At 41.0% G+C, this 144,179-nt stretch overlaps 7 protein-coding genes across 11 annotated transcripts in view; 3 read left to right on the plus strand and 4 right to left on the minus strand.

Annotated features, from left to right (window-relative positions):
- Positions 1 to 13,861: 13,861 nt before the first annotated feature.
- Positions 13,862 to 33,701, plus strand: LOC118311530 (dual specificity protein phosphatase CDC14AB-like). 2 transcript variants are annotated; one of them, XM_035635491.2, is made up of 14 exons: positions 13,862 to 16,048; positions 16,802 to 16,892; positions 24,424 to 24,499; positions 24,662 to 24,754; positions 24,849 to 24,928; positions 26,753 to 26,819; positions 27,208 to 27,270; positions 28,062 to 28,149; positions 28,369 to 28,599; positions 28,726 to 28,864; positions 29,792 to 30,014; positions 30,196 to 30,278; positions 30,579 to 30,719; positions 30,796 to 33,701. In XM_035635491.2, the coding sequence occupies exons 1-14, from the start codon at positions 16,003 to 16,005 to the stop codon at positions 30,842 to 30,844; spliced, it is 1,470 nt and encodes a 489-aa protein (XP_035491384.2). In that variant the 5' UTR covers positions 13,862 to 16,002; the 3' UTR covers positions 30,845 to 33,701. The 2 variants fall into 2 exon arrangements, with proteins under 2 accessions (XP_035491384.2, XP_035491386.2); XM_035635493.2 differs by lacking the exons at positions 13,862 to 16,048; positions 16,802 to 16,892 and adding an exon at positions 22,973 to 23,954.
- A 2,786-nt stretch (positions 33,702 to 36,487) lies between these two features.
- On the minus strand, positions 36,488 to 42,780 carry bpnt2 (3'(2'), 5'-bisphosphate nucleotidase 2). Its single transcript, XM_035633452.2, has 8 exons — positions 42,217 to 42,780; positions 41,712 to 41,784; positions 41,226 to 41,372; positions 39,749 to 39,908; positions 39,164 to 39,259; positions 38,784 to 38,945; positions 38,317 to 38,451; positions 36,488 to 37,645 (listed from the first exon to the last, which is right to left on the minus strand). Exons 1-8 carry the CDS (start codon positions 42,333 to 42,335, stop codon positions 37,503 to 37,505), a joined length of 1,035 nt encoding a protein of 344 aa, XP_035489345.1. The 5' UTR covers positions 42,336 to 42,780; the 3' UTR covers positions 36,488 to 37,502.
- A 1,670-nt stretch (positions 42,781 to 44,450) lies between these two features.
- On the minus strand, positions 44,451 to 55,356 carry dars2 (aspartyl-tRNA synthetase 2, mitochondrial). The gene is made up of 17 exons (XM_035633450.2): positions 54,907 to 55,356; positions 54,161 to 54,260; positions 53,662 to 53,728; positions 53,437 to 53,538; positions 51,041 to 51,136; positions 50,826 to 50,949; positions 50,332 to 50,378; positions 49,868 to 49,974; positions 48,998 to 49,067; positions 48,366 to 48,545; positions 47,577 to 47,684; positions 47,349 to 47,411; positions 46,353 to 46,505; positions 46,025 to 46,243; positions 45,787 to 45,897; positions 45,621 to 45,696; positions 44,451 to 45,331 (listed from the first exon to the last, which is right to left on the minus strand). Exons 1-17 carry the CDS (start codon positions 55,124 to 55,126, stop codon positions 45,138 to 45,140), a joined length of 2,037 nt encoding a protein of 678 aa, XP_035489343.1. The 5' UTR covers positions 55,127 to 55,356; the 3' UTR covers positions 44,451 to 45,137.
- Positions 55,357 to 55,878: 522 nt separating this feature from the next.
- On the plus strand, positions 55,879 to 60,085 carry cryz (crystallin, zeta (quinone reductase)). The gene is made up of 8 exons (XM_035633453.2): positions 55,879 to 56,283; positions 56,919 to 57,071; positions 57,297 to 57,460; positions 57,719 to 57,770; positions 57,890 to 58,039; positions 58,666 to 58,767; positions 59,579 to 59,674; positions 59,840 to 60,085. Exons 1-8 carry the CDS (start codon positions 56,176 to 56,178, stop codon positions 59,999 to 60,001), a joined length of 987 nt encoding a protein of 328 aa, XP_035489346.1. The 5' UTR covers positions 55,879 to 56,175; the 3' UTR covers positions 60,002 to 60,085.
- Positions 60,086 to 60,235: 150 nt separating this feature from the next.
- On the plus strand, positions 60,236 to 69,368 carry lrrc53 (leucine rich repeat containing 53). The gene is made up of 2 exons (XM_035633451.2): positions 60,236 to 61,757; positions 63,782 to 69,368. The coding sequence occupies exons 1-2, from the start codon at positions 61,622 to 61,624 to the stop codon at positions 66,202 to 66,204; spliced, it is 2,559 nt and encodes an 852-aa protein (XP_035489344.2). The 5' UTR covers positions 60,236 to 61,621; the 3' UTR covers positions 66,205 to 69,368.
- Positions 69,369 to 70,530: 1,162 nt separating this feature from the next.
- Positions 70,531 to 112,836, minus strand: tox (thymocyte selection-associated high mobility group box). 3 transcript variants are annotated; one of them, XM_035634992.2, is made up of 11 exons: positions 112,659 to 112,835; positions 112,276 to 112,347; positions 99,552 to 99,617; positions 97,237 to 97,344; positions 89,592 to 89,867; positions 83,023 to 83,268; positions 79,231 to 79,467; positions 77,840 to 77,920; positions 76,583 to 77,149; positions 72,844 to 73,004; positions 70,531 to 71,806 (listed from the first exon to the last, which is right to left on the minus strand). In XM_035634992.2, the coding sequence occupies exons 1-11, from the start codon at positions 112,809 to 112,811 to the stop codon at positions 71,770 to 71,772; spliced, it is 2,004 nt and encodes a 667-aa protein (XP_035490885.2). In that variant the 5' UTR covers positions 112,812 to 112,835; the 3' UTR covers positions 70,531 to 71,769. The 3 variants fall into 3 exon arrangements, with proteins under 3 accessions (XP_035490885.2, XP_035490886.2, XP_035490887.2); XM_035634993.2 differs by lacking the exon at positions 99,552 to 99,617 and having other exon boundaries at positions 112,659 to 112,836; XM_035634994.2 differs by having other exon boundaries at positions 112,276 to 112,796.
- Positions 112,837 to 135,126: 22,290 nt separating this feature from the next.
- ca8 (carbonic anhydrase VIII) overlaps positions 135,127 to 144,179 on the minus strand; it is a 13,520-nt gene continuing 4,467 nt past the window's right edge. For both annotated transcript variants that reach the window (XM_035633615.2, XM_035633616.2), the window contains exons 4-9: positions 143,583 to 143,678; positions 141,720 to 141,782; positions 141,570 to 141,618; positions 141,031 to 141,143; positions 137,729 to 137,923; positions 135,127 to 136,332 (exon numbers count right to left, since the gene is read on the minus strand). In XM_035633615.2, the coding sequence (XP_035489508.1) occupies positions 137,789 to 137,923; positions 141,031 to 141,143; positions 141,570 to 141,618; positions 141,720 to 141,782; positions 143,583 to 143,678 (456 nt within the window). In that variant the 3' untranslated portion in view covers positions 135,127 to 136,332; positions 137,729 to 137,788. The remainder of the gene's footprint in view (positions 136,333 to 137,728; positions 137,924 to 141,030; positions 141,144 to 141,569; positions 141,619 to 141,719; positions 141,783 to 143,582; positions 143,679 to 144,179) is intronic.

Raw genomic sequence — 144,179 nt, forward strand, 5'->3', positions numbered from 1 at the left:
TAAGTGCACCATTTTATCGTGGAATGTTTGATGAGGATTATTATATGCTATATAGTGGACTCATAGTATCCCACAATGCTCTCTGAAAAGTATTGTACAGTCGCCGCCCGTCTATGGACACCCTGTCCATTTCCTTTCACTACCATTGGACTGCATGTAGAGGGCAGTCACATGGTAGTAATGAATCAAAATGTATGGAGCTAAAAGATAATCATTCAGACCTGCTTCTAAACAAAAATCCCACATTTTATTTCCATTTTCGTAAGTATACTCCATACATCGTCTACCGCTTTATCCATTTAAGGTTTGCGGCCAATGTCAACTGGAGTCAATCCCAGCTGACATTGGGGCCCTGCGACAGGTGGCCAGCCTATCACAGGGCCACATACAGATACGAACGACCATTCACTCTCACATTCACACCTACGATCAATTTAGAATCTCCAATTTACCTAACCCCAATCTGCATGTCTTTGGACTGTGGGAGGAACCCACGCATACACGGGGAGAACATGCAAACTCCACACAGAAAGGTCCTGGTTGGTTTGAACCGGGTCTCGAACCCAGAACCTTCTTGCTGTGAGGCGAATGTGCTAACCACGACACCACCGTGCAGCCCTTGGTAAGTATAGTATTGATGATAAATCAGAATTGAAAATGAAAAATGCTTATGTCCCATTGTTTGTCTTTCAGGTAGGGTGACTTTGGCCATGACACACTGCATTCTGCCAATGCATGCTAACTGGTCAGTTAGGATTTATAACAGGACACACTTGCTCGATGGCAGTCGGAGTCTGAGCGAAGTGAAATTAAGTTAAATCACCACCTAAAGGAGGATCAGGCACTGAAGGATTTAACCATCTGCATACTTTCTTCCATTTCTGTAAATAATGCAGATGTTGATGCTGCTCAGGATTGCTTTGAAAATCTGGGTCATGAAATGAAATCCCTGTGGCCAATTCAGTTATTTTATATGGGGTTGTTGCTGCTGATTATCAGAAGTACATTACCCTCTAGTGTTTGTTTAACACATTGCATCCCACACATATTTTCTTCTCAGTGTTTATGCATTGCAAAAGAAAGGCCCTTTATATCCCTGGTACATGTACACAGGGGAATTTCTTCCCTTCACCTCTTCAGGATTGTTTTTGCCTGCGCAGAAGGAGTTTGTATGGCAGTCAACAAATGATACCTTCCTCTAATGATAGTTGACTTTCTTATTTACTTTCTGTTGTTTTTTTCTCCTCTTTTCTTCAGTAACATTAAATATATCAGTTTTTAAAAACTCATCATAAGAGTAATGGTCCCAGTAGAGGTCGCAATAATAGGTACAGTAGTTGTGGTATCAGTAAAGACACTGTTACTACTTGCAGTAGTAAAAGCAAAAGAAGTGCGCCTAGTATTGAGCTCCTACCAGTAGTTGCAGCAACAAACATAGTCAAGGCTGGATTACCACCCAGGCAAAGTGTGCCCCTAAACTTAAATGATTAAATCAGAAGTAGAAGAAGTACAGTATGAATATGACCAAGAAGGGACGCAGGTAATCATGTAAGCTACCATTGCCTATTGTTACATGTAGCCATGTTTGGAATGTTGGGCAGGACAAGACAGGAGTGCAAGAAAATCTATAATGAAAAAAAACAGATCAATCACAGAACAAAATTAGTTGTTAAATTATAAATTATTTTTATGAAGTTAAAATTCCCTCCTTGTGGTCCACTGTTGCTTTTTTGGTAAACAAACACATGTGGACTTTCTAGCTTTAACATCATTCATCAAACTTGAATTTTATATCATTAAAAAAAATAACAATTTTGTGTGGAAAGGTTAAAGCAGTGGTACTCACTCAGTGCTGAAATGAATATCTGTATTTGGAAAACAACATGGAACTTTCCTCTTTTTTTTTTGCATTTGAATTTTATTTTTGACCAGCAGGGGGCATACTATACTCTTAACCCTGATAAAAAGGAAATAATAGGTTGATAAGAATGTCCAGATTTTAACTAGGTGCTTAGGGTGGGAAGCCCTGTTAATATAATTTATGATCAACTAAGATTTATATATATATATATATAATGGTCAAAAGAAAAAACACACATTTACCACACTCCTTCCCGCAGCCTTTGTTCATCTGAGGCCAACCTGCTCAGGACCAAGCACCGAATCTGGGTCGACAGAGCCTTCTCCATCGCTTCCCCGACCCTCTGTAATGTTTACAGTTTACTTTGTATCACGTGAAATATGTTTACTGTAGGTTTCGCCGCACTATCCAGCTGGTTTTGTTATATTTATATATAATTTAAGTTCGTTAACGTCTTTCAAAAAGTTTTGCAGCCACCGGCCACCATCTTGTGTCACGACGAGCCACGTCGAGGTATGTGGCGATGTATTGACCCGACCTTTGTTTTTGAATGTTACTATTTTACGTATGTATGAGTGCATGGCAAGTTTATGTCCAGAAGCCAATTCCATTGCACACAAAAGCCAGAAGTTAATGGGTGTAAGGGGGGCAGTGTCTTCGATCTGGTCTTAGTGGCCTGGGAGGCTTGGAAAGGGGTCAGTCCCAGCATGCCTAGGGGGGGACCTATGGGGGGGTCTACTAGGAGCCGGGGAACATTGGGGACCAGGACATTCCCCTTGCCTGCACAGCCAGAGGAGACACCGGTCCAGAGGCAGTAGTAGACCAGACCGCTTGCCTGCTGTGGAGGGGTTAGTAACTGACCCGTTCAGCTTCAGTCTTCTTTACCATCATCTTGGCTGCCTCCAACTTGCATACTCCCACTCCAACTCAAGTCCCTGGCTTACCTCTCTTCACGTGGTAATGCCATTACAGAAGTGTTACAGTGTAAGCACTATTTCTTAAAAACTTGTGGTGTCTGTGTCTCTCTCAGGACGGGGATGCTGCACTCTAACCCTCCCTGAGGTGAACCAAACTTAATAGAACTCAACTAAAACTTTATGTCCCTGCCACCTTTTAATTTCTTTGCAGTTTACAAATGTCTTTTTGTGAGTATATTTACTAGGTCAGTTGGAGAACAGAGGACCTCCTCCATCAGATAAAGAGAAGATCTCTTCTCTCCTAACTGTCATTATGTGATGTAAATGGGCTGATAGCAAGATTGATTGACTGAACTGACAGTCGGGTCATTCTGGGTTTAGGGAAAAAGGGTAGTGAAGACACGGCAGTCAAGATTTTGGAGCATCTGTCGCAGCAGCTCGGCCCCATTGTCTCTCGTCGTGTCCCTCCATTTTTATGGATAAATAACTGAAATAATACAGATTTTTCTATTGCATTCTGTGGTTATTTGACAGTTCCGACTTAGTGGCAGTGTTTTCCTGCCACCACTGAATCGAATAATTATCACTAGAGCTGCAACTGTTAATCGATTAATCGATTAGTAATCGACTACTAAGTTAATGGACAACTATTTTGATAAGCGATTAATAGGTAGTAGTTTTCATGAAAAAAAAAAGAGTCAAAATTCTCTAATTTCAGCTTCTTAAATGTGAATACGTTCTGGTTTCTTGCTCCTCTGTGACAGTAAACTAAAAATCTTTGGTGTGTGTACAAAACAAAACATCATCTTGGGGTTTGGGAAATGATTAACATTTTTCACCATTTTATGAACCAAACAACTAATCTATTAATTGAGAAAATAATCAGCAGATTAATCCATTATGAAAGGAATCGTCAGTTGCAGCCCTATTTATTACAATAGTTTTGGTATTAATGATATGTTGCACGCCCCCTCAACAAATGTAGCAAGTCATTACAAAGTGACTTACAATCAATTCTAGAAACCACTAGTATATCTAGTATATATATAAAAGAAGCCAGTCAGACAGCTACCCTGTAACCCTGTAATACTGTAACAAACAAAAAGAAGCACAAATGACAGTGAGGCTGAACTGGTTCCTATTGATGCTGTATTTCGTTGATCACTAACCATTGGTTCAGAGAGTAAATTCATTTGATCACAAGTTGTGGTGTTTGAGGGAAATATTTGCTTTTGCTGCACGTGTTGAATATTTTGTGAGTCATATTGTATAGTGTGCTTCTGTCTCAGCCTTTGTGTTAACTGTTTTACAACAATGTGATGTGGACAAGTGTTTAAGCAGCTGAGCAAATCTATAATAGTACTATAACTCCCGTCCAGTCAAGATCACGGACACAAAGCGTTCTTTTATTTACGGGCATTTATTTTCACATCGGTGCGTGACGTGAGAACTATACAAAAAAAGAGAAACAATAAATTACAAAAATGAGTCCGATACAACATCAAAGCCTTCTCACAGAGAATGATAATTAAACAAAGAGTATAAAAAACAAACCCCCGCCGTCTTCAGACTCAACGTCGTCTTCGTCTGCTCCTGGTCTGCATGGTGTGTAACAGCGTCAACAACCCGACCCCGCAACGGAAACCACAACATTAGTTCCGCTATAAAATAAAAGTCAGTTCCTCTTAGACATGTCAAACATGTTACACATTAAATATTCAGAAAACAAAAAAATCCTTTAATTATCTGTAAACCGTTTTTTAGAACTCTCTTAATCATTTGATTAACTTGAAGTGAATAACTGACTCTGATGGCAGCTACAAGTACAGTTATGATATGGATCAAAATCTATAAAAACATTGTGATGTGTTAAAAGGAGGAGAACACCTCCTGCAACATTTCCACAGGCAGATCAGTTGGTCAGAGCGAATAATAAATGAAGGCTCCTGATGGAGGAGGCTGAGGATCCTGGTGCAATATGGTGTGATCAGATCAATTGTTTTGATGACCTGTTTATAATTAATAAATAATCTGATGATGTTCAACCGCTTATGTACAGATCAGTTTCCATTTCAACAAAACAGAATCGCAACTTTGCTACAGCTGTAGCAGCTTTCCTAGCAGCATTGGCACCAGTTGCCAATTTCCTGGCATCAATCTTCCTTTTCTCTGAAGCTTTCATTTTACTTGTTGGAGTTAACCGCCGATAGCCGAGTAGAGGTAGTATCAAAATAGCTAAAGAATGTGTATTTGTTCACACTTCATCTAGCTAAAAAACTGTTTGGTTTGCGGAGCTCAACAAATGTTTGCACTCAGAGCGCCATCTTGGCCCCCATCCCGGTCAATTCACAGTTCGTTGATACTCGCGCTGCAGGCGCGTCTGAAACCGCGCAGTCCTCTACTAAACAAAAGGTGTCGCTGCTGACAAAAAACTATCTACACCGCTGGAATCGCCACAAGAGGAAGAAAGAGGCGTCATGCACCATGGCCACGGCGACAGAGCCGGTGTTGGGATCGGTAGATGAGGACGACAAGGAGGAAATACTGGTTTTAAACTTGCTTTCAGAAAAGCGACGGAAAGGAAGGAGGTGGTCTGTTCGTGCTTTGAATGACTACAGGCACATCAGGGGCGAATTCAGTGTCCTAGTGAAAACCTCCCCTCATTCTCCCTGAACAACACTGTTTTGGAAGGAATACACGCATGTCTCCTCACACTCATTGCAGAACATTATCACCTGTCCCTGGACAGTGCAACAATCATCCCCCAGAACATTCCAGAACATTCAGGACCTGGTACCACCCAGGACAGGTTAAATTGGCAGTCATTTACTATTCAATAGAATCATTAGGCTTTAACAATAGAGCTCATGAACATAGATGTAATATATAACATTTAAAGCCACGAACAGAATTTCTGGGGAAGCTGATGAAATTGCAAACGTGGGACTTCTCTCCTGCTTCACTTTGAAACTTCACTAATGGATTGGACATGGACCAAACAAAAAATCAATCCCAATGTCAAATCAGTTCTTCTCATAGATGATCTCTGTCATTTTAGGTAGTTCTTATCACACTGGTGTATGTTCAAATGTACATTTTTCATTAGTTAATGCTAGCAAAGGGGCGAAACATCACGATTGACATGCAGGCGAGACAGACTTGAGATTGGTGGAGCACGTGTATTGGCGGGATCTCCATACCATTCTGAATAAAAGGTTCAAACACAGAATTCATGTCATTGAGATGCAGTGGAGGTAGCCACAGAGTCAGATCCATGTCTGTGTAAAAGGGAGAGCTGTAATGGTGGGACAGTACGCAGACACCATTGTTACACCCCACGCCTCTGATTCCAGAAGTCAAACAGTGGGCTGACATTATGCCAGCTATGTTTGTTTGAGTGTAAACAAGTAAAGGTGGCGAAGTGAGAGGTGTTCTACAGCAAGAGCAGGGTCTCTGTTGAGAATAGGCTATGTACACTGGATCCCACATTTCCCATAAATCAACACAAAAACCTATTATGTTTTGAGGGTACCTGCCTATTAAATGCCCATGTGTGTTCTCCCCAACTCCATTGTGTAACACATGATGTCTGTTTTAATTTGTATTCTTCATGTCGAATGCGAGATAACCTCAATTACATCGCTATGACATCATCAGGGTTATTTTTCTCAGACTTGACAATGGCTCCTCCAGACATATGATAGAGAACTGTTTAGTTCTTTTCACGACGGAGGGAAAATGAGTGGAGCAAGCGCACTTTTAATGTTCACCTTATGTGTTCTTTAAAAACAGGTTCCACATTCATCAAATTCACATTCACTAGTGTTTTCATGCCAAGGAAATATAGAAAAAAAACGTAAGTCAATGTAAGAGTGGGCAACTCAACAGAATATAATTCCTGACAGAGACCATGTAGTGAAAGCCAACTCTTTAAACAAATTTCAGTTGAGCAAATCATGGAAAATTAAAAATCAATGAATGCAATCACACTTCCTCAATCAATTATTGTGTTGCTGTAACCCTGGTGTCGTGGAGGCCTGGTCCTCTTTAAGAGCTGAAGAAACATCACTTCTCACAATAATAGAATGTCTTTATTTGTCCTTTAACACCATATAAAATCAAAGTACATCAAAACATTTCATAGATGCATAGTTAATAAAAAACTGTACCACAAGTAAAAGTAGTAAGTATAGAAAATCTACCGGAATAATACGTATTATTGTATGGCATAAACATTCTAAGTGGAGTAATATCAAAATACAGTAAGCACCATTTGATGGTAAAGGACTAATTTTAATTGTTGTATAGACTTAATCCCCCCAAAAATACATTATAAACTAGGTGTTGATTATGTTTATTTTCCCTCTGCACACTACAGTGTGGTACAGAACAATACATTCCACGGAGAGGTATATATAAACACATGCAGCATATGTACATATGTACACCGCAGCTTTTAAGGCATTCCAGCCATTCTGGAGCAGCGAGGCTCCTCTCTTGGCATTCACCGCGTGCCTTAATTGACTGATTTTAAATCAAGGTCCACTGTGAACACTGAGAGAGGGAGCCCAGAATCACATAGAGACAGGGACAATAACCTTGAGGAAGAACGCGCTGAGGTTAAACCTGCTGTACATCCCGTGTTTCTGCTTACTGTTCGTGTTTCTCTGAATAACACACATCACTGCTGAATATACAGCATTGATTGTCCATTCAGGCTTGCAGCAGCGATGCATTTTTGAAATTCTGTAGGACTGTCACAACTGCCTCGGAAACACCCATAGAATAAAGACTCTAAAGAGGAAAAAAAGGAACAAAATGAAAAACTGTCTCTACTTTTTTTTGAGTTCTTCGAAAACTCATTTTCTGGCTGGTAATATTTAAAGGTCACACACACTTCCTGATCATCTCCCTTTTACTGATGATGTGTGATTTATAGCAGCCATCAACTGCTTACACCTTCCCACCCAAATGCAGTCTCCTTCAGCAGGGAAAATTGTGCACACACCAATAATATAGTCCATCTCTCTCTTTCATGACATGTCAAGGACACATAAAGCAGGCAGCCATTACAGAGTGGAGCCCAGTCTGCAGAGAGCTAAATGAGGCTAAGACCAGATTTCATGAGTCCCATCGGGATGTCAACAGATGGAAACCAGAGCATCGCATTTACTTTGTAATGATGATTAAAGAGATGTTAATTCTATGAAGCAAATGGTAAGAAAAGGGTTTTTGTAGAAATATCCTCTTCTTTGCTCATGAAAAAAATGGTGACATGGTCATTTTCCTCATGAAAAGAATGCGGCTAAAATAGTGCAGAATATTAAAATATTTTTGTCTACATGAATGTAGTGGATTTTAATAAAACACAAGTGTACTACATGCGCTGCAGTACTATAAACACACGTCTAAATAGCCTACTACACACACATTGCCCCTGCTGGAATATTGTCATGAAGGGGGAAAAAAAGTACATTATCATCATTGCGAAGTCACATTATGAACCGAATATTCCCAAGTTCAGACAGACCAGATGTCCTTGCTGGAATGTTATATAAGAGTGATTTTTCATTTCACCCCTCCCCACATCAAGTGAATCAGATTATTACAGTATGGGGGCCGGGCCATGCAGCAGTAGCCCTCATTCTCCACCAAGGCCCGAACAAGCACATTCTGCCAAAAGATGAGAATCCCAAAATATGCACTTACATCGAAAGAAGCGCAATATACATTAACTTATCAGTTCACAGCAATAATCCATTTGACCATTTGACACAGCCCACACGCCCGGCCCATTGTCCGCACAGAGCAACTTCTTGGGACGTGTTCAAATAACGGGAATGAATTAGCCTAGAGATGCAGCGCGTCGACCTCTGCAGTGAGACCCGGGGCTGCTCGTCTCCTCGTCGCATGGTCCCCCTCCAGGATCCATCCCGGAGCCTTCGCATCCTCCCACCCCGCCTCCGCTGCTCCTCTCCGCATCCTTCCGCGCGGGACCAACAGAAGAAAAAAAAAAGAGAGAGCCCCTCAATGCTGGGAGAAGAAAAGAGGGCAGGTCTTTCAGTAAATGAGGCGCAGGGTTATGGTGTCGTCCGTCTCCTCTTCTCGCTGCCCGGCTGCTGAGAAGTGAGCTCGCACGAGCGGTTCAATGCTCGAGACGAATCGGTTAAATGAAATCAAGGTGCTTGGATTCATCCTCCCGGACGGTGCGGGTGGGCGGCGGATTAACGCACAGGAGACGGCCATACAGATGAGGCGGGGTGACGTCACCATGCAGACCGATGCTCTCTCTCTCTCTCTCTCTCTCTCTCTCTCTCTCATCCTTCACCACCCCCCCCCCCCCCCCCCCCCCCCCACCCCCCCCTTGCCCTTGAGACCGAGACAGACCTCCTGCTTCCGTGCAGCTGATGCTGCCATTTCGGCCTGTCATTTGCAGCCCCATTATTCAGCACTTTGCTTCACAGGGCCACAGTGGGCTGCTGTAGAGCGACCATGTGTCGGGGATGAAATCGATGGAATTCACTCCGAAATATGGGGGGTTCAATTTGTCCATTGCTGAGAACACAACGTGTGGAATCAGCAAACCAGCCAATATCAATGGCAAACCACAATCAGTATCATCCAGTGATAGGCTGTAACAAAGAACTACAATGTGATATACAATTTAAAAAAAAAATATCACACAATCACAACTTGCATCGGTCTGTCTTATGGTTTTGTTTTCCTAGTTTGCGAGTGACAGTTTACCTTTGTGCTTTTTCCTGAGTTTGGTCATTACAGTAAATGCATATTGTTACCTGATGCTCCACTATCGGTCCAATAAACCGCAAGGGAATGAAAAGCACATTCAGCAATGACACATTTTTCGTCAAGTTTTTCTTCAGAATTTCAAAATACGCCTGTGGAAAATGTTGATATTCATAAGTCCCTCATCTTTTCCCTACCTCTTTGCATTTCCTGCATCACATTACCTGCCCGCTAGCTTCCTAAATTCAGGGGCATAGCAGGCTAAGGGTAGACAAAGCAAGCCTGCATGGGGCCCTGAGCTGAGAGGGGGTTCCTCATTACATAAGTCCTGTACTATAACCATCATTTTGTGAGAACCCCCTGAAATTATTTGATGGGCTATGTGCAGGAGACTGCAACGACACCATGGTCAGAAATGCTCTAATTATACCCCATGCAACAAGCCTTATGCCAAAAGCTTTGTAAAAATGAGAGGTTTGGCTGAAGACTAGAACGTCTAAATGTATGTGTATGATGAACCTTACTGCTTTACTATCATCTATGTGCACTGTATGACTTTGTTTATAACTTTGATGATAAAGGAATTGTTTGAATATTGGAGTTATGTGGTTTGGTAACATGTGATTCTTGGTTTAGTTTTTTGTCCAATGTAGGGACCCCTAGGTCCCTTGAAAGGCTCCTGGCTAAATTGTTAGCCTCTGTCTCTTCTAGTCCTCTGTCTTTTTAAAAGAAAGATGTTGATAATAATGTTGATACCGTTATAGCGTCCATGTTGCCGTTTCCTTGCAGTGGTATTTTCATGCCTTAAACAATTTAACACCATGCACAATGTGTACACGACTTAACATATCATAACCACAAGTTCACAAATTCCATTTGATGGCAGTACATTTTTTGCCCGGACCAGTTGCCAAGCAACAGGTCAGTATCAGCTGCCAACATGTTCAAACCCTGTTCTAACTTGAGTGTTTACAGAGTGGAGTGTTTCACAGGGTTAAATTATAACAGGTTGCAACGCAAAACGTTCTTACTTAGTGGTCCCCGATTTTTTCCACTTTGTATCTGCAGGTGTGTACCTAAATGAAACTTAACTTGATAAATGTGACTAATGTTGTAAATCTATAAGATTTTACATTGCAATTTTCAGATAAGATAACATACCTCAAATTGAAAAACAATATGCCAATGACATCTGACATCTGATTTAAATGGGCAATGAGTTCTGCTTGCTGCTGAGAACATGTCGGATGAATGAGCACATTAATAGTGGTAGCTAGCGGGTTTATGCTGAATCCTGTCTACCAGCAGATGACAAAAACTTTATGGATGTTTTTCTGTAAAGTTGGCAGGCTCAAATGAATGTATGAATGTGGAATGTGGTAAAAATTGAAATTGAGTTTTTGTGTCCCTAGCTCTGAAACTGCAGGAGCCTACATTTGTATTAATGCAGTCCAGAGAGAGACCCACAGAGTTTTCACAGGCTGATTGGAACTTCTCATGACATTTAAAATGAACGTCGTGTGTGAAACTGCACGGTGAAAAGTGTAAAACATCATGATCACTGTTGATTGTGTGTTCAGCTGGTTTTCCACGGAAAACAGCAGTTGAGTCAGGACACACTTTAGATTTCCAGTTCATGAAGATGCTTGTTCTAGTATTGCATAGTAAAAACAGGTCGGGCTTATGGAATTTCTCAGTTAGGACCAGCAACACAACAGAAAAGTATATCTAGCTGTCCAGATGTCTGTCTTTCAAACCACATTTTGTTTTCTGCACTAGGTTTTTATAAATCCACTCATGTTCACATCTTTTATTTACTTCATCACAGTTCCTTTTTTAAAGGTCAGATACTGTATGTGCTCTCATTGACAGTGTTGCTTTGCTTTGTTGCTAGTTGTTCCACACGTGAAGTTTCATTTAATTTAATTTTATTTGCACATTAAGAAAGAAAACAACAACAATAAAGGTTTGATAAAAGGTAAAACATTGTGCAGGGGTGGTTAGAAGACAAGAAAAAGACTTATGAAGATACCACAAGTAACATTAGTTGCACTAAGCAGCAGTGAACATTAGTCAAAAAGTACAATGAGCAGTGAAAATTAGAAAAAAAGAACAATAAGATAGGGTGTAAGTGTACAAAATGATATGAGTTTCAATAAGATCTTTAACGTCTTAAAAGTAATTGTTGATTAGTGACCTTTTCAAATGTTTTTTGAATGATGAAAATGTAGATGTTGATTGTAGTGATGTCAGTAGATTGTTCCAAAGAAATGGTCCTCTGTAGTTCAATGTGTATTGATTCAGGGACGTCCGACAAAATGGGAGATGAAAGTCGTAAGAGTGTCTTGTATTGTATGAATGAATCTCTATGTACAGCTTAAAACATTTTGGAAAGTGCAGGGCAAGTCTTGGGTCAGATGTATATATTTATACATAAACACATGTGAGAGTCTGTTCATTTGAAACCATTTAGAAATTGATGATAGCTCTTCATCTGTTAGAATATTGCTCCTTCATATTGGCAAGGACAGGATTATTTATATTTTTGGCCAAGGGAGGCCCAATATTTACAAAAAGTCACTGAATGTCCAAAGGATTAGTGAAATTTCTGACACCATCGGATAACTCAGATGGAATGGTTGTGTAGGCCTTTTTCTCATTCAATAATTCATTGATGAGATTCCATGGGGTTTTCATATAATTCCGGGATTTTTTTAAATTGTTCAGAAAATTATGCCTTTTTTGCAGTTTGAAGCAATTTTGTGAAATAAATGTTATATTTTTTATTAACTTCAACATTGAATGGGGTGAGGCTAACAACACTTTTTTTTATACAATTTATTGTTTTAATAGAAGATCTTTGTAAACATGGAGTGATCCAGGGCTTGGAGTTTTTGGTTTATGTTTTCTGTTAATGAACAAGTGGAAAGCATTTGTCAAATATGGATTTAAATTAATAAATGTGAGATAAACTAGTTCAGCATCCTGATTACTGAGCACCTCCTCCCATGAGACTTCTTTCGTCAAGGCTACAAATGAGCATTCGTTTCTCTGAGAGAATTTACAGCATTTAATCCTCTCATCAGATTTATTATGTGGAATAGTTTTGGTTAGGAAAAGCTGGAAATATTGGAAAATGATCAGAAATATCAGTAAGCAATAATCCAGAATTGATAATATGCTCAAAATAATTTGTAAATATATTGTCAATTAAAGTTTCAAATGTATTTGTTATCCTAGTTGGTTTGTAGATTAGAAGATAAAGGTAAGATGCACAGAGAATATTGAGGAATTCAGATGGTAAATTGGAGTAACATTTGAGAAGATCAATATTAATGTCTCCAAGAAGAATGCATACTTTTCCCCTTCTTACTTATCAGATAAATGCAACCAATTATAAAAAAAAATCCCACCAAAAGTACTCAAACTTGGTATTTCTATAAAATGCTCACCTTAATTTTTTCTAAACTATTGCTAAGCTCTTACCTCTCAATAAATTGGAAGCTGAAAAATAATTTCAACATGGGGACCTTGTTTCTGATGTCGCTGAGATCTCAGCAGTTCCACCAAAGACATATTTCCCCTCCAAACCTCTCACATGGTTTCATTAAAAAACAACAACAAAGAGATCAAATGATCTTTCACAAGATTAGAGATAAGTTCAAAAACTAAAAATAGATTTATGTAGCAGAAATCACTATTTCCCCTTTCTTCTTCCATTAATCATCTAACAAACGCACAAATCAGTTTTACCAATCTTATAGTAAAATTAGATAAGTCACAGAGGACATTTTTTTCTACAGAACTAGGAATCATAAATATATCCTTTTTCCAAGCTTCTCCTGTATTTGCATCTGCAACATGCAAATTAAAGGCTTGTTTCAGACCTGATATAAACATTCATCTCAGGTGATCCAATCACATGTCGACAGTTCTAACCCAAGATGAGAAAAATGACACAAAATGAGATATTATTATAGCAGCAGCTGCCAGGATATTAACTTCCTGGCAGCTGGTGGCTCGCATTTAATAAAATTGCTAAATTTGGAAAATTCGGATAATTGATATCATATTCAAGCTAGAGATGCAAACTCTTGACTGATGTATATTTAACCTTTATAAAAAGCTTAACAAGGACTTTGAAAAGTGACTCATATATGTTGCATTATTTGTCTCCTATGCATTAATATGACAGCTGTCTGGCTGTTGGCTTGTTTGTCTGGAGGTTGAGGTAAGACAATATTGACAGCCACAGCACAAGAAAGACAGACCAGACAGGTACTAATGGAGGCTTAGTTTTAATACCCTTATCATTTCACTTGATGTTGTGCTTTAGTGGAGCAATTTCCCCAAAATACATACATCAATAGTCAAATGACACAATGAATCTGGGAACCAGACCCTCAAGTTTCCCAGGACAGTTGTCTGCTCTAGCTTTGACGAATAATAATAATACATGGGATTTATACAGCGCTTTTCTAACACTCAAATAGCTTGACTTGTTCCCTCTAAATCAAATCAAGACTGTATTTTTAACAGATGTTGAGTTTATTTATCATGGCACTGTTCAACCAGGAAAAATTAAACAAGTCAATCACTGACATGCAGTGGATGCTTGTTTTTGCCTCACTGGCAAACCCTGTTAAGTAGTCCCAGCAGATGTTATTATGTGAAGATCAGCAGAGAGCAGCCTTTCACTAGAGGAACAACTCCACGTGAGAATCTTTAAACTTCATATCATCATAACATTTCTTCTGAGGCAAACTGGAACAGAAGCATGCCTGTCAATAACATCACATTTCATCTGCTTTTCTGAAATTAATTGAAAAGCTAAAGAAGAGCAGGAAAATGAGAAATAATTAGTTAAAACATTATCTGTATATATTTTACAAGGTAGTTTGTGTCTCAGATGATAAGCTTATGGTGTGGGTGATCTCAGCTATGACCCGCCTCACTACCTAACCGGCTGTTAATCTGACTAACTCCTCTAATTGGCTAACCAGAGGAGATTAAGCTAAAACCAGGAATAGGACTACATTCCACACATACAAAGATATGTTGGCAACCAAGTTCGAGGTTAGTTTAAGGTTAGCACATTAACAATTCAGTTAATATTCTATTTTTATCACACATTACTCCACTCAGACAGAACGTTCCACTTTGAAATAATGATAAAACAATTACCATTAACATTGAGAACATTAATTTTAATCTGAGTGAAAGAGGGAATACTTATAGTTAAGTCATTAAATCCTTACAACCTGTCTTACTTTTGTCGTTATAGAGCATTCCTATTTCACGGCAGGTTAAAACCTAAGCTTGCTGGGAAACCAAAGAAATCTATTTATAGGCAGGATTAGGTTTTACAGTAGTTCAAATAAATTTGTCACTTGATACTTTCTTCTACATTACCATGTGAAATCTCACACTGTCTGACCACATGAGGTGTTATAATTAAATAAGAGTAAGTTGGCAGCTATTAAATGACAGTGGTACTAGCTAAAGGCTAACAACAGCATGCTAACATACTCACATGCTAAGTATGGTTTTTCAGCAGGTGTGGTGTTCACCTGATGCTGATGGGCAGGTCAATGGTTTTAAAGGTTTTTGGTCATAAGAGTATTGGACAAAATGAAAGTTTCACCTGATGAGGACAGTAGATCATGGAAAGTCAAAGATTCTCCAAAGTTATGTCTGTACTGAGAATCATGACAACTCCCCACAAATGTGTTGAGAAATAAAACTCAAAACCAGACGTCAACCTCATGGTGACCACAAAAGAAAGGTCAGGGAGTCACCAGAATCATTTGAATCCATCATTATTATATCAGCAGCTGCCAGGATATTAACGTTGTGGCAGCTGGTGGCTGTATGTAATAAAATTGCTAAAGTTGGAAAATTAAAGTAATTTACATCATATTCAAGCTGAAGATGAAAACTCTTGACAGATGTATATTTATCATTTTAGTTTAAGGGTTATGGATGGAATTAGGTGATTGTGTTTGTGCGTGCGTGTGTCCATAGTCCAAGCATGTGCAGAGCAGCACAGAGATTAGTGCTCTCTCTGACTGCACAGCTTGGTCGCTGTCCTTATCTCTCCGACAGTTCGTGGTAATGTTCCAGGAAACGTTTTAATTTAGACATGGAGGGACTGGATCATTTGTGGGAAACTATTCAGTTCGAGCCGAGTCAGTAGACCTGTGAGGGAGAGGAGCTGTTTTATTTCACTTTGGACCTTTTTACGACAAAGGAAAGCTTCATCAGTCCCGGACAGTTTGTCTGTTAAAAAGTTATTGTGACTTCATCATGTGATGATATGGATCTGGTATTATGAAATGTTATACTGAACTCTTGAGACATCTCAACTGGCCTAATAACGGATAACACAGAGAAAAAACATTTTCAATTTGATATAGACTGGAATAATACTATAATTTACATTAATCTGACGGGGATCGTCACTCCATAGCAAGTCAAATGGCAGAGGAGTATGAACATTCTGGTGCGTCAGAATTTATTAAAGGTAAGTTACTCATGGATTTATTTTATCTAATAATGAATGTAATGGATCATCGTGAGTATGTTAGCATCTACTACAAAATCTAATCTCACAAAAAACTTAACAAATCTATAAAGAAAAAAGTAACTTTTTAAAAACATGGCTTTTACTAATAGCTTCGTGAATGATTTCTCATAAATTACTAATGCCTGACTTTTAATGTAACCATTAAAAAAGTACAACTTTTAGGTTGCCAGGTTGTAAGGCAGTCTATGATTGTAACCTAAGAGATATTTTTATCTTGAGGTATCAAGGTATTTTCCCAAAGACTCTTATTGTCTGTCCATTATTACCAAACAGGATCAAGTTTTGTACCACATACACAGGTGTTTTTAAACCTTAATTGTTATCTCTATGAAAATCTTATAATTGCCTATGTAAATATCTGTTATAATAGCTGATTTATTTGTAGCTACACAATTACATTTATACATATCGGTAACAATTGTGTAGATGGTACAATGGGTTAATGGGGTTACACACAATTATGTGTAATCATTCACAAAGCAATTATTAAAACCAATGTTTTTTAAAAGTTACTTTTTTCTTTATAAAATAGTTTGAGATTCAAGTTTGCTCTAATGGCACCAGTCTAAATGTAATATTAAACTGTCACCATGCTCTGTGCCCAGACACAAGGCCGAAACCTGTCAATTATGCAATTTCATCTGTCTCCTTGTCCTCCTGCTTGTCTGTCTGTCTCTGTTTGTGTCACAGACCGGCTGTACTTTGCCACCCTACGTGTCAAACCAAAGAACACAGCCAACACACATTATTTCAGCACGGATGAGGAGTTCATATATGAGAGGTAAGCCTCTGTGTGACAGTGTCACTGTCAGTGACATTCTCAGAATATAATAAAATGGAGAGCAACTCAGAATTGCAAAGCACCTCTGTCACAGACGGCTCTTTGGAAGTGGAGGACTTCCTAATCTCCAGAACCCCCGAAGTGTGCATTAGTGTGATGGAGGACCATGGTGGTCCCGAGCAGCTCAGTATGAGCTGTTCGCTCGGTCACAGTTCTGTCCGAAGTTAAGTTAGGTTGTAAATTAACTGTAATTACCATGAATATTTTTGTAACTCTTACATAAAATGTCCACCAAATGGAGATCGAAAAACTGCCATCCCTACCAATTGTGCCCTTGTGTGCAGACATGGCAGCAGCCTGTCTCCCTTAGATAGTTTGTGTTGTAGGGAGGAGCCAAAGGAAACACTACACAGGAATAAGACCAGACTACAGTTTGTCTGTAAACACGATTCCCCATGTCTGATAATTTACCATTTGATTAGAGGTCATTAACTTTAACATAAATCTCATTACGTAGAAACACTTCAGACAGTCGACTCGATGTCAGCATTGGCCTGGAACTTTCCAAGACAGTTTGAAACACTAGGTGGCATTATAAGCCATGTTTAACCCATGAAATGCGAGATTGAAAAATTTTCTTAAGAAATGTGATTATTAAAACCACCATTAATGTTTCATCACAGTACAGTCATATAATTTAGTATGGATGCAAGTGTGCAGTGACTAGGATGATGAAGGTTAAATACCACTGGGAACCTTTAGAGGTATTTTTGAAATCCATGCCTCAGCAGGTCGGCAGGTAGCATATTGGGCAGGTGGTCATGATATCCCTTTTTTCCTTTTGATCCATTCCTTTATGATGTGGCCTCAGTACTGCCTTTGTAGTCCACTCCTTTGTGAGAAAGCTCTTTATGTTGTTGTTGAAATAAGACATTTGTTTGTGTGGGAGGTAAGTTACTCACTATGAATAAATGAGTACAGTCTGCCCATATCCTAGTAAGAGTGAATGAATTGACTTGAATCAGAGCAAGCTTATAAAGGAGAGGTGTGTTAATTTGAATAGCAGTATGTGAGTGAATCCACTGAGGCCCATACATGTTCGTGTCCACTTTTTATGATCCCATTGTAAGATGTAGGTCAAGAAGAGATCAGTGTGCCCTTGTGATGGAAATGGATTTAGGACAAACACAGTGTGACGCCAGTCAGACTGGACACTCAATCATTCCGGTCTACCATTTTTACATCCAGTGTCTGCAGTAGATAGTGTTTGACCTGGTATTAGTCATTAGCCTAAAAAAAAAATAATAATAATAATGCACTGAAAAGGGATATTTGAGATAAAATAAAAGCTCAAGGCTTTATTTTAAGTAACTTACATTCCACTGCTGTGTAGGAATATTCATATGCATTTAATGCAGGCTTTGTAGGCTTTAGTTATCAGCAGGGTATGCCAGTCAGATCAAATACAGAGATCAGATTTTTATTAGTGACACTTTGGCAATGCTGAGGGAAAACTGTTAATAGATAATGGAATATACTGTACCGACATGGAAGCACTTGGTTGACATGACATGCATACTGTATGTGTACTTATTATGGAATGAGACAGGGACGGAAACATTCCAGAACTTTGATAAAAAAGAGCAGATTCAGAAATTAAGAGCACTGAGAGGATCAGTAGCTGTTGGCAGCTGAAGAATACGAGTAACTGTCTGATGTTAGCCTTATTATATTACGTATCAGATATACTAAGCAATGAATTTAGTTTTTTTTAAATGGCAATAGTCAAAATGTATTCATTTATATTTTATTTAGCCAGGAAGGTCCCACTGGATACGAGATCTCGTCTGTCAGGGAGTCCTGGGGTCTGTACTACAAAGCATGATTTGCGGTTATCGAGGTAACTTGGGTGACTTGGGTAACTCAGGGGTTACCCAAGTCACAGGCCGCGGCAGGTTACCGATCAATTTTGGATTAATATCCTTAGGAAGCCTGTGCAATTATGTAGCTTCCTGACATCCAACAACCGAAAAGCGTTTCCTCGACATTTTCTAATGCTGTTGTATTTTTAGGCTGACTTGAATGATTCCTTTTTTTATTTTAGTTGTTGACATTCCACAAGGTGAAATGAAAATAATATGAATATTATTTTCATTTCACCTTTACATGTCACTTAAACCAAATCGACCTGCATTAACGTTTCTTTTCCTATCATATTGAAAATGTTATTTAGTTTTGACGATGTTGCTTGTAATTAACAACCCCGCCTCTTTCACATGAACGCGCTCGTTACTGGACAGGAAAACCCAGGGTTGACTGAGACAGTTAATATCCAGCTTCGTAGTTCAGGTTATCCAGGATGGTCAAAGTTTGGTTAAGTCAATCAAGACAACAAAAACATATCCTGGGTATTTTGAACTCGCTTCGTAGTAGAGGCCCCCGATCAAGTAAGGCAGCCATTACACAAAAAAAAAGAAATATAATAGAAATATTCCTGATTTGACCGTTAGCTGATTTTGTGATAGTAATAAAATGTCTAGGTTAGGTCACAATCAAGGATTACCAACAAATTTCTGGCTTCATGGGTGCATTACAGCATTTTTTTTGGAAGTAATTTACACTAGAATGGCAATCACACCACAGCCAAGGCCCAACAGGACTATTCAATTCAATCAGGCCACACCACATTGCACAACTCATAGATACCAGTCCCCTAAAGATGCTAAACATTTTTTTTTACCAAGAACCATACATTATTCCCTGTGAAATTGGTGCAAATGTAAGAATGGGTTCCTTCTTGGCCAATAAGGCTGGTATCCCTTCAAACAAGTTTGGGTGGAAATCTGTTCAATAGCTTGATGATTCTGCTGACAAGCAAACAAACAGACCGACAAACAAACAGGGGTGAACACATAACCTCCTTAGTGGAGGTAATGAAGAGGAGCTCAGACATCTGAATGCCCTGTATGTTTTCAGCCATAAGCAAGATCAGCATCCACTGATTTTGGATATGGATGTCCACATATTATGGAAATAGTTATAAAGCAATTAATTAATCAATGACTAATTGTATGATAAAAAGTGGCATTAATAAGTGTTTACAAATTGAATTTAATCATCTATAAATAAATAGACTAAATTACAAAGTTCATCATGATTTTATAGTTAAATGGGCAATAAAAAGCTGAATTATAGCTGAATGAGATTTAAAAAACAATAAATTGTTCAAATTAAAAAAGGGGTAAACAAAAATAACATGAAACAGCCAATAATACAACATTAAAAAACTAATGAATTGGTTGATGAATAATTTAAAAAATCCCTCTGCCCTATCCTAAAGGAGATAGAAAAGGAAGGATTGAGGCTCCATTCCTATGCATTTAGAGAATCCGAACAGCTCTTATCATGGCTGCTGATCAAATACTTCCGGGGCACGTCAATATTTCTACAACTTCCTGTGCCAATTTGACAATTCGACCGGACCCTCTGTCACATAACAGCTCACGCTGCAGTAGATGGGCTCCAAGCTGGTTCCCTGACACATCCAGATATTAAGCCTGCTAGATATCTGAAAAATGTCGGCGAGGCCTCGGTGAGTTGATCGCATAGATGGTAGTTCACAAATAGCGACTGAGTGCCGATTTGCAAGGCCCGATTTCACGCTGATTTTCCTCCGACTTGCTGCAACTGCAGGATTTGTCCTCTGAAGAGGATCTTCAGATCCTCTCAAGCTCAGTCAGGTTGGATGAGAACCGTCGCTGGACAGACATTTTCAGATCAGAGTTCTGAAAAACACAAACATATTTAAGTTTAAAATATTTAATTCAGCATTTTGGTTGGAAAATGACATACTTATTACAACTTACAATGGGTTAAATATATTTACAGTTGGATAGTTTATCAAAGCCAGGGCGTACCCTGCCCCACCTGTTCTAGATAAACAAGCCATCTACGTATGACAGGCTCTAATTTGTTAATATACCTGTTTGCATTTCAAGGCCGAGGCCATGTCATTACAGCACTGCCACTGTATCACCACGCTCCAAAAATAAAGTCCAGAGTGTCTCTGTCAGAAAGAGGTGAGGTGTTGTACAGTCTAATATCTTGTGGAAGGAAAAAAACTTCGGATAAGAACCGGAATCGATTAAATTCAAACGATTTAACATTAAACAAATATTTAGAAGTGAAAGTACATCTAAGCCCAAAACGCCTTGTTATTGTACAGCATTAAAAAGCCCTACACTCCTACTATTTGAAATATGTCCTGTAGTGTAGTATAACAGTTAAGAGTACAGTAATATCTACCTTGCAGTTAATATACCGTGATATATACTGTTACCGTCCGTGCTTTAAGTTAACTGACATTATGCTGGTCTGGCAGTGAGTCCTACCATTAGCCAATGTCAGCAATCGTACCAAGTGTTTGCCTTAAGGCAGAAAAAATTATTAATTTGTTTGGGTTGAGGGTGGATCACACCCGGATTTGGATGGTGTCAGTGTCGATACGCGCACCTCTAGTGTGTACTCACTTTGGCTGCTGGAGGTGAAGCATCCAGTCAGTTTTCTTAGCTGGATGACCGACTCTCCAACAGGTACTGTTGAAAGCTAATGAAAGAGAAGCAGGTCATTATTTCCACTAGAGATTCATCAGGATATTTTTGTATATGAAAGTATAATTTCATAGTGCTCACTCACTTCAGGTTCGTATAAGAGCTCCGAGGCTCTTTAGTTTAGTTTCACAAACAAATCACTATGGTCTTACCTGGTACTGGTCGAAGTCTAACAGGCATGACAATGACACAGGCAGCCAGTGTCCAGGGCTGCCAGCCCCCTCAGCTGTGTGTTCATCATCTGGCAGGAGCATGACATATGTTTAATGGAGCACAGAACATTGCAAAATAGGAAACACAAATAGCAATGTAAATGTTAGTCACTTCCGCACCTTCAAAGTATTCTCAAAGCCCTGAACAATATACAAGTGTCCCACTTCTCCCACACTGTCCCACTTTTAGCACTGGTGTCTTAGAAGATCCCACTTTTTATGTGAAATAAGCCATACCATACAAAACAATAGAGAACAGTCTTGATAACACACCAATAAAACAGAACAATTTTCCCGAAAAATTAGATTACAGATTTGAATGTTAAAGTACACATGAATCTAAAAATAATCAAATTTACCTTAAAATTGCAAAAAATAAAACGTTAAATTGTCAGTGTGGAATTAAGCATTTATTTAATGAGCCACATATTTAATAATGGAAAATTATCGTCATTTTACTTAAATTTGTATGTAATTTAAGAAAACAAAAAAATACTGTATAAATAAAATAGTAATTTTTCTGTAAAATAATGAGAAATAAATGTTATTATACTTAAAATAACAGTGGGGTTGTTTAATTTACATATAATGTCTGTAATTTTACAGACAATTTAAAAAAAACAGTTATTTTCCATAAAAATAGGATTTTTTTATTACAGTGTACATTATATTTTACTTGGTAAAATGGACTGTACCGATATAGTACTTTTCTAGTCTGAAGGACCACTCAAACGCTCGCAGTACAAGTGACAATCACCCGTTCACGCACACATTCATACAGTGCTGCTATAGACGCACTTTTTCTGTCACATTCGTACACTGCCGGAAGAGCCGTCAGAGGCAATGTAGGGTTGTGTCTTGCCTAAGAACTCTTCGGCATGCTGACTATGGGATGTGGGGGTCGAACCTGAGACCCTCCGGTTAATGGATGACCTCTTTGTCTCCTGAGCGCAAGATAGAGTTCATAAACATTCGTCAAATAGGCAAAGAACAGCTTCGAGTTTTTGTTTTTTTAAATATATAAATTCAGGGAGTAAGGTGTAGTCTTTAAGTAAATGTATTCATATACTTTCCAGGCCATTTTTTCTCATGATTCAGTGAGTCCAAAAGCTGTGAGTAGTTACAATAGAGTGAGCCACAGAGACACCCAGAGGACATTCTGCTGTATCACACATAACGTACAGTGTGACATCTTCGTGTGGGGCCGCACAAAAGAGGCGCATGACCTGCGCCTCTGTCAGGTCATGGATGGAATACAAGCTGTCAATCTCAAACTGAATCCCGACAAATGCCGCTTCCGAGTCTCAGGGGCCTCATACGTGGGCCACCTACTCACCGACCAGGGCGTCAAGCCCGACCCTGGCAACACGGCTGCAGTCCGTCTGATGACACCCCCGGAGGACAAGCATGGGCTCCAGAGATTCCTGGGCCTGATAAACTACTTATGTGGTAGGATGTGGATGGGAGTTGGCAGGAGCACCACACAGCAGCATTCAACAAACCTAAGGAGCTTGTCACCAGTCCTCCTATGCTGCAAGTACCTCAATGAACCCCTACCTGCGGTGCTACCTGCAGACGCCTCGCAGCATGGACAGGGCGCCGTCTGCCCGCAGAACAACAAGCCAGCCCTCACAGAGACTGAGTCACGCTACGATCAAAATTGAAAAAAAGGGCTTCTGGCCCTCGTTCTATGAGCGTTCTACGCCATGAGAGATGAACTCACAACTGATAATGGCCTGCTGCTCCGTGGTCAGCGGTTCATCATTCCCCACTCGCTGCAGCATAATTAGGTGCAGCAGCTGCATCAAGGGTCACCCTGGCCTCGGAGCAACAAAACACAGAGCCGGGGGAAACAATGTTCTCGCCCACCAGCCAACATGATATTGAAAGGGAGGTGTCCGGGTGTGCAACCTGCAATGCTCTCAAACCGCACCAGACTAAGGAGCCCCTTCAACTACACGACATACCAGACCTTCCGCGGTCACTAACCAGTGCAACACTGATATCCAAGCTGAAACGCCACTTTGCCACCCACGGGGTACCACGGCAACGAATGACTGACGATGCTGCGTCATTCGCAAGCAGGGATTTTCAGGAGTTTGCCCATACGTGGGACTTCAGCCACATCACCAGCAGCCCCCACTGCCCCCAACCAAACAGGCTCGCTGAGAGGGCTGTGCGCTCAGCTAAACACTTGCTGATGTACGCAAAAACTTCAGTACGGATTTCCGCGAGACTTGGTAAAGGATGGGCCAAAATACAACCCACTACATTTTGGGGCGGTCAGGTTTTATAAAAATCTCTTTCACATGTGGTGATCGGTGAAAAGAAAAAAAGACGCCCCGTTTCTCCAGGCAATGATGCAAGGATATTGACTTAAAAAAGTCTGGCGTAATTAGGGGACTGATGAGTGTGAGCAAATTGGTGCAGACCTCAGTTCTGGTTAAGTCTGTCGTCAAAAGATTTCCCACAGATCTGCCACACAATCAGTTTCTTTTACAGTCTTGAGCAAAGTAGACATTCTGAACTTATACAAATCTTCGAATGCAAACTTATTCCCCATGTGAGGCTTTAATGTTTGAGATTTTCGGAATATTTCTGTCATGATATTCTTGCCCAGATTAGAGATAAATGTAGTTGTACATTATTTGATACTGTCAGCCTATAGAATAATGCGTAGTGAGTGACATGTGTCACTGTGCATTGCAGTTTCTATGCCGACTTCGGGCCCCTTAACCTGGCCATGCTGTACAGATACTGCTGCCAACTCAACAAGAAGCTCAAGGTAACAAAGACCTCTGTTACCGGCACTTAACATGCAGGACGTTCATTTAGAAAATGTATATAGACTACAGAGTGTGTTGTTTTATAGTCAAGCAGCGACATGCACAGTGCTGCTGCTGATGGTTATGTCTTTGTCATTAACTTCTCTGCTCTATCTCCTCAGTCGTTCACAATGTCCAAGAAGAAGCTGGTTCACTTCACCTGTTCTGACCAGAAGAAAAGAGCCAATGCTGCTGTCCTCATCAGTGCCTACGCTGTAAATATTTCTTCATTTACCTATCAAGCAATCTTGCCATCCTGTCTGTCCATCTGTCCTATATTAAATTTACAGTATAACCTCTATCCTGTAGGTTATCTATTTGAAAAGAAGTCCAGAAGAAGCCTACAGGACTCTACTGTCAGGAAACAACACAGGCTACTTGCCGTTCAGGTACACACACACACACACACACACACACACACACACACACACATTGCGTTTTTACAATCAGATCAGTGACCTGCACTGTGATACATTCTTTGTCAGCTTTTTTTCTCCATCCAAATGGTTTAAAGTCAAATGGGGAAACACACAATGGGAGGATGTACACAAAATAAAACTGAAAAAGACTGAAATAACCCCCAGAAAGGAACAAATAACTTGGCAGATGGGGACATGTCAGGTAGGCCTAGAAATATCTTTTGTCCTATGTAATTTGACTATAAAAATAAATACACAAAAAACTGCTCTAAAAAATCAATAAGGTATCTCTATGTGGCCCATGGATATGTTCTTTCTCTATAATAATGAACATCTTTGCCAGCCATTATTGAGGTATTGCAGGATACTCTTATGTTGACAGGTCAGAAACAGGACGCGGTTTGACGGACGCTCTCTGTGCTGTGCAGACGGAGAGAAATAATTGGATTTTGAATTTGACATATTTGTTGATATGTGGTTCCGTGCAGGGTACGCGCTTTCATGTTGTGTCTCGGGAACGATAGTTCTTGCTCTGTTAAAGTAAACGTCGTACGATGTACAAAAACTAAAGAGAAAAATGAATAAATGACTCTATATAACATATTTACATGTTGATTAGATGTTTCAAATCAAATAGGCTATGTGGGGTTTTGAATGGTTAATGTTGAGTCACCATGCAGCCATCAATTCATTTGCATATGAAAGTCTGATGATGTTGTGATATCAAATTAACTGTAAACACATCCAACATACCAATTATGTATCACCATTAAGAATTTAACTTACAAAACGTATTACTTCATTAAAGATTTAATTTATTTTTAATCCATCATGAACCCAGGTTATATTTGCTCCACTTCAGTCCACATACAGTAAACTTACATGTTACACGCTCATCAGCTCGTTTATTGGCCAAACTACATTTTACAATATTCAATACAGTTTGGTCTTTGACAGTGACGTTAGTTTAAATCAGGTTATTTATAAATATAAGTGAAATCAAAAAGTTTAAGTGCATCCTATTTCACAGGACAGGACTGTAGGAGAAGACAGTGCTGCACTGAAGAGAAGTCTTGTAATAGTTGAATGCTCTCAGAGATCAACCATGGAATAAGCTCTTATGATACATCCATGAACTCAACTCATGGCTCAGCTCCAGCCCTGAATTTAGCAGACAGCTGTGGAGAACCATGAAAAATATCAGGATTAACACTGCACGCCTAAAAAAGAGAAGACATGTAATACAAATATACTTTTTAATATAAACATGTTAAGAACTCATTTGTAAAGCCCCAGTAATAACTTTATCCACAACGTTGTAGTTATGTCACATACAGCATCAGTATGTCTCAATAAAAATGACTGAGGGATAGAATGAAATCTTGTGGCCTAGTTATGGTTTGTTGTGGAGAATCCAATAATCGCCATCATGTTTGGGCAGCGCTTGATATCTAGTTATTATTATAGATCAATGGACTCGGGACACGGAGCCTGAAAATGGGACAGTCCCGGTCAAACAATGTATGGTCCCCCTAGTTACAGATATCAGGTTTACTGTGATAACACTGCCATATATATAATATGGAAATCATGCTGGCACTAGCCTGAGACTCAAAAGCAAAACCACTCCTCACCCCACCTCTAATCAAGTATCAAACCAAAACAACCCCTTTTTATTAATCTTAATCTGTCTTTGATCTTTTTGTCGAACATTTTAGGGCAAAATTTGGATTGCAATAATCACAATTAACAATAAACAGATGACAGTATTGTGTGTGTGTGTGTGTGTCACAGGGATGCAGCAGTGGGAGAGTGCTCCTTCAACCTCTCTGTGTTTGACTGCTTACAAGCAATACGCAAGGTAAACAACAAGCAGGACTGAGACTGAGTTAGTTCATTGAGAAGCACAAATTCTACCCCAACACACAGTGACTCTGTATCGGCAGTGTGAGGAGTCTGCTACAGTTTATCCATTTGTCATCTCAGAGGAAAACCCACTTGTATTATATCATGTTTAACTGATGGAGTATTTTGTAACAAGAAAAAATCGAACAGCTGTCCTGAAAACAAGTAATCTCTGTTCACACCAGAGGTCAGAGGCTACCTACTTTGTTGTTCAGCACTGTGCTTATTCTTAATGCTACACGCTTATAAATGGTTAAAGAGAAAAACAGAGGTCATAAGGAGATATTGTTACATCAGAGTATTAGACTTTATTTACCCCTCTTCTCTCTGCATCTCTCCTCCAGGCATTACAGTATGGTTTCCTGGACTTTGAAAGCTTCTGTGTTGAAGAATATGAACACTACGAGGTGAGGATACTTGTAACATAAACTGACTGCAACAATAATACAACTGCGTGATGTGACTGAAGGTGATGGGGCAGTCTGGTTGAAGCAGGAGGAGGGCTGACATCACCTGCGCTCCTATCTCATTCATAGAGGTCAGAAGAAAAAGATATGTGCTTTTGTTTGGATCGTTCGAGACGGACCCGGCTCAGCCACTTTAGGACTGCACTGATATGTTGCACCAAACATACATTTACTTGAACATATTTAATATACTTCCATATCATTATTCAAATAATTATACCCCGGCCTAAATTAAAGGGGTGTTTGGGAGCAGAGCAGTATAAAAGAGAGAAAAGCAGCATTTCCAGCTATTTCCTCATCTTCTGCAACAAGAAACATTTATGTAGTTAAATTAGGAATAATGGGAAGACTGTTTTTCAATTACAAGGACCAGTGTGTGCAGTCTGCACAGTAGTGATTGGGCAGTGCAGCCACGGTATAGAGGCACCTGTCTGACCATCGCAGCTCACTTTTGGGAGCTGGCATGTTTTCCATCTTTATGAACAGTCATTGGTTTCTACAGTAGCCTGAAAAGGTTGGATGGGGAGGATGAGGCAAGGGGAAGTCAATTGGATAGAATCTTCACCCTCACCACTAGATGCCACTAAATCTTACACACTGGTAATTTAATAGTAATATGTGATGCATTGTCCAAGTTTGATTGATTATTACATCATATATATTATGATATTTTTTTAGTTATGTTTAATTCTGTTATACTTGTTGTCATTCTGTTATCTCTGTGTCTGTAGCGCGTGGAAAACGGGGATATGAACTGGATAATTCCTGGGAAAGTTTTGGCATTCAGCAGCCCTCATCCTCGCAGTAAGATAGAAAATGGTGAGTCAAATTCCTCAAAACCCTCCCTCTAAACCACTGGTTTATGCAAAAAAAAATAATCAAAGGGTTGCACAATCCTCATTGTTACCTACTCTGTATCTTTGGTTGATATATATCAGTCTGAAACAAGGTATATAATGGAAATGTTCTATGTGATTTATTGATACTACTGTAAGTCAGTGCTAATAAATCACTTTTTTATCTTGATTATTTACCCAGGTTATCCTCTCCACGCACCAGAGGCATACTTTGCATACTTTTGCCAAAACAACATAAGAGCCGTGGTCCGTTTAAACAGAAAGTTGTATGACAGCAGGCGGTTTGAGAATGCAGGATTTGACCACCATGATCTCTTCTTCTTGGACGGGACCCTACCCTCGGATCTCATCATGAGGCGCTTTCTGCATGTGTGTGAAAGTACAGAAGGGGCTGTGGCTGTGCACTGCAAAGGTAAGAGTGGATTTGTGTGTGTAATGATTTCTGCCAAAGGAAATCACATAATATATATAGAGAAGTCATTTGTCTATTGCTTTTCTCTGATAGCCTTCTCTCTTTAAACACTCTATCCAAACACAGCTGGCCTTGGCCGTACAGGCACTCTCATTGGCTGCTACCTGATGAAGCACTTCCGGTTTACAGCAGCTGAAGCCATTGCTTGGATCCGAATCTGCAGACCTGGATCCATCATTGGTCAACAACAGAACTTCTTAGAGGAGTGAGTCCTTAAGTTGAGTCCCCATGCAAATGTGTCGCAAACTTTAACCAAAATATCAGAAAATCTGCAAAGGAAAAGTCAAATGTATACGTATGCGTACCAATCGACTACAGTTATGCAAATTTCAGTAGTTAACTCTTCGATATAAGCATTTAGGTGGCGTTAATCCTCCGGTCAGGTGCCATTATACACTGCAGAAGAAGAGAGCACTATTAAAAGAGGGCCAATCAAAGGTCAAAGGAATGAAAACTATGAATGTATTAAAGTGATGAAAGCTTGTTGACAGAGAGCATGACACGTTTCTTTCTTGTATTAATTCAAAGAACATTGTAGGCTCCTCATTGGTCCACACATCATGATGGTTTTTTCGTCCGCTGCCGTCTTTACTCTCTCCTGGACGGGAAGCTTGAGTGACAATTAGGTCATGTGATTCCTGTATGTCATCATTTATTCGCTGAATCTGTTTCTATTGCACTCAGTCACATTACCTTATATTCCTTATATTGATACACAAACGTTCCCACCTCTGTAAAAACCTTTTTCTTTTTGAAAATTCATTCTTTTTCCACAGAAAATTCAGATCAGAGATCCCCTCCTCCTCCCCTTCCCTCCCCTTTCTGATGTTTTTTCCACACAAAAACAAACTACTAGTCATTATCCTACTTTGAAAAATACAGATACATTTTTAAGATATTTTTTCAAGAGCAGCTTCTGCAGGACACAGAAGCTGCTCATTACTTTACTGAAAGGCTCTGATATTTTCAGGTGTTAAACTGAGATTTGAAGTGAACTGACACACTTTCACTCTTCAGTAGATGAATGTGGAGGCAAACTTCTGTGAAGTAGGGAGACTGTTCTAAATCGTACTAAATAAGAGTTTGTTGGGTTGAAAGGTCAGTGTTGTCTGTCGTCTTTGTGTGTGAGTAGGAAACAGCACAGTCTGTGGGTCCAGGGAGACGTCCACCGCTCCAAACAGAAACTGGTTCAGCAGAGGCTGAGTCGGAGGCAGCAGCTACAGCAGTGTCAGCATCAGCCACTTCACCGCCCTGACTCTGAGGGAGGGACACAGGAAACCATGTCCTGCCTTGTCTCAAGCATGGATGACCTGTCAATCAACACCAGTCTCTACAAATCACACAGCATTGATGAGGTTAGGGGAGGGACTTTCTGTTAACTGTACTATCGCTCACTTTGGAGCATTTAAAACGCACATTTAAACAGACATTTGACTGATCATTTGATCACAAACTGATATCACTCTCTCTACCCCACCCCCTCTCTCTCTCTCTCTGTGTGTGTGTGTGTGTGTGTGTGTGTGTGTGTGTGTGTAGAATAACTGCAGAGAAAGCAGTCTGACGCAGGGCGACAAACTGAGAGCACTGAAAGGAAAGAGATCAGTTTCAACCTTTTCCAGGTGAACAGCTGTGTGTGTGTGTGTGTGTGTGTGTGTGTGTGTGTGTGTGTGTGTGCAAAAGTCTTCTTCAATAAAGCAAGAAGTAAAATAGACAACAAAAAACAATCCAATATGTCCAAACGTCCAATAGGTACATGGTTGCAGGTATAGGTGGACGTGGAGAACAGCTCTTATCATGACTGCTTATGAAATATTTCAGGGTCATTTCATTCCGTTAGGAACCTTCCAAAGCAAATTGGACTATTCGGTTGTAATCATATTATATATCAAGATCTGTTGATTCCTCTGTTTCTTATTCAGGTTAAACCTGTCAAAGGACTCTCACTGCCCCATCCTCCCACCCCCTAGGTCCACTGTAGCTTCCCTCTCCGTCTCATCCCCCTCCTCCTCCTCTAAGAAGCTCGTGCGAAGCTCCTCCTCCTCTGTGACACATATCAAGAGGTTAGTGTCTGTCTCTTTTTTCTTTCTTACCAACTGGATCTAAACTGTACTGAGTGCTGCTTATCTCTCTCCCCAGCCCCTTCAGCCTCAGTCTGTTCAGCACCAGGCCTGCTGTCATTCACTGACTTCACAGTAGAGATGAAGATGATGATGAAGTCAGAAACCATACCAGGGGCCTGTTCCAGGAAGCAGGTTTTGCTAAAAAGTATTTTAATCTTGAAAAGAGGGAAACTCTGGGTTTTCCGTTCCAGAAAGCGAGGGAACTGAAACTTTAGGGTAAGTTACCATGGTTACTGACCCAGTGAAATGGATCAATATGGAGGCAGAATTAATTCAGTAGCCTCACGTCAGAGGGGATGTTCTGACCCGATGCTTTCAGTCCCTGGCGCTACTTAGTAGAACTTTAGCATTCTCTCCCAATCTATACCTTATTTCAGCATTATAATATCCCGGACATGCTCCGACCAGATCAAAGTCTTTGCATGCCCTTTTTTTCGAACGTGAGTTTCTGTACAACAAGTTAAAATAGCCATTTATGTTTTCTTTGTTTAACATGTGGAATACGACTTACCTATCTGCACTATGTTCTTGTAATTCATTTTCAGCTGCAGCCACGTTATTTTTTTTGCCAGTGGGATTGGAACTAAATTACAAAAGAATTCAATAACATCGCTCTTTTTTCAGACGCGAGCAACAGGAATCGAACATCGGCCTCCTGCGCAGCGGACAGTGTCACTAACATTATACCAGCATGTTAGACAAGATATTTATGGAGAAAATATAAGATTGTTTTAAATCATTTGATTATTGTTTTCAGTCTTACATGTCGACTCGGGCAGTTACTGTCTCCAACACCAACTGTCTCTCCTCATCAGCTGCAGCTGATGTTCCTCTTTCTTAGAATGATCTTATTTTCTTATTTTTTGCCATGGTGAGTCGTAGTATCGTAGCTCCGTTGATGTTGGCTTTTTATTTGGCGGGCACACGCGTAACTCTGTGTGAAAATAATCAGAGTTGATCTAACTAACTCAGAACTGCTTTTCTGGAACCGAAAACTGAGTTTACCATCTGAGAGCAGATCAGAGTTCAGGTTTAAGTTCAAAGTTTTTTAAACCTGGAATAGGCCCCAGGTCTCCACCAACATGCTGTGGCTGTCTAGGCCTTAAACATTTTATCAACCCTGACATTGGCTTCACTTATTTGTCAGACATAGTCAAAGTTTTTTTTTGTAATGCAGGGATTTACAGAAACAAGAGTTTTGTAGATTGTAGAATCCACTTCAAATGAAAAACCATTTGAGATGGTTAAAGGGCCACATCATAGTTGTGGATCATTCATCAACGAATGGGATTGGCACCATACTTCATCTTCTTGTCTCCATAGTACAAAAGAGGCATATCATATGCTGTGCAATTACAGGACATTAACACAACCTTTATAGTGAGAAAATTAAAACTTGATTACATTTAAGCCGACAGAAATCCAAAATCATTTGAATCATCTGAATTTGCTCTTGCATTAGAATTTTTCACATCAGCTGCGTACTTCATGCTCCATATCCACTGGCTCATCCATCCATTGCTCAGCTACCAGCTCATTAGTAACACCCAGCCATATATGTTCAAGCGTGCTGCGCAACGGCATGGCCCTTATAACATGACACTTCCTAATACATGTCTCTACGTTTATGCCATTTTGTTGTTTTTTTGCTCCTTGGATTTTGGATGGATGGATCCTCTATTATAAATGAATTGATGACCACTGGAGGTGAACACACCCAATAACCACAGCAAATCACATCCTGAGTCCTCCAGCAAAAAAAATTCATACATACAAGCAAGGACTCTGTTTACTCATATTGGATATCCATCCATCCATTAACAACGCTTTATTAGGTAACGGTTATAGAGCGGCTGGAGCCAATCCCAGCTGACATTGGGCGAGAGGCGGGTTTACACGCTGGACAGGTCGCCAGCATATCACAGGGCCACATACAGAGACAAACAACCATTCACTCTCACATTCACACCTACGGTCACCTATTGAGTCTTCAATTAACATGTCCTTGGACTGTGGGAGGGAGCCAGAGTACCTGGAGAGAACTCATGCATACGTGGGAGAACATGCAAAATTTGAAAACAAATTAATATAAAATATAATGACCTACATTGGACAGTGCTACTGTAAGCACCTCTAGTTAACTGAAGGTACACTCTGGTTTTGTTGTCAGGCAGATGCTATAATGTGTTCGTTTGACTCCTTGTATTTACATCTCAGTATCAAAATAGAGAAATTACATTAAGAAATATGGAGAGTAAAGCATGAATCCATTTTAAGGTACTTTTATTTAAAAGTGGTGATTCATCTCATGGTGAGTGGTTAGTGAAAGTCTGGGTGTGGACTGCGCAGTTTGTGTTTCAAAGGACAGTTTGTATCCTTTTAATGTAACACCGTGTTCAAACAGATATTTCTGACCACAAAAGAGGGATTTTTATTTGAACTGTTTAGTCTGAACAGTTTATATATAAATCAAATGTATCAAATTTTAAAAAGCACAGAAACATTAGATTAAATAATTAATAATTAATAATCATTTTGGTAACCACTGATGTTGTTAATGAAAGACATTTTCATTTAGTTTTGTAGTCGCATCGAACATTTCTCAGTTCTGTACAAATGCATTGAGGAAACTTGCTTTCTCTTTTTGTTTCTTGCCGTCTGAATGCTTGCTATTCAAATGCTGTTTTGTTTAGAGACAAAGTTGTTCTAAAGAAATCTTTAATGAATCGTCAATGAAGTTCGTGTCACCATCACTGCTGGTGTGAGTTGTAATGTCTAATCACTGGAGAGAAAATGGTTGTCTTTTGTGATTGTTTTTGAAATGAACAATAAAAGTTGCTGCTTTATTATGAAGGTGTACTAGTAGATTAGATGAATGTCTCTTTCATGTCACTCTTTAATAAATAAATAAATAAAGTCTTACATGAGCACCTGAAGCAGTTTTTTTGGCCTGTTTGATAAGTGTTTATGTATGACAAGTGTCTTGCCCTTTTTGGTAACATCTACACGGATGAATGCAATTACTTTCCAGGAGTAAATAAAATAAAAAACAGCCCTGGAGAACTGGGCAGAGGACTGCCCGAAGGCACGACGGGTAGAGAGCAAAGGGGCTCAATGGAATGACCCGGAGGCCGAGCAGACAGGCGCAGCAGATCTGGAGTACGACCAGGCGGTCATGCAGGCGCCGGAGCAGAGGTCGGCTGATCTGCCAACAGGAGGATCTGAGGTTGGTGCGGCTACCTGCTTGGGGTCAGGCCCAGTATCAGAGGTCGGCTGGTCCGCCGATGCAGGATCTGAGGTCGGCAGGACCGCAGGCTGGGGGTCAGGCAAAGCAGCAGGGATCGGCTCTGTCTGAGGATAAGAGGTTGGAAGACCGCTGGCTTCAGACAAGGTGCAGGGGTCGGCCAGACCACCAACGGAGGATGAGGTGCGGGTCGGCCTGCCGACTGGAGATGAGGAGCAGAGGTCGGCCAGACAGGAAAAGGCGTTGCGTCAACCGAGACCCCCGACGCAGAAACAGGTGTTGCGTCAGCCGAGATCCTCGGAGGTGGGTCGCCCAGTGCACCGCACAAGCTAGAACAGCCACTGGATGTGGAATTTTACAGGAAGCCAATGCAGCGATACTAACAATGGAGAAATATGATCTCTTTTTCTAGTTCCTGTCAGAACTCGTGCTGCAGCATTGTGGATTAACTGGAGGCTTTTCACAGACTTATTGGGGCATCCTAACATTAATGAATTACAGTAGTCCAGTCTAGAAGTGACAAATGCATGGACTAGTTTATCATCATCCTTTTGAGATAGGATGTTTCTAATTTTCTTAATATTGCACGGGTGAAAATGGTGGTTTCACCTTCATCTCATAGTTTGGATTTTACATTTTCACTCTGTTCTCAAAAGTTGAGACATTTGGGGAAAACACAAAAAAGCCGGGGGATGGGTCAACAGAAGCTCTTTCCTTTTGCAGCCTGTCTGCAGTTGGTTTTGTCTCTGACACTTGTGGCAGCGAAGATGCGAGAGGTAGGAGAAGTCCCAACAGCTCTGACACTGACGTTTTTGGACAGACAGGTGAGCTAGAAAAGTTCTTTACTCAGTCGAGTGGGTGGGTAGCAGGCAGAGAAGGTGAGGAGTAGGAGCAGGCAGACAAAACAGCTTCAGACAAGTCAGGATCAAGCACGAGTGAGCAGCAAGCAGGCAATCTGGTAAATGACTCGCAACACAGTTAGTATATACAGTATACTAAGAAGGTTATGAGGAAATTAGCAGCACGTGAGGTGGACAGCCTGGGAGGTACTCCGATGTGTTTTAAGTGAAAATACAGCACCATTACAACAATGTTAAAAAAGACTGTTGTGTGCCTGAACTATAGTGTTACTGCAAACTGGCATTGGATGTTTTGTTTCTTTGTATTTATACGCATATACCAGATAGAGAGACAAATGTTTTCTTAACACTGTGGAAGCTGCAGAGCAGAGGTCTTGTAGAACACCCACCTGAAAGAAAAGATGCAGAGACACCATGGAAACCGACCATCAGACATCAGTGTCTCTGACTGACTCCCAAACTGCATTGAATGCTTCACAGCTAACTGACGCACGTCAACACAGTGTCATGAATGCGTTCCCCTTACGGAATAGTGAGAGTGCTGTCTGGGCCCTTTCATATTAAGTGATCAGAGATAATATCTAATTCAAGCTATTGCATTCGTCCCACTGTCCAACCACATAGTGAATGTAGCGGCAGCCCTGGTGCCATCGGCCAAATCTTACAGCTTCAGAGTAAATAAATGAATGAATAAATAATGGCTTGTATTGACATTTAACATGTATTAGAGAAACACTACATCTTGAAACCAAATATTTGTATTTTTTAGAGGCAGATGATTTACATGTCAGTGTGTTTGACCTGGACAACCTCGGTTTAGGAGACAATTACACCTGTGCAGTCCGAGCTACAACAAGCATGTTGCTATTCTTAATAGACTTAGATAATTAAGAAAAGAATTCCCGCCCGGCAAAACCATGCATACAATTATATTGTTGTGTATCTGCTGCTGTTTAAACTGCAGATATTCAACTGACTCAACATAACTGAAAGATTTGTCATGTTGTAGTGATGGTTGTGTGGAGAGTGTGTCCCTGGCACCTATGTGCATTTACTACAGTTTCACCTGGCTGCTCTCTCCCACTCTGAGGTTTTTGAGCTCAGCTGGTAAACTGTCACTTGTCCATCACGAACAAGATGTCAACGTCAATGAGTTTCTCTGTGATGACTCAACCCTGTGGCAATAACATCATCAGCAAAGAGTGTCACATTTTATAATCACCCTGGTAGCTCTGCTCAAAGGCCATTTACATTTATTTCAACAACAAAAAACTTTCATTTGCCAAACATGAGCAGACATTGAGGTATTGATCCAACATGTTGGGTGATTGTACAGGACTACATGTAGCTCCAAACGTTCAGATGTTTCCAGCCAAAGTAAGAACAAGCTGAAGAACTAACTTAAGCAACTGGCAACTTTGTTGCTATTGACCTAATTCATGTTCGGAATATATTATCCATTTACCTATTATTGCAAGATGAAGAAAAGGAGAATATTATTTGCACTTTGCTGCATGTTTTTTTTCTTTTAATTATTAAATCAAACCAGAGGCAGAAAAGGGAGAAAATAGATAATAAATAAAGCGGCAGTATTTCTGCAGTTGCACATTGTTGTCATTCAACCTTTAATTGTATTGTAATTGAATCACATCGTGAAGACTGTATGATGTATTGAATCAAGACAGAAAACAAAAACACATCTCATTCCAATAGTTACCAGGGATTACCATTTAATCCTTATCCATTTATAATAAATCATTTTTAAAGCGGGCTGCGTGGCTACAATATATTTAAGCAAAATTATTAACTTAGTGAATCTGGGCCTTGGCGTTAAAATAACATGATTTACAGAAAACGTAACTGTTGTTTTTGATTCATTATCAGTTCACCTTTCTGGAAACACTTTCACAGACTCACGTCAACTGAAATGAAATCAAGTATGTGGTGGTTGAATGATCTTTAATATTTTCTTTCACTGTTCTTCTGACCCTGGAGTTTTGCTTGGGACCCACTTCTTAATTCACTGTTTAAGAATCTTGTGTCCAGTTAACACCATGTCATAGCAGTTGTTCACCACAAGGCCCATTGTTTCTGTCTCGTCTTCAAAAATGACAGGTGGTGGTTTCACCAGCTGAGCTCAGCTGATGTTATTAATGTTATGCGATGAAGATACGACTTGATAAAATCATAAAAGTAACTGAAAATTTCAGTCGCTCCATTGGATTTTATTGTTATTGTGCTCCTCAGTTTAACGCTTCACATTGTTGTCCTCTGAAGAGGAAGGAAAGGCATTCTTGGAAGGCAACTGTTGTCCAGTGTTCCCTGTGTGTGCATGTGTTCATGTGTGTATATGCATGTGAAGAGGAAGATGCACCATTTCTCATAGCTACAGGTATGTATACATGTAGGGGAGTGTGTAGTAGGAGCCATTTATTCAGCCACAGCTGTTTCCAGTTGCAGCTATTTTGGTTCCACAGTCCTGCTCAGTGGCCAGTAACAGTGACTCTAATCCAACTGACTGGTAGATGTTTGTTGACCCACGATGATGGAAAATCATGCATGTCTGCTTAAAGTTTTCAGACCAGTTGTAACTGGCAAATGACTCTGGGTTTGAGCCTTTCAGTGCTTTAAGAGGTCCCAGTTGGGTAGCCTCTCCAGCAGGGCCTTATGGTCCACACCCACACTGGCCACCAGTCCTCCTTTGTTCAGTGGATCTCCACTGTAGTCGATGTCCTCTCCCTTCAGGGTCGTCATGTGGCCTCCTGCAATCACAGTGATTACCCAACTTAAAAGAGAAATTACAGAGATGAAAGAGACATATTCATTCAAAATTACAGATTACTCATTTGGGTTTTATCCAAGGCAATTTAGGGACAACATTAAAGCTATAGTAGCTATAGCTGGAAATAAGTACAAAGTTCAAAATGTAAGGAGAAGGAGATTAGGTAAAGAAGTCACAGGAAGTGCTAGTTGAGCCAAGTCGTTGGGATCGCTGCGCAGTTCACAGAACACACTTGGTGTCTTGTGATCATGTGTCTGACTGGCGATAGGGCGTCACATACTACACAATCTTTCACCAGGAGAAACCCCCGACTAGTATGTCTGGTCTCCAAAAACCAAAAGAAAAAGCTTCTGAAGCTCTGTCGTTGTTTGACTCCCCTTGCAGCTGATTCGCCCTTGCAACTGATTCCTGTACGTATTCGGAAATCTCAGTACACATTTGCAGATTCTTTAACACATCAACAAAATCTGATTCCGCACACATGGATTGAGAGACAGTGTCGCTGATTCGTCTAGATATTTAGCCTGCTAGAAATCACAGTGTGCCAATCAAAAGGGGGTTTTGTTAATAATTTAAATGAGAGTAAAACCAGAATAGAATTTGAAACTGAATAAGGCACCAAACACTGGTAAATAAGAGCCGTTACATTACCCAGCGCTGTCAGCAGAGCTGCACCTGCACAGATGTCCCATTTCTTAATAAAGGTGATATGGACGTATGCATCTGCCTGGTCTACAGAAGCTGTTTCTCGTGCAGGCATCTCCAGGAGTGACAGAACCTTATATCCTGAGAGAGTGGAGGAGAGAGAGAGATGGGGCAAATGCACCAAATGCAGAAATAAACCAAAGAACTAATGCAAATAAGAAAGGAGAGTAGTGGATCCAGAACCACTTGTGGCAGAATCCAATTTCAAACAAATACTATAAATACAATTAACAAAATAATAATAAATAATTAATGTAGAAAGAAAAAAATCTGTAAAGATTATGTGTACATTTACAAGGAGGAAAATTCGCTATTACTTGATATTGCATTTGCAAACAGCATTTGAGCCTCAGCTGTATATACAATACTTTTAAACTTTTATATCTATGAAAATAAAATCATTCTCTCCTCACCTGCTCCACCTGCCTCTGTGATTGTTGTGCTGTTTCCAAAAGCATCATGAATATAATTCTTTACTTTTCCAGAGTGGGATCGAGATACTATCACACTTGGAGGGCTGACGGTATAGGACGAGCGGGGACCCATGTTTGATCCCTGACCAACAATCGCCCAGGCTGGGAGAGATATGACAGACAAAATAAGGATTCAGGAGAGATCTTATGGTTTCAACAATTTCAACTCAAATGACTTAAATGTTTGAATTGATATCCAATTGAAAAACTATATATATATATATTCTGAGCCACAATCAGAGTCTAAGGATGTTAAGTTCAACTGTGGACGTATCTTGTTTAACATGCAGTGGTTAAGGTGTGGAGCCACACATGCTTACCAGTGAACCCAGTGAATGGCTGGTGTATGACACCAATGACTGGTTTACCATCTACAGCCACACAGACCATTGTGGTCACATACTTGACAAGGTTCTCTGTGGAGAGACGAGCAGTCAGCATTGGGCAGGAGTATGTCATAGGACAGATGAAGAGTATTAGCACGAGTTGCAATTGATTAAACCCCAACCAACGTCCCTAGTTGTAATGCTCATATTAGCAAAGCACATTGAATACAACATTCAGGAAGCGGCTTTTTATTCTAATTCTCACACAATCACACAGACACACTTCATGATTAAATTCCTCTTCAGACACAGGGTCCTCTTATTCATTTTTGGCTTTCATAAACAGGAACAGGACCTGATAACATTATATTCAGTCTGAATCCAGTGTCAGTGTTTTTATTCCCCAATATCAGTATCGGAGCTTCACCTGCGAACAAGTTGTTCACACCTCACTTTTTCTAATTCTAAGAAGAGTATCACCTGTCAGGTTGAACCACACAGGCAGGTGGAACATTATTGTGCAGTAAGCCTTCTAAAATCACTGAAATGAAGATGGTGGAACTCCAGTGACATACACACCTGTATATTCCTGTGTGGCGTCCAGAGGATCAATCCACACTGTGACGCTCTCAGAGGGAACATCTTTGCCTCTCTCTATCTTGTCTAGAATGTCAGCTGGAATGTCCCGACTCCAGGTTGCTGCCTTGTCCACCATGTTGTCATGTTCCTCGCTGTTCACCTTAAAAAAACAAACACATTCAGACAGAAATATAAACCTGGTGACTGCAGTTTATTTTAAACTTTAAACAGTGTGCAAATACACTTAATAGTCTTTTCCAGTAGGACTAACACAGGGGTGTGGAAGGTGCAGCCTCCAGGGCGTATACAACCTGCAAAACAGGTCGGACGATCACAATAGAAACCATTTATATTTCTACAACATAAAACAGGAAGCCAACATGTCTTTCAGGGTGTTCCCTTCTGCCTGTATGTTGTCAGGTCAATAACAGGGTGAACTAAACAGATAAAGCGGTTATTGACATAACCTGAATAGACACGCAATACTTTTCGTTGAAGTAAAAGACAAGCCGGTGTGTCTAGTTTGTGGAGACACATTCGCAGTGATGAAAAAGGTCAAACTTAGCGTCATCAAAGCTGGAAACATGCAGCTAGACTGAACTAATTAGCTTGGATAGAGTTGACAGTCTTTCGTGGAGTTTGATGGACAACAAGCAGCTTTCACAGGACCACATTTTGACAAAGACCATGTGACGCATGCAAGTTTTGTGGTGAGTGAATTAATAGCTAGGAAGTTGAAGCAAACATTAGCCCTTGATGGGAAAAGATTCCTCACCCCTGATTTAAAAGAAGCAGCAACAGAAATAATGTGACCGTCCACCGCAGCTTTCAGTGTCCAACTCAAACATCAAGGTCTAACTCTATCACAACACCAGATTAGGGCCTTGGTTCTGTGGTATGTAGCTTCGTTGCTCATGACAGTCTCCAACAGAGTCCTGCAAAGGGTGGCATGTTTCTCCTTCTGGTCTATTACCATTTACAAAATCCCCTTTTCTACAGGAAACAACAACCACCTCTGAGCTACACACTGAAAATGTTCATTGCTGTTGACTTTGTAGAATTGCGTCGTGCAATCACACATTTTATTTTGCAGAGGTGCCGTCGCTGTTTATCGCCACCCGATTCTGATTGGTTTGAAGAAATAAAAACAAGTCAGAGCGAGTACCAATAATTAATTAATGCTATGGGTTCAGGTCAGATTGGGGGGCTTATTTAACATGGTCTGGTCAGAATTTGACAATTGTGTCAGTTGCGATATCAAGTTTTGCAGGTGCAGGGTTTGCATCTTTGGACATGTAAAGGACTTGAGTTTCTGGCTGGTGATTTAAGTGTCTGAGATTAGTGGAACTGGTCATAACTGAGATCTTCTATCCTGTACCGGTGTTTCCAGATTTGACAATAAATGATGAAAAAGAGCAAGAACACTGCTTCCGCAATGTATTCCGCAAGAATTAAAGAATGCAGTGCTTGTGCTCACCGTGACTTCAGGGAAGGTGTTCTTTAAGAGGTTATACATCTTTCTATGAGACTGCAAGTCGCCCATAGTCAAAAGCTCATTGGCACCCTCCTTCGTCTTGCCCTTGGACTTCTCCTTCAGGCTATTTTCCTCACGCACCTTCTTCACCTGGAGAGGGAAAGAAACATGCTGACTCACATTCTGCTGATACAGTTGAAGGAGCCCAGATGTATGTGAATGTGCAGCTGTGGTTTCTATAGCGACTACAGTCAAAATAATGGTACAAATCTGAACCAGTAGTTCTGAGCCAGGCTATAGGGTCAAGCCATCAAAAGATGATAATCCAAGACAGATTGTGTAGAATAAAAGAAGTGAAGAAAACACAGTCACATCTTGGGTGTTCTCATTAAACTGGGCGAAGCATGATTTTTCCGGGTTCTGCGATTAGAGAGACTCTGAAAGCATGGAGGTTCTCCAGGACGCCGTCAAAGATGAACATGGTTGTACCTCTCTGCCACCAAGTACCGCCGCCTCCACTGAGACAGCCAGCAACTCCCTCAGATCCACTTTTCTCCTCTGTCTGCAGAGACGAAGGGACAGAACAGAAAATAGCTGAGGCCTTAAAACAGATCGGATAAGCAGTAGCAGCTTACTTCATACTCTTGTCTGTAATAATGAATACAAGTACTGCAGTTTAATACGATTCAGCTTCCACTCGTTGTTTAACAGCAGATTGGTCTTCTTGACTCAAGAGGCGTTTTGCATTGTTCTGAGATTGTTGAGCAACTTTCCTGCAATTTTTCCACTATTAAAAAAAAAAGGTTACCCCATCTCATGTCGCGATATGTGACCATGACATGCGGTTACAACATTCATACGAGAGACTGAACTCTCACTGGAGATATAATGGGAGATAATGCTGCTGGATCTTTCCATCGGGGCTTTAAATGCTCCTTTTAACAGCGGGACAAGACACCCGGAGCTTCTCTCCCGCGGCGGAGCAGGGTCTGACCTGAGAGCAGCCAGGCGGTTGGTGATGACCCCGGCGTACAGGTGGTAGAGGACCCCGACGGCGAGGAGGCAGAACACCCCGACGCCGAGCGGGGACAGCCGGATGCCCATCGGAGCCATGGCCGCGGCGGGACCCCTCGGGGGGAGGGCAGGTGACGACAGAGACCCCGGCGGGAGCTAGCTGACGTGGCCGCCGCGGGGAGGCACAGCCGGCTGCTTCCCACCTGCAGCTCGGCGCTCGGAGAAATACGGTTGACTGTCTTACAACAGGCAGCTGGAAGGTGGACGCGCTGAAACCACGCGCACGCGCACACGGGGGCTACTTCGGACTAGTTGCCGAGCCGCTTAGCATCGTCCGTCGTCTTCACCCAGGAACGCACCGTCGTGTGGGTCTGCAGCGACATTCCGTTTGTGCGACCGTGTGGCTGCCCCTTGTTCCCCGCTGCTCACTGAGAGGGACGCGCCGGCGCACACGTCGGAGGAGAACAAGCAGCCCTCTGTTCGCTCGGCTCTCCGCACTACGTACACAGCGAGGAGGTCCCCGCCCCGCCACTTCCACTTCCGGGTAATCGGTTGGTGACGTCACAGTCCGCGTCTGTCAACGTCTAGATCGCTCTGCAAAAAAAGTATTATTCGTGTTACTTTTTATTACTAGTCTGTTTATGCTTCTGTGTGTTATTATTATTGTGCTGTGCACATTTTCCGAACTGAAATAATAAGTGCAGAAAAAAAGTTTTTTCGATTTTGTATCTCAAAAATACACTTCCGGGTAAGATAAGTAAAAGTAAAGCACTTAAAGGTAAAATGTAAACTGCACCAAGATTAAAAGAAAATTAATATAGGATTTAGGATTTTTGAAGATTGAGAAACTGATTGAACTGATGAAACCTTGAGAGTTGATGCAAACAGTACCCTATAGGTGTTGAAGATTTAAAAGATTTAAACCTAATGGAGCTGGTTTGGACACAGGACACAAAGTGAAGCAAAGTAACCTGCAAGTGCAACACATTCACACAAATATCTTTTGTCTGTCTGTTTGATTTCTGTTTTTAAAAAGTCATGAGTGTGTTCAGCTGCTGGAGGAGTAAAACCTTAGACATAAGTGTATTTTCTTAATTATAACACAATAAAGAGGAAATGGAAAGAAAATGACATCGTCCACCATCCAAGTCTGGTTAGATTTGGCTATTTGCTAATTTAATTTTACAGTACCTTGTGCCCAACACTCATTAAACAGTTGAAGTCTGTAAAGCCTTTGTTGACTTTACTTCACCTATTGTTGTTAAAGCCAGGCTGCCCCCTTTGAAGAAAACCCTAAATTAAGCAGTTATGTGGTATAAAACACTCTGTGCTTGGCTTTTCAGGACAAGTTCACTTTCCTTGTTCTTGTGTAGCAGTCCATGTGGGTGTAGGTGTGGATGAAGAAGGTAATGACAAATTAATCAAGTCTGCATGTTCATGTCATGAATTTTAGTGGTCAGATATAGTTTTTTAAATAGACTTTGTGTTCACAATTGTTGTGTTTTTTTTTTTTAAATCTGGCCTTCTGGAAGAATGATCTCCTCCTGTAGGATAATAAATGTACCAGACTGAACACACTGAACTAAAGACGTAGTGTGTCAGGAAATATTACTTTGGTAATGTCACTCGAGAACAGTGGTTACTAGAGCTCCAGGAACAGCCCTGCATTACTTCGCACTGCTCACAGGAACTGAATGTAACTACTTAAGATATAAGAAAGCAATTTCATCAAGACTTGATTCCAATGAAGCTGGAATATGCATCATAGGCTGCTGCACTAACTTTGTAGTGATTGGCTGCAGAGTTTCAGTCATGTTCTATAAAAGTGTGTTTTGCTGTATAGATGACAAACACACAAAGGGGATTGATAAAAGGTGTGTTGTTATCAGTAACGTTCAACACCTAAAAGGTCCTGTTAAACATTATTTCATTATTTTTCTTACCCTATAATTAAATACCTATGAAAATACTGTATACCTTCAAGCATCAGCTTGTTGCCTGCTGCAATGAGGATTACTATTTCCTGTGTGACATGTTGCGTCAAGTTCAGACTAAAAAAACAACTTGTCTGTTTGTATTTTTGTTCACTAACTATTCAGTTAGTAAAATTCAAACCATGTTTTAAACGCGGTCTTGGTCTGCAAATTGTCTAAAACCCACAGATATTCAGTTTACAGTGATATAAATTGATGAAAAGAAAATGCTCACATTGGATGAAGGGAAACATTTTTTTTGTAATTTCAACAATTTGATGCAATTAATGAATGCAATTAATAATTAATTGAAATGCTAAGATCCACTAATTGTTTCAGCTCTACTCAAATTCTGGAAATGAACAGAAAACCCTGAATAACTGGAGCAGAGAAGTGGGAAATGTTGATGCCTCTGTATACAGAATCTCAACGGTTTGATAAATAAGTTATTTCATGTTGTGGTGGACTAACACCTGACTCAGTCACTAGACAAGGACTGAGCTAAGAGAGTAAATAAGTCTCAATTTCAATTATTCGGATACCACTGGACATGCAGCAGTATTAGTGACATTGCCCTCTAGGATGCCTTAACGCGTTTTGCATCCCAGCAAATTACAGGTCTGAAGTGTTTCTCTCCAGAGCAAGAGCAATGTTCTGAAACATTTGGGGGATCTGGGATTAAACACCCATCATCAGTGAGTCTTAATAATCTGGTCTTCTTCGCTGAACTCTGTCTCCAGACTGAAGGCTCCAGACTGAGTCCACGTTCTCTTCCATTTCAAAGTAACAATACTGAGATTCAGCCAAAACGCCACCTCCTCCTCCACTCCGTCTCCTCTGCCGGGCAGCTGGGTTTGTCTGATGACTGCTCATCTTCATCTGCTTTCCCTGGTTGTCATGGTTACAGAGATAACCTCTCTTCATCTCCTTAGTTCCCCTCTTCTCCTTTTCCTCCTTGCTCTGGTGGCCATCTTACGGAGATGTGGTAAGACTTCAGATCCTCCTCAGATACAAAGTCAGGGGCGTTGCTCATGATGTCATGACCCCGGAATGACTTGGGGAAAGCAATGACGTCACGAATGCTGGGAGCCCTGACCATGATGGAGACCAGCCTGTCTAAACCTAGAAAAGCATTGATGAGAAATTAGAAAACTTTTATGTATAATCATTCTCACCTTTTTGGCTTATTAATTATATATATATTTTTTTGCAATATTGTTGAATTTGACATTTCATTTACAGCATTTATATGTAGTTTATGCAGTATGTGCTATGCCCAATGCACTGCTGCCTGTTTTTTTCACTGTGTTATCATATCAATGAAGTCTATGTAGTAACTGTAATATGTAAATGTTTCACTGGCTCATTGTGTCACTATCATTATCCACATTCCATTGAAAGTTAGTCCTACCCAAAGCAATGCCTCCATGTGGTGGCGCTCCTGATCCCAGAGCGTCCAGCAGGTGAGAGAGGAGACTGGGATCCTCCTGCAGCAGACACGTCAAAACTAGTTATGATTTGATACAACCCAGGTTCCCAAGGTAACTGGAACACTGGCACAACATACAGTGACGAACCTTGAGGATATTCTTCAGGACATGATGCTGCTCTGAGGCCTTGTGGATACGGATGGATCCTCCCCCGATCTCACAGCCGTTCAGCACCAGGTCATAGTGCTGACCACGTACCTGGGAGCATGAAGTTACATGGCATGAGACTTGCACTGATGATGGAGAATTATTCTTACATATCCAAAGATGAATTTAAAATAAACAAAGGCATTAAAACAGAATTGGAGAGGATCTACATGGCTACCTTGTGCGGCTCGGTGTAAAGAAGCTGCGAGTGCTCGGGCAGTGGAGCAGTAAATGGATGATGGGCTGATTCCAGCTGCTCCGGCTCATCCTCTTTAGGCAAGAAGAGAGGGAAGTCCACAACCCACAGGAAGTGTAAGGCTGAAAGGTCTCGTGGTGAAAGGCCGTGAGACTCCAGGAGCTCGGCACACTGCAGGCGAAGACTGCCCAGCAATGGGCTCTGAGAACAGAGGGTAGGGGAGGAGTGAAAATTCATGTTATGTTCAATTTCCTTATCTTTTCCTTTCATCATCATTATAGCCTTGGTTTGATGTCAGTGATACTATTACCACAGTGTGGAGGGAACCAGCTGCTATCAGCAGCAGGTCTCCAGGTTTGGCTCCAGTACTGCTCAGCAGCTCCTCTGTGGACGAGACAGACAGCAGCTTTTTCAGGGGAGACTTCAACGTCCTGTCTGCTCTGATTAGCACCACGCTCAACTCCTTGGAACAGAAGAAAAATAAATATTATTGCATCTGTCAAATTCAGCCTTGCATACATTTATGAAGTTTCTTAAGTGCTGGTTTTGTTCAGGCTCTATCAGAGAGGTGCTGTTTCTTCCCTACAGCATGTTTCCCAGGACTGTACTGTAGTATTTCTGCAAAATACATTTTGGTATTAGTTGTATTTGCATGTTAGCAGCATGACTTGACCACCAGTTTACTTGAGGCTGAAATGTTTCAACATCAACTTGAGAAATTGTCATGCCTCAAATCAAAGTGTTAATTTGGTTTATGTCCAGTAACCTGCAAAAAAACATCACAGCCCGGTCATGCCAAGTGTTAAATACTATTTGGCTATGTTCAGAGGAGATAGCATAGCGACTATAGTCTTGTTTGACTGTGAGCTTCACATGATCGTATATGGGCAAAGGCGGCCTGACCTTGCTTAAGACTTAACATTCCAACAGACAAAGAGGAAACTAGAATTATAATAGTATATGTAGATGACTTTGAAGTAATTTAATAAAAATGTATTAAGTGTATTTTATCAAAATTAGTCAAAGAATTCTTAAGTTATGGACAAAAACATGTGTTGTGGGGTCACAGTAAGTTTGACCTATGACCTCCAAAATTCTAATCAATTCATTCTTAAGAGAGGATTTGTGCTAAATTGAAAGAAATGTCATGAAAGCATTCCTGAAAAATCTTGCTAATGAGAGTGCGGGACGGATGTATCCAGCTTGGACTCATAAAAACTTACAACAAAGTGAAACTTTTAAAACATTGCAAGAAGATACAAGATATGAAAGTGATGGAAGAGTAAAAAGGGAAAGACAAATTTACCTGTCCAAACTGAGTCTTGGCAAAATGTTTCAGTACTTCCAAATCTTTCCCAGAGAAAAGTTTCTGTCGTCAAACACAGAGAATATTATAGATGGATATCAGATATCGGCAAACTCGTTACAAACAGTCTCTGTTCGCTCTTTTAGTTTTTCATGTCTCTTTGTTGTACTAAACCATGTCCTCTCTGGACATTGTAAAGAATTTGCTGCGACGGGAAATTTTTCTTACCGCTCCACCGGGGACACAGATGGCCTTAACGCAGCCTCCTGGGCGACTGAGAGCGGATCTCAGAAATTCAATTTCCTCAGATAAGAAAATCTCACTGAGGTCGATCAGCTGGATAGACAGAACGATAGGAAGACAGACGAGGATCAATTGTCTTTATTTGCCTTTTAGAAACAATTTCAAATTATCCTTATCCAACAAAATCAGCTTGCAGCAAAGGAGCAGTTGCACAAGTAGCATAGGTCAGTAGAAAACACATCACTGTTCCAGACTTTCCATGTCTCTAATCTAGATGTTTAAACACAGCATTTTACAAACAAAGGGAGAGTTTATCACACTCAATAAATAATGAAGCACGCCAATAACTGCATTTGCTGCATTTGTGTACATCAATACACTTGTATTTTTAGATTTTTAGATTTGTCCGTTTTTTAGTCATGTGTGGGGATGAATTGTCTGTTCGCCTTGTTTGCTTACCTGCTTGCCTTGAATTGTCCCCTTGGAGGATGAATAAAGTATTTTGAATTGAATTGAAATCAATTTGGACTAAATGTTTTTCATCCTGACAGGATTATTGTCCTGTCTCTGTGTCGTTTATATTCTTATTCCAACATCCCACCTCAGCCAAAAAAAAACAAGCCTGATAGATTTGGGGATGCTTTTGTGATAAGAATGACAATGTTTTGCATCTGTGAAGATAGTTTGTATCGCAGAAAGAGCAAATCTGAACATAAAAAGGTATAGTCCATAGGGGCAAAACAAGGTTAATCTCAAGACACAATAATCACCCACCTTCATGTTGAATCTAGTATCGGGTTTGTCCACACCATAGTCCCTCATGGCCTCTTCATAAGTCATGGTTTGGAAAGGAACTTTAATCTGACCGGTCCCTGCGGGCCAGGAATACTGTAACAAGCCCTCCACCAGGGACATGATCGCTGCCTGGTCAACAAAAGACATCTCAATGTCCACCTGGAAGACATGATGAGGGAATAAACCCGTCAGATGACGCAGACTAGGACTATGAACGAGAGAGTCAAGTCCACCGAAGACAGGACAAACCAAATCTAATCAGCCACTAGATTAAATGAAAAATGTACATGTACGTGTCTCACATCCACTGTACCATTCACCCCAACATGCAGCTAATCAATGAGGTAAAGAAAAAAAATCAAATACAATTACATAAGTGAGTGAAGGCCATCAGAAACCTGGTTAAGGCAGACTGTGTACTCCCATGTGGTCTAGCGGGAACAACTCTTTAAGTAACTTCAATGACAGAAAATTGCTCTCAATTCTTAGATGAGATTTGAATATTTCAGCTCCAACACTGATCACATGGGTATAAAACTATGACAGAAAGGATTTTTATGCAGTTTGTGAATGCATTTTTTTCCACTTCCCCCTCCCTGCCCCTGTCTTACCTGGGTAAACTCTGGCTGCCTGTCTGGCTTGGAGCCCTCGTCTCTGTAGCACCGAGCCACCTGGAAGTACCTGCCACAGTGACAACATGCTGAATCTGAGCATCAAAACATTGTCTCTGTCCCAGGTCAAGACAAAAACAGCCAAAAGGAAATTGTGAATAAATCGAGAAAGGGCTGTATTTGATGTTTTCACAGTGTACAACAGCTCATGGTTAGTGAGCACTGGGTACATTTGAGATAAAATATACTTGCCTGAAAACTGGACTTTTACATTACATTATGGCATCCTTTGAGTCTGGTAAACAGCACAGGGTTCTCAATAACACAGGAATGATGCTTCTGCTAAGATATACCCACGTCTGTGAATCTATGCATAGAAGGGTGTCGCAGAGGAGCTAACACACTCCCCTCTAAAATCTCAACAACACATATGCAAGTTTGAGCATCAAGCAAGCTGATAGGTTGATCCACCATCCAATGTAGCAGAGTATAGGATACTAAACTCCTCTTCAACACACTTAGCATCATTGCCCATCTGGTTATTGTCCCATCCATTTACAATGGTAGATCGTAGAAGTATTTATAATAATAATACATTTCATTTATAGAGCACTTTTTATTGCTAAAAGCAATCTCAAATTGATAAAAGTACTAAGATGTATACGCACTGTATGACACGCAGGTTCTACACCAAATAAAAATCCCCCTAAATCCCCAGAGGAAACGCAAACGAACAAGAAAGATGTGTAATGTGCATGTGCAAATCATCATCATCAATCATACATAGACAAAATAACCATGACACATAGAGATGTTGGTGTTGGTCTTCTTGTTTAGGTAACTGGTGTAAAAACCTGTGTGTGTACCCACCTGTCGATACCAGCCACCATGAGAAGCTGTTTAAACTGCTGTGGACTCTGGGGGAGGGAATAGAACCTGCCAGGCTCTCTGGAAGGAACCACAAACTCTTTGGCTCCCTGGAACAAAAGTGAAAGTACAAAATCTGGGTCTCAGTTAAACATCACATATCACAATGTGTCTTGTTCAAACATGAGACCTTTTAAGAAAAGTGACGAATAAAATTTTAACCATAACTGGCTTTGCTGTAGGTAAGTCATCATCTGTCAAAATGGAGACAGAGTGAGTAAGATGACCTGAGTTTTTAAAGTCATTATAGGATCACCTGCAAGGAGGATTTTCTAAAAAATATTATATTAATGTTGAAGGGCCCTTGAGATAAATATTGTCACTCCTAGAATGTATTTTTGCAAAATTTTGGAGATGTAACTTTGATCTTTTAATGATTTTGATAAAATAGTATCAATAGACCTTACCCCTGGTGTTCTTTTGAACAAAGTGGGAGTTTCCACATCGACAAAACCTACAAATAACAAAAGAAAAAAAAAACATTTGGAAAATCAGGCATGATACATTCAGAGGGGACTGAATTCTAGGATTCTATTGTCTCGTGTAGGCTTTTTCTTTTTTTCCCACAAACTCCAGTTACAGGCAGGTTACAGGAAGTGGTGACTTAACAGTGGCAGGTTAGAGTGATGTCACTGTGGCCCTGCTCACACCTGGAATTAACAAAGCCGTCCTTTTTCTCCAGTCACCACTAGATCTCCCTTCCTCTCTCTGTATGCAAATAAACATGTACATTGCATCTATTCTCTAAAAACAAATTATGTTATTTTAAATGATCCAGGTATCCAAGACACATGTTGATGCTAGGTCTGAACAGGGCTTGTGTTTCCTGGCCTGGGACAAGCTTCAGTCAACCGTCACCATTAAAAAGACAAGCAGAGAGAATAAATCTCAGTCTCCATACCGTGTACATTACAGAGGTATTCTCTCATCTTCATCACCAGCTGAGATCTCAGTCTGAGGTTCCTCTGCATCTGAGTGGACCTCAGGTCCAGGTAGCGATACTGCATCCGCAAAGACTCCGATTTCTGTAAAATCAATTACTATTAATAACATGTTTACTAATCCACACAGAGCATTTGTAAAGTTGTGCACATGCATGTAACGTTAGCCACTTACTTTGACAAAGTCTTTAATCTCAAAAGGCAGTTGGCGGCACACATTGAAAACCTCCACGTTCTCAGCAAGGACTTCTATTTCTCCTGTTGCCATCACCTTTTTGTATGAACACAGCAGTATGAGAAGACAAAACACTCAAAATGATAAATGACTTAGTATGTATTTGCTCTGCTAACCACCAAATGTTAGAGGACAGCTCACACTTTATATCCCTGCAGAGACAAATTTGAATCAGATGAAATTATGTCGGATGACTTCAGTGATTAGATACTTAAAAATGTTTATTGAAGAGGCTGTTGAAATGTCTTCTACCCTACGTATTCCCACAAGGTCTAGCAGTTAAGGTCGTCTGGTTTTCATCTTAGGCAGGCTTAGCTTGGGACTCACATACAGCTACACTCGATTCTGGATGGCTCTGCTCACAGGAGTATTTCTAAAGTCACTCCAATCAAGAAGATAAAACATCTTAGGACAGAAAACTAAAATATTAGTTCTGTCAAAGACAGAACATATATATAACATATTTTAAAGGGACACCTAATTTCATTTTTGTCAGGTCGCAGCAGCAGGGCCCTGCACGAACTGAACGCTTTTCACGTTCTTGGGAATGTGAAAAGCTTAAGTGGAAACTACCGGTGTTATGCTGAGTTAAGCCCATCATCAGCCCGGCAGGACAGACAAGATTTCAAAACTGAGCTATGACCAAGATGCCAAATTTATGTCTCAAGTTCATTTACAAGTGGATAATAGTATAATATAGTATACATAATTATAATAGTATTGTATTATAGTGTTATAATACATAATATTGTAATTTAACATTTTTTTATTATTACTTTTATAATAATGACTTTTATCTATAGCCTATAATAACATTTCTTAGAATTAGAGTGGCACAATGAACTTCTATCATATCATTACTCGCAATAACCCCATTGCTGTTTGGTTCTATCTACTCTTTTTCATCCTTTTAGTATTTATTTATTCTGCCACTCATGGCTACTTTTTACTCTGTTTATATTCAGCTGTGCACACCTTCATCACCTGTAGTCATTTGTAAGATGTAGATATTGTAGTTTGGCCCTCCCACCCACACAATCATCAGCTTAAGAAAGCTCAAAATTCACACGTCCTCCTCCACAGTCACGATACTATTTTTTTTTATGATCCTGTGCGACCTACAATTGTAAAGGATATTATTATATCAAATGTCCATTATGAATTAAGATCTATAATCCACTTAGAAATGATAGAAAGAAAAATATACTCTGGGATGCTTATCCCCCAAACAGGGGGGATAAGTGAGACAAACAATAATAATTTAAGAGATACATTTAGTTATATCTACACGTAGATAATGATTTGAAAGTAGAGCCCGACCAAAATGGATTTTTGGGGGCTGATGCCGGTACGTCGTCCGATATACATACTGTATATATATATTTTATTTAAATCTGAAGTTATCAAACCTTTATGACAAAGAAATGTAATTGAGGCTTGATATTTTAGTTTAACCATAAACTTCACTATAATCAACTATATAGAACCTGAACATAATTTATTTTACGTTAAATGTAAACATAAAGGCATTGTTTAATCTGTACAATAAAAGATGTTGTATCGGCAAACATAAGCGATGATACCGATGTTCTGCACGAGCACCGTGGGTATATGAGAACTTCGGCTTACAGGCATCTCAGCAGAACAAGGAAAGGAAGCCAAGACCCCTGGACCCCCGCAGCGACCTGCGGCGACCCCACGTCTCCCACCTGGGGGCGTGATTTGGACACAGCCCAACTCGCATCCCTCATTGGCAGAGACCCGCATGGCACCGCGAGGGGTCTCGTGACGTCACAGACTCTATAAAACAATGCGATGCCCACCGCTCATTCGCGCTGTGATCAGGTGGGTTCCTCTGTCCTACAAAGGCGGTTACCACTTCTCACTTAGACTTCGTCCACCGCGACGATTACTCTAGAAACCAGAAGAGGTGACCGTTCACGCAGCTGAACCAGGCCCCAGGATTCCCGACTTCGCTGGACGAACCGGAATCCGCCCTTTTTGTCCCTCTTCGTTGTGCGCATTTGAAAACGCACACAGCACCGGTACGAGACAAGAGCCGTCGAGACGGAACGCTCTGTCGATTGGTCCCGGTTTCCGGGTGGTACCCCGTTGCTATTAACATTGATAAATAAGCTCTATTGATTTTCATAATTCATAATTATCTTTGATAATTATAAATTATTGCTGATAACCAAACCAAAGCAAAACACCGATATATAGGTAAAAGGCTGACATCGGCCTGATATTATCAGCCAACTGATTAATCGGTCGGGCTCTATTCAAAGACTTTGAAAAAATCTGACCATGCAAGCCAAAACAAAATGTTCACAGACCTTGTTCTCCTGTCCTGCTGGTCGTCGTCTGACGGTTCCTGTAACCTTGATGACAGACTCTGCTGTGAGGTCACACAGAACTGCTTTCAAATGACTTGCAGACTTAAACAGAGAAGAACAGGGTACATTTTTGCAATTTACAGCATACTTGTATATGATTATACAAGGTACATAATACAGACACTGTATTATGGTATTGAGTTTAAAAAAAAAAATCATCCTTACTTGTTCTTGAGGAATTAAAATTTGCGTCAGGCCACTGAAATCTCGCAAGATGACAAACAGATCCTGTCTGTTGGAGGCAGAAACACATTGTTATAAAACAAGGCCAACCCCGCCTTCACACGTAGTTTTTATGGGGGGAAACGTCAAAATTCTCTGCTTTCAGCTTCCTAAATGTGAATATTTTTAGTGGTTTCTTTCCGGCTCTATGAAAGTAAACTGAATATATTTGGTGTGTGGACAAAACAAAACATCAATATGGAGTTTGACAAACACGATTGACACACACACACACACGTATATAAACATACTGTAGACCTCAATGACATACAGCATAGCACATACAATACACAACATCCAGAGAACAATCGATAGTGGTAAGACAGCTTGTTACTGTAAAAGTAATAGTCAAACAAGAAAAAGTGTTCATAAATAGGGTTTCAATTAATTGACAAACCATCAATAAGACCGATGGATGTGGGCACAGTGATTGACATGATACCTGAGGTACTGGACCCAGCCGCACAGAGTGACTCTGTCTCCCACATTGTCTGATCTCAGTTCTCCACAGGTGTGGCTCCTGAGTGACCAACTGCTCGGACCTGACAACAACAACAAAAAGAAATGCACAAGATGTACATGTTGGGTGCACTGTAAAATATGAATATGACTATTAGGGGGTAGTTGTTCGTTCGATCCCAGCTTCCGCCAGTCCACATGCCCATGTGTCCTTGTGCCCTTGATAGCCTCTGGCAGTGTATAAACCCAGGAGATTGTCTACACACAGCTGCTCTCCTGTTTGCACTGCACGCCATGTTGTTTTATTTGTCTATTTTTGATTTCACTGGCCAGACCAAGAACACACGGTTCATTACTTGAGAATGAATCTTTGTGAATACAACAAAATAAAGTAAAATGTATCAGGTCAAGGTTGCCCTTCAGTCAGTCAATGCACAGAACCAACTGTGAGGGATCATCTATTTTTTCTATTTATTTTCGAGTGGTGACTAACGTGGATGTATACACATCTGTGTAATAGGACACGTTTGAGAACTTCCCAGCATACTTTCACGACTTTCCTGCATCAGCCTCGTCGCTGTCGACTCGCGTGTTTCGCGCATCTGATGTGGAAAACACTGCTGGCACACGACGAACACGTCCACTGGGTCATGATGATGACACTCAGGCGAGTCACTGGCACAGACAAGGGGAAAGAGTGGACCAGTGAGCTCACACCGGGACCTGTACCTGTGGACGGAGGCTCCGACCCGCGGAGTGCGCCAGAGCAGCTCAGCTGCCTGCCGGCGGCTGGTCCTCGACCCGCGGGCGACGCCGGGCTGCGGCACCGGGCGGCGTGAGCTGGGAGTCCGCGGCACAGCCCGCGCGCTGCTAGCCTGCTCTGCGTCGCCGTTCGTGCACAACGCGAGACACCGGCCGCTGCCGCACCTCCCCGGAGCAGGGACAGCATTGTTCTACGGCGTGCAGGCGGCGATGAGCACCGTCCGCCGTCACCTCATGTAGGTCTCGTCCTGAGCGGCTCCCACGACTCTGCAGCGCCGCACATCAGCTCACCGTCTGGGGAATTCTATGTCGGTGCCTGTGTCGCGAACTCACCAGCGAAATGAACACTTTCCGACACCGTTCGGGTCATTTTTCTGTCCGCCGGTCATTGCGTCATTGACGCAGGCTTATGACGTGTCACAACGACGCCGGACGACGAGCAGTCCCGGAGAATGTAATGAATCTGTTTCTTTTACACTTTGTATCAATACTTTAAAGGTATGAGTCACTTTGCATTATCTTGTTCAAATAAAATAAACTCATTGGCCTTAGTTTGTGTTTTGTGGTACGCAGTTCTGCCCTTATTATATTATTTAAGCCCCACAAATAAGACAACATCACATAAGTGTAGCAACACAGGGGAAAATGAAATAATAACATGAAGAAGAAGAAGCTACCCAAGAACACATCCATGCAGCTAACCTCCCAAGCAGAAGGGGGCGGTAACACACCTAACGTAACTGTGGGCTGCCGGTAGCCGGTTATAGACAAGAAGAAGAAGAAGAAGAAGAAGAAGATGACGAAGAAGAAGAAGCTACCCATGAACACATCCATGCAGCTAACTTCCCAAGCAGAAGGGGGCGGTAACACACCTAACGTAGCTGTGGGCTGCCGGTAGCCGGTTATAGACAAGAAGAAGAAGAAGAAGAAGAAGAAGAAGACGACGAAGAAGAAGACGAAGAAGAACGATTTGCTCTGTACAGCAGATATGTATCAGGATGTATTATAAGAACTATATAATTTGTTATAAGTCTATGAATTCGTATAATACTTTAATGGGATTAACTCACACACGATGATGTGCTGGTATCGGTTGGTAAGAAGAAAGAGACGGCTCAGTGCACCTCACTCCAGCTGGTGGCGCTAACGCGCTTGTAAGCGGACCGTTCAGTCTCTCAGGAAGTGTTCAGGACGGACTCGTCTTGCGACGTGCTCGTCTCCTGTTGTGTAGCAGACATGTCGGGGAGCAGGCTGATGAGAGCCGTGCGAGTGAGTGAGTTCGGAGCTCCGTCGGTCCTCCGGCTTTGCTCAGATGTGTCTGTCCCACAGCCTGGACACCGACAGGTGAGAGGGACACGCTTGTCCTTAGGCGAGCAAACACACACAGGCTTGACTTGACCGCGGTGGATGTTCTCAGTCAACACACAGCAGCACACAGGCGAGAGGTCATTGACCCACACCACACATCAGTTTAATGCATCTCCCCAGGCACAGAGAAACATGTATTCATCAATTCATCAATTTTAAAAATAATTGATTAATCGTTTTAAGATTTTTTCGCAAAAAATGAAAAATCATATCAACTTGATAAAATACAACCCTACAAACACAGGCCCTACATATATATATAATAGGTTTAAAGCCAGGAGACGACATGGAGGATAATGTGGTACAAATTGAAATTGCATGGTATGAACCTGGGGTTTGGGGGGCCCCTGGAGGCCTGGGGTCAAGTTGGTGATCCAGCCTTGTTTGTATGAATAACCATAATAATGCATGCATACAGTCAGCAATGGTTTACAGACCACAGAATGACATTAAAGACAACATGGTGTCTGTTATGAATATGGGAAAAGTAAAAAAAAAAACAACCTTAAGTATACTGTATGTATTTCTCCGTCTGAACTTGGACACATCTTGGTTTTTTGAACGGTCTTGTCTCTGACTTGTATCTCTTCCACGATGTGTGTCTGCTGCAGGTGTTGATCCGCGTCCACGCCTGTGGTGTAAACCCAGTGGAAACGTACATCCGTGCTGGGACATACAGCCGTAAACCCACCCTGCCATATACACCTGGCACAGATGTAGCCGGAGTGGTGGAAACTGTTGGAGAGGGAGTCGTTGCAGTCAAGGTCTGAGTAAAATAACAAAACACTACACATTTAAAAAAAGAAAAAAAAGAGAAAAAAAAATACATGTCTATTTAAACCATATATGCACTGGTACATGTGCAACTACACATCCTGCAGGTGTCTTTGTAGAGGACTTGGTAGCATTCACCCTGTTTCATTAACAACTGGGAGGCTGCTGTTATCACACATACAAATAAAGTTTGGTATGTGTGTGTGTGTTGCCAGGCTGGAGATCGTGTCTTCACCACAGCCACAGAGTCTGGAGCTTATGCAGAGTTCACTGTAGCAGCTGACGACTGTGTCCACAAACTGCCTGATGCTTTAGATTTCACACAGGGAGCAGCCATAGGGATCCCTTACTTCACAGCCTACAGAGCTCTGATTCACAAGTAAGACCATGTCACTGCAACAGGCTGCAGAATCTTACTTACTTTTGTCTTTTAAATGCAAGTGTAACGTCTTGCTCTTTTCTCGATTTGAATTCTATGCCTGTGTAAAGCACGTTAATGGTGCCTTGTCTTAGTCAGAATGTATTAAGAGACAGATTAACACATTGATCTGTTAATGGGATTTTTAACAGGATAATATAGGGCAGTGCCCAATTATAAGACTAAATGTGTTTTATTCTGCTATGTGATGTGTTGCAGAGCCCATTCCAAGGCTGGAGAGACTGTCCTCATCCATGGAGCCAGTGGAGGGGTAAGAGTTTATTTCTTATTATCTATTTGCCTAAAAATAATCAAAATGATTTTCACATCCAAATTCTGTGTTTGTGTGTGTGTGTGTGCGTGCGCGTGTGTGCGTGCGTGCGTGTATAGGTGGGCGTGGCAGCATGCCAGTTGTCCCGTGCTCTAGGTCTCAGGGTGTTGGGAACAGCAGGGACACCTGAGGGAATGAAGCTAGTCCTCAACAACGGAGCTCACATGGCCTTTAATCACAGAGAAGAGGGCTACACAGATAAAATCATGGTACAGTTTTCAATTGAGTGAATATTTTGTCTGACGATGATCAAACTATTATGAAGAGAAACTAAAGTAATGTCAGACTGTTTCTGCTGCTGAAGCAGAGGACAGAAGTATATGTGATGAGGTCAATCACACTGAACTGTTCATTCATGATCATGATAAATATTGATCAGTGTGTGGATAATTTGTTTTAATAAAACATATACTATCAAGTTTTTATTACTATTTATCGTCACAGTCTCCTTGTGTTGTGCCGAGCTGCAGTGATAGAATAAGAAAGTAAAACACTGTCAGTTATTCTGTCGGGGATCAAACTTTATTTAATTCAAATAAAGCTCTAATATGAATTAGTCTATTTATTTATTTAGCATGATAAACTCTCCCCCATTATTATACACTGTTTTAAAACTAGAGTGGCTAATTGGAAAGTCTGGAACAGCAACATGATTCCACTCATCTATAAAAATCTCCTGCGCTTTATTATTTGTCACTTTACTCTGAACTCTTTTGTCCCTGTCAGGATCCTATGGATCAATATGGATTATCTTGTCTTACTGCACAAATAAAGGTATTTATCATATGTCTGTGCATATCTGAATTTTATATGGACTGTGTATGTTATGTTCCAGGAAGCCACAGACGACAGAGGCATAGATGTGATAGTGGAGATGCTGTCAAATGTCAACCTGAGCAAAGACCTCCAGATGCTGGCCTACGGAGGACGTGTCACGGTCAGTAGCTGTAGTTCTGTTGCTCCACAATACATCATCACTGTTTCTAGACGGAAGCTCAGCTTTCTGGGAATGGCCCGGAAGTGAGAGAACTACAGTGTGTTTCTGGAATGGTTTGTCATGCTCTGTTTCACTTTCCTCTGCACTTGCTATTTAGCATTGAAACTAAACTTCGTCCAAGCACCAAACGTCACACGAGGGTGCAGGGGGCAAAGATTTCAAATGGAACACATTCACTTTATGAATGACTAACTGTCTGTTGTCTCCCATGTCAGTGAACGTGGAAGAGGAGACTGTTGTATGGGTAAATGATTGCAGTAATGAAAAAATGATCATCAGGTAAATTTATCAGGTGCTATGAGGTGCTGTCTGCACCATTTTCTTTTTCGATTTACAGAGACAGGGCTGAGCACAAAACCCCAATTTTTTTTCGCCGCACACAGAAATCGCTTACTGCCCCTTGAACAGGGACATTGAAACTTACCACTTATACAGAAATACACATCAGCATCACTTTTCTTTGATTCCATGTAACTTACCATGTTCCTTTCAGTTCACATTTCCTGTTACAGTATGTATTTTCTGTTGGTGGATACATAGATTTACATGTCTATTTCTATTTATGTATCCCTATAATGTTTGGTTGTAGCATCACATTAGTATAATAGCTGGGTCACTATCTCAGAGTATAGCACACTTAAATTGTGGGTTTACAGTTCAATACACTAGTTAAATCCAAGTGAAGCTCATTTCAGTACATTTCTGCTCACACCTTTATTTTTCTTGCCTCTGCTCTCCTCTTCCACTTTAGGTCGTTGGCTCCCGGGGCCCCATAGAGATCAACCCCAGAGACACCATGGCTAAAGAGAGCAGCATCATGGGAGTGGCCCTTTTCTTTGCTACACCGGTACAAAGCAGTGACATCACACAAGCCATGTTACACACACACACACACCTTCACACAATATTATGTTATGCCATTAGCTGCTGTTGTTGTCGTAAGCTGTCTGTTTCTCAGTCCGTTTTTTTCAGGAGATTGTGTGTGAGCTCCTTTTCCCTCTTCCATCCTCAGGAGGAGAAGAAGGAGTGTTCAGCACTTCTCTACGCATTGATGGAAGCTGGTTGGCTGCGTCCAGTCGTCGGTTCTCAATATCCGCTCGAAAAGGCTGCCCAAGCCCACCATGACATAATTGAGTCCCCTGGGGCTGCTGGGAAGATCGTCTTGACCATGTGATGCCATGACCAAAAGGTCAACAAGTAGGGCTCAGGCTGTTTGTAAAAGGGCTAATACAACAAGCAATAAAAAAAATCAACATTATCTGTATTTTATCATCTTTATCATTCATTTTAATAATCATGCTCACAAATAATGCAAATGTGGCAGTTATATTATCCACTTATTAGGCTTGGTCTGGTCATTTTACTTTTCACAGAGCAAGAAAATTTAGCGAGGCTCATTTGGAAACCTTTGTAAGCTATATAGGGCGGTGCAGTTGCAGTTGGTCGGCACTTTTGCCTCACAGCAAATTATTTTATTTGCAGATTTTTTTGTGGCAATTCTATAATCATTATTGATATTTAGTGGTGAAATAATCAAGGTAAAAGATTAAAATGAAATGCCCTTTTCCAGAAATTGAGTCAGACATGACATCTGTGCCTCTCAGGTGACAGCCAGCTCTACTGAGCATGCTCCGGACATGGCCAGGTAACCTAAGATACTGTAGACACACTCGTGCACACAGTACATGCTACAGCACTAAAGCATCCAGTGAATGATGGAGCAGACAGTCCCCAGGAGCTATACCCCATGGTTATGGATTAATATGTGAGTTGAGTGTACCATGTCCTGAGCGAGGGGTTGACCTTTGGGCTTTGATCAACAGGTAAGCAGTTTTTAGTGGGGGGTTTTCTGATAATGGTGCACCCTGTTATTTGTTTGGTGTAGGGGGGAGCGTATGGAGGTTCAGAGACAAAACTGATGCATTCGATACAAAGAAATTACTTTTCAGAAAATGTCCTGCTCTCTGTGGTGTGTATAGAAATATATATTTATGTTGCACGGCTGTGGTTGCCATGGGAACCATGACTGAAAGTGTGTGTGCACAAGTTTTTCATTGCATTCGAAATACGCTGCTTCTTGTGCAAATGACAGTGACAATAAACGTGAACTGATTAATTTCCCTTCCTATTGAAATATTGTCTCATCACATGCTTGTATGGTGGGAGAAGATAATGTACAGTGGGGGACTTGTGGCATCAGGGAATCTGATTTATGGGATGGAGGAAAATTTGGATTAAAGATTAGAAATACTAGTTGGACTGGGATTAGTTTAGTGGGCTCTATGCCACTGGCTTTGGTATAGAAGGTCAGGGTTTCAACTCCAGGTCATCCCAGTAAGTGGGCCCCTAGGCAAGCTACCTGCCTCAATGATTGTAAGTCGCTTTGGACAAAAGCATCAGCCAAATTAATTTAATGTAATGTAATGTGCTAGTTGCTAAGTTTCTATTATTTGGATGTAGGTAGTTAGTGTACTGGATGCTCTTCTTGGGAACAGCTGATTATGATTTTATATTGAGGGTTGATGACTTGAGGCTCAACCATATACTAATGGATTGATTATGGCATGGGACCTACAAGGCAAAGATGGATTTTTTCCGGATTGTCACATGCAAAGAGACTCAGAGTAAAAAGAGATCAGAATGATGCCAAACAGAGACACCGAGAGACAAAGAGATGCGGAACAACTAGAGGAAACTATTGGAAACAATTAAAACTAAACTTCCTCCATGCTGCCTCATACCCTCTACAGCGGCCGTAGGATGGTGTGCGTGAGCACTGACAACCCGATTTACCATGATGCTGGAGGTGACTGAGGCCGACTGTGTCCCGTCCAATCAAGACATCGCAGTGCAGATAGAGACAAGAGGCAGTGAGATGCCACGGCCATACGCTCGAGATCTGGCCATCACTGCCGTCATCTGCTTTATTGGTGAGTCAGAGCACAGAAGTCATATTGTTTCCCACAGTTACAGAGAGTAGAAAGTAGTCTCGAACAGAGATCAAACATAGAGTAGACTTGAAAAAAGTACAAACAGACTCTGTCATCTTAAATTAATTAATTTATTCTGGGCCCAGGAAACAGACTCCCTACCTAAGAAACAACATGTCATCTTCTCAACTTCCCCAGCCCCCACAAGCCTGTGACACCAAACTGCAAAGAGGACAAGGTCATAGTCTCTACTCTAAATAACAAATTCAAATAAGAAGAGTTTACATTAGGCCTAGCAGGCTAGCAGCATCAGCAGAGACCCAACCCACCCAGGCTACAGACTTGTTTGTCCCCCTGCCATCCGGCAAATTATACCGGAACATCAGGACACGGACTACAAGGCTGATGAACAGCTTCTTCCCCAGAGATGTATCTTACACCTCCTGTTTACACTGCGCTGACTGCACTGTTTGCACCATTACATGTTGCACATGCTGTATATATCTTTAAAACATTTGACATTTTTTAAGATTATTTAAATATTTATCCTTTAGTTTTGTATATATTCTTGATTTTTTTTTCCCTTCCTTATCTTGTTTTAATATTGCAGCTGGTGTCTCCGAGAGCTACCAATCAAAACCCCGTTGTACATTTACAATGACAATAAAGCATCTTATGTCTTATGTCTATGCCTTATGCACGTCTGAGACACTAAGACACAACAATCAACACAAATGTGATGTCAAAGGTTAAAATGATCCATATGAGTTGACAAAAAGATAATTCGACTAAGTATGTAATAATTATTGATAATCATACATTATACAGTATTATAAGTTTAGCTTATTAATATACAGAACTATTCATTTAGGTATACATATATAATATAATATACAAAACAGCTGTTTGGGCCAGTATTTGTCTTGTTGTCCATATATTTTGGTATGCCTCTGTCTTTAGCCTCATTTTCTTACCTTATGTCACATTAAATAAAATTAAAATTAGGGCCTGTTAACATCAGAAGTGGTCAAAGACAAATTTGTTTGTGTCCATATGATAGGTGGGTTGTGCAGGCCGTTGCTAATTGCTGTACAATTGAAACACCGGTTTATTTACTGGAAACACGGGCTAGAACAACTTGTGAACAAACATATATTGTGCCACATTAATTGGTTCTCCACTTTCTCCCAATGTCCCAAAATGAAGCCAAGACATCTCAGATGCAGGCACTGTCCTCTTGCACAGGTGATGCATTTCTGTGCATCCGTAATCGGGGACCAGGGCTGTGGTATCAAGGTTCTATCGATACACCCCAACTCAGCTGTCCATCATGTTGCTGTGCGTGCATCTTGCCTTCATTTATTCAGCATCAAATAACTAATTAAAAACCAAACTTTTAAGAAAAAATGAACACTTGACGAATTTCAGTGTGATTGGAACTACCTAAAATGTCATAGAACTATCTCTGGGAAAATGTTTAACTTCCGGCCCATGTCCCATCTGTTAGCATAGAGGAGACAGCCACCAGCCGCCAGTTAGCTCAGACAACTGGAAGTAAATCCTTTAATTCAAGGAAATTTGCTATTTACTCATGTTTCACAACTGACAGCAAATAATGTCATATCGCTTATGTGGAGCCACTAACAGTTATGTTGTGGTTATGTGGAATAAGATTTTGGGACGCAGTTAATGTGATCGCTTTGTTTCACACTCATACACCTAAAGATAAACTGTGAGTTTCAATGACTGAGTGAAAACTGTGTTCATCTAAACTAATGCAATATCCTTGCAGATTTACTTTGCTGTTGTGAACATATCCTCTAATTGCTTCAATGTATTTCATTATTCATAATTCATTTAAAATTCTAGTCTTGGGTCATTCGAGAGAAATCTTTCGGACTGATTTGATTGAATATAGTGTTAATGAATTTGGAATTTTAAAAATTTAGATGAAATTGTAGATGAATGTGAATAGCCACTAAAGACCACACAATTAATACCTTCCTCTCTTGCTGTACTTCAAGGTGGCATTGGCTTGACTCTGCTGGCAGTCCTGATTTACTATCAAGTGTCCCACAAGAAGAAACTAAAAGTAGGTGAAACACAGAAGGAGGAAGAGGAAGGACGCCCCGCTGTTTTCAGCAACCACATCAGTGAGAAGAGGAGGGATGTTTCCTTGCAAGCTAGTAGCAGTCAACCATCGGACAGGAAAGCCATGATGTTCGAAAATCATGGTGGCCAGTTTTGGTCCGGAGTGGATGAGGATGATGGTCATTTTAGGTGCCTAGACCGCACCAAATCACAGAGGGGGGTGTGGCCGAATCAGATGAGATTGAATAATGGGATAAACAGAGAGATGGAGGCTGAGGAGGAAAGAGAGAAGAGGAGAATGAGGGTGATGACAGAGGAGGAGAGGAGGAAACTTGGGATTCAGCAGGGAACCCTGATCAGGGAAATTCCTAAAAAGCTTCTTTCTCTTGGAAACTCCAACTCTTTTACTCATCCATGGAGAGAAACCTTCAATGGAAGACCAGGGACCCTGTCAGCTTATAAGACAGACAGAAACATGGACAGCTACAGGACTGATGTGGAAGGTAGGAGTAATGGATATGAGAATTTACACTGCGAGAGCTGCCACAGGACTTCCAGACCACCAGGGCAGACCGTGAGACCGGGGAGGATTCACACCAACATGAGAGACTCTGCTCTGATTGACAGCGTCTCTCCACAACACAGACTGATTGACAAGGGTAGGAATGTTAACCACAACCAGTTTGACACGATGAAGGACACAGAGTTGAGAAGAGAAGGAAGACATGTAACATTTGATCTGGAGGGGTCGAGAATCCTAGAGCAAGGTGAGGACAAGAGGGAGGGGAGAGGGAGGACCTCCAGAGACAAAGACAAAAGAAGAACAAGGAGACAAAAAGGTCAAATCCAATCCAGTCGACAACTGAAGGTCAAACTAAACTTGAGCCCTCGTAGAAAAAGTAAAGTCCATCCTAAGAGGAAAACCGAGCATGGCGACCGAAGCAGCTCCAGTAAAAGTAAAGAGAAAAGAGAGGATGGTAAAGAAAGAGAAGAAAAGGAAGGGAAACCAAAGTCTGGTAAGAAGACAAAGGGGAGCAGCGAGAAAATGAAGAAATCCACCAGGAGTACAGGTTCTTCTGAGGAAGAGAAGGAGAAAAAAATTGACAGAGAAGGAAAAAGCAAAAGTACCTCTCAGCAGAAAAAAATACCTTCCAAATGTGATAAAAATGGGAAAGATGCCACGGCAGGTGACCAGGAGTTGACACACCCTGTCAACTCCCAGTCTGGTGATACCACCACTGCTGATCAATCCGCCTCTGCAATTACTACTGGGCAGGGACACAACTTGCAGGGTGGGAGTATTCAGTATCAGGAAGCTGGATTGGTTCTGGGAAATGCTCAGCTTCCCTCCCAGCATCCCTTTCCCCTCTCTGCCACTGAGAAGAATCACACCACCGACCTTTCCCTGTTAGACTCAGCTGGCTCACATCTGGCTGGCAGTAGCCTCTCTCTTCAAGGAGGGGATATTCAACTCAATGCCATGACCCCAGGATCCAATGCACTGTTGCCCAATGGACAAGCGAATTCCGTTGCTCCTTGCATAGGAATCGTTGGGCCAAACTACGCTTCTAGTGGTGCTGTAGACAGCTTTAGCAGGCCAACTGGGGCCAGCCTTGTGTCTCCTGCTACTCCTCTCCTGGCTAACCCTTTGCAAGCAAGTGGTACACAAACCACTCCTCTGCACAAGTCCCAAGCAGGAGGACCTTCCATGATCTTAGCGACTAACCCAGCTATGAATCCTGTGCCTAACCGGTCCTTATCCCAGATCCAGCTGCCTGCAGGCAGCTCTCCTCTTGTAGCTAGACTGAAGTATGGCCCAGCTCAGGGACCAGGCCTTCAGACAGCAGAAGGACTTCATCAGGCACCCCCAGGATCTCAGGCACCCCAGTCCAAAGAGAGCCTCCTTGTACAGGCTCCGGCATCTCCAAGTACACACGGTCTGTCCGAGGTAAACCGTCAGGCACTGGGATCATTGACTACAGTGGAGCATTTGTCAGACAATACTGGTCCGACAGGGACTGGGCATGCAGCTGGTGGGTCAGCAGGCAATAGGTTAGCTGGGGCTGTGGCTCTAACAGAAGGACCAGCAGTGGGGGTGTATGGAGACGACATGGACACAGCTGTATCAGGTGTCTCTGTGCCTAGTATGTCTGCTCAGAATGGATCCTCCACAGGGGGTGCTGATGGTGCTGATGGTGCTGATGGAGCTGATGGAGCTGCTGCGGCTACTGCACTGCTGCAGCAGGAGTATGTGACCAAGGAGGGAGGCTCCTCTCCGAGGAGGAAGCTGAGACTGGTGCTTCCTGAGAAGACATCCAGTCGACCGCCCACAGCACTGGAAAGGAAGATACGCTAGCAGGCTCACACCATATTCCAAGTTCTCTTTTGTTGATGGTTGAAATGAGTTGTGTGGATACTTTGACTACAGAGAGAATTCATAGCTGTTCACTTTGTGTTCACTATATGAATGGTCCCTGCAGGAAAATTGATTCATACATTCATAGCTTTTGGAAGAGCCGTCAGAGGCACTTCTGGGTTAAGTGTCTTGCCCAAGGACACATAGGCATGCCGACTGGGGGAAGCTGTGAGCGAACCTCCAACCTTCGGGTTAGAGGACCGACTCCACCTCCTGAGCCACAGCCGCCCTAAACAGGGTGTGAAAGGGGCGTACGCCACTGCCCACACAAAAGTTGGGATTTTGTCAAAACAAAGGTGACGGGAAACTCTGACCTCTGCACTCGGGGATATTGGGATACAGATGGTAAAGTGGTGAATTGTTTAAAGCCAGATTGTAGAAATGAAATGCCTCTCACACAATGAATTGATTTCATATCACACAAAAATAGATCCACTTTACCATTTCCCTCTCCCCTCCGAGAGCATAGACTGAGCCATCGCACCGTGAGGCAGGCGGACAAAAAAGACAAGACAGGCAGCAGGTGATCCCAACAATGACACATTTCAGTTTTTAGATTTTCAAGAAATTTGTATTATGAAATGTCAAAAATTGCATTTTAAAGTTAAATCTACTACTGAATAGTGTGCAAAAAGTGAAAAGGTCTGAATACTTTATGATGTTTTTTTAACACATTTTTAACAAAACAGAAATAGCACTTCATGCAAAGTTTAATATCATAAAGTCATACTCAATACTTTAGTTGACTAATGTCTCACTCACACTTATACTGTTTGATGTGGTTTTAATTTATAATCATAAACAAAGTAAAAATCCTCGCTGTTGTTCAGCTTAAAAAGAACGAGCTACTGATACTTACTACTGGTTTCTGATACTAAGATATGAATAACCATGAAGTATTATCTTTAGACACATTTTAGATCATGGCCACTCTTGGATATCAACATTTCATTTTCTTCACAAAATAATCAGTCATTTTGTGAAAAACAGCATTGTGCAGAAACACCTAAGAGACCACAGCATTTGTTTTTTGCCTGCTCTAGTGTGCATTAGTGTGTCACTGCTGTGTTGGGTTTCAGGTTTTGTCACAAAGCTGTTTGCAGTGTGTTGGGTTTCACTGGTCACACTGCCGACCTCTAAAGGCCGAACCACAGAGAGTTAAGTTTACTCTTACCAGACCTTAACCATATCACTGTTGCTTCAACTCTTCAACATAACGGACCCTTGTCTTTACAACCCAGCATTACAGTGAGTAAATAAAAAAGAAAAGAAATGGGCTTCAACCAGCCAAAGACTGCTCACGTCACTCATGCTTGCCTACAGGGTCGTCGCCATTGGCGCGGCAACCAGCTGCCTGAGTGACATCCTTCCGATGTGTGAGCCTTCCCGCTCACTACCACTACTCGTGATGAGCGCAGACTTCATTCATCACTGTGAGGCAGGAAAATCTCATCAATCCAACCCTGTGTGGTCCCTCAGTTCTGTCTCTGAATGAGACGCAGTTTCCAGGGAGCCAGACTGTGACACAGTTTCTTTCTCATGATTCTTCACCCTGTGGCGGCTTATGAGCCAGACATTTGATTTCATTTTTCTTTCTGTTTTTCTTTTCTTTGAATGCGAACGTGTCGAATTTTTTTGTTGTCAAGTCATCTCACCATTTCAGTGAAACAGCAGTGCGTTCTTTCTGTAAAACACATCGGTTCAAGAACAGTTTTTAGAATGGTGTGATATTCAACAAAAATAAATAAATACCGACCCCTGAGACCCCTTAAGCTGCTCTGAAGCTCTAATATGAAATGTGTGGACTTTAAAATGATCTGCACTGAGCTGGAGGAGGACACTATACCTTGAAGACAGAAGAGGAACAAGGCTCAGCTCCCTGCTTTTACCACCAGGGGGCAGTGTGTACTTTCTGACCCAGAGAGAGGCCGATTATTGAAGAAAACAGGATTCATGGCAGGAATAAAATGAGAAGCGCTCAAAAATGTCATTTTACAAGCAGACTTAGTAATACACCCTGTTTTGGCATCTGATACTGTCTTTCAAAATATCGAATGTGCAGAGCTGTCTTCGGAAAAGCACTTTAACGTCTATCTACTGATGCCACTGATGATGGTGATAATCACCACACAGAACTGTTTTGTTGGAAATAAATCCACTTAGAAAAAGCGCATGTAAGTCTTGTCATGTTAGAGAGGCCGTATGAGCATAATGAAAAGACAGGGACTATCGCGGATTGATCAATCTTACTAAATATCAGCAGGCACTGACACCTGGACTACACCACCAACCTCTGTTGGCACTAATGTAGCTGTGACCCCAGGCATGTCTGTGTGTAATGCAAGTGTTAAAAGCAGGAGAAGAAGTGCCTGCTGGGTGGGTTATGTCTACACCTCCGAAGGCTTGCTTTACTGAAAAGTGGAAATATGCATAAATATCTTGTGATTTATACACGTGTCAGATCTATTAGTATCCCCTTACCTCTTGGCTGAACTGGTTATTAATTACATACATCTGCATGTGTATCAGGCCAATCATGACGAGGATTACTGCAAGGTCCTGTAGTTTCAACACACCCTGGCCCTCAATCTTATTACTAGCAATAAGGAAAGACAGACTTTCCTGTAGTTTATTAACTGGCATTTTAAATGCGTGTCTCCTGATTCCGAGTCAATTGTTTTGGTTAGAGTTACTCAAAAGTAAAGACCGTATCATCCAGCTTGTGTCGCACCTCTAATTGATCCACGTCACAGAGCTCACCGTCACTTTGTGCAACACGAATCAAAATGTTACCTTTTTATCACCCGTGGCAGAATGAATCCCTTCTCTTAACCACTTTGAATAAAAACTGCAAAATTGACCGCGATGATCAAGTCTTGTGTCCAAAGCGCTTCACACGATTCGGTGTCTTCCCCAAGCACACTTGGATGTGGGAACACTGAGCCGAACGGCACGCACGATGGACATATGACATACTTTAAGTTGCTATGGCTAAGAAGTTGGAACATTTTCCCACCATTATTCTTTTTCCACTGAGCTCTGCTTTTGGAAGACCGACTGATGAGAAAAGCATGTGGCTCTTTGGTGCTGGGCAGTTAGTAAACAGTGGGATTTTTCGGAGCTCTTTCACAGAAAACAGCTTCCTGCTGCTGCAGGAAGTGACCGATCGGAGCTGTGACGGTGAACCAAATATGTGGACAGTGATTATGCAAAGCAATGAGCTTTAGAGACGCTTGGGGGAACTGTAGAGTTCAATGAACTGTATATATACTCTGCTGTTTACATGCTCTGTGACTCAAACTTCATGCTCGTACACGAGGCAAGAATTTGAACTTTCCAAAATGATGTTTTATGAGTCACAATCCAAACAGTCCTACAGTACCCCTGTTAGGCTGCACTGAGGTACTGTGATACGTTGAGGTAAATGCTAATGTCTGAATGCAATCGTGCTCAGTGTAACAATGCCAGCATGCTGATATTGCTCCGGTATGGCGGGTTTAGAATGACCATAAGCTTGCAGCAAAGACAACACTGTGCAGCGGCTTCAGAACAAGTCTCTGACTGTTCTTGAGTGGCTGAGACAAAGGCCCAGATTTGAATGTCTCCCATCCACCAAGAAGACTTGAAGCTGTAATTGCTGCGAGAGGGGCTTCTACATTATGTGTCTGAATATCTCTATTTGTGAGTGAATGCAATTTCATTAGCGATGCAGATATTGGTCGTATACTTAAGTATATGACCAAAGTACATTTGTAATTTTGACCTGATGATGGCACTAGATGAGAAATCAGATGATTTAAACATCATTTCTACCACATTTCAATCAACACTGAAATTTCCCCTTGGGACAAATAAGGAATTATAATTTTTTTATCTTAAAGATCAGTCAGGAGGTTTATAATCTGGAGTTGATACATATCAGTATGGAAATGTATTCAATTCAAACGGGTTTCAGTCTGAGTTTCCATCTTTAGTACAGCCACATGGCTCACATTGCTGAGAAAGGGGTGAGATCCATTGTAATGAAATTTCTGTTGAAAATATTTTTTTGGAGCTGATCTGATTTCAGCTCACAAATACATATTTTCCCAGACTTCCAAAGGATTTTGTTTTGCAATTAAAGCTCACCTGCTCCGAGTAAATGCAAAGGCTAAGGTACAGACAGGGTGAACTGTGTCACAGTAGAGTTAAAGGTGTACATTGTTATGTGCAGTTGATCAAAGCGGCTGCCACAGATTGTTCCGAAATAAACAACATGACAGTGGCAGGTTTTGGAGTAATGACTGCACATCAATGCAGCACTGACTTTATTGTCAAACACATCATTAGAATCTAAAAATAAAAAAATCTTCATGGTCGTTGTTGCCCAGAGTCCTTTCATCTGCCCAAAAAAAAAAAATCACAGTAATACAAAGAGATACAGAGCGAGAGATATGTCTCTCATCAATCATCATCATTAATACTAAAACAAAACTTGAATTGATTAAAAAACAACAACATTAAAACACAGCCAACCCAGCAATAGTTATAGTTTCTTAAATAGCCTCTCAGCGCAGGGGAACGGAGATGACAAGAGACCATGCAACCCAATCAACCACTCGCTCTCATTAACACTTCACACACTCACACATGCAGTTTGGATCGAACTCAATACTATAAACAGACATATGCCAGGAGGAGTTGTCAATGTACCGAGGGGTATTTTTGTTCCTTTTCTTTTAACAAAAGAATTCTTTGACATTTCATCATTTTAAAGGACTAAAATACATTGGATTTCTGCCCGCCACATCTGAGCATCGCTGCGAGAAAACAATGAACATTTCTTTAAAAGGTACACAATCCAGTCATGACTGTGTTCAGCGCTGCTTCAGAATCAGACTACATTTAATTTTCTTTTTGTCTCTACAACCATTATGTTGGACCTCAGTCCATACTGCATCAAGCAGAAGGCTAATATTCATATAATTAAAGAAAGAGTGGGGGAAAACAATTTGTGCGAGTGGGTGGTATTGGGTTATTAACCCTTTATTTGTGTTCTCTGCTCCTCTGGCTTTGGTCGTAGAAGGATACAGCAATTATGAGGTGAAAGGTGGGAAAAATCGACAGCTCACGAAATTATGTTACAGGAATTTACACTCGTTCTTCAGAGCCTTTTGGAAATTATGTAAACACCGTTGTTACAAAATCAGCAACTCAATATGAAATTTTAAGATTCTAAATTGAAATTGGACAGAATATCCTTTTTGAAGTATATACATTTATCAATATGGTTCACAGCACAGTACCTGCCCACCTCTTCTCGCCGGTGTGCACATTTTCAGTTTTAACAAATTGCGTGTCCCTAAACAGCCTGGCGTGTTGAACTCAGGTCTGGTTCAGGTGGGCGCTTGGTTGAGTCCCTCTTGGGTTCAGGTTGGATGAGGCTGGCTTGTGTTTGCGTGGAGGTGAGGCTGGAGGTTTTCGTGGTGTGGCAGTTCAAGGGCTTGGTTGAGGTTTGTCCTGAGATTAGCTCAGATACAGAGGCTTGTCTCTCTGAGCAGCTCTGGAAGGGGAGAGGAGACACACAAAAAACTGTCAGCCACAGGACCCATACTGTGGATATGTTGAACAGTGGAGGAGGCTGATCCTCCTGAATCCTCACGTTAAATATAGAGACTTTTTGGACAAACTGTAGCAACTTTCTGTAGCCCCCGAGCAAGAGGTTGGGCTTTTCCTCTTACGGAAAACCTCTGTCTCGTTGACAACATGAATGAGCTGTAAACTTTACGTCTGAGTGAATGTTTCATAAGTAAATGCAGCTGGAAAACCAGCGCAGCCGTTTCTTTAACTTTTGTGTCTGGTGATTTTGTCAGACGACGTTGCAGTTAAAGAATCAGGATTAAATCAGAGCAGAGCAGCAGCTTAAAAATGACTTGGAAGTGACTGTTGGTTAACCTCTTGTTGTAATGTGCCGCATTTCAGTCACCATTTCACAGTTGTTCCATAGTCTGACAACAGTGAGAGAGAAAACCCCGTAGATGAGCAGAGCTTCATTGTTAATTGTCTGCATGCAAAAATGACACAATGACATGTGTCTCCAAAATTTCACATGTTGACCACATGTGGTCCAGACATAGGTTTAGACCTGGTCTTCAATATCAGGATGTCCGCCTGGTAAATACTACACTAACTGAAACCATTAACTGAAACAACACATTTTTAGGAGGAGGGGCCAGGCGGCCATCGAAAGCAACGCTCCATGCTACTAGCACCATGATGCTTTGTCATTCACAAACTACACAACACAAGATAATACACATTCTGTTAAGTAACAAAGGCATTGCTTCCTACATGCTGACAAATTAATTTGAACTGGAATTTAATCAAAATGTGGATTTAGTGTGAAGATACATGTTAATAAGTATGGTTAACTAATCTTAATAATTAATAATAACTGAATTCTACTGTGTGTTTTGTGGCGCCCATTAGTTGAACGTTTCAAGTACACCTGAGCATCACTGCCGCAACTTGGTGAGAAGTTAAATTACTGGAGGTCAGCAAGGTCTTTAAAAACAGAAACAGTTGAAGACTAATACCTACCCATTGCCATGGTAATCCGTGCTCCAGTCCAGAGAGGGGTGGTGATTTGGTGTGTGTCGACCCAGCTGGTGGTAGTCCACTGATGATGACATCACCGCTCCACCATTAAGCATACCTCCTCCCATTAGCTGGTAGTCAGACTGGAGAGAGGGAAGGTAGCCCTGGAATTAAAAAAAAAAATTCTAATCTGGTTAATGATTGTCTGGACGGAGAGAAATGTATTTTTTAATAAGGCAATATCCCTCCTGTCCAGATTGTACCTCCTTGTGTTTTTCATAAATAAGGTAACTTGGGGGAATAATGTACTTGATTTTGTAATAAGTAATAGATAAAATACAATTACAGATCTACAAATTGGAGAAACATTCGAAAATAGCGATTACAAATTCATCAGATTTGAGGGTTAGGGTAATGGGTTAGGGGGTTCATTTAAAATAAGATAGTTTAGTCAGACCACTGAGTTCAAAACAGAACTCTCATAGAGCATGTTTCTGAGTGTGTGGTATAATTTGGCCTAGGGGGGTCAGAAATAGCCTGACCTGTTTCATACCCAGGGTATATTCTGGGCTCGTCCGGTTTATTTACCAGGGAATAAAACAGGCTAGCCAACTTTCACCCAGGGTATAGTCTGTGGAGGGAGTATATTTTGGGCTGTTAAACCGGCTACTTTACAAACATGGAGCCGAGGAAGTTCACCATGCATTTCTAAAATTAAGAGCCAGAGACAAATCTTCTTCAACCACTCATCCATGCTTAGCTCACCCAGTAAAAACAGTATTTTACGAAGGCTTTGCACACAGCTCAGCCAATCATACTCAAGGACAAGAATTATCCATTTTATAACAGCATGTATGCAGAATGTTTAAAATACACAGAATACAGGAAAAAAAGGAAAAGAAAGAGGATGTCTGCTCAGTCTCGTGCTGATGTTTACTCTCCCAACACAAGCTTTGAAAATCCAGACAGGGGCGGGTCGACCCGCGTTTAATCGGCAATTGGCCCAGTGTACAAACTCACAAACTAAGCGCAGTGTGACGAGCCGAGCCTGGCCCTTTAAGCAGGTGGCCATATGGGTTTTGAAGTGTGTGTATGAGAGAAGAAGAAGAAGAAGGCTGGCGCTGTTGTTGTGTACGTAGCTGCAGCCACAAGGAGAATGGGCTCTGGACATCATCCATGTTACCGACAGTTTATGGCCACTGTGAAAGGGGCTTGAGTGGCTGCAGTCGGGTGAGGACAATTTTGTGCGGACACAATAAATTGGAGGGTACATAGACTTCCGCACAGTCTTTCAGACACCCTCTGATCAAAAACCATATACCATACTGACCCTCATGTACTGATGCAGAGTATGGCACTAACTTTAGACCGAAAATGTGCCTCAAAAATCACAGAGTCATCAAGTCAAATTTGAACACAAAGGCATGTTAGTCATTTATAGATTCAGTGTGATGGATATACCTATCTCCAATGTTGATCACAAAATGTCCATAAACCAACTCAGAAATTATAGAAACAAAGTTCGAACTCCAGAACCTGCTCCAGTGACTTGAGAATCATCGCCTAAGCCTTTTTATGTTTTCTTCCTTATCAAAGTAATCCAGTGATAGTTAGCAAACAAGAACTGCTATTGGCTGATCTTACACACAAATATAATCACAGGGCAAGACTTTGAAAGTGAGAAAGTTAATTATTTAACATAATTCACAATGCAATTGCATGTGTTTAAACATCGATGTCCTTACAACGTTTTTAATTATCTGTACTGTAGGTAGCTGAAGGTTAGCAAAAGGGTTTCTGATGAACATGGACACAAATACAACTTGAATGGAAAGCAAATGGAGCTGTCGCAGATTAATCTGCAGTAATAACGAATTAAATGGCCAGTAGGGAGGAGGGAAACTGAGGAAAAATGAGGATGGAAAGGTAGGAGGAGAAGAGGAGGAGGAGAAGAGGGTAAATGTAGGTGAGCATGTCTCAAACTGTAAGAGATGATAAAAGTGAAAAATGAGCGAGTGCAGTGAGAAAAAGGTGCAGGAGTGTGTGTGCATGGGAGAGAGAGACAGAGACAGACAGGCTGAAAGGGAAGTTAATCTGAGTGTTGTGAGTGAAAGAGAAGGACAGCAGGTGGTTGGGTTCTCCCCCTTCGCCTCCCCCTCTGCTCCTCTACCTCACCTATTCATCCATTGTTTAGCAAATTCTTCTCCTTCACTCCTTCACAAAGACCCCATCTGCCTCTTTTGTCTCTCTCTCTCTCTCTCTTTCTCTCCCTCTCTCTCCCCCTTCCCCCATCATTTCCCACTCTTCAGTCAGATAAAAAAAAAAGTTGGGAGCTCTGTCACTGTGTCCTCTCTTTTTTTCCTCTTTATTCTTTCCCTTTTTGCTAAGAATATGCAAAATGGAGGAGAGAGAAGGGGGATTATGGGAGTGTGGGATTTAAAAGTGCACTATAAAAAGGGGGATCAAATGGGAAGTGAGACTCAGTGGCAATCCATCCTCACGATTTTTAAAAACTATTTGCACACTAGCACCATCTCACACCAGACTCAACACAAGCTCATATCTATAATCCTTTCACAGCCACTTGTCTTTCTCTTCCTCCTGTCTTGATTAAGTAACTACAGACTGACTGACTGACTGAAAGATAGGTAGACGGACACAGACAGAAGTAGAGGAATCAGATAAAAAATTGATTTACAATTTCCACAGTATTTCTACTTGACGGTATTACATTGCCTGTAGACAATAAACACGATTAATAATTAGGGTAGGCTGGATTTATTTCCAGGCACATCAATTTATTCAACATAATCCAATACAGTTATATTCTATTAAGTGCTAAGGTCAGCAAGGAAATGAGAGATGCATTTCCTCCAACTCCATCTCATTTCCAGTGTGTGTGCGTGCACGCGTCCGTGCGCATGTGCGTTTGACTCCTGTTCTGATATATTCATCATCTATATCCTTCAACCTCTGGGCAGCTTCTCGAGGAAATGGGTTCAGTGTGTATGTGAGTAATGGTTTGAAGACACAAAGAGAAAAGCACAAATGGAAACTGAGGAGGTAAGATGAAACACTGTGTCCCAATTCCATAAGTTTTCACGCTGGAGAGGTGACAAAAAGCAAGTATGCATATGAAAAAATGTATACTCTGTAACTGTATTTTCCCATAATGCATTGCACTAGGAAATAAAAGTGTGTGTGTGTTTGGTATAGAATTAAGATACAATTGTAGTGCATGGTGTAAAAGTAGTATGTTGCAATAAATTATTACTGCGCTCTACACGTCCATGATTTGAATCATCAGTCAAGAAGCAGGAACCACAAGGACATGATAAATATTAACATAATTATTTGGAACCTAAGCAAATCAATTTACTAACACTTAATAATTCAAGTGGTCAATCATTTCCACATAGATCTAGGCGAATATGATCGCCAACTATACTGGCCTTATAAAACCGTAAGCTCGGGGAGGAGGGCACAGACGCCGTTTACACCAGAAAAGGTTAGCATCAGCAAAAAGTAAACAGACAGTTAGCCTGCAGCTTAGTTACCAACTTAAGTAGAACAAAAGATACCGTCAGGGTTGCACACTGCTGTAAGAAAGTTAGCTTCTGCGAAACAGAGCCACTAACTTAATGTAAAGTAAAGTAAAGCAAACAACTTCATTCAGTTTAGGCTTAGAGATTGAAACAATAAAAAAACAGATTGAGACAAGCAGAGTCACACGGTGACTGACCTGTGTGATGGCTGGAGAGTGTGTCATTCCCAGTGAGTGTCCACTGAGCTGCGGGTGCGGGTGCTGGTGCTGATGCTGATGCTGATGCTGGTGCTGCTGATGCTGGTGCTGGTGCTGCTGATGCTGGTGCTGCTGGTGCTGGTGGTGTGGACTGTGCAGTCCTCCCAGGTGTGCCTGGCCATGGAGGGGAGGGGTGACCTGGAGAGGAGGGGTGGACGCTGCCACCACGCTGCCAAGGGACAGGGCTCCCTGGTGTGGGACACTGGGCCGTGGCACAGTCCCTCTGGAGGACAGAGCCTGGAGCTGGGGGTGGATCTGGTTATGAGGAGGGGACAGGTGGGGGCCGAGGCCGGGGCTTGAGGTGTGGGAAGGATGGGATGGGTGAGGGTACGACATGTACATGCCGGGGTGCTGAGGGTGAGGGAGAGGGTGGGAGAGGGAGCTGGAGGAAGGGTGCTGGCCTGGGTGACCGGGGTAGACTGAAGGTTTGGGTGTAAACATTGAGGTAGAGGAGGAAGACGAGGAGGAGGAGTGGGGCAGCTTCATTTCGGATGGGTCATTGTAACTCTGAAGAAGGAGAAAGAGAAAAACATATTCTGTAAGAGGCTTCCAGACTAACCCATTTACTCCTTTAACACATCAAGACCTAAGATGTCCTCTAATAGAGCGTCCTAAAACCTGAGCACCAAGTGAGAACAACCTCACCATAACCTGTGGGTTTTCTGAAAAACTTGTGGACTCAAACCTTCATTTGTCAGCCTCTAAAGCAGACAGAGGCTTGAAATAAAATAAAAACATTTGATTGTCTAAACATTTGAACCTGCTCTGTGATGGTTCTTCAAGACAAACTGGCATTATGAAAGAATCCTACTTTGTAAAACTGTCATATACAGACAGAAGAGAACACCCTGAAGGACATGTTAGTCTGCTATTTAATGTTATTTTCTTTTGTTGCAGAAAAAATTACTGCAGTCAATTTAAAAACTATATTTCTGACTAGCTTTTTTTGTACAGATGATTGCCTCACAGACTGTCTTATTGAACTGTCTTATTTTATTTTTGGTCCAGAGTCAGGACATTCCCCATCCCTGGCTTAAAGGAGAACCAGATACCAGTAACTTTATTTGGCCAGGTTTGTGTGTGTGTGTGTGTGTGTGTGTGTGTGTGTGTGTGTGTGTGTGTATGTGTGTGTGTGTGTGTGTTTATGTGTGTGTGTGTGTGTGTGTGTGCGTGCGTGCTTGTGCGTGCGCATGTTACCTGTGAGACCAGGCTGGCTCTGTAGGCAGCTAGTTGTTTCAGATACTCCTTCTTTGCCGTCTCTGTCTTCTTCTTGTACACCTGAAATGCAAACATTTTACGTGTCTTACGACTACTCTTTTAATTTGCTCTAATCAGAGATTAAGAAAACTTCCACAAACATATTTACTTAGCATTGCGTCATAAAAGTGTTGTCTCATTTATCTAATAACACAACCATAATGATGAATTCCAAAGTCACCTACGACAACTCTTCTCTGAGCTGAGTCACCAGTTGTTGACAAATTTGCCAAGTCAATAATAAGTGATCTTAGTTATACTGTTAGACCTGATGTTTCCTGTCACAGACAATGTGGCTCCTCATTGACATCACTCAGGCTGAATTTTTTTCCTTTATTTTTTATGTTATTTCTTCCCTCCGGACTTTATTTTCTTTCACCATCTATACACACTATACTCACCATCTATTGACAAAACTCAGAAACAAGAGTCAGCTCCATGAGGCACAGCTCTGCTTTAAGGAAAATGCTAAAGTGAGCAAGTTTACATTCTCACTATGAAAATGTTAAGCAAGGAAAACATGTCACACACCATGTTTTATTAACCGAATGTCCTTAAGAGGGAGGCATTCTGGTTTTCTTCAAGTAAAAGAAGTTTAGATGAGGAATTATATTTAAATCAATTTCTGTCAAGCTCACTGGATTACATAAGTTATCCAATTTATTTTGCATATATTTTTTCTGAAATAAGATGATTTTCTTAAGTATAACTGGATATTTGGTGGATGTGTTCAAACACAGATGTACTTGATGTGTACAGATGTGATTTGAATATACAGTTTTCAAGGATAAAACACTGAGGTTGAAAGAAAACAGAAATAGTTTCTTCATAGTGAAAGATGTGATGAAAAAGAGCCAATGCTAAAGAAATTATGATTGTAATGCTATATTCTGATTTATGTTAAATTTTTGCATTGACAGACTAATGATTATTAAAAGTAGTATTTTGGATCACAGTATAATTAATTATTCATTTAGTATATAAAGTGGATTATTGTTGTGGATGGTATCTGTGTTGATTGATACGTCACATGGCAGATTGATGTGCTGTATACAAGGAAACTGTGATGGTATTGGTTTTGGTCTGACTGATGCTGCTGTGCCACGACTGTTGTGAAACTGCTGACAATAACATTTTTATTCATGTATGGGTTATTCATGTATTATATTGAAACATAAGAAAGTTATTACTACATTAATATTGAATTAACAGTTGCATAATTATCTACTATATATCATAGCGATATTTGTATTTTCTTAAACACAATAGAATCAACAAGCGTGATGGGCCAGCAGAAGGACATACAGACAAAATAAAGGAGTAGGATATACCTGTTTCTGTTCCTCTCCCAGACCATCCCACATGGAGGCCACAATCTTTGACACCTCTCCAAAGGTGGCGTTCGGGTTCTGGGCCTTGATGTTAGCCTGGGTGTCCCTGAAGAACAAGGCGTAGGCAGACACTGGTTTCACTGGCTCATTGGGGTCCTTTCGCTTCTTCTTCTTTGGCGTTTTTGGTTTCTTGGCGATGTCCACTGTTGCTGGCCGCTTCTCTGCTGCGCTAACATGCTAAGAGGAGAAGGGGTTGAGTAGGAGTTAATTTTTAAAGAAAAAATGTGCCAAAATCTAAAAAACTGTCGTAGAAAAATAAGGTGGTTGGTAATGTGCGCTGGGTAGTAATTGAGTGAATCATTTTGCTAGTAATTAACCCCTTGTTTTGCTTTGTGCATCTGGTGTACACATTTGGTAATACTAATGTTTATGAGTCCATATATTCAATTAAATTATTCACAAATTATTTAATGGGATGTTTGCCCAAATGAATAACGTTGTTTGTTGTTAATTACTGATAAAAGGAACATGTTCAAGTGCTACACTTAACATCCAATTAATTTATTCCAATTAAAAGCCTGGAAACAGTTCACAGCAGTTCAGCCAAACAAGCACAAATGTGTCTATAAAATCATAAAAATAAAATAATGTAAAAAATAAATAAAAAATAAAATGATTAGGAAATAAAGAATTTCAGACATTGGTCTTGATTCTAATTGAAACATTTGAAAGCTTGTCTGTTTTGTCTGACTAGATATCCATGCTCTGGATGACTGAGACGTGCAAATTATACAAAATATCTCTAATGTTCGGTCTACAATTTTTTCCAGCGTACTGTAACCCTGTAGCCAGCTGTATCTATTTAAGTAGCTTAGTTGACCACCCACTGTTTTGCAGCTAAGTGATACATGCAGGGCTACATCTCAGTCTGTTATTGGGCTTTACAAAGGCATGTTCAACAGTTGAGATTCTTTCATGTTATATGTGTATGGAGCGTGTAACCAACATGATATAATGGGTTGTATTAAACAGTTTAACTATGAATTACTGTACTTCTGCAATGTCACTCAAGCCAGAGTAACTAGTCCAGTGCAAAATGTCTGCTGTGGCAGTTAGTTCCGCCCACCTGCTTTGGTCAGGTAGCAAGTGAGTGTGTCTCAAGAAGCGAGCATGATGCAGAGAGACGGAGCGCATATCAGATGAAATAAAGGAGAGAAACGGAAGACAATAAAGGTTTTTACCAGAGACTATAAAACGTCAGTTTTAATTATATATATTTCAATTTCATAATTATTACATTTCAATGAGGGTTTTTATTTTATTTAGCATCTTATTGAGTCATTGTACTGAATTATTGTGTATGTATAAGCTGTTTGTTAACAAGGTTTATTGTTACAAGGGTCATTTACAATGAAAATCTATGAGTGGATGCTATTTTATTTTGTTCTTTATAATCTTTTGCTCATTTCTGTGGTAGCTAAATTGTTTGATGTATAACTTGCCATGTTAAAGGGCATGTACAAATAGTTTTATTAAAAGTTCATGTCAATGGAAATTACATTATGTTAAATACAGACAAAACAGATACTTAATTAATAATTGATACTCATGATATTTCTCCGACCCTGTCTGACGACAGGTGAGGTTTTTTCAGTTGGTAGACCTTGTGGAGATGTAGATGGCGAGCTATCCCACCCGACTCTAGTGAAGGTCTCCGGTGGTCTCTGGACAGAACTTACTGCCCCCGGGTGTGGTAGGCCCAGTACACCCTCACACTCAGCCCTATCACACAGTTCTCACCCCTTTCCCACACATTTCCTTTCTACCCGGAACTCTGAACTCCTCACACTTTTTTTCCCTCATTTATGGAACTCTGAGCTCATTCCTTTTTTTGGGACCTTTTCTTTGACTTTGACTTGACTTCAATGATTGTATTTAACTTTGGATTCCCAGGACTGTGCGTCAGTGGCAGAGCTGTAGGATACCCTCCCTCATAGATGGTGTCTGTAAATTACTGCGATATTGTTGATGTTTAGTGTTTATTGTGAGTATCTGAACTGAATTTGGTAGGAGCCCGACCGATTTACTCGCTGGCTGATAAAAAACAGTAAATATGAGCCTTCACAGACATCAGTATTTTTGTTTGTTTGCCAATATGCTAACTTTTATTTACAGAATGAACAATGCTGAAAAGTTGTGTGTAAGAGCCATTTGTTAGTTTTTATTTGTTTTCTGTGTTATGCTCTGTGTGTATGGGAAGGACAATTGAGCATCACTAAGTGGGAAGGCATAAAGCCAGGAAGGGTGACACAGTGGTGTTTGTTGCATGCCAGGAGGCCTTTTGACCATGTCACTTTGTGTCACTATGTTTGAATGCTGCAGTTATATTGCTAAAAGAACAATCACGTTTGAATGGACCTGGATCAATAATAATGGTGTGTAAATGAATGAATAAATGAAACGCAATACGTGGTAAACGTTATTTTTGTCACAGCCAAGTGGATTTTGATTCTGTAGTTCACAGGAGAGAATCTGTGCTCAAAGTTAAAAAGATTTGATTAAACAATAGTATTTAAATTTAAATACTTCCTTTGTGTTGATTCTACATTAATTCCATAATTTTACATTTAAATATCCATTATTACAAACTTCAGTCTTAAGAAAAATGAAATGTGCAAAATGACAAAAAGTAGAATTTGAAACAATATGGCCGACTTAGGATACATCTGCCTCCCAAATTTTGTACATGACGGATAAACGCAACCTCGGGGCTTGACTTTAGGGGGCGCTATCGAGCTATTTTGCCTCGCCTATCTGCAAAAACACCACAAAAGACGTACATTTTCGCCGAGCCTGAAGTCTGGCCAAAGGTTCAGAAGAATCTGAGCACATTTAGCACCTCAAAACTGCGATTCATTGCAGAATATAATAATTATTAATATTATGACAATAATAATAATAATGATCAGAGTGATTCCAATAGGGCCTTGCCAGCGCTCGGGCCCTTACTAATGCTTTCTAATACAACAGGCCTGTGATAGACCCTCCATCATGAAGGCTTTTATGAGCAGTTTGTGTTGAAACTGTTAAACAGGAGTTGATTCATTTTAGTCTCCAGTTTGTGGTGCTGCCACGGTGTATTGCAATTATACAAAGAGCTGTGTGTTGTGTAGCCTTCCCTCCTTGATTTGAATGGCATTGATGAAATAATATGAACACCAGTCAACATGACACAAAGGATTTCAACAGCACCACACACTGCACTCTCCACTATGGTTATAAAGTTCAATCCACACCTCTCAAAAACAGCTTCAACACAAACTCAACACTGAAACCTTTATGAAGGTAGGTTATATTACAGGACTGTCAATTCAGACTGTATTAGTTTTATCTAGGTGTTCCTACAAAGATGTCAACAGAGTGTTTTTCAACAGTACAGTAATGGTTTCATTTCTCCAGAATTTGAGCAGTCAAATTCTGGAGAAAGTCAGTGTGTGCTGGTTTCAGTGTGAGACACCTAACAACGAAGGGGAGTTGATTTCCATCTAGTTGATATGCAGGGAGAATGGGTCTATTATGACACATAACATTAACATAACAACTCTTCATGTCCGTGCACGCGCGCACGTAGCACGCACACACACAATGTCCTGAAAAAAACGGACTGAGAAACAGACAGCTTATGACAACAACAGCAGCTAATGTCATAACATAATATTGTGTGAAGGTGTGTGTGTGTGTATGTGTGTGTGTGTGTGTGTGTGTGTGTGTGTGTGTGTGTGTGTATTTTACCCTGAGTCCATCATCATTCTCATCCTCATGTGCTGAACTGGAGGGAGATGGCGTGGCTGATTTACTCTCTGGAGGTGAAGGAGAACTGTGGGAAACAGAGCTGCCACTCAGCCCGAACTGAGATTGGTTGATGGTGGACAGCTGACCCTGTTGATTCATGCCTGATTGGCTCCTGGGTCCAAGAGCTGCTTCGATTGGCTGCTGGCTGCTGGTAAACCGAGAATCAGAGTTCACCATCTGCTGCATCTGTGTAAAGAGAGCAAGCGATAATGGCAGTGAATGTTTCTGATGACTCAATTGGTCAACCAACGTCCACACAATGATCCTGCCTTTCAGTTTGTTGTTGTGGTTGCTAACCCTAACTTTACTGTTAAGGTTTAGTCTCAGTCCTCTCATTACCCTAACATCTCCGATAAACCCACTGTACACTACCTGTCCAGTAACAAACAGCAGACACAAAGTTAGAAACAGCTGGTGGAGACCAAAACTAAGACAGCTAAAAGAGGGGTAGATACTGAAGCATGAATTTAAGTGTTTGCTACAACGCAGCTGGATGTTTAAACACAAAACTATTAGATAACATTTTCACCACAGCTTTGTAAGGCTACTGGCTGGTGAACATAGAGAAGCTTTGGCAGCTAAAAGCCTGTAAAATTTCAATGGGAGTTGGTAAAAGCAAATACTTGCAGCCAAGTTCATACACCAACACATTTTTAAGGTGACATTAATTCAATATTGTATTTACCACTTGTTCAAAATGTTCAAATAAGCCAATTGATGCTTCTTAAAATGTCATTGAGAAAGGAATATTTTGCTATAATATCAGGTTCATATCTTAGATTCCATGATTGACTGAACAGAAGGTGCGCTGAAACAGTACCTGAGCGACATGACATGTTCATTTAAAAGACCTACTAAGGCTCTGAAACAGGCTCTGTCTTTGTCTGGTAGGATTTGTGCAGCTGTCGAGGATTCACTAATAATGAAGTGTGATAGTAACCATGGCAACCGGCAATACAGGTCAGACAAGAGATGGGATCAGAAGTCATTTTAAACGTCAATTCCAACTGGTGTGTAAATACATCAATACAGATTTTAAAATCCATTTGCTATACTCTGGAGAAGCAGCTACAAAACTGGATCTGGAGAAAATGTTATGATGTCCACAGGTGCAGATTGAACAGATATAAGCACTGGTTTATTCCCCTGCGGTCTCAGGTCCTCAATAATTTGTCAGAAAGCTGTTTGCTTGGAAATATAAAGTAAGCATACAGCCCTGTCTACAGTTTCACAGTCACATCTGCGTCATGAACAGGTTTTTCCCCTACCATTATGAAATGTAGGCACAGGGCCACAGTATTTTTGGTGTTATTTGCTGAATGAATGAAAAAACAAACAAATAGGCTGAAAGTTATCTTCTGTTCTGGAGAGAAAGAATACAAAATATATGAGACACATTATTTTCTGGAAATTAGGTTTGAGAAAGTCATGGTCATCTTATATTTGGGGACAATACACTTGCATGTTCATTAGACCTCCCATTCCCACAGTGTCCAAAGCCCTCCAGAAACCAAGGGAAAACTCTTAAGAATGCATAATTCTTCAAAGATATTTATTTTTAAATAAATGCCTCCCAAGAGACAATGAAGGCAACCTTGAAAAAATAAAGGCCATCTTGCTTCATTTTTTTTCATTAATGTTGATATTTAAATGTCACATCAAAATACATCTTAGTAAAAACTAGCTTCAGAGCCACAAGGTAAGAAGCAACAGAGCAGTTTAAAACAGTTCTGGGTAAATGGAATGAATATTATTTCGTGGCATATTTTGGTGCACGAGCCTCGTCTGTTTTGTAGTGTAGCTCAGTCAACTGGCATTTGCAAAATCTGAGCAGTCTTCTCAGGAAAACAAAACTTATTATTACCAGCACCCTCAGCATGGGAACTTTGACACCTTTAATCGTTAAATATGAAGACCGGACTCAGTTGATGGTATGTATTTGGAGTTTCCTCTTCGTAGGCATTGAGTTATAACGGATGTGGTCTTTTGCGCTGTGCCCCTTTTAGGAACAAATTACCTGAACTCAGTTACCGGCAGCAGGCTCTGAAAACTGTTGCGGTATTTAGATGGAACACAAACTGAAATTTCTCTAAGATGGGAAGAGGTTATAGCACTGAGACATGCTGAAAAATAACAGCTGTGGTTTGGTACTGGTTGGGCTCGGCATTTGATAATTGTGATAGTAGTAGTAAACAGTGAGAATTTTTTAATTTGTCATAATCCTCCAGAAAGCTTTTACTCAAACTATTGATGATGCAGAGTTAAATTTAAAAAATATTCATGAATTCAAATATACTAATCAAAAAATGTCACTGAGAAACATTTGCTTTTTGGAAATAGTTTGTGGAGGTTGAATTTCATAACCAAGGATCATCATATTTTATAAATTATTTGTTATTTTTTCACTGTGACGGACTCTGTTTTATAGGATTAAAGAACGTGGCTCAAGATGTCTGATTAAAACTTTGAATAATAAAAATATTTGCTTTGAAATTGAAAACGAAGGATAAATTCAAAGAATGGAAAGGAGGTTCTGTATTTTAGCTCTAATTTTAGTGTTTTGGGTGTTAACATCACCGGCAATTAACAGGAATAAAATGTCATAAGGTCACATTACGTCATGTAGAGCACATAACATTTTCACAATTGAACCACACATTTGTAACTAGACACATTATGAATGGAAAAAATTAATTTTCCTTCAGGGGGTCACAAAAACATTTCTTTTGATGGTTTAAGAGAATAACAGAGGGGCAACCCCTGACGGCTGATAAATGATAGGCTCAGGTCATGAAGTAAAAATATAGACGTGAGCTTGAACATTACTGGGGCCATATCTTCACATAAAGTAGGTGTGGTTAATGACGGGATTTCCATATGAATAGTACAGCGACAAAATCTCAATCTGTTTTTCCAATTGTACTTATTTATATCTGAACATATCATTGATCACCAAATTATTCATCTTTAGTTTAAATAACAGAAAAATAGTGGTGGCACATGATACAATACTGCAGTTTCTCAATACTGAATATGTGGTTAATATTAGGGTCGGACCATCCATCAAACATGGTTGACAGTAATCATTAATGTTGGCCCATCCCCCCTCGCCACCACCCGCACACAAATTGCTATATGTCTCTGCTATAACACAGAAAAGAATATTTATTACTTATCTGCAAAGATTCTTCCTGGGGATCCTCTACTTTAACCATAGAACTGATGTCTAATTATTGTAGTATTATAATATAGTTACGACCCAGTGAATGCATGTTTATTATCTATTTGAAAACAGGAAAATTATTTTTTAAATCTACCTGGTGTGGCTCTGTAAATCAGGAGATGACTATATGTATTGCAAAAAATTAATTAAAATTTAGCAACAGAGCCAGCTCTCTATTTTCTGATAAAACCTGCTTTCTATAAATAGTTATTAATAATTATATTGCTATTAACCCCTTTTCATCATGTGTCGCCCTGCACATCAATATTTTCCTATGAGTAGACTGAGCCCATATTGTTTTTATGTCTTTAATTATTTTTCACTTCACTTCACTGTGAAGTTGTATTCATTTATTTGTTGGATTTATTGTGGAGGACTTTTCTGTGCAAAAGACTCAGAACAGTGTTCAGATAGGTGAGTGGAACAAATGACAGATAGGTGTAAATCACTGTACAGAGGAGAGCATCAACAACTACTGTGTTGCCAAGCAACGTAGCCTTTTTTCTGTGTTTGTCGGCCGCAGTCAGAGTTTACGTTGTTTATACATCACAGCCTTTTCTGCTCCTTTATTCTGCTTTTCAATTTAGAGGAAGTGGCAGACATTTTTGATTTAAGTAGCTTGATATTGGTACATGATGTCTCGGACACCTGCTGTGGTGTGACTTGTAATTATCAGTTGTATGAACAGGATGCAAATTGCCTGACTGGAATTTATTGGTTGGCCTCAGTACAGTTCTCAACTTTAGCAGTGTGTGAATGTTTAAATACAAAAAGGTTGCTCATAAGTCATTATGAGCATAGAGCATATTTTAACCCTCATCTTCCCCCTTTTGAAAATGTAATGCTGTGATATTTACTCAAGAATACATTTTAAATGATGTAGAGGTCAATTCAAAAATAATTTTTTAATGATATGGTATTCACACACACACACACACACACACACACACACACACACACACACACACACACACACACACACACACACACACACACACACACACACACACACACACACACACACACACACACACACACACACACACACACACACACACACACACACACACACACACACACTGTTTAAACTGAGCCAGACACGGTTGCTAGGCAACCATAATTAGCGGACTGGCAGAGAAACGTATGTTAGTATGAATATACAAGCGAGCTAGAAAAAAAGGAAGAGAGACAGAGAGAGGACTTAGACAGACAAAGATGGAAAATAAGACCTTCCCTTCAGATTACTAATATCATTATCTCCACTGTTAAACACTTAAGAGACAGTTTAAGTATCAAATGTCTGAAAAAAAATCTGAATTTAATTAAAAGTTATTAAAAACAGTCTATGCTGTGGTGTTTAATAGTAGTTCCAATTCATTTACAGGCAGGGCTGAGAGTTTATCATGATATTTCAAACTAATAATAATTATAATCGGGAGATTTAATATGAAGATGGAGACAACAGACAGACAGAAATGAAAGTTGAAAGTGTGGGAGGGGAACATTTTCTACTATTAATAGTCTGGTCTTTATTGCAGATGCTGACACATACACACCTCTGTCACCCCACAGAATAGGAAGTTCCTGTGACAGTTGAAGTAATTGTAAGTCTCAGGTTTAGTGAGTATGACACAATTAGACAGGTCTAAATGTCACAGCTAAAAGCAAGATTTTCACTTTACTGTGAAATGAGGGCTTAAAATATGAGGCAAATGCCACATCGCCCAGCTGCCATGATTGCTTTCAAATAACACTGCCCCGGGCAATATCCCATTTCACATAGTTGTACTGGATAACATATGAAAGAGTTCAGTTAAAATATATCTGCTGGTTGTCAGTTCACATCTAAAAGCCCACCAAAATCTTTCTTTCAAGTCAAAGTATGCTTGAGCAAGACACAAAGTAATAGTCCACCAGGTTGGCTGTTTGAAACATGTAATGTCCTCACTGTAAGGGAGCAGCAGTTGTGTCAGTTCACGCCGCTGTCCGTTTTTTTTTGTATACAGCAATAAAAGTATTGGAAATGTCTTTATCCACTCATGCACAGCCAGTTCCAAACAACACGAGTTCAACCAAATACGTCTCAATTCACTGTCTCTTAGCACTAGAACTACAAGCAGCCCTGAAGATTTTAGAAACACTTCTTCACGGAGCCTTGAACTGATCCCTGGCCTCAGATGGTAGGTTAGGGTGGTAGTGTACTCGTGATACTGTACACAGCAACTCCCAGTGAAACTACTAAATTGTTTTTGTTTTTTTAAACAATGTTCTGATGTAGAACCACTGCATTTGAAAGCTGCTACACAAATTAAACTGCACCGGCTTCTGACCTAATCCTTCTGCTCAGCAAAACATTGAGCAATCCCAACTTTAGAGAACATGAACAAAGATCAGTCACCGAAACCAAAGTCACAGTGAACTCTGGTAACCTGTCTCATATCGGGACACCACCATCACACATGCAATTTAAGCGAGAGGATTTTGATCATTGTGATAATTATGTCAGCACTTAATTCAAAGTTCCTGAACAGCGATGGTCAATCACCAAAGACTCCATGTTGTCTGACTGGACTCTGTGTGACCATGTGTACGACTCTGCTTGAGTCTGAAAACAACAGGGGCAGGACAACGGCCCTTTGTATCGTTCTTTTGGAGTTCCCCTCCACTCAAATTATTTTACGTATTGATGTTAAACCATCACTGAGCAGATTGATGTGCACATGGAGTTTGACACTAGAAGGCTCTTTTCAAATTAATTGCCTGAAAATTGGAAAGTTTCTCTGTGCTCTCATCAAATGTTAGTTTTAACCTGGCGTATGTGCGAGCAGGAATTACGAGATCACAACTACTGTGGGAGACAATAACAGCACGAGAAAGCAGTTCAGTTTTTGAAGTGAGACATAATTGAATTTAATATTGCAGTCAGTAATATTTAATAGACTGTGGATTTCTCATGAATGAGAGGGAGTAGATGTAAATGTATAAAATACAGTATCTGGAAGAGATCTTTAAGTATGGGTAGTTTTATGTGCAAAGTTCCTTTTTTATTTCAGTGTAAAAAGGTCTCTCCAGCTGTTACTACAGAAAATAGCTGGTGAGTGCACAGCGCACAGAGCCTTTAAACTTGTGTAACTTTTGGTTTAGCAGACTGAAGGTAATGTTTGCTAATGTCATGTGTATAAATACAACTTTTCCTGCTTCCATTTACATGTCACTACCATTTTACATGTCATGTCACTGAAACGAAGTGACTGTTATGATGTGTGAATTATTCATGACTACTCACCACAGATAGTGTGCTGGTCATTGGGCCGCCGTCTGGGCTGAACGTGCCACCATCCTGGTTCAGCATAGCAGCTCCATCTTGGCCACCAGGCATGCCCATGCCCTGCAACTGGTAGAGGTGGTGTGAAGCTGAGCGGGAGGGAGGGTCCAGAGGGTGGTACTGTCCAGAGGGGGGATCGTGAGGGACGTGGGGGGGCATCATATGGTCCGGCAGGTTTGGGGGGGTGATTTGCGGGATGTTGAAATCCTCATCACCCAAACCACCCACTGAGTATGACTAAAGAGAATCAGAAAGGCACAATTAAAGACGCATACAAAGCCAATCTTTCAGATCCCATAACTGTATTTTTCTTGTCAACCACATTGTTGTCCCTACTGACTCTTTACTGATACAGAAAGGGACAATGTCAAGCGGACATGTAATGGTAAGCAGTGCTGGGGTGGAAAATAATAAATGAGTGATCAAAGTCTTATTGATCTATTCTATACAATCACCGGCCACTTTATTAGGTACACCTGTTCAATTGCTTGTTAACACAAATAGCTTATCAGCCAATCATATGGCTGCAATTCAATGCATTTAGGCATGTAGAGGTGGTCAAGACAACTTGCTGAAGTTCAAACCGAGCATCAGAATGGGGAAGAAAGGGGATTTAGGGTGACTTTGCACGTGGTATGGTTGTTGGTGCCAGACGGGCTGGTCTGAGTATTTCAGAAAATGTTGATCTACTGGGATTTTCACGCACAACCATCCCTAGGGTTTACAGAGAATGGTCCGAAAAAGAGAAAATATCCAGTGAGCAGCAGTTGTGTGGACGAAAATGCATGGTTGATGTGAGAGGTCAGAGGAGAATGGGCAGACTGGTTCGAGATGATAGAGAGGCAGACTCTGAACCCACAACACGTCGAACCTTGAAGAAGACGAGCTACAGCAGCAGAAGACCACACCGGGTGCCACTCCTGTCAGCTAAGAATATGAAACTGAGACTACAGTTCGCACAGGCTCACAAAAATTGGACAATAGAAGATTGGAAAAAGGTTGCCTGGTCTGACGAGTCTCGATTTCAGCTGCCACATTCGGATGGCAGGGTCAGAATTTGGCGTAAACAACATGAAAGCATGGATCCATCCTGCCTTGTATCAACGGTTCAGGCTGGTGGTGGTGGTGTAATGGTGTGGGGGATATTTTCTTGGCACACTTTGGGCCCCTTAGTACAAATTGAGCATCGTTTAAATGCCACAGCCTACCTGAGTATTGTTGCTGACCATGTCCATCCCTTTATGACCATAGTGTACCCATCTTCTGATGGCTACTTCCAGCTGGATAATGCACCATGTCACAAAGCTCATATCATCTCAAACTGGTTTCTTGAACATGACAATGAGTTCACTGTACTCCAATGGCCTCCACAGTCACCAGATCTCAATCCAATAGAGCACCTTTGGACCAAAATCTCTGAGGAATGTTTCCAACACCTTGTTGAAAGTATGCCACGAAGAATTAAGGCAGTTCTGAAGGCAAAAGTGGGTCCAACCTTTTACGAGCAAGGTGTACCTAATAAAGTGGCCAGTGAGTGTATATCGTGACTGATCTTGAAGGCGTCCTTGCTATAAGACTACTGAATCGTAGAGATTGTGACGCATTATGACCTTTACACTCGGCCCAACCTAATAACATGGATTGGCGCTACGCTCAAAAACAATCAACGTGAGCTACAGTAGCAGCATGGCAGAAGAGGAGCTGGTGTCAGTTGTGTGTCAGTGGTTCAGCTCTGCAGTCAGACATTTCTCTAAGTTATATATGTGTAAACGTTTTGTCGGACAAAAGTCAATGCTTCAGGAGGTTGAATCCTATCAACCACCTGGAAAGGAAGCATCCAAAGGAATATGCAAAGAGAGTTTCATCACGGACTGTTGCATTGCAGTTTTCCCAAAACTCTGAACACAATTGCATAACTGCACACTCATTTTCACAAACTTCCAACTTCCATGTCAAAATCAAACCTTCCCCTCAAAACCATGTACTCTTACATCAAAACCAAACTTTGCCTTCAGACGTCACACAAAATGGAAATGAATGCCTCCTGCCTCCATCAAATGGTCGTCTCTCAGATCTGCAAATATAGAACTATGACTGATGGGAAACCATCCAATTTACAAACTAGGAACTTACAGTAACTATAAATTACTATACCTGCATGTAATATGGTACAGTAATTCAATGTATTTCAGACAGCATACAGCACAACATCTACAGTTCATGTATGTGCTGTAACAGCGCACCATCCTAACCCTTACTAGTACAGGACTCCAAAGTTACAGTAGAGAGCAGTATGTAAATGACTAAGCTCTTATTCTCTCTGAAGGTTCGTATTACAGTAAAGCGTCTAAGATTTGGCAGCACTCTTTGCCCAGCCTCTCCTATCCACATCCCACAAAGACATGGTCAACAAGAATTGCATGAATTTCTTCTGAAATAATTTGTGTCCTCCTCCTCTTCCTCCTCCTCCTCCTTCTCCTTCATGCAGATCCATTGTTCCAGAACTAGTAAACTGCCCGATGGCCCTTTATCTATCTATCCTGAGTTTCTGATTGGTGTGTGAACAATTTTGACTCCAGTGTTTCCACCTGAGAAATTGTGTGCGTATGTGTTCACGTTGTGATGACTTGAGTTAATGATATTGAATGTAGTGCTTTCTGAATGAGCACATGGTGTAACCAATGATAAATAAAGGGATTTGTGTTTAGAGTTTTGGGAAATGTGTCTGTCTTTTGGTAGATGGCGTTATGGTTTGGGATGTTTAGTTAATAGGTCTAGGAATAGTGTGTAAGCAATCGAGAAAAACTGTAAGAGTTGAAAAAATATGATGAAAGCAGCAAACAATGGAAAGAGCAAACTGAGCCAGTCACATTTGATCTAGCTAAGGAGATAATGCTATGGACAATGTGGGATTTAAGGCAGTTATGCACAAGACCATTTTGAAAACACAGTTTTTAATGCAGAGGCTGGTTCAAGTCTCCATATACATTTCAAATCTGAGCAGAAAGATCGCGATTCAAATTGTGCATCGGGATTGTGTGTTCAAAATAATTTGGGGGGGGAAGATGGCCCATTACTACATGAAACATTACTGTCAGAGGTAATAGATGAAGTGATGGAAAACCTGAACATCACTATTACATCAGAATGTTAAATCCATGAACAGCTCTGTTGTGTCATGTAGTCGTTCTTACTCAGCCTGAGCTCCTATCACAGGCTAATTATCACTAATGATATTCCTGGCCTGAAAGAAAGCCTCGTGAACAAAGTCTCACTCATTCAGCGGCATGACAACACAGTAATTTATACGCACAAGTATCGTCTGCTTGAGAGAATACGCACAGGCGGCGCTTTGTTTGTTAAAATACACCAATACTAATCTGACATGCAAAAAGAAAAAATGGGAGCACTCCTGTATATGATAATGAATTATTCTGAAAGCAGAGACAAATGAGAGGAAGACATGAAGAGGGAAATGGAGTGAGAGAATCATGCAAGAGAAAAGTGAGAGACCCGAGGGCGACGAGGGAGGCAGTGTTAGAGGAGCCATCTCATACTAATCTGACAGAGGAGATCTTTTATAGAGAATGACAGCCTTTTCTGCTTGGCTAGCCACTCTTTTACTCTTCATTTCTCTCCAGCCTTCTTCTTCCACCTCTCCTTTGCTCGCTCTCTCTTCTAATCTTATCCTCAGTTTCTCTTTCATCTCGCTCACTACTCTGTCCCTCTCTCCCTCACTATCGCTCACTCCTTTCTGACCCTGATGCAGTGTTGCATTAGGAGTTGCATGACTTACTTGTATGTAATGAGCACTTTAAAGTAAGATGTGAGAAACAGAAAACAGAAATGAAAAATAGGAAATAGAACAAAGGATAAAATACTTCCTATGTTTCCTTTTCATATCCCAACTCGAACAAGGGCAAAGATGTAATCGCAACACCTCTTAAAACAGGTTTCTCATTTCATTAAGGCAGACTTTAAACAGTTTATCAATACATGACATGGTCAAATGATTTTTCCATCCTTCAGTTGTTATGTTGTATCTTTTTCCTCTGTGGCATAGATTTGCATGGTTGTTAAAAACCTATTAAAAACACATCAACAGGCCACACTGTTGAACTTTGTTACCATAATACACATGCTGTAGTTATACACAGTGTAGTTGGAGTGTGTACTCCTCCCTCTCAGACATGTAGATGTACATCTCAATACAGAGTCTACTAATCAGGCACAAACACACATTTGTCAAAGTCAATTTAAATCATTTGTATTTTGATATTTTTAATAGAGCCATGTGCTTATCCCTGTGTGGTTGTGAAACTTGCCACGTGTTGACTGCTCCTTTCTGTAACTTCATTGTCAGAGCACAGGTCGCCTCCTTAAAAGAGCAGCAAGGTTTTAGATGCCACTCGCATATTTGATGATATCCCTGTCACCTTGAAAACTGCCATTGCAGTCAGTTCAGGCAGCATGGCACATGAACAGATATTAATCCCACAGCCAGGGTATTTGCACTTTTGACATGTCTTTCAGTGACAGGAATGTTGTAAAGCTGACTGACTGTGTATCCATGTAGTCAAATCACTAGTCTTGCATTGGTGTATCTTCATACACCTACACTATAGTTTATTTTCAGTCAATCCCTCTTACACTGTCCTGCTGCTGGGAGTAGTCACTAAAGCATCAAATGTGTATTTAGTGAAAACTAAATCTAGTAAATATTAAAACTAGATTTTGCGAACCATATTAATGATTTATGCATTTGTGAACCAGTTAACTTAAAGCTGAGTGGAGTGAGAATGTATGGAGACATGGACTACCATGTTGGTTTTGGTCTTGGACATGCAATTTGTTGAAAATGAGAAAGTATAGAGTAACATACGGATTAAGAATCATTGAATTAATCAAAATCATAGAGAACTTTGTTACATGTCAAAGTCAAGCGATTTTGTATTGAAAAATAAGGGGGGGGGGTCAGCGGGCGCAGCTCTAACCTGACTTATCCATATTGGGTGAAGCTCAAAAATCCCTGAATCCTACACTTCCCACAATGCACCTCAGTAACATGGCTTGTATCCTTTGTGACTACTTAATTGACTTTGAAATATAAAATTGGTTGAGTTCAAAGCTACTGAATACTTTGGGAACTTCAATTTTGAAATTTAATATTTTTGGGCCCGACTTTCAGACCTTTCGGCTTGGTGTCTGTCCACCTTTGATTCTAGAGGAATTTATGACATCTGATGGAGTGCTATTGTTGCACTTAATGTGAGGGGCTGTCAACCTCTTTTTCAACTCTGCTGCATGTGTGTGTGTGGAGGAGCTACGACACACACGGTGAAACAGAAAGCAGAGGGGAAACGTGGCCATAAACAAAGCAGAGACTCTTCTACTGAGCTACAGTGAAACCACATACATTCGGAAAATAACATTGATTAAATATTTTGTCTCTTTTCTTTGATTTCTTGGAGGGACTGGGAGCACCAAGGCAATGCTAGGGAATATTCATGGAATGTCACGATAATGCTGTATCATATGTCCTAAAATGGTCAGGTGTAAATGGACCCGTTTCTTTGTTTGCCTTCTTGTAAAGTCACCCAAAAGCTCTCTCTTCTTATTTCTGCAATCAAGAATCTTGTAATTCAGTATCATCGAATCAAGTCACCTGGCCCAAAAAAGTAGCATGTGTTTTTCAGCCTGGGCCTCTTGCTGTGTGCTCGACATCGTTCTCACTACACTGTGTTTCAGGTCCGACAGTGTGTTGCATGGTCCTTCTCCTGACACAGAGTCCCGCAGAAGCAAAGAGCTCTGCATAAATCACACTGCCTGTCTGTTTTCTCTCTCTCCCTCCCTTGTCTGCTCTATCTATCATTTCTTCAACTTCTGCATAAATTACTCCTTTCTCTCTCCGCTCTCCCATTCATGTCAGTACAATAGCCTGTTCCCTTTGCACTGGGAGCTTCTAGAAAGACTAATGTAGTCAGCATCAAGTTCTTTCACACATGTTGCTTTCACATTGAAAACACACTTTTCACAACTCCATGTTCAATTGCGTGACAATGTCTGCTGGACATACTGGACCAACGTCTACCTTAATAGAAGATTGGTGAATAAACGAGGCAAATAAATGAAATGTGAGGGTGGCTTATTTGTCTGAAATTTAAATCCAAGAAGTATGTTTTATGAACTGGTGAATAAATATGTAAAGAATATTTGACTCTTTCTACCCAGATGAAAAAGTAGTCTTTGATCTTTCCGTCTGTAACCACTTCAACAGACAACAGGCAGTGAAAGTTACACTAAAATCAAACAAATTAGCCATCGTTCTCTCTCTGTTAAAAGCAACGGGTAAAAATAGGTTTCGCGATTTCTACTCAAATGATCAAATACAAGGCCCAGTGAGAAGCCGCAGTGTTTCTCTGGTCCCTGATCAGATCAACCACTGAAGATCCCTGTGGTTGAGAGAAAACTCATATGTATGGGTGAGAGAGCACCGTGTGTGAATGTTATGCGGATCATAGGCGGCCTTACCTATGTTTCAAGCGTTTCAATTGAAACGGGCGTCGCCCTCCAGGGGGCCCACAATCGACAGGTCATTTGTATGTGATTAATGTATATTCTTGTCTGTATTCTGTGCGCGCTGGCGAGCTGTCACTGAGGAGCATGAACAGCACTTTAAGACAGCTGCGTAAACATGGACAAAACCCTCACTGATGTGGACGCTGAGGACCCCGAGATGTCGGCTGCTGTCAACGCCGTTCCGGCAAAAAACCCCACTGGCCTGCAGATTCTTAGCTACATTTACTAACTTAGTTGAACTGTATCAAAACCTCAGCATTGCTCCTTGACTCATGGTGACAGTGCCTGTGACTGTAGCGAGCGGAGAGAAGAGTTTCTCACGCTTAATGGAGCAGTAAGCGATTCTAAAGCAAAACATGTTTTGTAGAAATCAGCGAACATTTCCTCACGTTCCGCTAGCTGTCGGTTCTGTGTGCGCGCTGAAAAAAATTATGTTTTTTGCAACTCAGCCCAGGATCTGTAAATTGAAAAGAAAACAAATGGCTCGAGTAGCGCCACGCAACACAGCGAGTGCAATTTGTAAACATCACCCGTCGTCAGCTTAAGAGACGTGCGGGCGGGTGGCGCTGCAACGCCGCAGTTTTGGCTTGGTGTCTTTATCATCATTGAAACGGGCCCTAAGATGCATAAGGCCGCCAATGAACACGTTTGAAGTGACTAAAATAAATAGGGCCTCAGGTCAAGGGCAAAGCTACTAAGAAAAAAAACCCAAACATGAGGGATGTGTGCATTGTGTACCAGCACAACAGTCTTTAAATGAGATGAAGTGATTGGATATTTTGGTGGTCATTTGATGTGATCTGTGCTTGGGTCCGCTTAGACCAGCGCAAATGCACACAACAGAAGGCACAGCTGGGTTCTGTAGTGTGCTTTGCTGAAGTGTAAAAGTGTCAAATGCAGTTTTTCACTTACAGGCAAGGAACATATAGTAGCAGCAAAAGTGCAGAACTGCAGATGTAAACATATCCATGTTGTTGATGTCTAATTTCGAATGTGTGTTTGTGTGTGTGCGTGCATGTGTATTTACCCATGGTAGACGGTGTGTGTCAGGCATGTGTGTGTCCCTCCTCCAGTGCTGTGAAGGTTGGATTGGTGACACCTTGCAGAGAGGGTGAGGGGGCTGTGGCACACGAAACTGTTGGAAGAATCACAAAGACAAACAAAGGTTCAAACGGGCCCACAGGTCAGAGGTAAAAAAAAAAATCTCATGAAGAGGAGCACAATGCAACACAGAGAGAGAGAAATTACACGCACGCTCTGTCTTCATTTATCGACTGAGGAAAAGTGTGGTAATCACCATGTTGCACATTTATCAATTTCTATTGGGTCACACCTGGAAGCGTCCCAGTACCACCACACCCAGTGAGCAGTTAAATATGGCTATAACTATAGATATAGATAACAATCAGTATACTGTCAAAGGAATAGTTAGATTTTTTTGGGAAATAAGCTTGTTTGGTGTATTCCAGAGAGTTAGATAAGAAGATCAATATCATTCTACAATACAATAACATTACAATAACATCTCACTGCTGCTTCATTAATGACAAAAAATGACAAGGACAAGGGTCCGACTGCTTCCTTATACACCTTATTCCTCATTCCTGTACAAAAGATTGTGGATGAAAATTAACGTAATTTGTAAAACCTAACCCTGACCCTATCTGACCATTGTGAGGAAGCATTACGGGGCACTCACACAAACATATCTGATGCATGAACGGAAACACTGCTCATTCAATTTGAATGGGGAACCACAATGCATTGCTAAATTGAACTATGGTTCCATTGTTTCCCTCTCCTTGCATTGCTTGCCATAGAGGTCGAGAAAAGCGGAAGTTTTCAAGCTACAGCTGAGGCGCTAGCCAATCAAATCAAGTTAATGCAAATACAGGTCCTGCCTGATATCAAACATCAAAATGAGCCATGAGAGGAGGAAGCGTCAGCTGGTGAACCTGGTATGTGTTCATCTGGTTGTGTGGTTTACTTCCGATGTGTTTCCCATAAGCATTGCATGGACAGTTAGCATGACACGTTAGTTAGCACGAAAGATGGATATGTTGTGTGTCCTCAGCAAGAATATTCTGTGCAAACATTTCAATATAGAAACTTCCGTGACACCACAATTGCATTTAAAAAGCAACTTCTGTGACAGTTCATGCACAATATTGGATTATCATACATAGTAGTACAGCAGCTCTTTTACAGCCTGGAGACAGAAGACGTCTCTACTGACACTGGTGTTACAACATGCTTTGTCTTGCAGTTAATACAATGTCCTGCAGTAATTTAGAAATGCATCTGGACATATAGAGATGTAACGGTATGTCATTTTAACATCACGGTAATAGTGACCGAAATGATCACGGTTACCACCATTATCGCAGTACATAAACCTTTCAAAAGAATGGCTCATCGTTCTTTTTTTTTTCTCGAAAAGGAAAAAACACCCGGCAGAGACCAAAAATCCTATCTTGTGCAGAGATGTGTGGTCAGCTGCGGTTTTAATGATAATTAAAATAGCAAACAGTAGAACTAACCGTCTGGAATTTCACTGTGGTTTACCGTGAAACCGGTAATCGTTTCATCCCTACTCGTAAATATATCATGCTCTGGTTCTTCTTTACTTCCTTAACCATGTTAGCAAGGAGACAATATTAAAAGGATAGTTCAGTGATTTTGAAGTGGGTGCATAGTTTATATGTTACCTTATGGAAATGGTGATCAGCGATGTCATTTAACAGAGTTTGGAGGAGAAGTGGAAGAAGCGAAAGTCTCAGTTGATTTGCGGATTGATACTGCACCGGCACGAGTTGGCGCAGTAATACATGGCCGAGGTACGCTTGAAAAAAAAGTGCAAACTTCAACGTCTGTCACGCTGAAAACTCAAGCAGTGAAAAAAATATGTCCTTTAGCGTACAACTGAACGGATATTTTTGTTTTAGGTTACATTTAGGAATGTGGTGAAAAAGACGTTTTTCGGGGGTCCCCTCTGCAACAGTGGAGCTCCGACTTTCGCTTCTTCCACTTCTCCTCCAAACTCCGTTAAATGACATCGCTGATCACCATCTCCATAAGGCAACATATTAACTATGCATAAGTAACTCATACAACCCCACTTCAAAATCAATGAACTATGCCTTTAAGGCACTTCCTCCTAATATCATGAGCCTGAATAATGGATTTGACGTACTAGAAAAATGTAATAATTTATTTGCTAATTACATTACCTATGTATTTGTGAATGTTGTGCACACACACAACATGTATATTCACTTCACATGGCACACAGTCACACACAAACACGCACGCACACACACACACGTGCACACACAAACACACCTGATTGGTGGAGGCGAAGTCAAGGCCTGCTTCTGGCATGCCCAGGAACATGGTGTCCCCGTCCAGCTGGGAGGAACAAAAAGCAAGAGCAACAGTGTCAATAAACTATGAAAGACAGCAAACAGCCAGTCCACTCTGTTTGTGCCATTTCCAGCAGACACTGAAAATCCAGCTGTTTGTAAAAGGTTGTGAACAGACTGACAGTGACGACAGTTTGGTGAGCCTCTAAATGAGAAATTTCAGTTTGGACTTTTCAATAAGTTTGAAAAGATTTCTGAAGACGTGTTTTCCATTAGTCATTATGGGCTATTGAGTATCCACTCAAAATCTATAACACAAAAAGTGAAGAGGTCTGAATACTTTTTGAAGCCACTGTAACTGTCCATCACACAGAGGCTGAGATGATGTTATTTAACACTAACTGTCTATTGGTCAAATGAACGTTTATAGTATTTATAGTATATCAGATGTCAGGAGCCACTGTTGCGGACAAAAACCAAAAGTGTACAAATCCTGAAACCACTTTTTTGCAAACAGAAAATATTTGATACTTTTACCTGAAAAATATTCATCAAATATTCATCATTACCAAAATGACATACTGATCAATTATTCCATTACCTGTTATAACAGTATATAAAAATTACAGGACTTGCATCGTTGTATTAATATTGTTTGCTTCATAGCGTCATATCAGCTGCTGTAACCATAACCAAACCAAACACAAGGAAAACAAAATATCTATAAATCATATTAAAGTAACAATGGTGACTTGGAAGCATAATCATCGTCCTGACAAATATACACACACACAAACTTTTGAACAGGTGGGCAGAAGTAAAGCACACACACTAACACACACACACACACACACACACACACACACACATACGTAGAGACAGGTGTAACTGCCCCATCCATTCGCCAGCTGCTGGGGTATTATGCAAATGAGGTGTAGGTTTACAGAGTCAACAGAGCCAAAACAGTTTTGTGACACACACACACACACACACACACACACACACACACACACACACACACACACACACACACACACACACACACACACACACACACACACACACACACACACACACACACACACACACACACACACACACACACACACACACACACACACACACACACACACACACACACACACACACACACACACAATTTGTCTAAGGCTTGTTCTAAGTGCTTTACACCAAAAAGTTCCACAAATGAAATAGTTACAATTTTGAAGCAGAGGATGAGATTTCCTATCTAGTCTAATCCTCATTCTTACTCTTTAACAAAGAGCTAATAAGTTATTCAGTCCAAACAAAGGAGAGAAAGAGAAGGGCAGACATGTCAACCTCACTGTCAAATTTCTTCCATTTACCTTTGACGAGGCCTAAAATATGACATGTATCACACAGACACACACATGCAACACACAAAGAGCCGAATGTAACACAGTGCCACAGATCCTTTTTGACAGAAGATGAGAAGTAAAATGTTGGATTTAAGTGAACGTTAAAAGTACTTTTACTCCAGCTTGATCCTCAATGACTGCAGTACAAAAACAGATTTCATTATAAATAATACTAACCAGTGGAGAGCAGAATTGATTTCTGTCTTCTTGGGTACCAGTAAGGAAATGCGGGTGAGTTAGGGCTGACTGACTCATTCATACATAAAGAGAATTGCAGTACTCAGGGCGAGAGAAAAAATTAAAGTTTGAACTGTAGTCTCAAAATCTTAATTATTTTCATCAAATGAAGTGATCTAAGATAGAAGAAGTCAGTACTGACAACTGAGTTAATTTATCAAATTTTAAATGAAAATCAAGTATAACACCATTTCTTGCATGGGACTTTGAATTCAATGACAGAAGACTGAGGGCATGGTAAGAGATATTATATAATAGAGTCCAACTAAGGCATGTATAGGGAAAATAAAATAAGGCCCAACATGGAGCCTTGTGCTACTCCAAAGGAGGTGGGTGCAGGGGAAGAGGATAAATTATATAACCATGTTTTGTGAAGTAACAGTGACCTTGTTTTTTGACCTTTGAAAAACAAATTCTTATGTTCATCCATGTGGATGTCTGTACCAGATGTTATGAACTTCCCTCCAAGTATGGATGATATGTCATGTTCACAAGAATGTGACATGAGGATATTTGAATGGATGGAAAGCCCCAAAACTTAACCTGAGATTCAATTTGAGATGTCAGTCTCTGAAATATCCCCATGATGGAGATAAATAATTTTAGTTTGTGGTACATTAAAAAAAAGACAACACAACTCTCTCCATAAACCAGTGCCATTGCTACTCGGATAACCTTTCCCCACCCCATTATAGTTAAGAAATAGTGCCAATGAAAACACAGTGATGGTTTGTTGGGCAAACAACAGGTTTCCTGCACTGGTTTACTCATTAGAAGGAAACACTTGTTTGTTTCTCTGCAGGTGATCAAGTGAGCCATTAATGATTAGTTATAAAGCATGGTTTATTGTCAGGTTTATTTGTCCATGGCTAATGGTTTAAGAAGATCGAAATCATTTTTTTTTTTTTTTTTAGATTTTTGCATCCGAAAGTTGATCTGAGATCCAAGCATAAGACGACTCTGACCACTATAGTTTACATTTAATAGTAACCAAAGCTGCCTGGCCACAAAAAACACTAAAATACACGTTGGTACACCTCGCTATTGTGTTCTAGGAGAATGCAACACAGTATAGCTACAGCAGATACCAAGCCAGCTACAGGCTTTTGTCCTACAATTTTGACATGTGCAGTACAATGGATGCTGCATTGTCTGAGCCTTAGTGTGACGCATGTCTGTTTGATATTCTTTGATCTAGTGAGACATTTGTGTATATTTTTCCATCACAGAAGTATAACACCATCTAAGTCTCATCTGCTCAGAAGGGGCTATGTTTAAATGTATTTTCCATTTAACAAATACATCAGGATTCCATGGGTCGGAGCTTAGCTGACAGAAAAAAACACCTATTATTATCATATCTTTTATATGAAGAATATGAAGTGGGGTTTTTTCTGTCACTGTAAATGTGCTGTTTAAAGTTCCTTAACAGACAAATGACATTTATGTTAAGCTGCAACTATTATACAAGATAATTAGGGCTGCAGCTAACAATTTTTTTATCTATTAATATATCGATCATTTTTTCGATTAATCTAACAAATATTTTTTGATTAATCTAACAATTATTTTCTGATTAATCCTTTGGTTAACTAACCAGATATATACATACATATATATTTATAAATATACACATACACATAAATATTAATCAGATATTTGGGTCAGAGTAAATGAAGATACAACACAACATAAATAAAATATTTCCTTTTTCGCCTCAAAAAAGAAGCCATTTAGAGTGAATATTCTCTATTTTACAATGCAGATGAAGCTGAAAATCGTCCATTCAATCCATAGCACAACATCCGAACATTATATCTGCCAAATGTCATTCTGATAAAGGGAAGTTACAGGCTTTATATGGACATGGTCAGCTGTTCCATGTGAGGCTTCTCACTGTAAAACTCATTAACAGGGGCAAATTTATGGATCAAAACACAACTCATCATGACAAAATATTTAAAGTAAAACGTAGTTTATGTTTGGCGCTGTTTTGCGCAAATTTCCGCTTAACTGGCATGTGTGTGTGTGTGTGTGTAAGACAGTGTATGAGAAAAAGAGAGAGCAGGGGGGAAGGAACCTTACAGTAAGAGATGGCAAGGTTTGTTATCAAACCAAACCACCCCCTCTCCCACTTCATGCCCTGTCTCTCTCCCTGGTTGCATTAGAGTATACGTGTGTGTGTGTGTGTGTGTGTGTGTGTGTGTGTGTGTGTATGTGTGTGTGTGTGTGTGCGTGTGTGTGTGTGTGTGTGTGAGAAAAGCAAAGGTTTGAATAACAAGCAGCCAGCTAAGTGGATCAGGGTGGAGGAAGGGGGAAGAACGGGGGAGAGAGGCTATTAGGATGAACGACAAGGACAAAGGAAAAGAGAGGAATAAAAAACAGTGTGTTGAGGAAAAAAGGGAAGTAGAGTGAGGAAGAGAAAGGAGGAGTGGCTGGGAGAAATTACAACTACAGTTTACAAGAGGATGGAGGAAATACTAAAGAAGGGAATATACAAAAGGAGATAGAGTGATACTGAGAAACTGAGTTTTATTCCAGCTCCCTCAGACATGAATCTGATTTCCTCTTAAACTAAATTTGAGGGATCATTCAGGCTTTTAAGAAATACAAAAGGTTACGTTAAATCACTTAATATTCAATCTGAAAAAAGGTACTGACGTCCGCTTATTTGAATCATTCATGGTTTTGGGCGGCGTGTGAAACTATTTGGTTGGACTGTACTGAATGGATTTCTGTGGACTCTGTATCAGGAGACATAAATCAACTCAGAAGCCTTTACAGTGAAAGATAGATGGAGAAAGAGAGGAGTGTGTGTGTGTGTGTGTGTGTGTGTGTGTGTGTGTGTGTGTGTGTTTGTGCGGCGTGCCTGTGTTTCACAGCGATTCAGATTTACGTATGTGCTTCAGCTTAGCAATTGTGTGTCTGTCTTATCTGTCCCCATGACAACAATATAAAACACTGTAAATAATTTTACGTTTGTTCAACAATCAAATATTCCCCTGCTTAAGAAAAAAATACAACAAAAAAACAACTTAGGTCACTGTTGTTGAATGACTTTTGAAAACTTTCAAAATGGGGTGAGGGCTAAATTTCTGGAGAGATTTGACTCTCAAACAATGCATGCTGGGAATTCAGTAATTTTACGGAAGAAAATGTTTTAATTTGAAACCAACAAAATTTTGTATGAAGTTAATGAGAAAAGAAAGATTAGTTGATTCCACTTAAGTCCTGTAAGATGTTTTACAGTGCACTGACTAGGGTTGGGCGATGTCTACCGAATTGCCAGATGATGATTTGTACACATTTAAATTTTGCAATCATAGATTTTAAATAAAAAAGGACGTATGCCACGAGTCTGACAAATGAAGCCAATGCGGAAGTGCCTGAAGACTGTATTCTCTGGAATCACCAGCAAATCAAGTCAGTTTCTGTAGAAGTCTATGAGAAAATGACTCTACTTTTCACTCAGTAAACATTTTCCTGAGGAGTTTATGGTTCAATCTCTAGTTCCAAGTCTTCTTCATTACAGCATGATGTCCATTTTGTAAATAATAGTCGTATTTGGAGTAAAATACGCAATAAAGCACTTTACTGCATACATTTTAGCAAGGATACAGCGTGATTAACAGCTAGTACCCTCCAATAGGTACATGGTTGCAAATAATCTTTTCACTCAAATGGTCATGAACATCTTCATTCATTACTACTTTTGCAGGAATTTGTAACTTTGCAGGTTCAGAAGGTGTGTGTGTTTGTGTGTGTGTATGTGTGTGAGTGGAGGGGGGGGGGGGGAGTTGCAACTTCCGACTTGGAGGTCGGTAATAACGTTTTTGGAGGTATAATGGAATGATAACCCCGATTTCCGAGCTCCCAGGTATAATGGAATGCAACATAACAGTGTTTAAAAAACATTTTTCACATGTTTGTGCTTGCATAACCAGTGTGACAATAAGCATCTTGAATCTTAAAATTGTAAAAAAAAAATATGAGAGGCTTAATATAAAAATAATTACCAAAATGTTCTTGCATTAGGCTCATTTAATAGATTTGAAAAACTACGTGATTTGATTGTATAAGTGTATGATTAGAACAATAGCACAGCACAAAAAATTGCAACAACTCCAGCATAATGCCTCAGGAAGTGATCCCATCTCTTCCACCACCAGTTAATTAATCCAAGCCATTGTCGCTAATAGAGTACACACTGAACAATGCAGCAATGATTGCAGTATGTGATTTGACTGCAATATGTTTGTTTTGGAAACGAAATGAAATCTTGATAATTAGTCTCTTCTGGCAGTACTCTACTTCTGCCCATCTGTTCCATTTGGCACCCTCCCCACCACTACCAACCAGGGGTCCCTCGACAGTCTCGCCTCCACGATGATTCAACCAACTAAAACACCTTAAGCCACATCGACACATGAGCACCAGTGCTGTAATTCACTCAATCGTTGGTGTGCGTCGAGCGGTGGGTGGGTGTCTGGCGAGATCTTCTATAACAGGAATGACGGCCAACATGGACAGACGGATAGACAGACTGACTGGTTGTTGTTCTGATAGATAATTAGATGAGATGCCGACACTTTGGCTGGTTAGAAAACTGTAGGAGGAGACAATAGCAGTATGCAACTGTAAATCTACTGTGTATCCTTTTAAATAGCTGTGACCACAATACTGCAGATATATACATTCTAATTAACTTCTGTAATCCTCGCTGACTTTCAGCTGAGGGTTTGGTGTGGAGTGGAGTATTCTGCACTGTAGAGTAGGACCATCCAGTTTATGCCACTGCTAGTTGCCAGCAATCACAATAAGTTATCTCAGCCAACTCATGTGGAGCAGATTTATTACTACTACAACACAGAGTATGTACCTTTCACGTACACATGAAGCCCAACACTAATGAGAAGAGGGTGTGATGATAATAAACTGTCCCTCAAGGTGACTTGAAATCACAGCCTGGGGGTTCACTCTGGGGTGGGTGGAGGCGGGCTATGAAGAGCTGCATGAGCAGTGGCAGGAGTAATGCACTTGACTTATTAAATGCAAACTTTGTGTCTGCATGTTGTCGACTTTGAAATAGATTTCCTGTCTAATTCTTTTTAACAGATACTGTGTGAATAAGCACCCCACAATACTTATAGAGGCAAATTCATAAATTTGCTTTTGTGCCACACAGTGGGTTTTTACCTTAAGACTGAAACCAGGGAACTTCTACATACAGTGGGGTCCAAAAGTCTGACACCACGGATTGACTTCTCAAAAGTCTCAGACTTTGGGATTATTATTCTTAACTGAGAATGAAAATGATGATGATGATACCACACCAGAGCAGCAGTGCACATATCTGAGTTCAGTTAAAACAGCATACCTAATGAGCTAATCCTAATGATTTGCATGATTTGAAAACAAGTCATTACTGCAGATGACGGCCGTATGACCTCTTGACTCATCACAGTGCCAGATCACAAGATTATGAATTATAGTATTTGGTGCAATTGATTATTTTCCCCATTCTGTCCTTTGCTATTTCCCGTTTAATAGCCTGTCCCTCACTGCTTCTCTACAATTTTTGTCATCCTGTCGCCCAGTGAAATAAAAAAATAAAAAAATGTCATTAATACCTCCAACCTTCATCTATACTTATACACATGAAAGCATATATCACATGACCATTCATGTACACTGGGCTTGCATCTAAACACAAAACAGATTATCTGCTCTATAGTTGCTTAGTTGCAAAAATACTATAAACAAGGAACAGGAATTATGAAAGGTAAGAGCAGGAATTTATTTTCTTAGACCAACAACGAGGCGTAACTGTTACTGACAGTAAGAGTCAAAAACAATTTTAATTCCATATCAATGTTGCATTCACTTGTAGATGGGTTGTGACCAAAAAGAACCAATCGGGAAGTAAATGTGAGTGTCTACGATTCCATTGTTTCCAAAGGTCTCCATTTTTGCTTGTCCAGACTGAAACGCAACCCTGGAGGTTTCAAATTAAAATGGGGCCAGCTGTGTTTCCAAAAGTTTAACGTTGTGAAAACTCTCGAGTAGTGTGGACAGGAGGTTTAAATGTTGCAAAATTATTGTGTTTAAAAACAAAAAATATATTAATGTGGCTGTAGCCTGAGGCCTGCTTCTCGCCTCCCTCTGTCTCTCACTCTATTTGCTTTAGAAATACCTTACCAAGCTTTCACAGCCATCGTGTTTACATTAGGCCCTCTCGCCCTCGCCTTCTCCCTCTCCCTGTCCCTCATGCACCGACCCTTCCTCTCCTGCTTGGCCGGATTCATCCCATTCTCGTCGCTCTCTACTTTTGTCAACTCTCTGAAGGCAGCAGGCTTAGTTAAATAGTTCATGTATTTAAACTGCTACACCACAAATACATCTTCGTCTGAATATAATTTCATTCAGACGCCAAAGCCACCTCATGATAATGCAACAATTTATGCCTCATATTCATGCCTGTGGGCACTCATTATGAGCTCTATTACCCAATCAGGGCTCAGCATGGCTCACCCGCCTCTGTTCATCCATCCGGCCCTCAAGAGTATCACAGACAGTGACACTGAGCTGGTTGCTGGCCACAGAGACACCTCCTCTGACACTTAGTATATGAGAAGTCGCTTTGTCAATGATGGCAGAATATAAATTTAAAACAAAAACAGACAGAGGGAGCAAATGTTTCCTGCAGTAAACTCTGTTGAGGCAATACAAATATGCAGAGCCATCTGTCATTTAAGGTACAATCCAGCTGATGTCACCTCCTGTTAGAAATAACACCAAAGGTTGACGTGAAACCTGTTAAACCTACATACATCAAGGTTACATGAATCTTAAAAGATCAATAAGTGATCCATGAGGTAAAAAAATGATTAATAAAAAGAATATATGCCAAAAACAGCAACAGGAGAGCAAAGGGCACTGTGCAGTGTTTCCCCTAGTTTTACAGGTTGGTTTTTTTTGGGGGGGGGGGGGGGGGGGTCTTTAAGGTTAGGTTTCACAAATCATGTTGTTTCATTCAAAATCTTTTATACAGGAATGAGAAATATATGTTATGGCATTATATGTAAAATACAAAAAAAAAAAGAATTATTAAAATTAATTTGATTCAGGGGGGGCGGGGGCTCCCATTGGAGGGACGGGGTGACCCCCCAATTCAATGGTAGGGGAAACACTGCTGCGGGTACGAGTACAAGTTACAAAGTTAGAGATGTTTTATGTTGCGTAAATAAATGTGTATCATTATGAAGTGAGGCGGGACGAATAGTTTATATAGTGCATATAAATAGCCTATATTATGCCTTGCTAAAGTTATATCACAGCTCAATGTGATGTTATCTAAAGTCTTGATTTGCATAATATCATTCAGTGTTGTATACAGTTAAGATAATGGAAAGGGGCATTCCCATTTTAAAATCTGGAATCATCTAATGTTGGACATTTTTTGCTTGAATATATTATGACTAATTTGCTGATTAGCTGACGATTCATGTTTCAATAACAATAACTGATTCTTGCCGCTGTTTTTCCATTTATTGTTTAAAAGGGAACATTACTGTTGCCTGTCATATTATTTAAAGTTACTGCTGCATTTTGTTCGACACAGAAGTCAAGGGAGGAGGTCAGGGTGGCTGGTCGATGTTGTAAGTGCAGCAGTATAACACCACACCAGACTTATTTAATAGTTATAAAAGCAGCAGAGATTTCGCTAATAAGTACTGTGGTGCAGATTTGATTTTAAAGGGATAAAATTGCCATTTTTGATCATTAAACTACACATATTTTTCAAAAACACAAAAAATTAAAATCTGATTTACAAATGTGACCCTTTGCTCGCTGCCTCCTGTATTCTTTAACTGTCCTGAAATGTGTGTCCTGTGGCAAATTTAATTGATTGGACATAGTTTAGAAAGGTACACGGTGTGTATATACTGAAAGGTCCCATATTTCAAAATGCAGGTCAGACTCAGGACATAAACCAAGCATGAAGTCAACAGAACTGGGGACTCTCTGTAGACCTCTGTGATAAAATCACAATGTATGATGTATGAATCTTTACTGTAAATGAGAGTGAATCAGAAACTACATTATCCATGTATCTCCCTCTCACAAACACATTGACCATCTGTCACAGTTAGACTGACCATTGGCAGCACCGGGAGAAATACCGCCCAAGGCGTTGTCCCATTAAGACATACATAAAAGTAAGGCTCCAAAGGTTAATCATATGGCGATATCCTCCCAAGTAATATTCCCACAGAGTTTGGTGAAAATTCTTCAACGAGTTTTTGCGTTATCTTGTGCCCCCCACCCCCCACACGCACACGCACTGCAAAACCAGCACAATAAAGGGTAATAAAGTCTGCAAAATCTGAAGGAATAGGAGTATTTTCTAAAGCCACTGTAATTTCTGTTTAGTTGAGATGGAAAATGTAGACCACGAGAGGCATTAACACATCCGTCTCTCTCTCTCTCTCTCTCTCTCTCTCTCTCTCTCTCTCTCTCTCTCTCTCTCTCTCTCTCTCTCTCTCTCTCTCTCTCTCTCTCTCTCTCTCTCTCTCTCTCTCTCTCTCTCTCTCTCTCTCTCTCTCTCTCTCTCTGACACACACACACTTTTATACACTGTCTCTATTTTTCCCTCTCTCTCTCTCTCTCTCTCTCTGTTCTCTGACAGTAATATGATCTCTTCTATCAGGCCGACAGAATCTAAAGACACAGAGAAATATAGCACAAACCTTAGTGGCCCCACCCCCACTACACTCTCTCCCTCCCTCCCTCCCTCTCTCTCTCCCTCTCTCATCTACATCATCCCTACCCCCAACAACCCTCCTACTACCTCTGTGCAGTCCCTACCCCCAACCACACAGTTCTCTCTCTCTCTACATCCCCAGCTTCTCTCTTTCTGAAACAAATACATTCACTGACAACACACATGATTCTGTGAGCAGAGCATTACTGAACTTCATGTTAGATTCACAGCTTAAAAGCATCCATTTGGTATAATGTACAGTCATTTACCATGTGATATGATGAGGACAGTAAAATACTTATAAAAACTATAATCTAACTAACAAAAATGTGAATGTGATGTCTGTCCATGCCCAACCAACACATACTCAGGTCAAATTCCAAACTGCCTATACACAGTGTTTACTATGAGCGCATTTCTCTGCCAAGGCCAAACAATCCTGCACGTCTGTCTTGTTCTTATAATAGAAAGATTAAGGGCAAAGGGAAGTAGTCTGCTAATCTGCATCAAGTTGTACCAACTCATAGATCATAATTTGTCTGGTTTTCCTCATCAAGATCCAAACATTACTTCCTAAGAAAAAAAAAAAATCTGGAAAAATAATGCACAATCTTATAAAGTGAGGTAGAGTGATTTAAAAAAGATCTTGGATCCGCCCCTTACATCTGCACCACAATTTTATGGATTCTTCCCTGGCCCATGCCTTATCCCTCCACCAAGTTTGGTGGAGCAATTCTTTATCAAATCAGACATAACCTCCTTGGTGGGGTGTAATAAATGTCTGTCTTTTTAGTGATTCATATGCAAGTAATCTACATTTTGCACCATAGAACGTCAATCAAACTGGGACAGACACTGCCAATCGAATGTCACTATTTGTTTTTCCAAAGATTTATTATATTGTTTTCCAGGATTTTGCTGGAGCTGCCTCTTCACTGATCATTTTAACTTTTTTTCTTTTGTTTCACAGCAGCAGCATCTGTTTCGTTTGCACATTGCATTGTAACAGCAGTTACACATGTAAGACAACAAAACTGTACAACAACAGCACACTGAAAACACAATATAAACCAACATACCATACCAATATGGTGTTGGTAACTATCCCACCACAGGTCACACGTGAGCTTCTGGTTCCCCATTAACCCTTGTGGGCCAATGATGAGAACTACACCAAATTTGCACAAGTCAGATTTATCTGGATATTATCTGATGCTACAAACATTTTTGTTACTACCTCCGACCCCAAACTACTTAACCAAAGATTTTGGCGCCCGTCCAGACGAAGGGATGGGTCCCAGAAATTTTGTTTTTGTTGTTAACCCTAACCCTAACCCTGCGCTCATTAAATAATTAAGCAATTCATCATTGTCACATATATATTTGCAAAGATGGAGGACTTCTCCATTCCGTGTAAACAGTTTCTAACAGCAGGACCGAGGGTCCTTTCCTAGTCTAGGGGTCTGTCCTGACTCTGACCCTGACCTTGCTCTGGAGGGAGAAAGATAGCATCACAGACACACCATGAGGTATCACAATGCAGCTGAGAGGGGGGAAACTGTTGTAAATTCTAGTTAACATTAGCTATTTTAACCCAAACTATTCCACTTATACTAATAATGTGGAGCACATTTAAACAAGTGGGAGTAGTAGTTCATGACTGAAATAACAGGCAGCGTATCTATGTCGTGGGCTGCACGGTGGTGTAGTGGTTAGCACTTTCACCTCACAGCAAGAAGGTTCTGGGTTCGAATCCCGGTTCAAACCAACCAGGGCCTTTCTGTGTGGAGTGAATGTTCTCCCCGTGTATGCGTGGGTTCTCTCCGGGTTCTCCGGCTTCCTCCCACAGTCCAGAGACATGCAGAATGGAGTGAGGTTAATTGAAGACTCCAAATTGACCGTAGGTGTGAATGAGAGAGTGATTGGTTGTTTGTCTCTGTATGTGGCCCTGTGATAGGCTGGCCACCTGTCCAGGGTGAACCCCGCCTCTCGCCCAATGTCAGCTGGGATTGGCTCCAGCCCCCCCCCCCACGACCCTTAAATGGATAAAGCGGTAGACGATGGATGGATGGATGGTATCCTCTGTCTAGTGAAGAAACTGGGACTGTGGTTACCTCATTAGCTGCGTTAATTACCTGTGGCGTGAAAAAAGCAATTAATTACCACTTAATTGTCCCAGCAAGAGCGACGACTGCAGAGGCGAGGCGAGCTCGTTAAGGTAACACAAAGGTGACTTTCATCTCGACACAATGGCAAACAGACGCGGTTTCATACTTCCTCCCCTCCCTCCCTCCCTCCCTCACCTTGTTGGTGCCGAAGGCCGGGTCCGGGTAGGAGAGCTGTCCGAGCCTGGAGTGGTTCGACGCGGCCAGAGCCTGAGGAGGAGGCGGGTAAACTGTCACATCCATGGCTGAGAGTACATCCACTTCTCCCCCACGGAACTCTCCTTCCCCTCCGACTTTCTCTCTTCTCGCTCCTCTGTCGGGAACCGACGGGGAATAAATCGACTTTTCTCTTTCTCTTTCTTTCTTTTCTACAAAGTTACGGGAGTCGAGAGCGACGACAGCCGCGAACTAAACGCGGTCTCCCGGCGGACGAGTCGGTGAACTTTGCGTCGCGGCTCTCCCGCTCCGGTGGCCGCTGCTCCGACTGGCGAACCGAGGAACGGTGCAATTCGAAAACCCACCTTCCCAGATGCGCGTGTGCAGTTGCCTGGGACAGGGGACGTCGTGGGGCCCTGTCTGTCCCGAGGTGGGACTCGCGTGTGCCGTTCCGTGCTGCTGCTCCGCCGCTCCGCCGCGCGTCTGCTCAGTGCCGCGGCGCTCCGCCGCCGCCGCATACAAAGAGCTCCTCCGTCAAGCTAGCGGCGGACAGGCCGCAGGAAAACCCGGATGTGCGTTTTCAAAATAAAAGCACGAGTCGGGCGGTTTGAAGGAAGCCCCAAGGAGCTTGGAAAGCTGATCTAAATGTTGACGTGACCTCTACACTGACCTCAGTCACGGGCAGTAGCAGGAGTGGAAAACGTCATGAGGTCAAGGAAAGGTGTAAAGGAGGATTCACAGGGTCATATTCGCTGAGGAAGTTTTCCTAAATCTTGAAGTGACCCAGAGGTATTTCATCGGCAGCCATGATAAGAGCTGTTCTGATTCCCTGAATACGTAGGAAAGGTGCACGAACGTAAACGATTCATGATAACATGGTAACTTACGTGATGACGTGCGTCACTTCTGGGTCGTATTCATACTCTTCTTCTTCTACTTCTACTTCGGATTGAATTGTTTACGTCCGTGCTTGGTGCGTCACGTTACATATCGCTGCCTCAATGAATTGTGGGGTTTCCATATCTCCTTTCCTTTCGCATAGGAAAGTCCATTGTACCCTGTGCTAAAGGAGATAGGAAAGGAAGCATTGAAGCACCTTTCCTATGCATTTAGAGAATCAGTACAGCTCTTATCATGGCGGCCGATGAAATACTTCCAGATGACTTCAAGATTTAGGAAACCACCTAAGCAAATTTGAAAATTCGACCGCACCCATAGTCTGAAGGGGAACCCTCTTTAGCGGACGACAGTAGTTTTGACACTACACTTTCTATTTATTTTTACCTGAAGAGGATCCGGAGGATCTGAACGGCACAGTGTGCTCCATATAGAGGTGCAGTCAGGTGTAATGCTGTGTTAGTTTGTGTTATATACTCATTTAATAGTTTATCTTTATTTTAATTTTATAATCATATAATGTCATCTGACATTTGACATCTTCCTTCTTTATATTTGGATGTTCTAATGTATTTATTTCCATAACTAGGAACATATTTACCAGTACAGTGTTTTGGACATTTACATTTGTCTCTGTGTGTTTATTATATATATATTTTTTTTTTTAAATTATTAATTTAGTATTATTTATTGTTTATTTGGATTGTGAACAAGTTGTCCATTTTGGCCAGGTTGTACAATATGGCTTGTGTTTTTGCGTTTCATTCGTCACCTCAATTTCAAATCAACATTTTTATGAATCAGAAGTCAACATTCAACCCCAGTTGATCATTATTGTTGTGTTGGCTGTCTATAGGCCACTGCACAGAACCTGCTCGCTAAACTTCCAGTGGCCAATAACACCCCAGGTCCACTGTGTGTCAAGTTGTCTTTGGTGAAGTCATGAAGCCGACAGCTTCTGGAGGATCCTCTGTTCCACGGGTCCCAGCTCGTTGCTCAGGACTGTAGCAGACTCAGAGCACTCACTGTCAAACTGGGACACATGGTAGATGCTGCAGGTCCTGTTTTTCTTCCGTTCCCGGCCTCTGGCTTATGAGGAAGTGGACATGCTACATGCTGCCTGGTGAAATGTCAAACTACTGCCAGTGCACACTTGTGCATGATGGGAGGCAAATCACTGCAGATTCTGTGTTGAGGCCCTGAACAAGAGATAACTGAGAAGGAGCTGTGGAGGGAGAGGATGATGATTGTAAAACATTGTGGATGGATTTTTTAGAAAGCACCATCAAATATAATGCCCAGTGTTCTGTAGTGGGAGGTTCTGCAGGGAGTGCTGGCTGTCAACAGTCTGGTGTCTGAAATGAACCCCACAAAAATGTGCTTTCTTTCAGCTTCCAGTTGATGTCTGTGGAGAATCTCATTCATCCAGGTCGCAGTTATCCTAATGTGTTGAACCAGAAGCAACTGGACTTGTTGTAAATTCTGGAAGACAGCACAGAACTGAAGAAGTCTTTTGGACGATGGGTGAAACAGAAGAATCCTCAAACAAATCCAACTGTTTCATGGAGTGTCAAACACTGGCACAGGCCGAACTGTCAATTTACAAAGGAAAATAGTTTCAGGCGCTCAGAGCTGCTATCTTTGTGCCTCTGGTGAAGGCCGCTGTTGATGAGCGGATTCGTCAGTGGAGTTACACTCGAGCCACCTGTTCTCTTGTTAAGGGTAATTACATTTCTACTGGGGGGTAACTTTGCTTTAACCGATTGTTTTTATTGGGGTTTTTTTTATTATTATCTGAGCTGACCTTGGTTGGGGTTGTGACACTGGAGACATGACCAACAGTCTTCCAGCTCCTTGCATCTTACTCCGAAGATTTTCAAAAGAGCTTTTAGCTTTTGAGAGCTGACGTCAGCGCAGCAGAGCACTGAAGAGGCAGCTGAGGACCCATCAGTCCTTCAAGCTGGAGATTCCCAACATTGTGTCCTGCAGGGTAACAGATAGCCAGCTATAGTCTGCCACCAAAGCTTCAAAAGGACCACCTAATGTTTTCTAACCAGTGTTCTTGAATTTGATGGGAGAAAAAAATTCAGTTAGTGGTTTGGGCAGAGCATAATACTCTTATGCCATGGTGTGTCCGTGGTTCTCCTCAGTCCACCACTACTAGGATGTCATTCGTTTGAAAGTTAGAAATGCCAGACAAAGTTCCTGCAGCTGCTGTCCCCTCTACTTTAGACGGAAATAGTGGTGCTCACATAGAAAGAGCACAAAATGGCCAACATGCCTGCACTGGACACAGTTGTGCTTGTTGGTCAGACAGTTTTGGGTAGAGCAAACCCCTGCAAGCAACAAATTTAGTCATGTTTCAAAACCAACGAACCGAATGGTCAACTTTACTGAGAAAGAGCCAAGGTGTGAGCTAACTAGTTGCATTACTATTTCTGTCACGGTTCAACAAAGCAACTGTATGAACACCTTCCTGAGTCTGACAATATGTTCTGCTAGTAAAATGATTATCCTGCCCCACCCCCCATAAGCTTATACTATACTATATATACTATACCTTCAAGTGGGACTGAGCAGCTATAAAAACCTATGCCTTTCAAAGAGGTTGGACAACAACATGGGTGGAGACAAGTTGTTTTTTTTAAAGTAATTTTCTAATTTTAAGGCATTTTTATGCTTTCATTCAAAATGCACATTGAAAACAGAAAGACACGTGGGGAAAGAGAGGGCGTGGTAGCTAAAATGGTCTAGATAGAGCCTAGATAGATTACTTCCTTTCAAGCATAGCCTGATCTGTCAATCTATCAATAATGCCTTAAAGGACTAGTGTTTCGGATTTAGTTTATGCTGCCTGAAGGCCAATGTAGGTTCCCCTACCCTGAGGGAGGTATTCAGTACATTGCAATCTGCACACTCACCACTAGGTGCCACTAAATTACACACGGAACTTTTAACTAGGTAGCAAGGTATTTTCTTTTAATTCTATTACTTTGTATATAATCCCTGCAAAAGTAAAGTTATACAGTTAAAAGCGTTTCATGTGTATCCCTTTATCAACTTTTTACATTTTCTATTCTCTCCTGCTTGTCTAACACGATGCTACAGACTCAGTTTGTGAAAAAGATAAATATTTTCTCAAATTAAAAAATCAATTCAAAGGCCCTAATGACTTTGGAGAACAAGAGAATGTGTAAATGATCTAATGAGGTGGAGGTATAGTAAATAAAACAATGAAACAGATTGTGCATGTCTGGGAGAAGAAGAAAGAGGCCATTCAGTAGAAACCAGAGCAGACTGCTGTTTTCTGCCTGTGCAAATGATCCTGACTGACAGAAGAACACATTTCCATTATCTGCACATGAATACAGTACAAGTACACAGAAGCACATAAACAAAGAGATGCTCTCCGAATTACACACACACACACGGATACACAAACACATGCACAAACAACGGATATAGACATCTCGCTGATTTACACAATAAAGACTTAAATAAATAAATAAACCAACCCACAGACAAACACATAATCACACTCTATAAGCACACGCATGGTACATACACGTGCAGACGCACATGTAGGAATGCAACACAAAAATGCAGGCTGCAGAGTTTTAACACACAAAATCATGAAATGCAGTTTCTCTTTTTCATGCAATCTCAGACAGTCTCTTGCTCTCTCCCTCTTTTTTCTCACACACACACATACACACCACACCACAACCCAGCCCACACATACTTAGTGAACATACATACAGTGTGTGATTCACCCTTCCCCCACCTACACACATACATATATGCACCCCTCCCCTCTGAAAAAGGCATAATTCACTTCCATATTCTCCTCCCCCACACACAGTTCCTCTCTACAAAACTACACACACACACACACACACACGGTCGTGTCTCCATGATTTCAGAGGACATTACACTGACGTACCTTCATTTCCTGGAGACGTACCCTAAACTTAACCACAACTACTCCTTGCTTAAACCTAACATTTAACCTGAACCTAAGCCAAACCTAACCTTAAAGCATGTCTTCATCTTAAAATGTAATGATTTAAACATGAGGGACACAAGCAGATCAACAATTCTCCATAGTGTGACTGTAAACTGATTTGGGTCCCCACAACATGATTAATATCTAAACCAAACAAACACACTCATACACGCACATGCACACACACACACACATACACACACACACACACACACAAACACACACTCAGGCATACACGCACGCACACACACAAACACACTCACACACACACACACACACACACAAACACACTCTTACTAAACCACATACACGGTAGTACACCCTCTCTCTCTCACTCTCTCATACAGTTCTCACATTTCCATGCATGAGCTTTCCAACATGTCTGATATGATGCAATAGATGAATAGATATGTAGCATTTGAATGGTGTGTGTCTCTCTTCGTGTTGGGGGATTACATTTTAGATTCATAGCACAGCAATCCACTTCTAGGTAAAAACAGCCAGCCCTTTAGGTGTTTTAGCTTCCCAGCAGAGAAGTAGAGTAAGGAGAAGAGGCAAAAAAAGGAAGAAATCAGCCAAAGAAGAGGTTGTCATGAGAGCTGCTGGGTATAAAAGCCTGAACTGTTAGAGAATATATGAGAGTTTTTCCTAATGTTGACCCTTCATTACAAACAGCAACAATTTAAGTGGAGTATTGTCATTCATAACAATAGAAAACATGATGGGAAATAATGGTAAGTGGAGCTTTTAGACAGCTATTGTTTGTGTTTCCTTTTTGCTGTATGATTATATTATTTCCATGCCTTTTGACTGTGTTATATATAAAAATGATGCACCAACTTATTCCCTATTTATTGAAGCTATATGATTGTTATGCTGGGAAATATAAAAAATCCAAGACTCAAATCCATCAAATGGAAATGCTCTATATGTGTCGCATATTACGCATTTTTTTTCTTCAAAATCTCAAAAACAAATTATAGAAATCTTGATATTATTATAATTATTTTGTATGTATATATGTATAAAATGTTTGCGTGCATGAAGTTGTGATGGCAGCAAAACAGCCTGTTATGTTGGTTGGGCAAAGTTGCAGTGAAACAGAATAGTTGTTTCAGACCTTATATAGTGAAAAGCGATACAATCAAGCATAGTTCTGTCACTACACAGGTCCAACATTCTCCTGTGGTTTCCAGCTTCACAGTAGACACATCAAAACAGCAGCCGTATATGATGACTGAACCTGCTGTCTTAAAACAACTCATCTGAGCAGTTCAGAAACTGAAATATATCTACAGTCACATATGACCAGTGTTGTGACCAACACAGCTCGTCCCAGTGTTCCTCACTCTACATTTACTCAGCTTCCATCTCTGTCTGATGGATATTAGGGAAATAAGAAAAGTCACAATGTTTGCAGTGAAAAGTGAAACTGAGAAATAGTTGAGTCTTTATGTTTTTTTTTTATTATTATTGTTGTTTTGGGGGCATGAAGATAATTCTCCTAGCAGGTGCAATTCAAACCACTGCAAAATAAAAAGGCAGGAATGAGATGACGTGATGTAAAGAGCCCTAGTTAAATCAGAAAAAGATGATGGAAATGACTGTCACTGATGTTTATTTCACATATTAACCTAGGACTGTTGCAGTCTCATCTTTGCTCCACACAGATCTGACGTTTCCTTCTTTCCAGTGAAGGCTTGAGTGATGTTTAATTCACATGCTACATTCATGCAATGCAATGTTTTATTCACAATGTCTGTCTCCGCATAATTAACTTTTATCAATACACTAACCGCAAATGTATAACACGTTTTTTGCAATATAATTTGCTTGTACTTATTTACATTAGAGGATTTTCATAAAAACTGGTGGATGGAAACAAATTCCCACTGTCATGTCTGACTGGGACCGAGTCATTAATTAATCTTGTTATTCATGTGGTTTTTTTCTATTATGACTAGTCACCAAGTCTGATGTTTTGAAAAAAGGCCTGAAAAGTATAATCAACACATCTGCAAATCATTGGTCCCAAAGTTGAATTCATCATAGTGGGTGCATCTTCCTGCTTTAGATATTGCTGGTATTTTTGTTCAGACTATGTCTGGGTGTGTGGGCAGGAGACAGAATTTGCTGATGGTTGTTTTTTGCGGATTTCATTATCACATTCATTCGATACTCATTCAAACTGATCAACAGTTAAAAGCGCCCTTGTCGCAAATGTCACAAAAAAAAAACCATCCAGTGAGCAGCAGTTCTTTAGATGGAAACACCTTGTTGATTAGAGAAGTTGGAGCAACAGAAACAGTTAAAGTAACTCAGATAGCCATAAAACTGTGTTGAGTAGAAAACGTCCTCAGAATATTCAACCTTGAGGTAGATGTTCAATAACGGCAGAAACCTCGTCAGGATCCTCTCCTGTCAGCCAAGAACAGAAACCTGTGGCTGCAGTAACACCAACTCACCACCACTGGACCATAACAGACTGAAAAACGTGGTCTGGTCTGACGAGTCTGGATTTTCTGATGAGGCTGCGGATGCTCGTCTCAGAGTCTGGAGTCAACTGCTTGAATCCATGGAGCCATCCTGCCTTGTGTCAACAGTCCAGGCTGCTGCTAGTGTGATGGTGTGGGGAAGGTATTCTTGAAATATCTCATATCAATCAGTTATGTTTTTTAATGTGGCAGTCTATCTCAGTATTGTTGTTGACCATGTTCCTCCCTTTATGGTCACAGTTGGCCATCTTCTAATGGCTACTTCCTGCAGGATAACACTCCAGTGAATGAGTTCAGTCAACTTCAGCGACCTCTTCAGTCTCCAGATGTGAATCCAGTAGAACCCAATGTGATGTGGTAGATCAGGAGATTGGTGATTTCACTTGACTAACCCTAACCCATTTGAAAAGATTTTCTCATGGACTTTTATGGAACCAGACTTCCATTTGCAACCAATGAAGTCGCCCCACATTTTTTTTACTGGACATGCCATAGAGCATGATGGGATGTCAATGTCTTGATTGTACCATGTATTGCACCTGTGTGGAAGCATCTGGATTCGTTAAAAGTAGAACCAAAAATTCATGCAGTTTTTTTAAATTTTTGCTTTTGTTAATGCCTCAGTTTGAATGTTTATATAATCTATTTGATGCATTTTTCATATTTTAATGTATCTGAGCCCCACAGGAGGAAAGGAAGGGAAAGAAAAGGAAAAAAAGATTGGAAGCATACACTGGAAGGCAAAAGGAGAAGCTGAAATCATATCGAAAAAAATCTGAGCATTCATTGATTCATTATCAAATTTTATGAACCTTGTATTGTAACATATCAAGTCTTTGGCTCACTGTCTCTAATTTCTGCTTTTTTTTAATTTAACACACGCACACACACACACACACACACACACACACACACACTGATCTGACAGTCTCATATTCAATGAATGTCAAGGCCATTGAATGAATGAATTAAATAATTAAAGCTGAGGGTTGATGCATCATTCAGGCCTATTTTTCCCTGCTGTCGCTGTTCTTCACCCAGTCTCATCATTATTTTATACAGCACAATTTATTATGCTACTGTACTACAACAACACACACACGATAAAGGATGGGTAAAATAAAGTGGGTTAGAATATCTATTCTATAAAAGCAAGTTTTCCCTTCCCTCCTCCCCACTCCTCACCTCACCTCCTTCTCTTTCTCCTGCTTTAGGTCACTTCCAAGTGGCAAGCAAACGTGACGTCACCCATTGGTTTGCAAACTGCCGTTTTGATGCCTCGAGTTTAGCATTTTGGCCAGAGCCATCTTGCTTTTTTGAAACCAGAAGTAACCATATCTGGAGGAGCAGGAGAGTGGGCCTGACTGAGAGCACATCCACCGCACATCCACCTACACCTGCAACCATGCCTGCAACGGTACTAGCTGTCAATAACGCTGTATCCCCGCTCCAATACATACTGTGCTTTATCAACTTTTTAATTCTATAGAAGACCATAATTTACAAATGAATATGAAACTGTATTGAAGAAAGCATGAAACTAGACATTGAACCATAAAAATCCTTGGGAAAATGTTTACTGACGTTATAATTAAAGTGAGAAGTAGAAGTATTTTCTCATTGACTTCTATAGAAACAACCAGTGGAGTGGTTCCAAGTAAGAACTAGCAGTCACCATTAGGTGCCGTGGCCAATCCTCCAATTAAATTAATACAGGAACAAATTTCTGAATGCATGTGCACCTCAGTAAATTCAGTGTTTTCCAGCTGTTACTTTACAAAAAGTGTTTTCTGCTGCATGGCCAGCAATTGCATCTGTGGCCTCTAGACTCACTCAAAAGTGTCCTTGAATACATAAAGGGACAGAGGAACAACACATGGTGTCGGAAGTGCCACAACAGGCAGAGTCTGTGGGCACGGATATGTTTGAGCCGGTGTTGGGGAGTGAGAACGTGTTGATCTGTGATGAAAACGAAAGCGAGTCGGCAAGAGGCTAACAAGCAAGTGGCTAGGCTAGTGAAAACACACAGCATGGACCGCATATTCACCATCACGCCGCCGGGACCATTCGACTTAGAGCCACGCGTACGGATGGAAGATGACGGAGCATACCAGGTGAATTCTCTCATGTATACCACTTTCACACCGAAAATGGCCGCGTAGACCCGGGTTTTCTAATGGCGGGTCGACCCCTGCAAGCGGACCAGGGTCTGATGATCGCCAGCAGACCCGGTGCATCGTGTGTAGTGTAGTGTGCAGTGGTAGGTGGCGGTAGAGAGCGGTGCGCGCCATAAAGCGAAGAAGAAGAACAGTGTAGTAAACAACAGAAAGCAGCCAGCATGGAAGCCAGTGAGACGGTGGTCAACGTTACCTTACGTCTTGTGCTTTTGACACTCTTTCTAAGTGTACAAACTCAGCGCAGTTACGAACGGGGGGAGGCGAGCCTTCATTGCCTCCGCCACCGCGCAAATTGGCTGTTCACCCGGGTGTGACATTCACATCAATGCCGATCAGAGGTGGGGCCAGTGTGAAAGGGGCTTTATACCATGGGTGATTGGGGTTAAGGACATCCTCACCTCATGCAGTTGACTGAAGAGCAACAAAAAGACTACGACGCAGTTATAAAGGCTTTTGATGGACACTTTATGGGAGGGTATAATATTATCTAAGAAACGAGCCCAGTTTAATAACCGATGCCAGGAAGTCGGTGAGCCTGCAGAGAACTCTATTACCGCAGTGCATAGGCTTGCTGAGCATTGCAAATATGGCGGTCTACGCGGATAAATGATCCGAGGTAGGATTGTAGTCAGCATATGTGACACAAGATTGTTAGAAAGACTGCAACTTAACCCAAAGTTGGATTTAGCCACAGCTTTTGTCCAAGGCAACACGAGGAGGTGAAAAATGTGAATCTGTTTCACATGCTCCGTATGTAAATCATCATTTTCGTTTGCAAAAGACCAAATGCGTTGTTGTATTTAACAAGATAAAAAAATATGCAAAACAAACTAATTAAAGTGTAAAATGAGGCATGGATCACTCAATCACTCGGGAGGGAGAGATGTTCATGTTGCTGCGGGACAAACACTCTCACCTTCCCCAACAGTGCAAGAGACTCCTTCTTTACACTTATTTATCAAATCGAGACACTGCAACTGGAACCGCACATTAACTTTGTGCCGTCAACTCTCTCTCCATGCTCACATCACACACGCTCCCCGCTCTCTCTCTCCCTCTCTCTATCTCTCTCTCTCGCACACACCGCACCTTTCCTGACAGGAGTATGTACAGTCATTGCTTTTCCACCATGCAGATCACCACCATCATCTGCGTATCTTACAGAAAGCCACAATGCTCCTATAAATTCCCTTTAGTTCCGCTCACGCAGAGGGCGTCAGTTGAGTAGGCGGTCCCTAATGTGGCCAATAGTCAAATACCCGTTCACACTGCGTCCACAATGTGGACACTTGCTTAAACCACCTCTGAATGTGGTTTTTGAGATCCGATTTTCAATGCGTCCTCAATGCGTCCTGAGTGTGTTCTCACCTGTACTTAGAGCTGTCCACTCATGATCGGATCACTCAGGACGGATGTTACTGCCAGGTGAAAATGGGGTCACGGAGACAGGCTAACAGAAGGAAGCCAGCTCAGCGTGGAAGCTATACTCAGCAGCAGCCTGCCTCGGCCAAGCAAAAACAATGTGGCAAGTGTTGCAGACCACCTAGACATTCGTGGACTGACTGCCCTGCAAAAGATGCTAAATGCAGAAAATGCCATAAGAAGGGTCACTTTGCGGCTGTGTACAGAAGATAGAGTCTATAGAAGAGGATGAGGCAGCGGACTACCTGGGAGCTGTGCACCATACACAAACATCTTTGTGGTCTGAAACGCTTACTATAAATGGTGGCCTGTTTCCCTTTAAAGTGGACACAGGAGCCTCAGTGACAGTTATGCCAGGGTCAGAGTACACAGCATAGATATGGCAGCCACTCAGCCCTTCGCAGACCCCTGCTGGGACCTGCTAACGAACCCTTGGATGTTAAAGGACAAGTCCTCGCTGTCATTCAGAGAGGGGACAGAAAAATTGAGGAGAAGGTGTCCATTGTGAAGGATCTGACCTCACTCTTATGAGGTCTCCCTGCCAAGTTGGAAGGAGCCAAAGGCCTCACAAAGCTCGACGCAACATCTGGCTTCTGGCAGGTACCTCTGCATGAAGACTCAATGCTGTTGACCACCAGAGGGCGGCTACTTCTTTAAGAGGCTCCCTTTTGGGATCTCATCGGCCCCAGAGCATTTCTAGAAAAGGAGCCAAACTCATTGACAACATAGATGGAGTTGTGGATGATGTCCTTGTCACAGGACGAGACCGGTCAGAACACAATGACAGACTGCACAGAGTGCTACAGAAATTTAGAGAGGCAGGGCATATTTTGAATGATAAAATGCCAGTTTTCCCCGACTGAGATTTGTTTTCTGGTCCATGTCATCAACTCACAAGGCATCAGAGCAGACCCTAATGAAATAAAAGCGTGTCTAAAGATATTGCAGATGTTTGATGTTTCATGGGCATGGTGAATTTTGTGGGACTAGGAGGTGTCCTGATGCAAAAACAGATTAAGAATGCACTACACTTTGACGACACCTGCAAACGTCGATACGTTGCAAATGGCTGGCCTGAACACAGGCAAGATTTGCAAGAACTGCTTCTGCCATACTGGCCTAAAAACGGTCGGTCCTGCATGAAGGAGGAGGAGTTGTGATGAAAGGGGAAAGACTCATAATCCCAAAAAACACGAGGCCCGACATCCTGCAGAGGCTTCACCAGGGACACCAAGGTATCAACAAATGCCTTGATCGGGCAAGGCAAGCTCTCTGGTGGCCAGGCATCACATCACAGGTAAAGCAATGGGTTGAGAGATGCGAGATTTGTGCACGGGTTCATGGCCAGAGATGGCGCACTACTGTGATGAGTGTGGAGCAAGAGAAGAAGAAGAAGAAATAAAAGTTCGGAGTTACACCCTGGCGGTTGTGTCCTTGAATACATTAAGGTATATAGAGGAACAATACATCACTCAGGGCTTGGTCCCTTTCTGTGCAATCATTCCGGTCATGTCTCTGCTCCTGTGTTCAGCCATTTAAGTCCAGCCCTTGCCCCAAAACACTTTAAAAAATGTCCTCAAAGAAAGACATAATCCAATGTTTTCACCTACGGGAGGTTAAAGAGGACCACTTGACTTGTACTAAGAACAATGACATGTGAGAGCCTCATTATTTGTATTTATTTCATGCAGCTCCATGATAAACAATGCCCAATGTACTTACGAGTTGCATGCATATACTGTACAGGACATCATCGGAGTTGAGCAAGAAAATTATCGTTTCAGCTAAGACAAAGGAGTAAGCCTTGTTTTATGGAGAGAAAAAAAACAGAGTTTCATCTTCAGTTTTTTTTTTACAGGTTGTTCTATATGTAGCTCAAACAATAAAGAGGCATCATGGATAAAACCCAAGGAATTATTAGAAGAGGTCAGCTCAAAAGATTAGGCTTGATTTGTAACAACAGCTGGAGAATCTCTTTCTTTCTTCTTAGAACTAGATCCATGAGATTAATGCAGTGAGGAGGCAGACTTGAATCTTCTTTTGATACCCTAGTGAGGACCACCTTCCAATGGGCACCTGTGGGGACAAAATTGATGTCCTCACAGGCAAAGGTTGATTTGACGGTTAAGGTTCAGGTTACAATTACATTGGGGACAACAATGAGCTGTGTATATGTGTATGTTGTTTATGGCACTTCCTTATATCCCTAACCCTTTTTACCCAGGGTGTGTATGTACGTATCGGACTTAATAAATAATTTTTCTAATCTCATGATTGCATGCTCATGATTTGCATATTGTCTAATCCTTGATGCTTTGACAGCATTGTTCACCTGACATCAATTGTTATTAAAGCATACTGAATTTGAGTGAACTGAAGTGAATGGGGAGAAAAGCAAAGTTAGAGACAGGGAGAGAGAGAAGAGATAGTGTTGCTGACAGCCTGTCAGTTTGCATTGACAACAATGTGACGATGAGGTCTACTCCACTTTGACAGGTTGGCCTACACACACACACACACACACGCACGCACGCACGCACGCACGCATGCACGCACACACACCCACACACACACACACACACACACACACACACAGCCCTACAGAAAGAGGATAATAAACCATAAACTGGATCACATGGGTTCAAAGTAATTGCTAGTTGTCAAGGTGATAGAAACCTGGTGCATAGGACTCTCCTATAATGAGAGTATAGGAATGAACTGATTAAAAACACAGGAGAAAGCTTGTGAACTGCTACTATGAACACACCGTTTTGATAATTCACAGTAGAGAGTGGCCTGTATTGTTTTTTTTGAAGTGGCTCAGATGGCCCTATACGATGAGTGTAAGACACATTCAGCTCTTGGGGAATATACGAAGATGTCTAGTGTTTGTGTCACCACAGGGAGCTGCCTGAAGTCGGATTTGATGTCGTTAAGTTATTTACTGAAATCACTGTCCCGTGATTGGCACAGCGGTGTAATGGTCAGCGCTGTCACCTCACAGCAAGACGGTTGGGTTCATTGGAGACTCTAAATTGACCATAGGTGTGAATGTGAGAGTGAATGGTTGTTTGTCTCTGTATCTTTGCCCTGCGATACGTTGGCGACCAGTCCAGGGTGTACCCCGCCTCTTGCCCAGCTGGGATTGGCTCCAGCCCCCTGCGACCCTTAATAGGATAAAGCGGTATAGATAACGGATGGGAAAAAAAAACAGTGTCCGTTGGGGCTGAAGATTGTGCTTTTTTAAAAGGGAAATAATCCTGGCGTGTGTAGTTAGGACGAAGTGAGCTCATCTTTGATCTAATCTCTGGAGGCTCCACATTTGCCTCTACTAGCAAAACACCCAACTGATTTGTCATCAGTCAAGTTGCATTGTGGGTAAGGTTAACACAAGGATAGGGTCTGACAAGTAATAAGAATGAATCAAAAAGAACATTTCTGTTTCAGTTTTGTTTAACTGTCCATTGCGAGTTTGACAATGTCGACAGGAGTGTCCCCGATGTTCTTGAATGGTACTTACTAAAACAAAACACTGTATGTTATGAAATGTTGCTGTATTGCCAACCCTCCTGTGTGTGTATGTAAAATCCCAATGCTGCTGCATACAATGGTTTTTGCAGAAAATAATGATCTTCCAACTTTGTGTCAGCAGTTTGGGAATAATTAGACATTTTGGGAAATGAGCATTGTTAGAGAGATGAGAAGATTGATACCACCCTTGTGCGTGTGCTACAGCAGTAGTCAGAGGGTGGTAAGTTTAGCTTGGCACTCAGATGTGGAACTTGGGGAAATTGCTCTCCTGCCTCTGCCAACCAGCGGCTATAAAGCTCACTAAATATCATAATCATTTTCGATTTTTTTTGGAATCCATACACAGATAGAAATGCAAAAATGATCCGACTAAATTGTCCATATTGCTATGAAAGTGAATACACCATGAATATTCCTGTTTACAAGCGACTGATCATAGACTGATAAACATAATGATAAGTGATGTAAGCCCTTTTTAACTTTATTGCCCTACAGGGAAAAACCTGTTGATACGTCTTAAATATTGTTTCAAAATATGTTGTCTATCAGAAATGTGGGCTCTTCTTTTGGTGTCTTTACTACCCCAATTATGATGCACATTCTGATTGTGCTGTATACAGATCCCCAAAATACTGGAAAAAAAATGCATAATATTGGCATATCCCATGTATCTATCAGAAAATGCAGAATTCAGAATAAAGCCAAATTCTGAATACCCAAATTGAATATCCTGTTTACATATCCCATATCAAATCTGGAAATATTGTCATTTGCATAACGATTGCCAACTTAAATGTGACTTTGGACATGAGTTTGTAAAGTGGACGTTTTTGGATTATAACTACTTAAAATTACATGGAATAAGTAATAAAAGAAAAACATAATGCATTGAAAAATGTTAAAAGAGAACAACTTATTTAACAGAAATCCTCCAAGACTTCACATACTAAAGGCCAAATCTGCTTTTGTGTGGGCTGGAAACACAGGCTGTAGGCTGCAGATGCAGAATGAATTTGTTTGTGTGTTGCATGTTATTCCAGTCAAGTGTCTGGCTGCTCATGCTGACCCAGACTGGCCAGTAAAGTAATCTATTTTAACATTTATAGAGCAATCTCTGTGTTGTATATCACAGGGCTATCTATTATGACACTACACACACACACACACACACACACACGCACACACACACACACACACACGCCTGAATGGCCTAATACAATGACACAGAGAGATTGATTCAGGCTCCGAAACAGGCCACATCCTTTCATATTAAATCATCTTCTCTTCTCTTCTCTTCTCTTCTCTTCTCTTCTCTTCAACACCATGAGTATTGCCTGTTTTAATCGCACAAATAAAAAAACATGGTGTAAAACAGATACACAGACTTAGAGAGACAGACTGAGGGAAATAAGAGAAAAAAACAGAGAGTCCAAACAGGGAGAAATGGAACGCAGCACATCAATCATTATGATGATTATTATGGCAGTTGTCATGGCAACATTCTCCCATCCCCCTCACCCTATCCCTCTCTCTCTCTCCCTCCCTCTCCTACCTCTCCTCTCCTCTCCTTCTCTCTGAGATCAATTCAAATGCACTTAAATGCCACAGTCGGCATTCTAAAGATACTGTAAGTGTAGATGAATAAAAGAAAAAGGAGAAACTGAAAGATAAAACAACAAATATAAAATAATGCACAACAAAAAGCATAAAACGAGATTTCAAAAAAGTCATTTCATGGTGTTTATTTTTATTGCAGTTTCATTAACCCAAATCAATGTGACTATAAATAAAAAGATAAAACATCTATACCCCTCTATTGGCCAGTATATGACTTTATATTTCATCATGTCAGGGAGAGAAATGTGCTGGTTTGTGTTATGACACAGTGAGAGGAGAGAGCTGTTATCTCAGCACAACCGAAACTAAATTCGAAAGTGTTTCTGATGATGACAAATGGCGGAAGGACCGCAGGTTTATGGGAAAAATGTGTACATGCTGGTGTGTGCTCTGTGAATTCTGCATAAATGTGCCTGTGGATGTACCGTTGACATGCAGTGGTATGATAATATTTTCACTTTATATGAATACAATTTTGTCTTATAATCAAATCACAATTTTTCTTTTGCTCTGTTAGGCCTCTGTGTAGTGGTGTCTTTGTGTTCCCAGGTCTCACTAAGTGCTTTTGACACGGCTTGTGCTGCATATCAACAACATGCATAACAGTTTGCTACGATTATCTTTCTGCCAACTGAAGGTCCAGTCTCCATGTCCACAGGAACTGCGGTGTGTGATATCAGATGGTGGAGATGATGGTGGTGGCACTCACAGCTAGTTTAAGCCTCAGACAAACCATACATGTCTATGACTGTAATTACTCCCTCACATCAAACCTCGGCAGTGATCCCATGAAACAGAACTGATTGGGCTGTTATTATTATGTCTTCTTCTTTCATCACTCACCAGAGTGAAAAACTATTGTCCTATGTTTTTGCCATATTCTGAATCCTCTCTGCAATGGATCTTTGAGAACAAATAGACTCTTTGGAACAATTTGACTTATTCTGGTTATAGCAGCTTCTTAGCTATTCGACCACTTGCCACTGAAGAGCACTAACTTCGTCCAGTTGAGCTTCGTGTTTCCAGCATCTGCATTTCTACTGCTCCCCTTTTTTCACCACAATGCTTGTCAGCGATCGCGTGTAATCACCCTGGGGGTGACATGGTGGTCTACAGTCTTGTGCTATGATCTTTATTTTCTTTACATGATCCTCAGGCATGCACCTCTTCAGTGCCTCATCTTCCTCAGCAGGCAGGATCAACATGTGGGCTGGATGATTCATCCTACATATGACTTTAAGTCCATTCCAACCATAGACGGCTTCATTCATCTAAATTGAAAGCAATCAGATCACATTTTCTGGTGTCTTATCGTTATCCTGAAAAAAATGTGTGTCAAGCTGTTGATTATGATCATGCCATGGGTTTCCTAATGTGATCTGATGTGGGCTCCTGAGACAAAACACAAACAACAAAACACAGACAAAAAGCCCATCACGACATGTGCACTTCTCTTTGTTTTGCACTGACTGTAATGCCCTTCGCCATTTGCTGTCTTTGTTATCTAACCCTATGTTAAATCACACTGAGGATCATATTCAGACTTACTATTAAGCCACTACACTGAAAGAGATGAAGGGAAAAAGGTCTTCTTTCGCTGTGCACCGCCCATCTCTCTCCTCCACTCTCCGTCTTTGTAGCGTTTTATATTTTCCCAGACACGAGGAGATCGATCAAGCGCATGTGTTTGAGTGTGCGTTATTTGAAATCAGGGCATTCTCATGCATTTTATCAAATCTGCTGGATTCTCCTTGTCAAGGCCAAGAATCTGGATCAGCTTTGTGAAAGTAGGAATCAATAAGAGGGTGGGAAAGGGAAGATTGCTGGAATTGTTCTTCCCTCTTTCGAGATAACAGGCTGCAGCCTAGTTAAGGACCAGTTCCTAGTTTTGGTTTTAGTTGTTTTCGGTTTGGAGATGTCTTGTCCTTGAGATCTACTGTATATCAGAAATTAACCTCTTTATCACATCCAGCCTCGTCTCCATCAGCCATTCAGTTTGGAGCCTCTCTTTCAAATCACTTGTTGGAACTCAGAGAACCAGCTTTTGTCTGAGGCACACTCTCGCTTTTGATCAAAATCCCTTCACACCTGTTTGCTCATTCGAATACCCTTTGTTACAATAAACGGTTTAAACCTCCGTCTTCCCCTGTGTTCTGTCTGCAAAGTGGGTTCGAGAGAAATCCGAACAGAGACGGAGAAGCCCAGAGTTGGGATATTTTGTAATTGTCTTGTACATTTGTACATTGAACGCATGATATAGCCTTCTCGCTGCGGCTGCCATTTCATCACAGTTACTGAAAAGGTTCAATCCACAGACTGGAAACAACAAATCATTGAGGGCGAGTGGATCAACAGCAACAAAACAACAGTGAATAAATACCTAAATGAATCAAGATATACAATTTTGAATCAGTATTACAATCACCATTTTGTTAATCCTTTAATCAAACAAAATGATAGGAGGTACATGTAATCAGTCTCTGCTCAGCAGCCTTCCTAATGGAAAATGTGAAGCAGGAAGAAGGCAGGTGAGTCACAGAAATGTTCTGCGCTCTTTTGTCTGAGCTACAAAATAGCAAAATGCCTTGATGAATGTCATTTAGCTAACTGCTGCATGTTGGGGAGAATTATCATTCTCTCTCATAACAAATGTGAACTGCAATTAGCCTTTGCACTAGGTCCAAGTAAATAAATCATAACAACATTGAGTGGGGTTTAATTATCCCCCCATGATATTGAATATAAATAAAAATAAGTAAAATAAATAAAATCTAAATTCAGATAAGCGAAAATGTCAGCTCATTTGATGAGCGGAAGTCCTGTCTTGGTCACAGGCTCAGTGTCCACAGGCAAAATGACAACAAAACCTTTTCAACACAGTCCTTCAGAGTGATATGCGCATACGCTCCGCAAGGTTCCACATGGATTGGTGACCCATACCAGGGCGTGTCCTCACCCACACACCCAGTGCTCCTTGTTCCGCGTGCAATAATAGATCTTTTGACTTGTTCAAGACTCTGCCATACAAACATGATGTGCAGAGACAAAACAAAATGAACAAACATCATATAATATGTCAGGGGGTAACTTTTTGACGCTCTGTTATACACCTGGTACTTGCCTTTCCGACAGAAACGGACTTGGCTTCATTTTGATGGATTCACTACCCCTCAGTCTGTTTCCCCTTCCTCCCTCATGTTTCATTACTGCAGTCTGTCTCTGCTATTCACAGTCCTACAGGGACACCTGCTGGAAAGAGGAGTGTCGTGTCATTGGCAGTCCGCTGTATCAGAGACCATGTGCATTGTCCAGTCCGTGAATGCAATAAGCATACTGAGACGTTTCCAGTTGCTGGTGTTTGTGCAGTGTGCTTTGCAGCTCTATTTCTGCTCGGCAAGCAACTTCTGGGGCAAATTGCCTGCTGTAAACTGAATCGTAGCTCTGCAATCCCACTCCTTTTACCAACTTTCCACTTTTCTTCACTTTTCTTTACACATAACTGTGCATATCTGCTGGTTACTTTAAATCAACAGATACATGTAGCTTTAGCTTTAGCTCCTCAGATGCAGCTCTTTATTAACAGGGAATGAACTGCAGGCCTCCAAGGTTGCCATAATAAAACTCGTGATCCAGATGTTTTTTAACCAGCTGTTGATTGATATCCAACGTCCCCATCGTGTGTAAAATCTTAGTAAAAGCTGTGACAAACCAATGGTGAGATTATTTCCCAAGGATTTTGACGTGGGAAGATTTTCAGAGAACATCATAGTACAGAAACAACCTTTCCCATGGCCTCAGACAGTGGACTTGTCCTGCTTGATCTTAGTGCTGCATTCGACACCACTGGTCATACGCTTGTATTATAAAGACTTGAACATGTCATGGGATCAAAGATATCGCTTTAGACGGGTTTAAGACATTCTGATCAGATAGATTGCAGTTTGTTATGTTCAAAATTAACTTTCACTGCACACAAAAGTTGGTCATGGAGTCTCACAGGGTTCTGCGCTGGGATTGGTACCTTTCATCCTTTACACTGTATGCTACTTTTGGGTAATATTGTCAGAAAGCAGAATATAAATATTGAATTATTACACAAATTAAACTCCTCTCTCTCTCTCTCTCTCTCTCTCTCTCTTTCACTCTCTATCTCCCTCTCTCTCTACAATGTAACAATATCATTCTACTGCATGTCATGAACTTCTCTCTCCCTGTGATTTATATTTGACTCCAGAACAGCAGGATCAGGATTTGCCACAGCAGCTTAACTATTACTATTTTGGTTATTGTTGTGAATATTATTTGCACGCACACAGAAGTGAGGTGGTTACTTCTTTGTCAAAAAGATGTGACAACACATTTCATCAACATTTCTTCGACATTTCAACCCTTTCTTTTCTCTCTCTCTCTTCCCTGTGTGACAAAGGGAGCCAGACACCTCTGAACAAGCTGTGGGTTCATATCAATCGTCTTCATACTGTCACCCATTCATTTGGTTATGCTTACATGCCTCCTGACTCCCACCTCTCTATGATAGTTTAGTCACAATTTTTCAGGGCCAGTATATATGCTGTGTTAAAGGTTCAGCGTGTAGGATTTAGGGAGATATTTTGGCGGGAATAGAATATGATATTCATAATGACGTTTAGGAATTATGGTATAATACTATGAAAAAAAGGATCATTGTGTTTTTGCCATGTCAGAAATGGAGAGTACCTTCACCAAAGAGCCCCGGCGGGTCATTTGATTCTGCTCTCTACTAGGGTGGTACCCATCAAAAAAATGCTTTACATCTGTCCCAGACGTAAATAAAACATTTCAAAATCAGTGAAGTGACCCTTGACATATTTGGTTGTGAAGCTTCCTCTACTCTTGACTAAATAACCTACTTGAAAAGCCGTTGGATTTTCGGAATTTATTTTATCAATGTGTGGTTTTCAATGACAACATATTAATAGTATTTGGAATGTTGTGCTGTTAATTCCAACTCCATTGTTTTGCTTCATATTTAAGGGACAGAGTCATGTTTTGAATGTTTCTGTTTTCAGTAATGTACATGTTTAAAAGTCAAATTGAAACAATTCGCACGAGGAGGGAACACCATGCAATTAGAGACTTCTAATGTTCAACTTTTTCAAGCTGAATTGAAACTTGTGTTACAGTGAAAAAAAAGCTTGAATGTCTGTGACAAGAGACCGACAATATTTCCATTCAAACTGTGATGCCGAGCTCTGAACAGCTGAGGGCAGCATAGTTATAGATTCATTATTTTATCCGTCACTGGCATCTTTACAAGATGGAGGCAATGAAAATATATTATGAGACGGAAGCTTGGGTGTAGGAGGTCAGTTTGATGAATACTGCATAGATGTATATATGACAGAATTTAAAGTTACTTATTAGCATGGTTGACTGCGAGCCCATGGTGACATGATGGTGTCTAACCAAAGCCTGATGAGGTGCATTATTTAGTTCACTACACATATTATATTAGCGCCGTGATTTTACTTTCTCAACAACTGTGCCAAAAAAAAAAAAAGTTGCTATGCCTGCAAAATATTTATAGTTCCAGGAGTTTTCTTGAACCTGTGACACACGATGGCGATGACAAAGTCAGTTTTTAATATAAGCATCATTGTATTTCATCCAAAATACGAGACAGAAAAAAGCTGATAATAGTAAACGCATAGAATGAAGATGCAGTTGATGGCTAAATTTGAATATTTCTTTGGAATGTGTGCAATTGTTTTTATGCAAAAATATTTTTCCGAATGAGAAAGGCACAGAAAGGCACGAATTAAAATAGAATCAATTCGGACATTTCCATGTTTAAACTGCCAAAATGTCATTTTATTAAACCAATCACATCAAATGTATGATGTGTCAATAATCCATTACAATTCTGACTTTTTAGAAATGTACTATTATCTCAAACCTGGGCTGCACGGTGGTGTAGTGGTTAGCACTTTCGCCTCACAGCAAGAAGGTTCTGGGTTTGAATCCCAGTTCAAACCAACCAGGGCCTTTCTGTGTGGAGTATGAATGTTCTCCCCGTGTATGCGTGGGTTCTCTCCGGGTTCTCCGGCTTCCTCCCACAGTCCAAAGACATGCAGTATGGAGTGAGGTTCATTGGAGACTCTAAATTGACCGTAGGTGTGAGCGTGAATGGTTGTCACACTGTATTCACACACATGCACAATAAACAGTGAAGTTGTGTGTGAAGTCCTGAGACCTGTGTCCGTATGGGTTGCTGTTCATGGACAGCAGCCGCGCAGAGGACATCTGACAGATGACTGTAACTTTGTTTCAGCAGATCAAACAGAGTGAGCATCAGCCTGCGTGGTCCTGACACCAAACAACCACACCTTGATAAAACCACCTTCAAATATTTGAACAAGAGCTGCATTTGTTTTACATAGCAAGGCATAAGTGAATAGAACATGTAATGTTTACTTTAAGGATTAGGCCATTGTGCTTTTTTTTTTTTTTTTTTTTGTCAAGTAATTCCATGAAAAGTTCAAACCATCAGTGTGTTAGACTGTCTCTTGATACTTTGACACTATGACCCCATGCACATCTGAAGTAGGAACTCAAATTGTCAGGGACTATTTCCTGCACATGTGGTTCTTTAGTAGCCAGATCGCTCTTCCCTTTGGTTCAATGTAGACACAAAAACTTAAGTCTTTTAGTCAGTCAGTGTTGTAGTTTATTGGGACCTTACAGACAAAAGAAACACACACAAACACACACACACACACACACACACACACACACACACTATGAAGAGTTGAAGAGTGATGAGAATCGTGTTCCACTGGTCTTAAAGGAGGCTCTGAATGCGAACAGCAAAGCTGATAGTTGAATAAAATTAAAAAAATATTCATATCATTCATCTCACAATGAAGTGACGTTGAGTGTGACAAAAACTGAAGACAGGGGAGGAAGATGGTGATATAAATGCTTGTAACGTCTATGCTGTACAGTATGAGTGAACTGAGTTCAAGGTTAAAGGTCCAGTTGTACTAGAAATGTGGATGTGGATATTCAGCGTGATGTAAACTGAGTGTGTGCTGAATAAACAAGAAACTGAAAGTTTCCCAGAGAGATGATGACATTTCTGACTCCACATTAGGCTGGCATCAGTGTGTTTTTTTTTTACTTGTAATAATGGCGTTTTAGTAGTTAAACAATCAGCAAGATTTCCAGTTTGAAAAATTCAAGTTAGTTGACAGACTCAACCCAAAACCCAACCCGACCCAACTCGATACTCCTGAGCTCATGTTTCTATTCTCCCACAGGCTGACAAGAAGCCTTCTCCTGTTAGGCTTCCCTTTAGCGTCGACTTGCTCTTCAAATTTGTCTGATTCTAAATGAAACATTGAGTTAGTAAAGTTTTGCAAACACAACCAGCCACAGGGTCAGTGCCTCCGTCAAACTCTTTTACACTGTGCCTCTCTTGTGTTTGTGTGTGTGTGTGTGTGTGTGTGTGTGTGTGTGTGTGTGTGTGTGTGTGGGTTTGTGGAGATACATCTGTGGTTCATGTTTCCTCTTGTTTTGACAGTGGCGACGGACTAGTTATAAAACTTGCTATCACCTAATCAGTATCCACACACACACACACACACACACACACACACACAAAGGAACTATGTAGGCAACAAGATGTTATACTCACATATACATTTACGGTATGATTGAGAGGGAGAGAGAAGAACGACACACCTACACACACACACACACACACACACACACACACACACAAACTAAAGCATGTGGCGAAGGTGTCCTATCAATAGTTTCTTGGACAACCATCAGTCTGCAGTCGATCTACATGCACATCAACTTCTCCCCTCTTCTTCTATTTCCGCTCCTCACACCTCGTCTTCCTTCTCCCCTGCAAAAACAAACATTTGCACACTTGCAGTGAGTGGAACTGAAGACCGAGGAGAGAGAATACTTTGCTGTCATGTGGCATTTGTAGTTTCTACAGCTTCTTCCAACTTGTTCAACTGCAACAGAGCTACTCAAGATAAATGCATTCAAGCCAGTTATATTACCACTGATGACCTTATAAAATCACATGGCAGAAAGAAATGAATAGTCAGCGGCTAGAAAGTAAACCTGAACTCTCCCTTTCACATGGACCTATGCCTGCGTCTGCCCGATTTTATTTCAGTGTTTTCTTTGTAGATAAACAAAAATGGTTGCAAGACAGGATATTTACTTATTTTATGTTTCCTTTTTCCCGTATATATATTCAGGTCACAGCAGATTCATACAGGTAGCAGGTAACACTGGACATTTTAGTGGGTTGCAGCCAAAGACTGATTGGTTACTCGAGGTCTTTGTTTCTCTCTTGTTTTTGTAAATTCTAACAATCAATAAACAATAAACACTTACATTAAAATTACTGTCATTAGTTCACATGACTTTGACTGTCTCAGGTTGTCTTCTATTTAACATCATCGTCCCATCTGCGCTGAAAATGTTTCGTCCTATCTTCCTGCTGCAGTGCTGCTGATCTAAATCCTGCATCCCTCTCTCTCTCTCTCTCTCTCTATATATATATATATATCATATGTGTACATACAGGTGTATATAGATATAAATATAGGCTGGTCCCAGATAATAACTGAACTGGGTTAGTTCTTCCAGGGCTTGATCCATTATACTCTGGCTTCAGGGAACCCAAATACCTCAGGGCAAGCCTCTTTCCCATTAAAACTCTGTCTCCTGAGAGGAAATGCACTGAAATAACTGCAGATACAGAGCAGTGAGAGAACCAGAGTATATTCTGGTCAGGTTTCCCATTCGTCCGTGTACTTTATGGAGATGCATTGGTACAAGACTTCTTCTCCAATAGATGCAGTCCCCAGTTAAAAAGCTGATGGACCTACCCCCACACTACCTGCTCAGCACCGAGCAAACAAGTTAGCAACTAGCTACTGAACAGAGTGGAGCTTGTAGCAGCTCAGGAGCCAGACATGTCCCACAGAAGTTAGTGCAGACCAAACCAGAGCTAAAAAAGAGAGAGAATATTGGACCTGTTTTCCTCCGGTGGAGGCAACATGACCCCCCAAAAAATCCTGCGTCTCTGTGCTTACAACGAAATCAGCTACAGCTGCTTTAAAGATTCATAACCATTTTGTAATAAATGTATGGATGTATAAATGCAAAATATTGTGGATTCAGTACCATCCTTTTCCATTAAAGTGGGCTGCAGCTATCCCAGCCGCTGTATTATATGATGAAACAGGAATTGACTGGACTGACTGCGACGCTGTTGTTACCTCCGATACTTGTATCTTTAGGTCCCGTTGTTTTTCTGAGATGGAAGTGAGACGCGAGAGTCACTGGAACGCCGCACGAACCGTGCGGTCACTGAGTGGCTGGGTGGGGCGGAAGTTGTCCCCCAACATCCCATCATTCCCTTCCAGCAGCTCCGCCCCTTTAAGATGGGAGCGCAGCCTCCGAAACTCCTCAATCTGCAGAGACAAGAAGTGTAAGGATTTCATTTGAGAGGCGGAACTTGGCCACAGCTCAACAGCTCAGGGCTGCACACACGTTTGACCAGACTTTGAACAACGGCAAAAATGGACAGTGGCCACGGGAGCGCAACACACTGCAGTTGAGGAAAAACACGTGTGCGACAAATACACACACCACACCCGGATGTCTTGTAGTGTATCCAGGGGGGGAAAAAGTGACCCCACTGACACATGCCTGTTCAATTTGAGACTTCATTGAAGTTCATCCCTTTTCTGTGTCCCCTGGAAACACTCATTGTTGTCTAGGTTGTCCTAGGTTTCTGTAGTTGGCTGTGTTCTCATGCAGTACACGTGTTGTCAAATTGATGAAGACATTGTCTCTGTTTGCATGTGTTGAGTTCTCAGGGCATCTGTACGAATACTTGTAAACTGAAGGGGCTGATGACCAATATTCATAATCTTAGTTTGCATCACAAAGGGACCGTGTAATACAAAAACATCCAGCGCCTCCTTCCTTCCCACGACTTGGCATGGAGGTGTTGGTTTGGAAACAGTCTTGTTCTGACCTAAGAAGAAGACATGGTTGCTTTGATAAATAGATTTTTCCTTTTTTTCCTTTCTGTAGAAAGAGAATTCAAAACCCACATATGACCTTGAATATTTGTTCTTCTCTCAGGGTTTCCTCAAGCTGGTAAACCCTGAAGAAATAAAGCTCTCGGTGCTGAGTAAGAGGAACCTGGCCTAAAAAAAACAAGCGAACCGGGACAGAGAAAGACCAGACACTGACCCAGAAACCACGCGGGAATCAAACACGATCATCTGAAGACAGCTTTCACAGCTGTGGAAACTCAACAACAGTATTTGAAGAGTATTCAAACTGTATTTCCGGTAATTTCAGTTGTGAACAGACAAAAAAGTTAAAAAAAAAAAAAAAAAAGCAGATGGGTGAATAAATGGGATTTGGACAGAGTTGGTCATCTGCAAGACATACTGTAAAAAAAATTACTTAAAATCTTTTTTCTAATTTGGCCACTGCAGATACTACCCCCCTTACACACATGCACTGTGCAGCGGCTGGTTCCACTGCCAAATCAAACACGACAACAGTTCCCGTGCTGTGTGTCATGCTATTAACTTAGTGATGGAAGATTTAAAAGCCCGACCAAGGGCAAACCTTGCAGGCATAGCAACTGTTGTATGATACACACACGCACACACACACACACATTGAATATTTGCATCCACACACATTCAGTGAACACACACACTCCAGGTCCTTTAGAACACTTTTGCTGTGTCCAATCAGCAGTTGGACCATGGCTGAAAACTGCTCAACTCATTAAAAGGTAGAGGTCATACATACAGTGCATACTAATGTCTCTCCGTGGTGTCAATGCACTGTTGTCATTGTGTTTGGTAATGAATTATATTTCAAATTGTTTTTATTGGCCACTTTTACAAAATCGACATTTCCTTGTCCGAAGTTAACCTGAGGCAGCGCATGGTTTGTTACACGGGAATACCTGGGAAGGCTTCATTGGAAACTGTCTGTGAAGGACTGACACTTAAAACCAAAAAACCCAACATAAATAAACTTGGCAGTCGATTGTATGAACCACCTGTCCATCCCCAACGGTTGGTTTCTCGCTTGTCACACCACGCTTACCAGCGGCCCCTCGCTCACAGGATGCTGATTGGTCCGAACCGCTGTCGCTCGTCCACAAGCAAATAGCTTTGGGGCCTGGCAGATGGACTCTCGCTTGCATGAAATCCAGCTGCTTTGTAACATTACTCTGAAGGGGATTTATACAGAGATGTCCTTACATAGTTCCAGGTCGAACCGTGAAATAGGCTGGACCGTTTTGGACCATGCCGCACATGAAGCTGTTATTATAGATGTTTAGGATGCATAGTTTCAAATTGCTGGGGTAAATGTATATAGTACATTTCTAGTCTCAACCCCTCAAAGCAATTTACACTACACGTCACTCCTGAGCCCATGTTTACATGATCCTTTAAAGAGAATAAAGAGAGCTGTTGATTATACTGACCACACATTTTGACTTTTACTAATGAACTTCAAGCTCCCAGGTTGGGAGGCAGTGGGCGGGTGCTGTTTGGAGAGAACAGTTTTCTGTCCCCCAGTGAAACACTGATATAAATGTCAGAGCATTACCATCACCGTCCTTTACAGCGGCCCGCTTGAAGGGAGCCACGAGTCAGGCGAAGGTTGAGTTATGGTTTAAATCTGTCAGAGGATTGGGACACACTCATCGATTGACAGTGGGTGTAAACACTTCCTGCGCTGCCTTCCTAATGTGAACTTGGAGCTGGAGCCGGAGCTGGAGCTGTCCACGGTTCTGAAAGTGCTGAGCAAGTGAAACATTCCAGGCGAAGAGAACCGAGCCCCGGACAGGACGCCCCCATTAGCAAGAGAGGAGGTTGAATCCATGTGACTTTGTCTGGGACAGGCTCACGAGGGCAGAGGTGGATCTGCTCACAAACGCACAATGCATACTGTACTTCTGTTACCAGGCATTTTTAAAACTAAGAGGAGGAGGAAGGGGAATATATATTTGTCTTGTTTTTACTCACTTTCCTTTCTAATAGCAATAAACCACTGTAAAGCTTTTGTTATTGTGAAACAGCTGCAGGATGTGCAGATTTCCTTTTGGAAAAACTGCACAAAACACTCAAATATTATCATCTTATAAAGTTGATATTTTGAACATGTTAGTGTTGCTTTTTCACGGATAAAGATGCAGATGAGCCCGACTGTTTTTTTCTTATGCACTTACCAAAGAAAACAACAACTGGTTCTTCAGTGCCTTGCTGCTCCACTATGTTCACCAGCTTGTCACTATCCTTTTCTCATATTTGCTGCTGGACAGGTTTTGTCAGTTTTTTTCATTTTCTCTGTAAACTGCTGCCTGCAGTGTTTGTGGGCCAGAGAGCCAAAACGACGAGTTAATCGATACTAAACCGCTGATGTGAAGCAGAGCCCTGAGATCATTCTCTGTCCTCTCTGTGATCTGTCACTTTAAAATGTAGTCATTGAATCCTTTGCTAATATGAAAATATAAATTTTTACATTCATGTTTTACCTGCAACTGTGAGATGGTGAGAGGGTAGCGGTACAGGATCCAGGTGACATTTTCACTGCAGGGTGGGGTGGTCAGAGATCCTTCATACACCCAGTAGTCTCTCAACAACGGGTCTGCGGGAAGATGAAACACTTTAAAAAAACATTAAAACTGAAAAGTGAAAAAGAAAGTGTCGGTTAAGCCGCTTTTAGTGCTGACTGTGCTGCAATAACATGATAATATACAATTACTAACAGGTGGACAAAGCAATTGGACCTTGTCCTTTAATCCCATCCTACAGTTCACTAAATGGTTGAGAATATCGTTGAGAATATATGGCCCAGTGGTTAGTGCGTCTGACCCGGTTTTGCGGCCCAATCGGCCAGAGCAGTAAATTCACACCGGCGACAAAGAGTGGAAAAAGCTTTAACCAGAATCGCCTACTGCCCTTTTAATAAGTCAATTCATTACTTTGTTTAATCCTCTAGGAGGTAAAGTGGAGGGGTTCACGAGCTGCTTATATTCATAATGTGTTCGTAATCAAATTGTTTTCCACTCACCAGGTAACAGGGTGTTGGGGTTGAAACACGGGATTATTTTGCTCTTCCCCTGATGAAGCAACACAACATTCAGTTTTGTCATCTCACGTCAAGTTTGACACAGACTAGTTATCATCTAATGCGCCTGCTCTTTTCCATTTTTGCTCCCACCTTGTACTGTAGGTCCTGCAGGACTTCGGTGATGGCCTTCAGACCAAGATGCTCCTTACCAATCTGAGACAAACACATGTTGAGTGTCAACGCTCAGTTGGTGGAGGGAGGACAGTTCAATGTTTCTGATTCAGACAAGGAAGTCAGTAGATCTTAGTACATATCGTTTGTATCCTTGCAGGAAGTAAACAGGAAGTCGAAACTAAAACAGCTGTGGAAAAAAACAGGACGTGTGAGCTTGACATGTTAAGACTGAGGTTCTCAGGAGGTTAGAGGTCTCTGGGTTGAAAACAGAAGGGGATGTGTAACTGCTTCTCAAGGTCAGTTTAGATGAACCTGTTCACTCTTCCAGAACAACAGTCTTGGAATCCCAGGAAGGAAAAACACTCAAAGGCCACTGACGTGCTGAGAATGTCAATATTTCTTTTTAAAATGTGGGCCATGAAGGGGGAAAAGCATACACATACCTTCAAATGGATATGTTTTTATAATCCCTACACAGGAATACTGTATGTTGTCAAGAACATGTGGATTGTTCTGCTAATCCCACTCAGTTATAGGTTTATTATGACCACTTAGATAAAACAACTAATGTATTCTAAATACCACACCCCTGCAATTCACTCAATCTGCTTATTTTAAGGTGTTGATTCAACTTTATAATTATTTTAGACACATTCCAGAGTGCTGCTGAACTGCATTGCATTCTACTGAGAGGTATTCATGTGTGATCTGTTTGGACTATTGGAATATTAACACTGACTGTATATATCTTAAATGAATATCCTTAGCATTAGCTATATTTTTGGTATCAAAAATATTCTGAGTGAAGCCTGTGAGCAGTGGTAATCAGGACCTCACCTCTTTCCTGCCTTTGTTGGCACATTGCTGCTCATGTTACCTCAGACTGTAGGATCGGTTCAGTCGTGTACATATGTGTCCGCGAGACAAACTTACCCACTCAAAAAACAGATCCATAGCACCACTAGAGGTCTAGAACTCAACAAAGAACCTTTGTCAAACGTCTATGGCCGAGTATCTCTTAGTACATTGTCATAAACTGTCATGTTTTAGGTATGTCACTGTCATACCTAAAACACTTTTTTCAGGGGGCAATGTGTTTGGCAATTTTCACTCTAAAATGGAGATTGTCCTCCTGCAAACGACCAGATAGGTCCTTTTATCAAGCAGCATATTACGACTCTTGGGGTCGTAAAGACTGCAAACCTTTAGCTGTTGGATGAACATGGCCGCCAAAGGTCAGCAGTGGACCTGGTAAGTCCGTCAAGTTTGTGTAATTCAATGGACTTGTTTATATTCTGTGAAGTAATCGTGCTGGTTATCTGCCGTGTCACCCTAACCCTAATCCTCACACTTACCTTTACAAGTGAATTAATCATGCTTTTGTAAAGACAAACGCACCAGTAGAGGTGCTGTGTTAGGGAATGGTCGATCTGGTTGTTTTTAAGACACAGTTCGTCGTATGAGTTGGAGGACTTGTTGCCCAAAACGGCCTAAATGCACAGTTGACATGACATTATTTTCAATGCATTGTAACATGTTTGTTGGTTTTACACTACTAAAGGAAATAGGCTGCTGAGTAAAACGAAGCTGATTTGGTTGATATGAAGCTAAAGTAAAGGTGATCTTTCTGGTACAATTTTCTTTCATCTTGTCATTTTTGTACCGATTATATCAGTTTGATGAGTAAATCTTTTCCCCTTTGACGTTAGTGAAAATGTTAATCTTAGAAAATACCACCTTTTATCTTGCCACAATGCCAGCCAAACAAATCCCAATGAAGCCTCCATGAAGCCTTGTTATTTTTAGGGTTTTTTTAGTCTTGACTTAGTGGATATTTACCTGCACAAAAAGAGCTATGATGAGGACTCCATTCTTCTTCCCCAGGGCGTCCTCCAACGTGTTGAACAGAGTGCTGTTCCAGTGAATCAGATGGAGCTACATGGAGAGAGACAACAGCACACAACTTGTATTTGAGAGGCCATTGTTGTAAACAGTTGTAGGGAACAGTAGTGAGTACAAGTGCAAGTGTTTGAGAAACCACCAGCTGGTGGTGACAGATGGTTTTCTGTATGAGCTCTTATGTCAAGTTAATGTGAGTGCAAAACCTCCACCCTGACACCCGTAGATGTCAGACCAGCCCACAGACCTGTACTTGAAAATACAGAAACTGCCATGGTATTATCTTAACGTAATATAGAAACAGAATAAAATAATTATAAACAATCTCTGTGCCCTCAGTCTCCACACCAATAAAGAACTCAAACTGGACCTTTATTATGAGATTTGAACTGGGGTCTTTATTAAGACATATATTTTTGCCCAATGTGGCTTAAGCTAGTGATTGAAATATTACTGTTGAAATATTTAACCTAAATCTATGAAAAACTTTCACATTCACAAACAAATTCAGCCCAGACAAATGACCATTCATTCATT

The sequence above is a fragment of the Scophthalmus maximus genome, chromosome 5 (genome assembly GCF_022379125.1).
Source record: "Scophthalmus maximus strain ysfricsl-2021 chromosome 5, ASM2237912v1, whole genome shotgun sequence".
Taxonomy (NCBI): Eukaryota; Metazoa; Chordata; class Actinopteri; order Pleuronectiformes; family Scophthalmidae; genus Scophthalmus; species Scophthalmus maximus.

Coding starts and splice junctions, on each gene's coding strand:
- LOC118311530 (XM_035635491.2), top strand. CDS start 16,003: ATGGCAGAGGAGTATGAACATTCTGGTGCGTCAGAATTTATTAAAG. Junction 24,500..24,661: donor AACTCAACAAGAAGCTCAAG/GTAACAAAGACC, acceptor CTATCTCCTCAG/TCGTTCACAATGTCCAAGAA. Junction 24,755..24,848: donor TCCTCATCAGTGCCTACGCT/GTAAATATTTCT, acceptor TCTATCCTGTAG/GTTATCTATTTGAAAAGAAG.
- bpnt2 (XM_035633452.2), bottom strand. CDS start 42,335: ATGGCTCCGATGGGCATCCGGCTGTCCCCGCTCGGCGTCGGGGTGTTC. Junction 41,785..42,216: donor AACCGCCTGGCTGCTCTCAG/GTCAGACCCTGC, acceptor TCGTCTCTGCAG/ACAGAGGAGAAAAGTGGATC. Junction 39,260..39,748: donor CGCCACACAGGAATATACAG/GTGTGTATGTCA, acceptor GTCTCTCCACAG/AGAACCTTGTCAAGTATGTG.
- dars2 (XM_035633450.2), bottom strand. CDS start 55,126: ATGCTGTCCCTGCTCCGGGGAGGTGCGGCAGCGGCCGGTGTCTCGCGT. Junction 53,539..53,661: donor TTTTAATTCCTCAAGAACAA/GTAAGGATGATT, acceptor TCTCTGTTTAAG/TCTGCAAGTCATTTGAAAGC. Junction 48,546..48,997: donor GGCAGCCAGAGTTTACCCAG/GTAAGACAGGGG, acceptor CATGTCTTCCAG/GTGGACATTGAGATGTCTTT.
- cryz (XM_035633453.2), top strand. CDS start 56,176: ATGTCGGGGAGCAGGCTGATGAGAGCCGTGCGAGTGAGTGAGTTCGGA. Junction 57,461..57,718: donor TACAGAGCTCTGATTCACAA/GTAAGACCATGT, acceptor GATGTGTTGCAG/AGCCCATTCCAAGGCTGGAG. Junction 58,768..59,578: donor CCTACGGAGGACGTGTCACG/GTCAGTAGCTGT, acceptor CTTCCACTTTAG/GTCGTTGGCTCCCGGGGCCC.
- lrrc53 (XM_035633451.2), top strand. CDS start 61,622: ATGATGCTGGAGGTGACTGAGGCCGACTGTGTCCCGTCCAATCAAGAC. Junction 61,758..63,781: donor TGCCGTCATCTGCTTTATTG/GTGAGTCAGAGC, acceptor CTGTACTTCAAG/GTGGCATTGGCTTGACTCTG.
- tox (XM_035634992.2), bottom strand. CDS start 112,811: ATGCGGCGGCGGCGGAGCGCCGCGGCACTGAGCAGACGCGCGGCGGAG. Junction 79,468..83,022: donor AGAATGATGATGGACTCAGG/GTAAAATACACA, acceptor TTCTCCTCTTAG/CATGTTAGCGCAGCAGAGAA. Junction 77,921..79,230: donor TGGGAGAGGAACAGAAACAG/GTATATCCTACT, acceptor TTTGCATTTCAG/GTGTACAAGAAGAAGACAGA.